The sequence below is a fragment of the Xenopus tropicalis genome, chromosome 7 (assembly GCF_000004195.4).
Source record: "Xenopus tropicalis strain Nigerian chromosome 7, UCB_Xtro_10.0, whole genome shotgun sequence".
NCBI lineage: Eukaryota > Metazoa > Chordata > Amphibia > Anura > Pipidae > Xenopus > Xenopus tropicalis.
The window spans coordinates 6373464-6516977 of record NC_030683.2 but is presented as its reverse complement, the minus strand read 5'-3'; the positions used below and the strand labels follow the sequence as shown (position 1 = coordinate 6516977).

Genomic DNA, 143514 nt, shown 5'->3' with positions numbered 1-143514 from the left:
AGGCAGGTGTAATGTTCCGTCCGAAAAGAGGCGAATAATCTGGTAAGGAAGTGGCAGTTCTCCTTCTTTGCCAGCAGGAGGATTCGTTGCTCATGTAGAACACTGGGAAATAAAGAACATTATAAAGGTTAAGGGAGAAGGGAAGGGAAAAATCACTGGGGGGGTGCTAAAGGTACAGTTACAGTAATCGCAGCAGCCAGGGGTTCAGGTAAGCAATTACAATTACTGGAGGGTGCCTAACAACCCCCGTGATTGTACCTTTCCTTCCCCTTTAATACAGGAAAATAATGCACAGCGGAAGTTCTGCTCTTGGGACTGTGGCAGAGCTTGTATTTAGGTGCCCCGCTGGCATGAAATGCACCGAGGTGGTTCTGTATGGACAGCACGTTGGGCACTTTTACAAATGAAACCCCCATAAAATGTATGAGTTCAAAGTAACGAGTGTCTGGATTATAGATCCCTTACCTGTATTACGTTACAAAATCATAACTGTTTTACCAATATATGAATTTCTATGAAGGCCTGGCCTATATCTGGAGCTTTTATTATTTTAAAAGCATCACATGTCTAAGGCTATAGGGCAACACATTATATATGTACTGTTTCAGGGGGGTAAGTTGATGGAAACAGTTTATATTATTTTAAAGCTTTAAACTCTTTAAGAGTAACTCACCTAGAAAATGCATTAGGTTCATCCAAATTACTATTACTAGTAGTCTTAATGGCAACGATCCTTCCTGTTCCTCTGTATTTGGCTTTATAGACCTGGAATGAGAGCGCCAGGAGTTTACACGCAATACATTATATCATTATACACACAATTAAATGAAGTAGCAACAAGAGCTGCCCATTTAGTTTGACCTAATGACTTGCTACATATCTGTAACACACACATTTAAGGGGTTTGTTCCAGGTCTAGTAACTCATAGCAACCTATCAGGGCATAGTATCTGCAACTATTAATTAATGGGACCCAATGCACAGTTTGCAAATGTTACTGCCAGCGAAGGGGGCTGCCTGTGATGTCAAAGGGGGTGGGTTGATGTCAAAAGGGGGCAGGGCTTTGACATTATTGGCGACTCCAGGAGGATCAGGGTAGAAAAAGAGGGAAGGTTGCTGCTAGATTCTGGGTGGATCCGGGGCTTAAGAGGGCAGATCCGGGGGGCGGGCCACAGGCTGAACTTAAGGATATTACAAATTTACTGGTTATTGCCTTGCTGGCAAATTTGTAATACTGGCCTCGGCCTTGGCAAGTATTTTACCAGCTAGGCCAGTAAAATACCATTCAGGTGGCAACCCTAGCTACATTCAGCAGGCAAAGCTTTGTCACTCAAGGCAGGTTAAACCTCCCTGAATATATTTGTAAATATCTTGATGTAAAATAACTCACCTTTCCAAATGAACCCTCACCAATTAGTGACTGGATGTTGAAGTCATTAATAGTTGGGGGGGTTCCACACACAAGCCTGAAAGCAAATAAATACGGGGGATTATTCCTGTTTCTCATTGTGATTATTTTACTGTTACAATTAAACTTTCAATGTTCATTGAAAAGGATGAACAAAGAATCATACACATAGCAGGCATTCATATATCTATTATATCCCCTATGTCCATTAATATCCACTAATATCCATTGTACCGTGCAACAAACAGATCTTAAATACCTACCTTGTGTGGTTGAGGGCAGTATCAATCCTCCATATCATAGAATCAAAGCGAGTATTCTAGGAAGGAGAAAGGAATTCCATTAATTTAGGCTCATTATACCATTTAAGCTTGTTATAAAATATAATCACTTACCCTCTGGTAATAAGAACTAGCACACCCCACAAGACTGTTCTGAGGTCCTGAGAAAGGGAAAAAAACAAATAGTTCAGAATGGAGCTACCAGCGGGACATTTGGGATGTGAGTGAGTGTGAATAACGCCCCCAAGATGTGTCAGGTCGCAATAAAATTGGTCTTTAGGGAGAGAAAAATCTTAACTTGTACGGGCAGCTTAGCTCAGAACCATTAGAGAATGGTTTCATTGTCTTTTCAATGGTCAATGTGGGGATAATGACCCCGTTTGACTTGAATTACATTGTTTTATCTGATTGATTAACTGGGAGTGATTTATCAATGCTCGAGTTTGAGTATTTTTGCACTTACAAAACTTAAATCCGAGTTTTGGTTCCAAAACTCGAATGTCTGGTATTTATTAAGTGCAAAAAACCCAAAAGCTCAAATATAAAAATTTGCCATCTAAAAGAACTTCTATATAAGCCAACGGGAGTTGTCATAGAGACAGTCAAGCTGGAATTTTTTGAGTTTTTAGAGCTCGTAATCTCGAAAAGTTCTAGATATTTGAGTTTATTATTTGAACAGGTTTCCTTATTAAGAAATAACTCGAATTCTCAAACTCTAAACTGAATAAATAAGCCCCCTACTGTATGGAAGCACAATGATTCCCCCAAACATATTCCTGCCCCGCCCAGGTAATTAATGTAACTGCTCCGTGTGTGATGTGAATCTAAACATTGCGCTGAAATGGCGAGCAGTGATCTAGTTTGGAATTGTGATAATTTTGCTTGGAAATCAGAAAAAAAATTAAGTCACATAAATCTTTCTATTAAAACTGCACCTTCTGGGGTCTGGGCTAATCTTTCTTTATCATTCTTCTCTTCCTCGCTTATATCTTGATTCTCTGAATACAAGTCTGCCCTTTCTGCCCTCTGCGAAAGGAGCATCTCGTACCTACTAGCGTCCTATTACAATGAATAAAATATAATATATAAATGGGATGATGGGACTTTAAACTGATTGACATTGATGCAAGATGTAGGTTCCAGAACATTCCCTTTCATTTCTGATCCCAAAACGTTAATCATAACGATCCCTGGATAGTTTGGTAAAAAGCCATCATTGTATAATATATATATTATACAATTATATATATATATATATATATATATATATATATATATATATATACACATACACTTGTCTGGTTTTGACCAGGACAGCCCGGGTTTTGTCTGTGTCAAAACCTCATGCCCGGTTTTCCAAATTAGGAAAACCAGGCAGGACTCACTGAGATTGATGTGTCGACCAGCCAACCGGCGATCGCCGCATCATAGCCCCGCCCTGTGGGAGTACAGTAGCACAATGAGTAGCAAGTGGAACCAGTGAGCCTGACTATTCCTATAGTTTCCCCAGTAACAGATAATGCACTACAGAAAGACAAATTCAAACGGGTGTCACTGCCTATGGTTTGTCTTCCCAAACATTAAACTTACCGAATCGCTTTCCTTCCTGGAACTTTCCGTAAAAGAAGCTGAGAAAAGAAAACAGATAACGGTTACTGGGCATCAGTTTGTACCAAACTCTATTGGGAACTGTACAGATAAAATGATTTGGGCAAATGGAAAGCATCAGATTTTTTGTTAAAGAAACTTACGTAAACTCATGGAAGTTTTTTTATTAAATAAAAAAATTCGATCAGTGATGTATTTATTAATAGTCACAATAATTTGTAAATTAAATATATGAAAGTTTCGAATTTTGTGTTATTTTCATGCGAAATGTTCAACCCTTTTTTCGAGAATTTTCGTGAAAGTTTTACGAAAATGTTCAAGACTATATTGTTGTTTCACGAAACAATCGTGAAACTTAAACAGACAATAATTTCCACGAATCCTCTATATTTTTCCAGAAGTGTTCCAGCGGCCATTTTAGAAACGCTGGCGCACATTCTTGGGAAACGATAATGCGTTTAAGAGTCACTTGAAAGTGTGTGAAATAGAAAACAATGATGGGATTGACTTCCCCTTGAAAGTGTGTGAAATAAAAAAATCAATAATGCGTTCAACTATTATACACATTTTAGAGAAGATACTCAGAATTCGAAAAACTCGAAACAATTGTATACTGACAAAAACACAAAACAGATCAGAAAGTCCTAACAAACGTTACCTAGAGCAATTATTCCAATTTCATCACTGTCCAGGGAGCCAATAGGTGCAATGTTGCTACTGCAGCGCTATAGTAGTAAGGGGAAGTACAAAAGAGAATGTTAAGAACCTGGGGTAAAAATAAAATGAAAATCAATGCAATAATTGCGCTATTTTTTGGAATATCCATATACAAAAAGAAAAGCAAATTCTCACAGATTTTATTGTCCCTCCCAAAGTACAAACTCACCAGTGGCTTCCATTCAAGATCTTCATCTTCTATTTGCATCAAGGAGGAATCTGGGGGGGGGAACAAATAATGGTTTAGCTACTAGTTTGTACCAAACACCATTAGAAACTAACAAAATGATTGGGCAAAATGGAAGACGGAGTAGGACTCATTGTGCCGATCAGCCGGCAATGTAGAAGGCTGTTACCAGCAATGTCTGGCACATTCTTTAATTGGCAGATTGGTCAAAATAAATCTTGAACATTTGTGGTTTTTAAAAATATTATACACATTTTTGGAGCAAAACAACCCGAAACAATTGTATACTGACAAAAACACAAAAAAGATCAAAAAAGTCCTAACAAACGTTACCTTGAGCAATTATTCCAATTTCTTCACTGTCCAGGGAGCCAGTAGGTGCAATGTTGCTACTGTAGCGCTATAGTAGTAGGGAAAGTACAAAAGAGAATGTTAAGAACCTGGGGTAAAAATCAAATTAAAATCAATGCAATAAGGGCACTATTTTTTGGAATGAGACCCACTGTCACTGATATATCCATATAATGTAGAGTTGGCACAAAAGAAAAGCAAATTCTCACAGATTTTATTGTCCCTCCCAAAGTACAAACTCACCAGTGGCTTCCATTCAAGATCTTCATCTTCTATTTGCATCAAGGAGGAATCTGGGGGGGGAACAAATAATGGTTTAGCTACTAGTTTGTATCAAACACCATTAGAAACTAACAAAATCATTGGGCAAAATGGAAGACGGAGTAGGACTGTTTGTGCCGATCAGCTGACAATGTAGAAGGCTGTTAACAGCAATGTCTGACACATTCTTTAATTGGCAGATTTATCAAAATAAATCTCGAACATTTGTGGTTTTTAAAAATATTATATACACATTTTTAGAGAAAATACTCAGAATTATGAGAATTTTTGGAGCAAAAAAACCCGAAACAATTGTATACTTCCAAAAAGCCAAAAAGATCAGAAAGTCCTAACAAACGTTACCTTGAGCAATTATTTCAATTTCTTCACTGTCCAGGGAGCCAATAGGTGCAATGTTGCTACTGTAGCGCTATAGTAGTAGGGGAAGTACAAAAGAGAATGTTAAGAACCTGGGGTAAAAATAAAATGAAAATCAATGCAAGAAGTGCGCTATTTTTTGGAACAATCTACTACAAGAAATGGCTAATGGCAATCTATTTAGCACCACTCACCAGTGGCTTCCATTCAAGATCTTCATCTTCCATTTGCACCAAAGAGGAATCTGGGGGGGAAACAAATAATGGTTTAGCTACTAGTTTGTACCAAACACCATTACTGTACAGACATACTGATTGGGTAAACATTACCTGGAGCGATCGGCCTAAGTACCTCCTCTTGGTCGATCGATTCTCTATCACTGTCATCCAGTATAAAGGGTACAGGTACCTCCTCTACCAAGGAACTATCAGGGGCAGAATCCTGTAACAATGAGAAGCAGAAAAAGGGGAATCTTAGGAACCTTTAAAGGCAAACTGGGAACGGGTGCAGGAATTACATTCATTTAATGTAGAATATAAAATCGTTAGAAATGAATAAATCCACAGATACAAAATTCTTTTTAAAATTATCAGCCTCTCCAAGGACAGGACTCAGATTAATAATATAACCCAATAGAAATTACACATACAAATATATTTGAGTGTTAGAGTTTTGGGACATTGCCTAACTGAGTTGTTCTAAACCAAAACATTAGTAAAGTTCTTTTTTTCAGGCCTCAACAATCCAGAATATGACTGGTCAGAGTATTAATAAAATTCTCGTGAATAAACTGGCAGTTATTATCCTTCCCCAGCACAAACTCACCTGTGAGTCCCAAGTAGAATCTTCATCTTCCATCCAGCAATGTCTTCTGACAGCTGGGGAAAGAAAAGTAATGGTTAAACTACTTAATCAGTTTGTAGCTTAAGCCAATAGGAACCGTACTGATAAAATGATTGGGCAAATGGAAAGTCTCTTGCAGGGCATTGACTCAAGGGATGAGAACATAATTTTGCCCTTTTATAGGTCCCTGGTAAGGCCTCACCTTGAGTATGGGGGGCAGTTTTGGGCTCCAGTCCTTAAGAAGGATATTAATGAGCTGGAGAGAGTGCAGAGACTGCAACTAAACTAGTTAAGGGGATGGAGTATTAAAACTATGAGGGTTGGGGTTGTTTTCTCTGGAAAAGAGGCGCTTGCGAGGGGACATGATTACTCTGTACAAGTACATTAGGGGGGATTATAGGCAGATGGGGGGGTTCTTTTTTCCCATAAAAACAATCAGCGCACCAGAGGGTTCCTCAGGGTGAGGGCAGTGAGGGGGTTGGGGAATGCCCTGCTGGGGGATGTTGGGTAGGGGGTTCCTCACAGTGAGGGCAGTGAGGTTGCATTTATACGAATGGGGTTATGATCATATTTGCTCTTTAAAGGGCACCTATCACTGAAACATTGCTTGCCCCACTAGAGGTTTGGGCTGATAGAACCCGCTCTCTGGTCAGGAGAAACACTAGGCCCCTAAAGTGAGAGGCTGCTCTCCCAGTGCGGGCGGCAATATTTGTAGGGTCTATTAGCCCAAACCTCTGGTGGGGGAAGCAATATTCCGGTGATAGGTGCCCTTTAAGAGATTTATCAAAATGTCAGTTTAGAGCTTAATAGATAAAAACCCACCCACATTCTATTCATTCCTATGGGATTTTTAGAAGTGTGTTTATTAAATAATGAGTTCTAACTTTAACCCATTGATGAATACACTTCTAAAAATCCCATAGGGATAAATAGAACGTGGGGAAGTTTTTATCTACTAAGCTCTAAACTCACGTTTTGAGAAATCTGCCCCTTAGATCAGAAAATCCTATTGGTTACAAACATTACCTGAAGCCGTCGGTTTAATTATCTCGATCGACTGGCTTTCTGTGTCCCCTTCCAGGGAACTAACAGATATAGATGCTGTATTGCTTCTGCAGTCCTGTAGTAAAGGGGAAGAAAAGGAGAAAATCACATTCAAAAGAACTTTAATACCATCAGAATAGTAAAACCAATGTAAATACAAAGCTTATTTCATAAGTACCAACAATACAAGTCCATTTTATGAGAAGAAGCAAGTTATGAAGCCAATACAAGAATAAGTGGTAAAAAAAACAAGAATAAAAGCACAATGGGGGTAAATTTATCAACACTTGGTAAATGTGCCCATGGGCAGTAACTATTGCAACCAATCACATTGTTACATTCATTGGTCTACCTGCAGCTGGCTGAAAAAAGCCAATCACTGATTTGTTGCTATGGGTTACTCCCCATGAGCAAATTTGCCTATAGTTTAAAAATGAGCCCCAATGTTTATTGGGCAGAACCAGTGAAAATCACTGTACAAAGCTATAAAAGCTAGCACAGGTATGGGATCCATTATCCAGAAAGTTCCAAATCATGGGAAGGCCATCTCCCATAGACTCCATTTTAAACAAATTTCTCTGTAATAATAAAATAGTACCTGTACTTGATCCCAACTAAGATATAATTACCCCTTATTGGGGGCAAAACAGCCCTATTGGGTTTATTTAATGGTTAAATGATTCCCTTTTCTCTGTAATAATAAAACAGTACCTGTACTTGATCCCAACTAAGATATAATTACCCCTTATTGGGGCAAAACAGCCCTATTGGGTTTATTTAATGGTTAAATGATTACCTTTTCTCTGTAATAATAAACAGTACTGTACTTGATCCAACTAAGATATAATTACCCCTTATTGGGGGCAGAACAGCCCTATTGGGTTTATTTAATGGTTAAATGATTCCCTTTTCTCTGTAATAATAAAACAGTACCTGTACTTGATCCCAACTAAGATATAATTACCCCTTATTGGGGCAGAACAGCCCTATTGGGTTTATTTCATGGTTAAATGATTCCCTTTTCTCTGTAATAATAAAACAGTACCTGTACTTGATCCCAACTAAGATATAATTACCCCTTATTGGGGCAGAACAGCCCTATTGGGTTTATTTAATGGTTAAATGATTCCCTTTTCTCTGTAATAATAAAACAGTACCTGTACTTGATCCCAACTAAGATATAATTACCCCTTATTGGGGGCAGAACAGACCTTTTGGGTTTATTTAATGGTTAATTTTTTTTAACAGATATAAAGTATTGAGATCCAAATTAAAAAAAGACCCCTTATCGGGAAAACCCCAGGTCCTGAGCATTCTGGATAACAGGTCCCATACCTGTATATTGCAGTTACATGACTGTATAAAGACGTTGCTATTATCCCTCCAAAACATAAAACTCACCAGTGGTTTCCATGCAGGATTTTCATTTTCCATCCAGCAATATCTCCTAAAAGGAGCTGAGGGGGAGAAATAACAAAAATGAGCTCAGTTACTAGTCATCAATTTGCATCAAACTCCATTAAGAAGTGCACAGATTAAATGATTGGGCAAATGGAAAGACCCTTTGGGAGACTTTTTAGTTTTAGTCTTGGTTTAGTTCCAGGCTTTGCTATAACAACTCCCATTGGCTTCTATAGAAACTCGCAAGGTTTTAGAGGGCGAAGATTTAAATTCCAGTTTTCGGGCTCTTTGCCCTTAATAAATAATAGACATTTGAGTCATCTCGAATCGTGCAAAAAAAAATATACAATCTCGAACATTGATAAATCTCCCCCTTCCATAATTAAATGGGGTTATGGGTCATATTTGCCGTTATGATCAGAGACTCCAGTTCCTAACGATCCTTACCTGGAGTGAGCGGCTTAAATAGCTCTCGCTGCTCCTCTTCACGCTCAAAGGTTTCAAGATATTCCGTAGAATACTCAGCCGAAGATGCAAAGTAGCTGTCCCAATCCTATAACAAGGGCAAAAACAGATCATCTTAAAGGAGCCCTGTCACCCAGACATAACAAGCTGTATAATAAAAGTCCTATTCAAATGAAACATGAAACCCAAACTCCTTTTTATCACCATACCCATACCCATTATAAAGGTGATTATAAATCCCAGCTGTCAATCATATATTGCCTGCCCCGCCTCTATTCCTTAGGCCTTAGGCATAGAGGCGGGGCTGACAATTACTTTCAATTACTTGCCATTCCATAGGGGCCCCCCCAAACAAGACCCAAAACTCACCACACGCATCTTGATCTTCTCACAGCATTTCTTAAAAGAAACTGGGGGAAAAAACAAAACAAACAGTATATAAAATATCCACCATTTTGATATTATGGAATCTATTTACAAACTATGGGAATATTGGGGTGTAGCTGCTGTGGGCGTGTCCAGTGCATCCCAGTACTGTTTGCTCCTGTTAGCCAATAGTGTGAGACCAAGATCCTTTGTCAATGGATCACAATGCTTGTTGGATTCTAGTAACGGGATTATTTCCCTGAATAAGAAATCTGTACAGGTATGGGACCCATTATCTAGAATGCTCAGAACCTTGTGTTCTCCAGATAAGGGTATTTACGTAATTTGGAGTCATTATAGTTGAGACCAAGTACTGTACAAGGTTCTGTTATATTATTACAGAGAAAAAGGAAATCGTTTTCAAAAATCTGAATTATTTGATTAAAATGGAGTCTATAGGAGATGGCCTTTCCGTAATTCGGAGCTCTCTGGATATCTGTGTCCAGATAACAGATCCCATACCTGTATATTAGCAAAGAGCAGACCAATCCCTTACTCAGTAGCAAGTACAGTATTTAGAATTCATTAGCATGTCAGTGATTGGCTATAATTGGGCTGGATATGGAGCCTCTGGGGACACAATGATTAATTGATCCTATTTGTTCTTTATTGTCCCTAAAATCCTTACTTGGAGTGTACGGCTTCATTTCGAGCTCAAAGGCTTCAGGATATTCCGTAGAATACTCAGCCGAAGATGCAAAGTAGCTGTCCAAATCCTATAACAAGGGCAAAAAACAGATCATCTTAAAGGAGCCCTGTCACCCAGACATAACAAGCTGTATGATAAAAGTCCTATTCAAATGAAACATGAAACCCAAACTCCTTTTTATCACCATACCCATACCCATTATAAAGGTGATTATAAATCCCAGCTGTCAATCATATATTGCCTGCCCCGCCCCTATTCCTTAGGCCTTAGGCATAGAGGCGGGGCTGACAATTACTTTCAATTACTTGCCATTCCATAGGGGCCCCCCCAAACAAGACCCAAAACTCACCACACGCATCTTGATCTTCTCACAGCATTTCTTAAAAGAAACTGGGGGAAAAAACAAAACAAACAGTATATAAAATATCCACCATTTTGATATTATGGAATCTATTTACAAACTATGGGAATATTGGGGTGTAGCTGCTGTGGGCGTGCCCAGTGCATCCCAGTACTGTTTGCTCCTGTTAGCCAATAGCGTGAGACCAAGATCCTTTGTCAATGGATCACAATGCTTGTTGCATTCTAGTAACGGGATTATTTCCCTGAATAAGAAATCTGTACAGGTATGGGACCCATTATCCAGAATGCTCAGAACCTTGTGTTCTCCAGATAAGGGTTTTTACGTAATTTGGAGTCATTAAGTCATTTTATCATAGTTGAGACCAAGTACTGTACAAGGTTCTGTTTTATTATTACAGAGAAAAAGGAATCATTTAACCATTAAATAAACCCAATAGGGCTGTTCTGCCCCAATAAGGGGTAATTATATCTTAGTTGGGATCAAGTACAGGTACTGTTTTATTATTACAGAGAAAAGGGAATCATTTAACTATTAAATAAACCCAATAGGGCTGTTCTGCCCCAATAAGGGGTAATTATATCTTAGTTGGGATCAAGTACAGGTACTGTTTTATTATTACAGAGAAAAGGGAATCATTTAACCATTAAATAAACCCAATAGGGCTGTTCTGCCCCCAATAAGGGGTAATTATATCTTAGTTGGGATCAAGTACATGTACTGTTTTATTATTACAGAGAAAAAGGAAATCGTTTTCAAAAATCTGAATTATTTGATTAAAATGGAGTCTATAGGAGATGGCCTTTCCGTAATTCGGAGCTTTCTGGATATCTGTGTCCAGATAACAGATCGCATACCTGTATATTAGCAAAGAGCAGCCCAATCCCTTACTCAGTAGCAAGTACAGTATTTAGAATTCATTAGCATGTCAGTGATTGGATATAATTGGGCTGGATATGGAGCCTCTGGGGACACAATGATTAATTGATCCTATTTGTTCTTTATTCTCCCTAAAATCCTTACTTGGAGAGTACGGCTTCATTTCTGCCTCTTCATAGGGAAGTTCAGGTTCCTCTGCAATATCACTACAGCAGGGCTATAGGGGGAACGAGCCAAAGTCAGAAGCATTTTAGGAGAAAATGAAATAGAAACTGGGGCAAAATAATATGTAAAAAAACAGTATGAAACTAGAAAGGGAAGTTTGAGAACAAACTTCATGTTGGGTTGAAAAACATGAACCCCTGTGCAAAGTTTGGGGACCCTGGTTTTAATAGTGTCTGCATGGCAGCAACTTAAATTTCCCCACTGAAAGTCAACGACATCTGATTGGCGGTTGGTGGCTCCACCCCCTTTTCCTAACCTGGAACTGCAGTTACCCAGTGACTAACTTTGCGAAGTTTAGGGACCCTAGGATTAATAGTTAAAGAACAGCAGCAATTAAACCAATAAAAGTCAATAGGTGAATTGTGATTGGTGGCTCCGCCCACTTTTTCTAACCTTGAGTCGAAGTCACCCAGTGACAAACAGTGGGCACCCTGGCATAAATAGTTTAAGAATGACAGCATTTTAAATTTAAACTAATAAAATTCAATGGATGAAATCTGATTGGCTGTTAGTGGCCCAACCTACTTTTCCTATTTTTGAACTGCAGTCCCCCAGTGACCAACTTGCAAATTTTGGGGACTCAGGCATTCATTGCGAGGCTGACAGCATTTTACACTTCACCATTGAAAGTAAATAGGTGAAATGTTATTGGCTGTTGGTGATTCCGCCCACTTTTTTCTAACTTTGAATGGCAAATACCCAGTGACTAACTCTGGAAACTTTAACAACCCTGGAATTAATATTTAAATAATGGCATCAGTTTAAATATAAACCAATGAAATCTAATGGGTGGAAATGGATTGGCTGTTGGTGGCTCCTCCCACTTGTTTGGGAACCCTGACATAAACAGTGTGAGCAAAGCAACATTTTAAATATAAACCAAAAAAATTCAATAGGTGAAGTCTGATTGGCTGTTGGTGGCTCCACCCACTTTTTAAAACTTAAAATGCAGTTCCCTAGTGACCCTGGTGTTAATACTGTGAGAATGGCAGCAGGTTGAATTTCCCATTGAAAATCAATAGGTAAAATCTGATTGGCTGTAGTTGGCTCCACCCACTTTTTCTAACTCTGAACTGCAGTTACCAGGTGACTAGCTCTGCAAAGTTTGGAGACCTTAGTATTAATATTTAAAGAATGGCAGCAGTTTAAATTTAAACATATGAAGTCTATAGGTGAAATCTAATTGGTTGTTGTTGGCCCCACCCACTTTTCTAAACTTTGGAACATAGTCACCTAGTAATAAAATAAAATTCAATAGGTGAAATCTGATTGGCTGTTGGTGGCCCCGCCCACTTTTTCAAAACTAAAACTGTAGTCCTCTAGTGACCAACTGTGAAAAGTTTGGGGACCCTGGTGTTAATACTGTGAGAATGGCAGCAGGTTGAATTTCCCCATTTAGAGTCAATAGGTAAAATCTGATTGGCTGTTGGTGGCTCCACCCACTTACAAAAATACAAAAAAACTTAAATGCGTAGTCACCCAGTGTCTGACTATGCAAAGTTTGGGAAGCCTGGCAACAAACCAATAAAAATCAATAGGTAAACTCTGATTGGCTGTTGGTGGCTCCGCCCACTTTTCAAAACTAAAATTGCAGTCCCCTAGTGACCAACTGTGAAAAGTTTGGGGACCCTGGTTTTAGTACTGTGAGAATGGCAGCAGGTTGGATTTCCCCAATGAAAGTTAATAGGTAAACTCTGATTGGCTGTTAGTGGCTCCACCCACTTTTCAAAACTAAAATTGCAGTCCCCTAGTGACCAACTGTGAAAAGTTTGGGGACCCTGGCGTTAATTCTGTGAGAATGGCAGCAGGTTGGATTTCCCCATTGAAAGTCAATAGGTAAACTCTGATTGGCTGTTGGTGGCTCCGCCCACTTTTCAAAACTAAAATTGCAGTCCCCTAGTGACCAACTGTGAAAAGTTTGGGGACCCTGGCATTAAACATGTGAGAATGGCAGCAGACTGAATTTCCTCATTGAAAGTCAATAGGTAAACTCTGATTGGCTATTGGTGGCTCCGCCCACTTTTTCTTACCTTGAACCACAGTTACCTGGTGCCTAACCCTGCAAAGTTTGGGGACCCCGGCGTTATTACTGTGAGAATGGCAGCAGGTTGGATTTCTGCCAAGTCAATAGGTAAAATCTGATTGGCTGTTCACATCTCCGCCCACTTTTGGGCATCCAACAATCATCATATTTTCATTCAGGCTGAGCCCATGACGGTGTGATTCAAGTTTGGGGAGTGTGGCCTCAAAGCTGTAAGTTTGGCAGCAGTTTCAATTTCCCCATAAAAGTCAATGGGTACAATATGATTGGCTGCTGTTGGCCCCTCCCACTTTGGGGTCATCCAACAAATGTTTCTGCTTCATTCGGGGTGACCCCATGATTTTAAAAAAAAAAAAAACCTGAATGCATAGTCACCCAGTGACTGACTGAGCAAAGTTTGGAAAATCTGGCATCAAACCAATAAAAATCAATAGGTGAAATTTGATTGGCTGTTGGTGGCTCCGCCCACTTTTCAAAACTTAAACTGCAGTCCCCTAGTGACCAAGTGTAAAAAGTTTGGGGACCCCGACGCTATTACTGTGAGAATGGCAGCAGGTTGGATTTCTGCCAAATCAATAGGTAAAATTTGATTGGCGGTTCACAGCTCCGCCCACTTTTGGGCATCCAATAATCATCCTATTTTCATTCAGGCTGACCCCATGACTATGTGATTCAAGTTTGGGGAGTGTGGCCTCAAAGCTGTAAGATTGGCAGCAGTTTCAATTTCCCCATTAAAGTCAATAATTAAAATTTGATTGGCTGTTGTTGGCCCCTCCCACTTTGGGGTCATCCAACAAATGTTTCTGCTTCATTCGGGGTGACCCCATGATTATGTTATTCAAGTTTGGGGGCTGTAGCTTCAAAGCTGTAAGTGTGGCAGCAGTTTGAAAATCTTCCCTGTCAAAGTCAATGGGAAAATTGGGGGGTTCGGAGCGGCGCCACAAAAAGACGGGGGGCACAATCGCTTAGAAAAGCACAAGCAACCTGCTCCGCTATAGGGTGAAGATGTGTGGGGAGTTTGGGTATTGCACCCCTAAAACTGTAGGAGGAGTAGTGTTTAGAAAATGGGGGGCGCTAAGAAGAAGAAGAAGAATGAGCCAAAGTGGAAGAACAGTCTGTGGGGGGTTCAACCAACATAATAAAAAGATTTGAAATTAAAATGTTGAAGGCGGTTGGTGAATTTTTACATTGAGGTTTTTGGGGTTTTTGCACCTAATAAATACCAGTCATTCAAGTCTTTTTAAGTGCAAAAAAACCTCGAATCGAGAATAAAAATGCAACTGTTGATAAATCATCCCCCGTATGTCAGTAGAAAACCTTGTAATGAGCCCCAATCAGCCAATCAGGTTCTGCCCTCTCTATGGGGCAGGGATGGGCAGATTATTCCCTTGTTACTGTGATAGGAGACACAGCCTTACCCTCCGACATCCAAAAAGTCTTGATATTCTTTTTCGGAGTTTTTTGAATTTTCCAGTTTTTTCTATAGTGCAAAATAGAGGCGTTTCAAACTCACAGCATTTATTTATTTATTTATAAGAATTAGTAGAAACAGTAGAACGGAAAGCCCATTCTATAATATATTTCACATGTTTAGATAGATAGATAGATAGATAGATAGAACAATGATAGATAGATAGATAGATAGATAGAATGAACAATGATAGATAGAACAATGATAGATAGATAGATAGATAGATAGATAGATAGATAGATAGATAGATAGAACAATGATAGAATGAACAATGATAGATTGAACAATGATAGATAGAACAATGATAGATAGAACAATGATAGATAGAACAATGATAGATAGAACAATGATAGATAGATAGATAGATAGATAGATAGATGATGGATGGATGGATGGATGGATGGATAGATAGATAGATAGGATAGATAGATAGAATGAACAATGATAGATGATAGATAGATAGATGATAGATAGATAGATAGATAGATAGATAGAATGAACAATGATAGATAGAACAATGATAGATAGATAGATGATAGATAGATAGATAGATAGATAGATAGATAGATAGATAGATAGATAGATAGATGGAACAATGATGATAGATAGATAGATAGATAGATAGATAGATAGATGGAACAATGATGATAGATAGATAGATAGATAGATAGATAGATAGAGAAATATAGAGAGTAAGATTCTGCACTTGGTGCGTTTTTCTCACCTTTAGGCTGATCAGGTGTAACATCGTTGATATGGATGTTATCCTTTGGGGAGAGATAAATTACAAGATAACATTAAGAATTTTTGGTTTTACATAATCAAAAAGGAAAGTAAGTGCAAAATACAGAAGAAAAACAGATTCCCAAACTGCAGACAAAGGGCACAGAGTCAATATTCCAATTTATTCACTTAGAGCCTTATTTATCAAAATCAAATTTGCTGCTATTTCAATTGTTTCAATTTTGTTCAGCAGCCCTCTAGGTAGGAGTTTCAGCAGCTATCTGGTTGCCAGCGGTCAAATTACCTTAGCAACCAGGAAGTGGTTTGAACGAGAGACTGATATATGAATAATAGAGGGGCTGTATAGAAAAAAAAGTAATAAAAAATAACAAAAATAATAAATTGTAGCCTCACAGAGCAATAGTTTTTGGCTCTGGGGTCAGTGACCCCCATTTGAAAGCTGGGAAGAGTCTGAAGAAAAAGGCAAATAATTCAAAAACTATTAAAATAATAATGAAGACCAATAATGAAGTTGCTTAGCATTGGCCATTCTATAATATACTAAAAGTCAACGTAAAGGTGAACTTCCCCTTTAAAAAGACCCAACTGGGAGACAATTCCTAATGTTCGGCTGCCGTTTTTTTGACCAGAAAAACAAAATACTGACATTGTCCGTGGCCTAAATACTGGGCTTCAGTACCTAGAACCCCCCGCTTTGTATCTAAACCCCCCAATGGCCGGGCCCCAAGCAGCTCCTTCCACTCCCCGTTCCCTAAATATTACAGGAAAAGGAAAGTTTCCGCCTCACCTGGTTATTTCGTCCAAAGATATTTTTAAAGAATTTTCTCATTCGTTCACTCATTTCTGAGTTAATCTTAAATAAGAAATAATAATGAAATAAAGTTAAATGATATCAGGTTTTGTTTTCACCTTTTATTACTACGATCAAAGGAACAGGCTTAATACTGAGCACAATATATTATTAGTGAATAAGCCCCCCCTACTCATTCCCTATTTTGTATTTTTAATTACAGTCACCCCCCCAGCCAGTAAATCCCCAGCTAGGGCCGGAATTACAAATGTACTGGCAATATATACGTTACATGTAATACCCTATGAATCCCCCCTTCCCTGACCCTCTCTGCTGATGGATTACCCCCTATAAGTCCAGACCTGCCTATACTCCACCCATTTCCCTGCCTACTCCGCCCATTTCCCCACCCACTTCACCTATTGCCCCACCCCATGTGACGCCCCAGCTGCTCCCCCAACCTGAAGGCCGGTGTAAATGTGAAAAAAGACACACATGCCAATGACCTATACCAAAGGCTTCACATTTACAGGCCTATAGTGTCCAACCTGACAACATATTCCCTCGTTAAATAAATCCAATATAAACAGTTAATGACATTTATAATTAATGAAAACAAAAATAGTCTTTGAACTTACAGAATTTGAAATAAGTTAAATTAGTCAAAAAAAAATACTTATTTGCACTGAAAAAGACGCAATGCGACTTCAACAGTGACAAATCAGCAAGTGACACTGACCAGGTAGTGAATTCATGTAAACAACCCAACTAACTATGACATCACGGTGCTCATTGCCATGGCAACAAAGCCTGAATCCTCTACACAGGATCCCTGGCAGTTTAGATAGTGATGACATCACAATGCCATTCCTGGTGCAAAGCCAGCACAGTCTGACTCCAATAACAATCATTCTATTGGCTAAAGATGATGCCAATGAATGATTTTATTGGCAGAAACAGTACAAACCATTTGTTTACTTGCATAATTATTGTATTAAATAACCTCTCAGAACAGGGGAGTTAAAGTGCAGTCGGGCAGATCAACTTGGGTAGAAAACATAAATGGTACAAGCAAATGTGTAATTCAGGGAGAGATAAGGATATAAGGGGGTACTGAGAGTTACAGTTTAACAACAGCCAGATGGAATTTAGATTTCAGGCCTAAAGGTTACACAGGGACACATTCCCTTATGTAATAATGCAAAGGGGTCGAGGAGACGCCTCATACACATGCAAATAAACACAAGGAATTCTGGGAACTAATCTCCAAAAAAATCTCATTTACATGGGTGTCTCCTATAGGCTAAAGTTCAGCCGCCGGCTTTCTAAAGGTCATGTCAATGCTTTTTGTTCCCAGAATTCCTTTTTGGTTTACCCGTGTATCCACACCCCTGGCTGGGGGGCCAGTCCGGCTGGACTAGTTAAGGGGTATATTCCCCCATTAGTATATGGGGCCCGGGTGCTCAAACCTCAAAAACCCTTCAGCTCCCAGGAAAACACTTTCAACCACAAAAACCGCAAAAATGAGAACATGGCTTATTGTACAGCGCTGCGGGATATGTTGGCGCTTTATAAATAAATGTTAATAATAATAAAATAATAACAAGGTAGACATTAGGAAACGCTGGCCCAATCAGCACGTTACCACTTTTTGCTAATAACTACACTGTTTAGCCCCAAGAAGGGTCGAAACCAGTCTCTGATTGGCTGCTGCTTTAAAACCCAGTGGGTGAGATTTAGCCTGTAGGGAAAACTCATGGAAATGGGATTTTCTTGGATCTCTTTGGGATTAGTTCCCAGAATTCCTTATATAATAATAAACCAGTCTGTACATTTCAGTTGGGATTGATGCTCTGTCTGTGTATGGTATCAGGTTATTGCTAGTTACTAGTAGTGGGGGTGCCAGCTGATGGGTAACTAAGCAGCCAGTTGTGGCACTAACGTGGCATGAAGTCATGCAGGCAGCTTAGATAATGTCAAAATGCCACCTTTGGCCCCAGAATCACCAAAACGGAACCCCATTGGCCAAAGTGTTGCTTGGACGCTGCGCCGGGGTATGAGGGGGGGGGGGCAGTTGTAGCAATTTATTAGATCTTAAATAACAAATAGCTCTCCAGCTTGGGCAGGTTGGGGTGAGTGGCTTGTTGCCCCGCACATCACTACTGTGAGTCTCTAGATGAGGAGGCAAAAAAACCTGCCAGAGACTGTGGGGCAGAAGGGCAGAGGGGCAAGTGAGTGACAGTTCAGCCTGGTATTTTGGAGCAAGAAGCTGATCAGTAGTGACTATAACCCTTGGGTCGGGCAGGTTTGGGCTGACCAATTACCCCCAAGGCCCTCTTAGTCAGTTAAAATAAAAGAACAAGAAAACAGAGGGGCAATTGTTAGATGTTTATGTCCAACCTGAAGCGACTCCCAGCTGTGGGTGATACTGTGAGTTGCGGTTCAGTACCTGACGCTGTGGGTCGGACCCTCCGGCCGTACTGATGCTGGAATTGAGTCGGGGCACATTTGCCCCTAGCCCATCTGCACAAGTATATAAAATGAAGTGGTGGGCTGGGTCAGGGCAATGCGGGTTATGGTCGGGGGTGGTTCAGAGAAGTGACTCAATAACATCTTTAGCTTTCCCCCAGTCTGTTAAAGGGCAAATTAATGGATGCGGCTGCCCTCCTCTTGTCTGTGTGAGAAGAACATGGGGGCAGATATGGGCAAGAGCTGGGCTATCTCCGGCCATATTAACTCTCTTTGGTGCATTATTGGTAATGACCCCTGCAGAGCTGAAGCACTATAGTCAGAGCTGGGCCCGTGATGTAAGGGGCGGAGCTATCATGTAAATGGGGCAGGCATGACTTTGGGGGGCCACATATATGGGGAAATATTCTGTGGGGCAGGCTAGAAAGCAGTTATTACAAATTTGCTGGCAGCAACATTGCCTGGTGCCTGGTGTCAACAAGGCCCAGTAAAGCTGTTTGGCCCTAGGGGGACAACCCTTCTAAAGAAAGTCAGGAACAAGGACCCCACGAATGAGGTTTAGTCAGTTACAGGATAGTTACTATTATAGTATATTCCACGAAGGTGAGAGAGCGAGGAATAGCTATAAAGAGCAGCCTGGGCTCCAACAAGGATTGATAGCAGGGAGCCATTAAGGCTGAAATAGGGCAAAATTGGAGGGAAAAGTCACCATAAATCAATTACATAAAAACAAGTTTTGACATTTGCCATATGACTTATTTTGCGACGCTTTTGTGAATTCCCGCCATTGTGATGACCAGAGAGGCGTCATTTTCTGGATTTACAGACACAGATCCGAGGCCAAATCAATCTCTAGATATTTTTCGTGAGAGACTTTGGACGCTTTTGTAAATGTCATTTTCTTCCAGACAAAATGGCGCAGGGCTCAGTGTAAAAAGGGTGACCCATGGTGGGTGTTCTATGGCCAACGATGGCAGTGTGGCTGTTTAGTTACTAGTTGTTTAATACGGGGGGCACAGTTAATTATAGGTAAGTTTGACATGGCTGGTGCTAAAATCAATAAGGTTTTACTTACCCTTTAACTGAAGAAAATCCCTGGCGGACGTGGCTCCTGTGGAACGGAGAGATGAGAACTTGTTTATTTCTTATAGATTTTAAACGATTCTTCCGACTCTTTCCAACTTTTCAAATGGGGGTCACTGACCCCGGCAGCCAAAAAACTTGCTCTGTGAGGCTCCAGTTTTATTGTTATGGTCACTTTTTATAACTTTTTTCTTTTCAGTCCCTCTCCTACTCTTATAAAAGTCTCTTATTCAAACCCCTCCCTGGTTGCTAAGGTAATTTGCACCCTAGCAACCATATAGCTGCTGAAACTTCAAACTGAAAAACTGCTGAACTAATTACAAAGCCACAAATAATAAAAAATGAAGACTAATTGCAAATTATCTCAGAATATTACTCTCTACATCATATTAAAAGTTAAGTCAAAGGTGAACAACCCCAACCCCAAGGTGCAGAAGACCATTGCTAAACCAGCTTAGCGCCAGTCGGGGGTTATAGGTGGCACTGGGCTCCTACATAACAGTAGTACAGGTGGCTCTGCAGAGCACACAAGTATTCATTAAAGCTCTTGATGGGCTTCTCACGCAGTCAATTCGGCGCCCTCCGTTCAGCATCCCGATCTTAACTGTGACGTCCTCTTCCCGGGAAGTCTCTGGGCTCTCCACCTTATCAGCTTGAAGAAAGCAAAACTACAATTCTGAAACAATTTGCAGCCACAAAACAACCAAAATGAAAAATACTCTCACGGACTTAAATCTTAGAAATGGGGGGCTGGTCAATGTTCCTTCTCTCACTGCAGTTACCTGGTCAGTGGGGGGGAACCTATTCCCTCAGAGTATTCTACAGTCCTGTGACTAAACCTCTGGCCAATTAATTGCCATTACTACCTTTAGCTGCAGTATGAGGGCTCCTTAGCACATTAATGGGGGCTCACTGTCAGCCTATTGGCAGGGCACAAGCCCCAGTCTCACCCTATCAGTAACTTGAGGTATAAATGCCTCATTACACTGAATAAACTGACAAGTAAAAGCCTCTCTATTAGGGGTAGTTTTAGTAGCCCCCACCCAAGCTCCACTGGCCCCCACCCATGTGCCTTACTGACACTCGCCCCATCTTTTTTGGGCCCCCATTGTGTGCCCTGGTCGCCTTAACTCTATTATAAAAAAATACTTAAAAATGTTGATTGAATGATTTCCTTTCTCTGTAATAATAAAACAGTACAGGTATGGGATCCCTTCTCTGGAAACCCATTATCCAGAAAGCTCTGAATTACGGGAAGCCCATCTCCCATAGACTCCATTTTAATCAAATAATTTAGAATTTTAAAACTGATTTTTCTCTGTAGTAATAAAACAGTGCCTTATAATTGATCCCAAATAAGATATAATCAATCCTAATTGCATGCAAAACAACCTATTGTGTTTAATTAATGTTTTATTGATTTTTTTAGTAGACTATAGAGTATAGAGATCCAAATTACGGAAAGACCCCTTATCCGGAATACCCTTGGTCCCAAGCATTCTGGATAATGGGTCCTATACCTGTACCTTATCCCAACTAAGATATAATTACCCTTATTGGGGGCAGAACAGTCCTATTGGGTTTATTTAATGGTTAAATGATTCCCTTTTCTCTGTAATAATAAAACAGTACCTGTACTTGATCCCAACTAAGATATAATTACCCCTTATTGGGGGCAGAACAGTCCTATTGGGTTTATTTCATGGTTAAATGACTCCCTTTTCTCTGTAATAATAAAACAGTACCTGTACTTGATCCCAACTAAGATATAATTACCCCTTATTGGGGGCAGAACAGTCCTATTGGGTTTATTTCATGGTTAAATGACTCCCTTTTCTCTGTAATAATAAAACAGTACCTGTACTTGATCCCAACTAAGATATAATTACCCCTTATTGGGGCAGAACAGCCCTATTGGGTTTATTTAATGGTTAAATGATTCCCTTTTCTCTGTAATAATAAAACAGTACCTGTACTTGATCCCAACTAAGATATAATTACCCCTTATTGGGGGCAGAACAACCCTATTGGGTTTATTTAATGGTTAAATGATTCCCTTTTCTCTGTAATAATAAAACAGTACCTGTACTTGATCCCAACTAAGATATAATTACCCCTTATTGGGGCAGAACAGTCCTATTGGGTTTATTTAAAAATTAGGTTGACTAATCACTCGTAGTTTCCAATGGCCCAATTAGTTGCGTCGACTAATCGCCCCATGTGTCTTCACCCTTAACCTGCATTGACCAGAGTGTTGGTGATTTGGATCAGGACTGATACTGTAAGCACCCCTGGGGCACGGACTGAACCAAGTCTGATCTGTGTAAATCCCTGGGGATAAAAAAATAGTACGGTAACAGCCCATTACATTGACAGTGAATTCATAAAATTGTACTTTGTACACCAGTCTATTTAGCCGGTGGAGTTTCTGGGGGTTGTAGTTCTATAGTTCAGGGCTGTAGATTGCTTACTGTATTAATGCTGCAATGGGTATTGGGAGTTGCAGTTTAGTTTAGACAGTCCTTAAAAAAGTCGCAGAAATGCCCAGTGCGCCAGTCATGATTTATAAATGGCACCAGGTGATCACCCTGTTGGCCCCAACCAAGAAAACAATTTTCATTATTATTTCCACCACAGGCCTAAATAATACCTATAACATGTATGACTATGTGCATCTAATGGCTGGGCCCTGGATATCACAGGGAACTCTTTTAGAAAAATGTATTGCTAAACCACAAAGGACACGTGTTCTTTATCAACATGCAATATATTCAGTATATACTGAGTAATGTCCAACCTTAGTATATGTTTTGTGATCTGATTCCACTGAACCTTAATATTAATCCCCACGTATATATGAGATACAATTAGTCCCTGTTTGTAATTGTAAATACAGCAACCAATCAGAGCAGCAGCGACACATCAGAAACCTGAATGTGCTTATTATTGTTATCATCTAAACATTGTACTAATCTATATTTTATTCTATAGAAGTGAGTGTGGGAAAGGGCAGATTTAGAAGACTGCGCAAAGGGATTGTTAATTGCTTTCAAAGGAAGAAGAAGGTGAGGGGCAAGTGTTAAGTGGATCAGAACAAGCTGATAGGTTCCTTACTCATAGGAGCTTTAGATACAGTGTTGTGGAAACTCCATAGTTCAGGCCAGTGGTGGGGAAACCTATTAGTCAACTGAGCCAAATATCAACAAAACAGCCAAATTTTTTAAACTTAAAATATATAGGAAGGTACATTGATTCAGAAGACTCACCTGTGCGGGATTTGCGGAAGTTACTGCTGCTCATGAGACTGCAGACTGTCACTGGCTCACCTGCATGAAACAAGCGAGCCTCCCCTGCACTGCGTATCCTGCCCCCCCGCCTGCGCCGCGTCTCCCGTAGCCCAAAGACCACCCCCTCCTGACGATTTTAGCTACGGGCAACGAAAATACAATTGCCCTGTACGTGCGAGCTCGCACCTGGAAGAGCCAAATTCAAGGGGCTAAAGAGCCGCAGTTTGCCCACCACTGGTTTAGGCTCATAACATACATGGGGGCCGATTCACTAAAGGTCGATAAAACGAGCGCTATTTATAGCACGCATTAAAAATGTTATCACTTCTTATGTTTTGCGACTTAACACTCGATTCACTAAAAGGACACTTGTCTTAATTAAGAAGCGTTATTTATCTTGCGATGACCAATTTTTAAGCGATGTCGCCTCGCGCTATTATGCAGCACGCGATATTACGCAGCGCTCGCTATTACGCACGTAACCATTACTTTGTGAAAACTACCGTTCTGAAAATTCCCTGAAAACTAGAGGATGCATCCCTCTAGGGCCAATCCCACTGCAAACTCCATGTTGTGTTGGCAAAATCTCACGAAGCGCAATTTTCTTTACGTATCGCCTGCCCCAAGTAGGTGTTAATATTCGCACAGATTAACGCGGTATTTTGCGCGATTAACGCTTCATATGCGTTTGTGAATCATGTGTTATTACTATTTCTATTTGATAACGGAATGCGTTAAAAAAGGAGATTTTGTACTCACCGGAAAATCCTTTTCTCGTAGGCCCGAACTGTCAGTGCAGTAAGTCCCACCCAGGCTGATTTAGTATGGGCACCGGGACCTCTTTCTCGCTATCTCTCTACCTTATGTCTCTTGGCCTTCCTTCTGTCTGTACTGTCTCCACCAACTGAGCTTACCAACAGAACTGAGCGGGTGGAGATGAGCCTTATATACAGTGGAAGGGACCAGGAGTCACCAAGTTCAATTCTCTGTCCTGTCTCCAGAGGTGAATGAAGACAAAACCCTTAACGTCTGCACTGACAGGAGGGCTGCTAGAGAAATAACGCATTGTGATGATGCGTTATTTAGCGCATGCGATATGAACCTTAACTTTAATGAATCGGTACTTAATTATCGTGTGCTTTTTAAAAAAAACAAAAAACCACGCGATAAGCGTTATCGACCTTTAGTGAATCGGTATCATGCTACTGCAATTTTCATCTAGGCATTAATCATAGCAATGAAACACTAGGGGTTTTCTCTTAGTAAAATCCAAACCCTGCACTACACTGATGAGCCCCAAAAAGGGCGAAACCGGTCTGTAGTTGGGAATCTGATCAGCTATTATCCTGGCTTCAGCTTTAAAAACCCAGGGGGTGAGCTTTTGCCTATAGGATAAACCCATATAAATGGGATTTTTCTAAGAGCCTTAAGGAATTTGTTCCCAGAATCCCTTTTGACCTAAAATCCATGGTAAATCCCACATACAAGGGCACACATATTTAGTGCCTCTGGGGCATATTTATTAAGCTAATTCTAACTATTTTCACCAAATGTTATGATTGTTCCCCTATGATAATCATTTGGCTTAACTATCACTAGTCATCCCACGAATAACTTTATGCACTCCTATAAATAGGGGTACAGTGGCTACCAACATTCCATTGATCTGTAGGCTGATCAGTCTGGCTCAGACTTCCAGTAGGATAAATGTCTGCTAATGAAACAAAATACCTGTTATTATTTCATTGTTTCCCATCATTTCTTTTTATTCCAGAATGCCAGGGTTGAATTGGTTGCCAATTCTATCAAAGAAGAAAAAGAAGAATGTGTGACGCAACAAGAGGAAGTCAATGTGGAATACAAACCATCTGAGAGCAGTGAATGTCAGATCTATTTAGGTGCAGTTTTTGAAGAATAATTTTTATCATTTTTTAGGAACCCTGTTGAGATCATAGAATGAATTATCACAGTTATGTTGAACAAACCCAATGAGCAGTACTACAGTCATATCATTCATTTTGTTATATTTCTACAGAATTTCCACAAATGGATATTGATTCTACCTTGAGTTCTGAAGGATCTCTAGATCAGAAGGCTCAAGAGTCAGAACTGGAGAAATCAGAGAATATGACTGTTCCAGCGTACATTCATTATACTGAAATGATTGTGATGTTGGTGGGTGCAAATGACCAGAGTATCGGTATTCTAGTAGAAAATGAAAAATAAATCATTAGACATATGAGATCCATATAATACAACCACTCATTCTACATCCTGTATGAGTTTTATCCAGGATATAAAGCTTTAAGGGGTTCATGGGAGGGATAGGGGAATTGTAGGGATGTGTAGAACAGGGCAGTGTTGTAGGTGTATTGGCATCAGCCTCAACCCTTCATTAGGATACATGTCTGGGCTCCATATGATTATGTTATTGAACAAAAATACCTAGAATATTGACTTGCTATGTTATCATTATTATTATGCAAGTGCGTTGGCATATTATAACATTTATTTCCCCTAAAATGTATGTTTCTGTATTCTACAGAATGCCAGTGTTGGCGTTGCTGCTTCTCGCACCTTTAGTGAAGAGAACGAAGAATCAACAGAATCAGTGTTTGAAATCCCTGAGTTATCCCTGACTCAGGAGACAGAAGAAACAGAGAAACTTGAGATTCAGATGGAAGATTTGCCAATTGAGGACACTGAATCTCAGATCTGTTCAGGTAAAGGGTTTGGAAATCTTCTACTTGATAATTGGAAATCTGTCGGGATTTATTAGAAACTCTGTGCAGATCATACTGTAAATAATTGCAGTTAAAGAGAAGAAACCCCAGAGAAGAATGAGTAGCAATAAAATTATTTTGCTCTATTTCCACAGACTCTTCCCAAAGTGATTCTGCCTCGGCTAGTGGGAATATTGTTCTGTCACTAGCCCAGAAGGCATTCGAGTCCGTAAGCTTGGAGAGATCAGAAATCTCACAAGAGTGGATAATAGAATCTATTGATGATTCCAGGGTACGTGTTTTACAATGAAATGTTGCCCCAAATATCTTTATCACTGTAGAAATGGGTTGATCTGATCAAATAATGAATCACATAAATGAGCTCTTAGCTTCATTTTAGTATTATTATGTTTCCTCTGGAGTCCAAAAGCAATGGACTTATTATCCCCGAGGAGATTTGTACAAGACCGCGTGTCATTTTAAAACACGTGAAAGAAGACGAAGAATCACAAGGTGCTGTATTAAAGAAATAGCAATTACTTTTCATCTTATTACTATAATTATTATTAACATGTATTTAAAAAGCACCAACATAATCTGCAGCGCTGTACAATTAGTGGGTGCATGGGATTATGAGTGCCCTTTGCCCAGCACTGTGGATTTACACATTACAGAAGTTTTCATATTTAAACCTTAACAATTAGGACTTTAGTTACCCAAAAATATACCACAGAAAGGCAACGTTTCAGGCCTAGTGAGGTCCTTCTTGTACTTTTTCAAGGCTGGAAAGAGGGGGCATGGTGGGCCCAAACGTGGCATTTTGTGGTATGTATTTGGGGTCATCAAGCTCTGATTCTTTATACTTGCTCCATTTCCCAAGTAACGCAGAGCTTAAAGTGTGATTTCTTTTTTTTTGCTTTAAGAAAACAGTTCAATCAAAACAATTCTTTAGAAGTATATTTGCTGTATTATATAGGGAATATCATATATTTGTGTTTTTTTGCAGCAGTTTTTAGTTACCAAGGGAAGAAAGGTTTTGTATAAATATATATATATGATTCTTCCTCAAGAGAAGGAAGTTTCCCTATGGTACAGCCGGTGCTAGAGGATTATGAAAGAGACAGAAAGGACGGAAGGCTCCCTATTGTACCTGTACTGAGTCTTTTATCAGAACAAGAGAGTTCCATTGCCAAGGACAGAACTGATGTGCCCTACAGGGGGTTAGCGGGAGCGGTGGGGGCCCCTACAGGGGGTGTGCCCTGCACCCCCCAGGCTGACCCTATATAAAGAAGCTCCAGCAGAATTCTGAAAATTTAGAAAGAGGTGTTTTTTCAGATTTACTTTTTCTTTCAGAAGTTCTGAACAATTTCTCCAAAAATACCAAAGCTTTTAAAAAAAAAGTAAAACCAAAGAATTCTGAAAAGTGTAGAAACCACCTTAAAATCAATGACCCATCATATCTCACAAATACAACAACAGCAAAGAGCTGATTCTTTGAGAAGTATGAGGTATCGGCCTGTTAGGAGTGAGTGGGCCGGCAGGGCACCAGGAAAAAAGCATGTGGGCCCCTCCAACCCAGACCGTATCCCCGTCAGTACTCCCCCGCTGAAGATAAGTATAATTTACATGTGCTCGGGGGGAGGGGGATGGGAGGGCAGTGGGGGACCCTGGTGGATGGGAGGGCTGCAGCAGGGGCCCAACGAGTGACAGCCCTGGTGGGCCCTGCACACCCCAGTCTGACCCTGGTTCAGTACCTCAGCATCTGGAGTACCCTAGGCTATCAGGACTGGACCACTACAACCTATAGACAACAATCTAAGGTCTAGACCAGTCAATAGAATTTTATACCAGTGCTATTTAAGCTCTGTGGTACCAAGGGCAAAACCATTTTTCTGGCCTACATGATAGACGGCCAATAATGGAAGTCAGTTTTGACCTTTTTTAAACTGTGCACACTTTAAACCAGGGGCCCCCAACCACCGGGCCGTGGGCTGTGCTAAACTGGGTCACCTCTGGTCCCAATTACCTGTGATACCAACTCCACGACAACTGCTATGCGAAGCCCAGGAAGCTTTCTACTGATCGTGAAAAGGACCAAAGTACTTAAAGCTCTACATTAAGCGTCAGGGGATGTCAGCACTTAGGTGGGAGGGGGCTGGGCGCATCTAGTTGCAGGGAAACAAGCTCAGGTCTATACCCACCGCCCCTGGTCCTCGGAAAAATTGTCTTGCTTGAAACCGGTCCGTGGTGCAAAAAAAGTTGGAGACCACTGCTTTAAACCACACCCATGTTATCACAAGTGCTTTTAAGACCATAGCCACATTAATTGGTAACACAGCAAAAACCCAAATGGTTGGTGCTCACTGCAGGGATATCACCCTTCATTCTTATATAAAAGAAGTTTATTATGTCATATTAAGACAAATCTTTAAATCCATATGCCTCCCTTGTGCATAGCACATATAATGACTATTTCCAAATGCTAACAAACTCCCAGAACCCATAGAATAGTGTCACGACTGGCACCCTAAACCCAGAACCAACGTCAAGATCCCGGTCTCAGCTCGCTCTTCTGCCTATAGCAACCGCCTTTGGCTTCGGGAGGAGCCCTCAGCTACTCAGATGCCACCAGGTCTTAATGCGAGAGGAACAGGCCGAGGGTTCTGGGCAAGCAAAGGGGCCAAGTCGTAGCCAAGGGGAAGGCAGGGGGAAACAGCAGGAGTTGGTGGGGTAGAATACAAGCAAGGTCAAGTTGCAGGCAATTGGTCAGTCCAGGCAGAGTTCAAACAAGCTCAATAACAGGCAGGTCGGTAACAGAATCAGTAACAAAACACACCCAGGAACTATGACTATACGGGCACTGAATCACTGGGCGCAGGGGTTTTTATATTTGAATTTTAGCGCCAACGATGACGTCACGCGGTATGTCATCTTTTGCGCACATTACGAGGAGACCACTACCCGTGCGTCCCTGCTGCTGCCCCACTAGAACACCAGGTAATCTTACAAATAGTCACGTACAGTATTCTTATCTTACATTAGCTTAGCGCTTCTCCACAGAAACCATACTCCCATATAAAATCCATTTCAGTATTTATTAAACACTACACAGGGACATTCTTGATGCCTGACCAAAAAAAAAAAAAACAAGCCGATGCAGTCCCCGATCCAACTGAATTTTCTAACCTGGCCGATCGATATCCCGCCAATTTTTCAGGCCAGATATCAGTCGGGCAGGCCCCTCGTTTCTGCCCCTACATGGGCCGATAAGATGCCAAATCGGTTTAATGGACCGTTATCAGCAGCTACTATCGGCCCGTGTATGGGGACCTTTACTCGCGAGCCACAGTCAAATGTAAAAAGACTTGGAGAGCAACACAAGCACCATAAAAGTTCATGGAGGAGCCAAATAAGGGCCATGATTGGCTATTAAGCAGCCTCTATGCACCCTATCAGCTTACAGGGGCTTTATTTGGTAGTAAATCTTGTTTTAATTCAACCAAAACTTGCCCCCAAGTCAGGAATTCAAAAATAACTACCTGGTTTGGGGGCACTGAGAACAACATCCATATTCTATGTTCTCTACATTTAAGGGGTCCTAGTTTAGATGTTGGTTGGAAGGTTTCCACACTGCCTTGATTTGTATAAGCCAATGGCTCCCAAACTGTGGGGCTTGAAAGCGACCTGGAACCAGTTCGGGTGAAATTTAAGGTAAATGTCATGTGGAAAATCAAAGCTCTCTAATCTCTGTCAAAAGTTTTGCTAAAGTAACTATCCCTTGCATGATACATTTTGGTTTTACCACCATTTCTTTGGGGCACCATTGCCCCTCTTACTCTTGGGTACCCAGTAAAGGATAAAAGTGAACTTCTTCATTTGAATGACCAAGTAATCAGGAAATGAGGCAAAGCGGGACATCCTGCGGAAAAGAGAAACAGAGAGAATGTTGACAGCTGATGGGAGAGAATGAGATATGGGTGTAGACAGTATTTGCCCTATTTAACATTATTACTATGCTGATCCCAAGGGACCCGATACTGATCAGTTGCAGATTTAGCAATCAAATCTGCCTTCTCTTGCAGAATAAGTCAAAAGTACCACGATGTTCTAACTGTAACTAAGCAGATGTTCTACCATTTGGACACCGCTGGACTGGTGGAGATATCAGAGAAATTTACCCTTATATACAATTAAAATGCAGGAAATAAGGTTTTCTCTGCAGAAACTCCAAAGACAAAGTAAACCCAACTTTCCCAACTATTTGGCATTCTTTCTATATAAATAAGCATTCTATCCATTGTCCCTTGTTTCTGACCCTATTAACTCTTCCAACCTCTAACATCACCCTCTACAAGATTAGACTAGACCCCTCCACTTACCTGCATTGGATTTGGCCTAAAGGGTGGTTCTACAGAAATCATTGAGCAGCTCAGCAGCAGAAAATGCCTCCAAACATGATGTGGAATCTGTGCCCGGACTAGTTCGGGGGGAGGATGCTCACTTTCAGCCTGGAATCGGCATTGCTCATATGCAGACAGCTCCTCTGTGCAACACAACAAAAAAACATTTTGTAATGCATCACAAACTAAGCCCCATGCAACACTCCAAGCCACAGCCCACAGTCAAAACCTGCCCTGTTCTGTCTGATTTTAGCAGGGGGTTTATTTGGTTGACATGGACAGTGATTGTTATAGGTCTCCTGCTTGGCAAATACACACCCACCAGAATCTCGTCATAGCTCTATCACCAACCACAAATAAATATGTAAAGCACAGCTGTCTGCACAGAGAAAGGTGCACACACAGATGGAGCAGACTTTCTCTAAGGGCTCTGGCACACGGGGAGATTAGTCGCCCGCGACAAAACTCCCTGTTCGCGAGCGACTAATCTCCCCAAAATGCCATCCCACTGGCGAAAATGTAAATTGCCGGTGGGATTGCATACGCGGCGGCGCGATTTCAGTGAAATCGCGCAAGTTTCCTCTTGAGGCAACTTGCCGCCACGTATGCCATCCCACCGGCGATTTACATTTTCGCTGGTGGGATGGGAATCCGGGGAGATTAGTCGCCCGCGAACAGGGAGTTTTGTCACGGGCGACTAATCTCCCCGTGTGCCAGAGCCCTAACACCCTTGTTGGTGTTTGTGTGTCTCACTGTAATTATTTTACAGTCTCTAGTGACAACAGGTTAAAAAGCTCTCATTATATGTTATAATAAAGCACAGACCAAACATCATGATTCCCTGCCGTTTCCATATCCCTAGCTCACACTTATTGAGTGCAGCCTCCATGGGCCCAGGAAGATGCAGGATGTACTCAACCCTCTGTGTATACTTCACTTTCTCAGATACCAGACACTTAGGGGGCATTTACTAATGTACAATCTTTTTCAGTTTGTTTTTTTGCCAAAATCTTATTTTGTTGCGGTAAAAAAAATGATTTTGTCAAGACTTATTATGCGACAAAAACACACCAAATGCAAATATATCTAAAACATCTGAGTCTCCATTGCATAATGTAAATATCAGAGGGAAAAGTGGCAAGCCCTGCTGTCTGCAGGCAAATGCACGGCGCTTATGGAAGAATGGGAGTTTATTGCATGTACTGAAAATTATGATTTAACTGGTATCACTGAGACCCAGTGGGATGAAACATGTGACTGGGCTGTGACTTTATTTAGTAACACCCTTTTAATGAGGGGCAGAGGCAGTTTTGGACTGAGGCATCTGGGGCCCACAGACAGCTGCCACTTTAAGGGACCACCACCCCTAATGTCCTACCCCCTGCACAATTTGTTGTAACAGAGGAATGCTTGCCTTGGTACTTTGCCCATAGACCCTGCTGGTTGGCTGTGGTGTTTATACTTGCGCCTTCCTGCACAGAAAAAACTACATTTTGACACACACCCTCCGCCATCAGACTTTATTTATATGACAGATAAAATCTAGCAATGTACTGAATTTAGTAGTTAGCGGAGTATCACATCAGACTTTCCCATGCCACAGTCAGTGTGTACCTGTATCCCTGCAATGTGCATTGTGTCCCAGTGCCAGGGAGTTGCCTGTTAGTGGAAAATTCTGGGTATCCCTTCCCAACAAGTACCTTAAAGGAGAAGGAAAGGTAAAAACTAAGAAATCTTTATCAGAAAGGTCTTAAAGGAAAAGTAACACTAAAATTTTTTAGGAAGGAGTCGGGCAAGGATCGATCAATCGATCGTCACATAGTGGATGCTGCTTCTGCATCGCCGTATCGCCTTTTTTCAAATGACCGGAAGCCAAGTTTTAGCAGGTATTTTCTAATAAAGCAATCAAAATAATAAATGGTGTGCAGGATAGGGCAATTATTGGTGCAGGGTAGTGTTACTTTTCCTTTAATATCCACTGACGAGCCGTGTAACCAAATTTCACCTGAGGAAGGACCAGGTCCCTGGACCAACTTGTACTAAGAGCTATCTCCCATACCCCTGTATTCCCTCACTAGTACTAAGAGCTATCCCCCCTACCCCTGTATTCCCTCACTTGTACTGAGAGCTATCTCCCCTACCCCTGTATTCCCTCACTTGTACTGAGAGCTATCCCCCCTACCCCTGTATTCCCTCACTTGTACTGAGAGCTATCCCCCTACCCCTGTATTCCCTCACTTGTACTGAGAGCTATCCCCCTACCCCTGTATTCCCTCACTTGTACTGAGAGCTATCCCCCCTACCCCTGTATTCCCTCACTTGTACTGAGAGCTATCTCCCCTACCCCTGTATTCCCTCACTTGTACTGAGAGCTATCCCCCCTACCCCTGTATTCCCTCACTTGACTGAGAGCTATCTCCCCTACCCCTGTATTCCCTCACTTGTACTGAGAGCTATCTCCCATACCCCTGTTTCCCTCACTTGTACTGAGAGCTATCTCCCATACCCTGTATTCCCTCACTTGTACTGAGAGCTATCTCCCATACCCCTGTATTCCCTCACTTGTACTGAGAGCTATCCCCCTACCCTGTATTCCCTCACTTGTACTAAGAGCTATCTCCCTACCCCTGTATTCCCTCACTTGTACTGAGAGCTATCTCCCCTACCCCTGTATTCCCTCACCTTGTACTGAGAGCTATCTCCCTACCCCTGTATTCCCTCACTTGTACTGAGAGCTATCCCCCTACCCCTGTATTTCCTCACTGTACTGAGAGCTATCCCCTACCCCTGTATTCCCTCACTGTACTGAGAGCTATCCCCCTACCCCTGATCCCCACTTGTACTGAGAGCTATCCCCCCTACCCCTGTATCCCTCACTTGTACTGAGAGCTATCTCCCATACCCTGTATTCCCTCACTTGTACTGAGAGCTATCTCCCATAACCCTGTATTCCCTCACTTGTACTGAGAGCTATCTCCCCTACCCCTGTATTCCCTCACTTGTACTGAGAGCTATCTCCCCTACCCCTGTATTCCCTCACTTGTACTGAGAGCTATCCCCCCTACCCCTGTATTCCCTCACTTGTACTGAGAGCTATCTCCCATAACCCTGTATTCACTCACTTGTACTGAGAGCTATCTCCCCTACCCCTGTATTCCCTCACTTGTACTGAGAGCTATCTCCCATAACCCTGTATTCCCTCACTTGTACTGAGAGCTATCCCCCCTACCCCTGTATTCCCTCACTTGTACTGAGAGCTATCTCCCATAACCCTGTATTCCCTCACTTGTACTGAGAGCTATCTCCCCTACCCCTGTATTCCCTCACTTGTACTGAGAGCTATCCCCCTACCCCTGTATTCCCTCACTTGTACTGAGAGCTATCCCCCCTACCCCTGTATTCCCTCACTTGTACTGAGAGCTATCCCCCCTACCCTGTATTCCCTCACTTGTACTGAGAGCTATCCCCCCTACCCCTGTATCCCCTGTACTGAGAGCTATCCCCCTACCCCTGTATTCCCTCACTTGTACTGAGAGCTATCTCCCCTACCCCTGTATTCCCTCACTTGTACTGAGAGCTATCTCCCCTACCCCTGTATTCCCTCACTTGTACTGAGAGCTATCTCCCTACCCCTGTATTCCCTCACTTGTACTGAGAGCTATCTCCCCTACCCCTGTATTCCCTCACTTGTACTGAGAGCTATCTCCCCTACCCCTGTATTCCCTCACTTGTACTGAGAGCTATCCCCCCTACCCCTGTATTCCCTCACTTGTACTGAGAGCTATCCCCCCTACCCCTGTATTCCCTCACTTGTACTGAGAGCTATCCCCCCTACCCCTGTATTCCCTCACTTGCTAAATACCCACCCAACCCCATAGCATATGCGCTCTGCTAATTTTTTCTAGATTTCTGTGTAATTCCACTTCTGTAACAAGATTTAAGGGTCTAAATACCTTCTTTATGGGAAAAAGTGGATCAAGGGCCCACCCCCCACACTAATCTGCCCCCGCACTACTTCTCTAGCCCCTACTGATTACTGGCCAGCAGCAATCCGGCCCACACACCAACCTGCCCGGTGAAATACGGTCCAACAGGACTAGGGCCCACCCCCCGCACTAATCTGCCCCCGCACTACTTCTCTAGCCCCTACTGATTACTGGCCAGCAGCAATCCGGCCCACACACCAACCTGCCCGGTGAAATACGGTCCAACAGGACTAGGGCCCACCCCCCGCACTAATCTGCCCCCGCACTACTTCTCTAGCCCCTACTGATTACTGGCCAGCAGCAATCCGGCCCACACACCAACCTGCCTGGTGAAATAAGGTCCAACAGGACTAGGGCCCACCGGGTTTTTATCCAATGCCCTGTTGGAGCCATTCCAACCCCATACCCCAATATCCCAGTTTGGGTGCCAGTGTGTATGTGCTATTTGCTGATCCCCAAGATGGCTGCTGGGAGCAGAAGGGACACAGCTAAAGGAGGAGGCGCTGCTGCTAAAACTAAACATTTACTTTTCATTTAAATAAAAATGTATACAATATATTCACTCAAAATGTTATTATTGCCTCATTCATTAAGCTAAAGCTATCATAACAAGGCAAATGTGAGGTAAAAACTTTTTTATATATAAGATATAAATTAATGTTTGTTTGATCAGTGTTTTACTTTAATGTTAATGAGGCTTTTTGCACCTATTGTTCCCCCAGAGGTGGGAAATGGAGACTGGGTGAAACAAAACATAAGAGCTTAGAATTTATCTGACAGGGTTACACTGAGCTTTACTCCATTTTAAAAATGGCGGAGACAAAATTCAAGAAAGAATGTTGTCAAATATCCTCCCTGAGACTGCTCATTCCTGACAGCACTCTCACAATTCAAATGTGATAGGCGAGAGCCTTACAGTCAATTTAAAGCCACATAACCTCAAAACCAGAGTTGCCTTAACTGTGCCAATTGCCAGAGAATGCTTGTACCAGACATTGCTGTATCTTTCTGAAAAGCCTGTGAGCCCAAGGTTACTGACTGCTTCCTGGCACATATAGGAAAGAAGCAACTCTGCTTAATTTGACCTATTACCTATCATAATGAATGTACTTCTTGATCATGGATAAGGTTATTCACAACCCTATACATATATATATATATATATATATATATATATATATATAGTTCACAAAAGCACCAACAACACCAGGAATTTTAGTGAAAATACAAGTATGTTCTAGTAGGAACCTAAGGGTGAAGACACACGGAGCTACTAGTAGCTGCTACTTCTACGGGCTACTAAAATAGACAACGCTGATCATTTACTGATAAACATGTTTTAGCAAAGGCAATTCTCAGCATTGTCTATGGCAGGGGTTTTTTTGGCGTTTAGTAGCCATGGAAAAGTAGCCGCTACTAGTAGTTCTGTGTGTCTTCACCCTAAAGCCAACATTACAAGGCAAGCCCACCCTAATCACAATCAGATATAAATAGCCCACCCTAGATTGACCAAGGAAGTGGCATCATCTCAGTAAGCATAAAGACAATTAGGGGCACATTAACTAAACAATTTTGAAAAAAAAAGATGATTTTGTTTGAGATTTGCGAATGGGTTTTTGTCAGTACACAATTTTTCATATATTTTTTCCCAGATAAATTTGAGGTTTTTTTTTAATATAACTCCCATACTCACCAGGTGGCTGTTCAGGGGGCCTGGTGTCAACAAGGCCCAGTAAAGCTGTTTGGCATAAAAATGTTTAGATGATTTTGTGGAGTTGGTAATTTCTGGGGTCCCCAGGAGCTGCCCCAGACTTTTCCAGGGAACTGAATGTCAAGTCATTCACATGCAGTAAATCTAAGAAATGAACAATACTGAAAAGAACAATTAGTGGAACTGAGCAAAAATAGGGGCTTTGTGTTATAAAAGTGAAAAACATGAGAGAGAATTGAGACAGAGAGATGGAGCCCAGGGGCTCCCAGTATAATAATGATAATAATGATAATAACGATTATACTGGGAGCAAACCAAGGGGTTGGTGGGTACAGAGCCTGTGCTACAGAACCGTATGGGCCTCAAGCTGAACTGGCACTGAATCTCATAATTATACTCGCCTGTGTCTGATAGGAAGGAACTGGAGGGGCAGATACAGGGATTAGTGGGTAACACAAGATTGCTTTCCTGGAACTGCAGAAAGAACTACCCCAGTTCTACCCACCAGTGATGCCAAGCTGCCAACTCTGTTTCTCCATATATCAGACTCACACTGGCTGGGTATAACTGGGCATGGGCAAAAATCTCCTGCAAATTCCCCCCTAGGTAGTGATGGGGTACAGCAGCCCCCCGGTGTTACTGAGCAACAAGTCCCGGCACTCACTGAGGCCAATAATCCGCCATTATATATGTAACCCTTTCTTGGCTGTAACCAAGTACACGCGACTCGATCCTTCAGGATGGGCCTTCGCTATGTGGGAGTAACCAAACGGAGCTATGGTGTAGTGCAACTACAACCCACTGTGGCTGTGTGCAGTGCAGAGTAACACATGGGCGCCAGAAGGTTCTTGCAGTTGAACAGTAGAACTGGTTTATTGTCAGAGACAGTGAATGTGCAGGGTTATAGCAATGCTTGCACAGAAGGTAGAAAGATATGGTGTATAGCCCACCCCAGCCGGGGGGCAGAGCACTACATGTCCCGGGCGGGTTGGGCTTCAGCTGTTTTACTCGCTCTTATACACAATATCCGTGGGAATGTGACTCCCCCTCACAGGGGCCAAACACAGAGCGGCATCACTGCCCCAACAACTCCCATTTATAGCCCTTACATCTCTCTGTCACACTGGGAATTGTAGGGAAGGGACAGGGGCACAGGGCTGAATCCCGGCTGCACCGAATAAACTTACAGCTTTATCCCATCAAACAGCCCCATTGCCCCGGGATTTGGCGCCAGTCCCTCAGCTAACCCTGAGCATCAGGCGGGACATCACTAGGGAGGCGGGACATCACTAGGGAGGCGGGGCCACACTCTGACAGCAGCGAGTTTTCTCCAGTCACGATGTTCGGAGGGCTCCGCCCCGCACTGTTATTCAATAGGGAGCGGGGAGTGGCCCCAGTCAGAGGCTCCGCCAATCAGGGTTGCGATAGTCTGTCCTTGTCCCACAAGCAACATGGCGGCCTGCGGAAGGTTACTGGCATCGTGGGTGCGTAGTATGTACAAGTGTGTGGGCATTGGCAGGCAGGGGGGGTATGTACAAGTGTGTGGGCATTGGCAGGCAGGGGGGGTATGTACAAGTGTGCGGGCATTGGCAGGCAGGGGGGGTATGTACAAGTGTGCGGGCATTGGCAGGCAGGGGGGGTATGTACAAGTGTGCGGGCATTGGCAGGCAGGGGGGGTATGTACAAGTGTGTGGGCATTGGCAGGCAGGGGGGTATGTACAAGTGTGTGGGCATTGGCAGGCAGGGGGGGTATGTACAAGTGTGTGGGCATTGGCAGGCAGGGGGGTATGTACAAGTGTGTGGGCATTGGCAGGCAGGGGGGGTATGTACAGGTGTGGGGCATTGGCAGGCAGGGGGGGTATGTACAAGTGTGTGGGCATTGGCAGGCAGGGGGGGTATGTACAGGTGTGCGGGCATTGGCAGGCAGGGGGGGTATGTACAAGTGTGCGGGCATTGGCAGGCAGGGGGGGTATGTACAGGTGTGTGGGCATTGGCAGGCTGGGGGGTATGTACAAGTGTGCGGGCATTGGCAGGCAGGGGGGTATGTACAAGTGTGCGGGCATTGGGCAGGCAGGGGGTATGTACAAGTGTGCGGGCATTGGCAGGCAGGGGGGGTATGTACAAGTGTGCGGGCATTGGCAGGCAGGGGGGTATGTACAAGTGTGCGGGCATTGGCAGGCAGGGGGGTATGTACAAGTGTGCGGGCATTGGCAGGCAGGGGGGTATGTACAAGTGTGCGGGCATTGGCAGGCAGGGGGGGTATGTACAAGTGTGCGGGCATTGGCAGGCAGGGGGGGTATGTACAGGTGTGTGGGCATTGGCAGGCAGGGGGGTATGTACAGGTGTGTGGGCATTGGCAGGCAGGGGGGTATGTACAAGTGTGCGGGCATTGGCAGGCAGGGGGGGTATGTACAAGTGTGTGGGCATTGGCAGGCAGGGGGGGTATGTACAAGTGTGTGGGTGGGCATTGGCAGGCAGGGGGGGTATGTACAAGTGTGCGGGCATTGGCAGGCAGGGGGTATGTACAAGTGTGCGGGCATTGGCAGGCAGGGGGTATGTACAAGTGTGCGGGCATTGGCAGGCAGGGGGTATGTACAAGTGTGCGGGCATTGGCAGGCAGGGGGGGTATGTACAAGTGTGCGGGCATTGGCAGGCAGGGGGGGTATGTACAAGTGTGGGCATTGGCAGGCAGGGGTATGTACAAGTGTGCGGGCATTGGCAGGCAGGGGGGTATGTACAAGTGTGCGGGCATTGGCAGGCAGGGGGTATGTACAAGTGTGCGGGCATTGGCAGGCAGGGGGGGTATGTACAAGTGTGCGGGCATTGGCAGGCAGGGGGTATGTACAAGTGGGCATGCAGGGGGTATGTACAAGTGTGCGGGCATTGGCGGGCAGGGGGGGTATGTACAGGTGGGCATGCAGGGGGTATGTACAAGTGTGCGGGCATTGGCGGGCAGGGGGGGTATGTACAGGTGGGCATGCAGGGAGGGTATGTACAAGTGCGGGCATTGGCAGGCAGGGGGGGTATGTACAGGTGGGCATGCAGGGGGGGTATGTACAAGTGTGTGGGCATTGGCGGGCAGGTGGGGTATGTACAGGTGTGCGGGCATCCCTTATAAGGTGCTGGGTTGCAGTGACCGGGAGAATGAAGTAAAATGAAGTTTAAATCATTCTGATCGCACCCCCACCCCCTGCCCTTATGTGGCACATTCCCCCTCCAGTACTCTATAGGGGGGTAGAAAAGAACTATTATTATTCTTGTGCCCTTGAAATTGTCATTTACTGCTCTGCACCCTTGGTGTTAGTTGTAGTTCTACAAGACCTGAGACAAGAGCAGCCCTGGAGACTTGGGGCCCAAGGACCCTTTAATTAAACAGAACTGATCCATTTTCTGCTGTGACCTTTATATAATGTGACGGATCAGCCCTTCTGCTGCCGCCTGGCTGGTACAAACCTTCCCTGATGCCAATGTTATTAATAGAGCGAAAGGGTAAAAATCGCAGAAAAAGGTGGCGCCCCCTGCTGCTCGGTACTAGCAGTACAAGTGGGGGCAATTAAGGGTATCTGTGAGCACAGTGCTGTCCAGTGTCTGCGGCTGCATATAGCATTGACCGTACTACAAAAGGGCCACCATTAGAAATAACAGGGTCCTAGGTAATTAACTGCCTGCCTAGGCTATTTAGGGGTGGGCCCTGCCAACTAAATAGAGAATAAAAGCCCCTCAGTAGATCACAATGCCCTATTATGCCCACCCATATTTCTCCCAGGGCAGGAACAAAGTGCCTCTAGGGCAATGGGACATTTCCTTAATTAGGCGCAATGGGCAATAGGAATAGCAGCTAAAGTGCCTGTGTGTGGGAAATTGCATTAACCCCACTTGTGCCCTGTGTAGGTGCGTCGCAGCGGCCGTCTCGCTGGCTCTCCTGTGCTGAGAAATGCGGCAGCCGCAACACCTTCCCGTTGTGCCATTCACAAACTCCAGTTCAGCACCAGTAAGTGTTACGGGGGATATTCCCAGAGGGAATGATATATAAATATCTGCTACGGGATGTTACTGGGTTTAGCTATAATAAGAGACTGGGCTCAGAGCCATTCCCACTCTTCCTTCTAAATGCCCTGTGTTGTTGGGATGCACTTACCCCTCACAGGGTGATTGTGAGCGTCTAGTTGCCGTGGCAAATATGGCTCCATGCATGGGCAAAAATTGCTCTAATTCCTCCCCCCTATTGGCTGCGATTTGCCATGCAGCACTTTTCGGCTCAGGGTCCTACACTGTCTCATTCTCTTATTAATTGCGCACTCTAAAGGGGTAGTTCACCTTTAAATTACATTTTTTTTGTGGTTTTTAAATGATCTTGTTCAGCAGTTTTCCCTGTTTGGAATTTAGGTAGCTGCGTGGTTGCTAAGGTCAGATTTGCCCTAGCAACCAGGCAGTGGTTTCAGTGACAGATTGGTAGAAAGCAGAGACCTGAATAGATGTGTAATAACAAGTAGAAATAGAATTGTAACACTAAAGAGCCATCATTTTTTTGACAAATTAACTTAGAGGTGAGCTTTCCCTTTAATTTGTGCTACCTGCTTTATAGGAACCAGGAAGTTAAGGAAGCAAAATAATTTCATTTTGTTTTTTGTTTGTTTTTTAACAGGTTCCGTGCGGTTCCTTCCTGCCGTTACCCAGCATGCTCCACATTTTAAAGGCACCGCAGTAGTCAATGGGGAGTTTAAAGAGCTGAGCCTGGAAGACTATAAGGGCAAATACTTGGTTCTTTTCTTCTACCCTTTGGACTTGTAAGTCCCACTTTAGCCTATGTAAGCTAAGCGCTGGTTGGTTGCAGTTCTGGACCAGGGCAGATATTTGCCTTTATTTTTAGACCAGTGTAAGCTAAGCGCTGGTTGGTTGCAGTTCTGGACCAGGGCAGATATTTGCCTTTATTTTTAGACCAGTGTAAGCTAAGCGCTGGTTGGTTGCAGTTCTAGACCAGGGCAGATATTTGCCTTTATTTTAAGACCAGTGTAAGCTAAGCGCTGGTTGGTTGCAGTTCTAGACCAGGACAGATATTTGCCTTTATTTTTAGACCAGTGTAAGCTAAGCGCTGGTTGGTTGCAGTTCTGGACCAGGGCAGATATTTCCTTTATTTTAAGACCAGTGTAAGCTAAGCGCTGGTTGGTTGCAGTTCTAGACCAGGGCAGATATTTGCCTTTATTTTAAGACCAGTGTAAGCTAAGCGCTGGTTGGTTGCAGTTCTAGACCAGGACAGATATTTGCCTTTATTTTTAGACCAGTGTAAGCTAAGCGCTGGTTGGTTGCAGTTCTGGACCAGGGCAGATATTTTCCTTTATTTTTAGACCAGTGTAAGCTAAGCGCTGGTTGGTTGCAGTTCTGGACCAGGGCAGATATTTTCCTTTATTTTTAGACCAGTGTAAGCTAAGCGCTGGTTGGTTGCAGTTCTGGACCAGGGCAGATATTTGCCTTTATTTTTAGACCAGTGTAAGCTAAGCGCTGGTTGGTTGCAGTTCTGGACCAGGGAAGATATTTGCCTTTATTATTAACCAGTGATTTTCCTCGTAACCAAATGGAAGTCATTATACAGTTGGGTCAATGCCAGTTCAATAGATGATGAAACCGATTAAATAGTAACCCATTGATTACAAAAGTTCTTTGCTTCACAGAGCTCAAAGGGCCCTGAACTGGACACAGACTCATTCTAACACAAATGTAGCTGCAGTTGTTTTTTCCTGCCCGGTGAAATGATAAATAGGCAGGGGGTTGGTCACAGGCTGGCCTTGCTGGTGTTCAGCTTGTATCCAGGCTTCCAAGGCTGATTAGCAACAATGCAGGGAACACCCTTAGTATTGGCAGTATCTTTGCACTCCAGCTTGTCCTGCCTGGGCCCTGTCTGGCCTCCCTATTAGTCTGTACTGCTCTTCCACAAGTTAATATATATTATAGAATGGGCAGTTTTAGGGTGAAGACACACAGGGCTACTAGTAGCAGCTACTTGTCACAGCTACTAAAATAGACAATGCTGATCATTTTCTGATAATTGTTTCTACATGTGTTTAGCAGAGGCAATTCTCAGTATTGTCTATGGCAGGGGATTTTTCTGGCGTTTAGTAGCCATGAAAAAGTAAGTGCTACTAGTAGCTCCGTGTGTCTTCACCCCTACGGGTAAAGACACAGCAGTAGCAGCTACTTCTCACGGCTACTAAAACAGACAATGCTGATCATTTACTGATAATTGTCTCTACGTGTGTTTAGCAGAGGCAATTCTCAGTATTGTCTATGGCAGGGGATTTTCTGGCATTTAGTAGCCATGAAAAAGTAAGTGCTACTAGTAGCTCCGTGTGTCTTCACCCCTACGGGTAAAGACACAGCAGTAGCAGCTACTTCTCACGGCTACTAAAACAGACAATGCTGATCATTTACTGATAATTGTCTCTACGTGTGTTTAGCAGAGGCAATTCTCAGTATTGTCTATGGCAGGGGATTTTCTGGCGTTTAGTAGCCATGAAAAAGTAAGTGCTACTAGTAGCTCCGTGTGTCTTCACCCCTACGGGTAAAGACACAGCAGTAGCAGCTACTTCTCACGGCTACTAAAACAGACAATGCTGATCATTTACTGATAATTGTCTCTACGTGTGTTTAGCAGAGGCAATTCTCAGTATTGTCTATGGCAGGGGATTTTCTGGCATTTAGTAGCTGCTACTAGTAGCTCTGTGTGTCTTCACCCGTGAACAACTTTTCAATTGGTCTTTATTATTTATAGTCTTTGAATTATTTGCCTTCTTTTTCTAACTCTTTGCAGCTTTCAAATGGGGGTCACTGACCCTGGCAGCCTAGAAAACATTTGCTCTGTGAAGCTACAGTTTAACTTTTATGTTATTTTTTTTATAACTTGTTTTTCTATTCAGGCCCCTCTCCTATTCATATTCACCCGTCTCTCATTCAAACTACTCCCTGGTTGCTAAGGTAATTTGATCCCTAGCAACCAGATAGCTTTTGAAATTCCAAACTGGAGATTTGCTGAACAAGAAGTAAAATGATAAAAAAAAAACTATAAATAATGAAAAATAAAGACCAATGGCAAATTGTCTCATACTAAAGTTGAATTTGAAGGTGAACAACCCCTTTAAGAAACTTTGAAAGCACCGTTTTTTCAGTTCAGTTGATTGGTGCTAATCCTTCTGGAACTCTGTAAAACCTGGAATTTTAATGAGCAGGATCTGGATTCCAAAGATAAAGAAGCATTTGTTGCTTAATCTGTGCAGCACCCTGAGCCCAATATCAGAATAAATCTATATGGATTTAACATTATTATTATTTTTTTTTTTTTTTAGCACTTTTGTGTGTCCCACTGAGATTGTGGCTTTCAGTAACAAGGCAAATGAATTTCATGATGTAAACTGTGAGGTTGTGGCAGTGTCTGTGGATTCTCACTTCTGTCACCTTGCATGGACCAACACACCAAGAAAGGTATTTTATTGTTTCATCATTCCCATCAGTCCCTGCCCAGTGAGCTTACAATCTAAGGTCCCTATCACATTCCCATCAGTCCCTGCCCCAGTGAGCTTACAATCTAAGGTCCCTATCACATTCCCATCAGTCCCTGCCCCAGTGAGCTTACAATCTAAGGTCCCTATCACATTCCCATCATTCCCTGCCCCAGTGAGCTTACAATCTAAGGTCCCTATCCCATTCCCATCAGTCCCTGCCCCAGTGAGCTTACAATCTAAGGTCCCTATCACATTCCCATCAGCCCCTGCCCCAGTGAGCTTACAATCTAAGGTCCCTATCACATTCCCATCAGCCCCTGCCCCAGTGAGCTTACAATCTAAGGTCCCTATCACATTCCCATTAGTTTCTGCCCCAGTCACTCTTAGTCGCATTCTTTGTCTTTAACACTAAGTGTTGTATATTTATAGGTTTTTACAAAAAAACTTATGCTGTGGAGCTTAAACCAGAATTTCTTTTTATCATGTCCTATAGCTTAATATGACCTTGGGCGAGGTGTGTTGAACTGGGCTTGTTGCATTGCCTTGAGTTTGGTGTAGAGTTTTTGCAACCTGTTCAGCTTTGGCATATGGGAATTGTAGTTCAGCAACTACTGGAGGGCTGCAGGTTGAAGTTCTGTGATATGAAATATGTTGGCGCTTTATAAATTATATTAATAGGAAAAATGTTTTTCGTTTTGTTCGTGTAGAGTGGAGGACTGGGTCAGATGAACATCCCCCTGCTGTCTGACTTGAATAAACAAATCTCCCGTGATTATGGGGTTCTGCTGGAGACTCCGGGCATTGCTCTAAGGTAAGACTCGCTGATGTTCGGTGTTCCCAACATTCCTAGCAGCCTGGAATTAACTCCTTACTAGGAAACAGGGAAGGTGCCCCATAAACACATTTAATCAGTCATCAACGATTTGGCTTTATACTGTGCGTGCACTTTTATCAAACCTGATCCATTTCCTTAGGGGGCTTTTTATTATTGATCCCAATGGAATAATCAAGCACATGAGTGTGAATGACCTTCCCGTTGGAAGGAGCGTAGAGGAGACCTTGCGACTAGTGAAGGCTTTTCAGTTTGTGGAGACGCACGGTGAAGTCTGTCCGGCCAACTGGACCCCTGACTCACCAACAGTAAGTACTCGTCTAATCCATCTACTTACCATAAAGATAGTGGTACAAATATATTGATATGTTGGATTGAGGTTGCAGCAGTCTGTGTGGCCAACAGAAGGAGTTTCAGCTCCATCATCAAAACACTTCTCTGTCATGTTTCTGGTTTGGTCATGAAGCTATCGTGCTGTATGCTAGAGTTCTGGCACCATCTCAGTGTCTAAAAATGCACAAACTTACAGGAACAATAACACCAAAAGTAAAAGTAAAGCCCTGGGGGAAGCCATTCCGCACTGGTACAAATGGGGTGTTTGCTACAGAAACCCTACTATAGTTTATATAAATACCCCGCTGTGTAGCCCTGGGGGCAGCCATTCCTGCACTGGTACAGCTGGGGTGTTTGCTACAGAAACCCTACTATAATTTATATAAATACCCCGCTGTGTAGCCCCGGGGGCAGCCATTCCTGCACCGGTACAGCTGGGGTGTTTGCTACAGAAACCCTACTATAGTTTATATAAATACCCCACTGTGTAGCCCCGGGGGCAGCCATTCCTGCACTGGTACAGCTGGGGTGTTTGCTACAAAACTAGGTCTTGTACAATTTTATTGGTGCGTGTATGGCAGCTTTAGTCCTGGCTAGCTCAGGATGGGTGCACTTTCCCTCAGATTAACATAACTAGAACCTGGGGGCAATAAGTTTAATTTTCTTTACATTTTGAGCATCTGTAATAACCTGCTAATTTATTGGTGTTCGCCTAGGGGGCGCCACTTGAAATTTGAAAGAGAACAACTGGAACGGGACATAATGGTTATGGCTGCATGAAATAGCCTTTACTGCAGGGGTAGTGGGAACTAATTCAAAAATGTAAATGGACCAGATAAAATCAGTTTTATTAAATGGCTTTATATTGGGATGTGCCTTTTCTGCTCAGTTTTAAACCTTGCTGCCGCTGAGATCATCTGATCAGTATAATGCAGAACCTGTACTGCTATGACTTTATCTGGCACTGACACTCCTGTGCAGCTTACTTATTACTCCTTATCATAAAATCTGATATGATAAACCCTTATCATAAATTTGAAGATTAAAGTAGGAAATGGCCATTTTGGGCACCCAAATCTGCTATATTGGAGAGCCCCCCCCCCCCCCCCAAGACTAGCAATGCAGTCACCTGACAAGCATCCAACACAACCTTGTGTATCCAGTCTAAACTAGGAGACAAAATAGGCCAATAAATAGTGACTGTCTGTGGCACCTTACAGCCCCCCTGGCATTCCCAGTACCCAGAGGCACAAACAGCCCCCCCCCCCAGCCCAATAAATAGTGACTGTCTGTGGCACCTTACAGCCCCCCTGGCATTCCCAGTACCCAGAGGCACAAACAGCCCCCCCAGCCCAATAAATAGTGACTGTCTGTGGCACCTTACAGCCCCCTGGCATTCCCAGTACCCAGAGGCACAAACAGCCCCCCCCCAGCCCAATAAATAGTGACTGTCTGTGGCACCTTACAGCAGCCCCACAGATTGCCAGTCCGGCCTGCTTTGTATCATTACCCAAACTACTGCCTCTTCTCTTTTTTTTTCTGTCTAACTCTCTACTTCTCTTTCCCTTACAGATAAAACCCAGTCCGGAAGGATCCAAAGACTACTTTGAGAAAGTGCACTGACGCCCGGAAGGCTGTGAATTCCCCAATGAAAGTTCATTCAGATGATTTGAGTTTCCAATCAAGGCAAATAATAATACATTTTGTGTAGTTGAACATCAAACCTTAGCTGCCCTGGCTAATACCCAGAGATCAATGGCATTGTCTAGGCCAATGATTCTGATTTTCACTGGTCCAAAACCCTCTAATTGATCAATGTGGAATATCCAGAAATCCGGCCTTCTTTAAAGACACTGAATATAAAAGTAGCAGCCTGGGGCGCACGTGAGAACTGATATGCTAACAGCACTTAATCTTTAGAATAAAGGATCAATTCAATGTATGAGGCCCTTTCTTTTAAATGCTGCACCCAACAGATTGGGCTCACGTGGAACATATTCAAGGGGACGCCATCCTGAATTGGAAGTCGTATTGCAGCTGTTAACATGGCGCACCACTGGGTTTGTGAGAGGCCAGTGGGGTAGTAGTGCAGCAATCTGTGTTTTCTGGCAAATGCCAGAGGGGCTGCTTTAAGGTGTCACAGACAGTCACTATTTATTGGGCTGGGGGGGCTGTTTGTGCCTCTGGGTACTGGGAATGCCAGGGGGGCTGTAAGGTGTCACAGACAGTCACTATTTATTGGGCTGGGGGGGCTGTTTGTGCCTCTGGGTACTGGGAATGCCAGGGGGGCTGTAAGGTGTCACAGACAGTCCACTATTTATTGGGCTGGGGGGGCTGTTTGTGCCTCTGGGTACTGGGAATGCCAGGGGGGCTGTAAGGTGCCACAGACAGTCACTATTTATTGGGCTGGGGGGGGCTGTTTGTGCCTCTGGGTACTGGGAATGCCGGGGGGGCTGTAAGGTGCCACAGACAGTCACTATTTATTGGGCTGGGGGGGCTGTTTGTGCCTCTGGGTACTGGGAATGCCAGGGGGGCTGTAAGGTGCCACAGACAGTCACTATTTATTGGGCTGGGGGGCTGTTTGTGCCTCTGGTACTGGGAATGCCAGGGGGGCTGTAAGGTGCCACAGACAGTCACTATTTATTGGGCTGGGGGGGCTGTTTGTGCCTCTGGTACTGGGAATGCCAGGGGGGCTGTAAGGTGCCACAGACAGTCACTATTTATTGGGCTGGGGGGGGGGCTGTTTGTGCCTCTGGGTACTGGGAATGCCAGGGGGCTGTAAGGTGCCACAAACAGTCACTATTTATTGGGCTGGGGGGGCTGTTTGTGCCTCTGGGTACTGGGAATGCCAGGGGGGCTGTAAGGTGCCACAAACAGTCACTATTTATTGGGCTGGGGGGACTGTTTGTGCCTCTGGGTACTGGGAATGCCAGGGGGGCTGTAAGGTGCCACAGACAGTCACTATTTATTGGGCTGGGGGGGCTGTTTGTGCCTCTGGTACTGGGAATGCTAGGGGGGCTGTAAGGTGCCACAGACAGTCACTATTTATTGGGCTGGGGGGGCTGTTTGTGCCTCTGGGTACTGGGAATGCCAGGGGGGCTGTAAGGTGCCACAGACAGTCACTATTTATTGGGCTGGGGGGCTGTTTGTGCCTCTGGGTACTGGGAATGCCAGGGGGGCTGTAAGGTGCCACAGACAGTCACTATTTATTGGGCTGGGGGCGGCTGTTTGTGCCTCTGGGTACTGGGAATGCCAGGGGGGCTGTAAGGTGCCACAGACAGTCACTATTTATTGGGCTGGGGGGGGGGCTGTTTGTGCCTCTGGGTACTGGGAATGCCAGGGGGGCTGTAAGGTGCCACAGACAGTCACTATTTATTGGGCTGGGGGGGCGGCTGTTTGTGCCTCTGGGTACTGGGAATGCCAGGGGGCTGTAAGGTGCCACAGACAGTCACTATTTATTGGGCTGGGGGGGCTGTTTGTGCCTCTGGGTACTGGGAATGACAGGGGGGGGCTGTAAGGTGCCACAGACACTACTTATTGGGCCTGTGGGGGGCTTTTTGGGTCTTTGTGTTCTGGAAATGCCAGGGCCTATTTTGTATCCCAGTCTGGGCCAGTATTACAGTCTGATTGATTGGTATGGGTGTTGGTGGAACCTCCAGTATACTTAGGAGAGACTGATTCTGACAGGAGAAACAGAATAAGCATGTATAGATAGCCCAAGGTAATACAGGTAGTGGCCTATAACACACTTTGGCAACTTGGCACACTGTAACCGCTGAGATAATTACATACTGCTCCAACGCAGATACATCTTTTTGACACTTTTGTGCTTAAAGGGAAACTATACCCCAAAACAATGTAGGTCACTATAAAAAACATATTGCATAAACAGCTCATATGTAAAACTCTGCTTCATCTAAAAAAAACCATTTTCATATAAATATACTTGTTTAGCAGTATGTGCCATTGGGTAATCCTATATAGAAAACTGCCATTTTAAGTACTAAGGGCCGCCCCCTGGGATCATAGGAGTCACAGTGCACACAAACAAGCCAAGGCACACATACATGCTAGGCCCCATCAGCCAATGAATGGGCAGAGTTCTGTCTTTTGCTCCCACACTACTTCCTGTTACAGTTAGAGCTGCATCACTTCCTGTCAGCTGATCTCTGAGGGAGCACAGAGCCCAGCACAAAATGGCGGCTCAAGGGAAAGGATATAAAAGGGCAATATTTACTGATATATATATTCCAGTTTGGGGAGATTCTTTAATAGGTCACTTAACATAATATAAACTGTCTGTTGGTTACGTATTCATTCTGGGGGGATAGTTTCCCTTTAAGTCATGTCTCACTTCTCTGCAAGGTATAGCAATTACCATTTGACTTTTAAGCTCAAGATTTTTTACTAATTATAGGATTTTTGGAGCATATTTGTAAAAATGTGGGGCAAGATCATCACAATAAATATGCCCCTAAACATCCTCTACAAGGGGATAAAGAGCTGGGGAGTTCCGCCTCTGCTCAGCCATGGTGGTCTGTTGATTGATAAATGTGCCCCTGGGAACTGATTTTGGGTCCCTTAAGTAGTGCAGTTGGGCACTTTTAGTAAACAGGAACAGAGAGTGAAAACCAGACACAGTCCTGGTGTGGAAAGTATTTATGTTAGAATTCAGTGCTGTATAGCAACAGATATATGTAAGGCTTGCACGTAGCGTGCACCCCCAGGTTCTGCCACAAGATGGCAGGATTCTTCTATGTTTCTCTTCGAGTAAAGAGGCAATGACTTGCAGGACTAATGCAGTGTTTAAAGGGGCACTGCCATGATATTTATGGGGCACTTTTTATCTCTAAATGATACTGTTACACAGCAAATAATTCCCTCTGCCATTTAACCTTTTATTCTTGTACCAATAAATGTATTTGTAGCTGTAATATTGGTGTGTAGGTGCCTGAGTCTGAGCTTTCAGCCAGCGCTACACATTAGAACTGCTTTCAGCTAACCTATTGTTTCTCCTACTCCCATGTAACTGGAGGAGTCCCAAGCCGGACTTGGATTTCTTACTATTGAGTGCTATTCTGATACCTACTGGGAGCTGCTATCTTGCTCCCTTCCCATTGTTCTGCTGATCGGCTGCTGGGGGTGAGGGAGGGGTATCAAAATGGACACCCCTTTTGTCCAAGTTAATCCGGCCCAGTTACTAGTTGGTCCTGAGCCATGTATCAGTAGGGTTTAACAGTCTGAGCTCAGAGTTCTAGAGAATGGGAACTGGCAGGGTGGGGGTAAAGGTTTAATCTCGAGGGTATTAGAGATGCTGTGGGGTAGGGCGCATAGGAAGTAATGGGAGGAATCTGTCTGTGGCACAAACAGAATTATCTAGGTTAACTCTGACCAATCATATGGCTTCCGAGTACCTACAAACCAAGGTGGCTTTGCTTCCATTGGCAGGTAATTACCCAGAGGGGGCAGGGATGCAGTTTGCAGGGGGTTGGTGTCCTTATGAATGAATCCAGTTCCAGGGCTTTGCTGTATGCAATGGGAGGGTAGTTGACAGCAGATCCCCAAGAGTTTCTGTAGCAGCTGCAGGTATCACTCCCTACTCTGAGCGATGAAGGGGCTCATTCATTGTTGCAGTTTTGGTTGAAGGATAAAATCCACTTACTACCCTTAGCGACAGGATGGTATATGTGCCCCCGTATGTCCCTGCTGCCCTCAGTGCATAGGGTGGCACTGCGTGTGTGTGTGGGGAGCGGGATCCTGGCCATTACGTGCCCGGGAAGGATCTGTCTCTCTGCAGTGCTCCGGCCTCTGTCAGTCTGTATGACTCACTCGTGACTCACCCTGCGCTCCCACTCCCTGCTCAGCAGAACTTCCCTTATCTCTTATTTATTCCATCCTACTGCAGCGAGAGGGGGCCCCGCCGCCGCCACCATGGGGCCACAAGTACCAGCCTTCCTATATTTCTGTCTTTCTTTCCTATTGATAACGTTTGCATTAGGGATGCACTGAATCCCGGATTCGGTTTGGGATTCGGGCCGAGTCCAGGCTTTTGTGAAAGTATTCGGGGGGGGGGGGGTTCGGCCGAACCCAAAAACGTGGGTTCGGTGCATCCCTAAGTAGAACACCGGTCAGGTGGAAACCATAGTCAGGAGAGAGGGCAGGGTTCGGTAGGGCCAGGAGAGAGAGGGGGCGCTGCTGAGCAGGTAGAGGGCAGAGATAAAAGCAGTGCCAAGGAGAGGGCTGACGGCCAAAAAATTATGATTGATTTTTTTGAGTCTTCGTATGAAAACAGATGCAGGACAGCAAATAAGAAAACCTACACAGCCCACTCCTTAACTGTATAAAGGTGGCCATACACGGATCTTCTCCTGATATGCCCTCCTAAAGGGCCAAACCATCGATTACAACTATGAGCATAGGCGCCGTCTGTTATGGGGCCACGTCACTGATCCGGCGGAAAATCAAACCTGCCCGATTGAGATCTGGACAATTGTAGGCCTCAGGTAGGCGCATTGGGGGTGCCCATACACGGGCAGATAAGCTGCCGAATCGGTCTGAAGGGCCCAGATCAGCAGCTAAAATCTGCCCATATGTGGCCACCTTAACACTGCTCCTATCATCGTCTGTATTTGTCTTTCTTACAGTTCTTTTCCCCTGCTCTAATTGGCTGATTCCAGCACCAGTCAGCCGTTTGCAAAGCACTACTGACACTCCGCAGGGCTGGGTTGCTTGCAGCAGGGAATACTGTTAGATAGATGGAAATGTTTTGTATCTCAAAAACTATAAGAAATAAAATGGACCCGTTTTGTTTTTTATTTTGTTCAGCAGCTGTCTGGTTGCCGGGCTCTAGTTTACTCTAGCAACCAGGCAGTGGTTCGAATGACAGACTGGAAGATGACTAGGGAAGGGCCTGAAAGATAAAGAATTCAAAGTAACAATGTCAAAATTGGAGCCTCTCAGAGCAAGGCTATTTAGGCGAGTATGATGAGTCTCAGAGTGACAGAAGGAAGAGTTGGTTGCACTGGGGGAAAGGGAGCGTGCCCTGCTTTTGCCATTGGGCTCTTGGATTCTGGGAACACACTGCTTGGTATGGATCCGGAACAGAATCTGGGAGTCGGGTACCGGACAGCCAACACCAGACCCAGACTGACGATCTGTCCAAAACTTGCAAAAAGTGCCGATATCTGGTTGGTATCCGACTGAACCCCACATCCCTTGCATCCCTAGCATTGATATTTTTTTAAACTGTAAATAATTATACATTTCACTGTATTCAGGAGGATCATGGAGACCCCAAACCGTGCGGAGACCAGTTATTGGGTCCTGACCCACAGGTTAAGGATCCCTGCTCTAATGTGTATGCAATACTGTATCTCTCTATACAGTAACTAGCACATGAGTCCCCTATATACACAGGAGTATAATGTGCTGCAAATGCAGTGTTCATACATGTGCTGTACTTTATTTAATGAAAAATATATAGAATAAATTATATTATCCAATATGTATTGTACAGTAGAAAGTACATAAGGCCATACGTAATGTATACATTACAGTAGGTAGAGCATTACCCCCCATGTAATGCATAGGAGGGAGTATATTATCCAGTATTTACAGTAGGTAGAGCATTACCCCCTATAAAAAGCATAGAAGAGAGTATATTATCCAGTGTTTACAGTAGGTAGAGCATTACCCCCTATATAATGCATAGAAGGGAGTATATTATCCAGTATTTACAGTAGGTAGAGCATTACCCCCCCCCCATATGATACATAGGAGGGAGTATATTATCCAGTATTTACAGTAGGTAGAGCATTACCCCCCATATAATACATAGGAGGGAGTATATTATCCAGTGTTTACAGTAGGTAGAGCATTACCCCCTATATAATGCATAGGAGGGAGTATATTATCCAGTATTTACAGTAGGTAGAGCATTACCCCCCATATAATACATAGGAGGGAGTATATTATCCAGTGTTTACAGTAGGTAGAGCATTACCCCCTATATAATGCATAGGAGGGAGTATATTATCCAGTATTTACAGTAGGTAGAGCATTACCCCCCATATAATGCATAGGAGGGAGTATATTATCCAATATTTACAGTAGGAAGAGCATTACCCCCCATATAATGCATAGGAGGGAGTATATTATCCAGTATTTACAGTAGGAAGAGCATTACCCCCTATAAAAAGCATAGAAGAGAGTATATTATCCAGTGTTTACAGTAGGTAGAGCATTACCCCCCCCCCCCCATATGATACATAGGAGGGAGTATATTATCCAGTATTTACAGTAGGTAGAGCATTACCCCCCATATAATGCATAGGAGGGAGTATATTATCCAGTATTTACAGTAGGAAGAGCATTACCCCCCATATAATGCATAGGAGGGAGTATATTATCCAGTGTTTACAGTAGGTAGAGCATTACCCCCATATAATGCATAGGAGGGAGTATATTATCCAGTATTTACAGTAGGAAGAGCATTACCCCCTATAAAAAGCATAGAAGAGAGTATATTATCCAGTGTTTACAGTAGGTAGAGCATTACCCCCCCCCCCCATATGATACATAGGAGGGAGTATATTATCCAGTATTTACAGTAGGTAGAGCATTACCCCCCATATAATACATAGGAGGGAATATATTATCCAGTGTTTACAGTAGGTAGAGCATTACCCCCTATATAATGCATAGGAGGGAGTATATTATCCAGTATTTACAGTAGGAAGAGCATTACCCCCTATAAAAAGCATAGAAGAGAGTATATTATCCAGTGTTTACAGTAGGTAGAGCATTACCCCCCCCCCCCCCATATGATACATAGGAGGGAGTATATTATCCAGTATTTACAGTAGGTAGAGCATTACCCCCTATATAATGCATAGGAGGGAGTATATTATCCAGTATTTACAGTAGGTAGAGCATTACCCCCCATATAATACATAGGAGGGAGTATATTATCCAGTGTTTACAGTAGGTAGAGCATTACCCCCCATATAATACATAGGAGGGAGTATATTATCCAGTGTTTACAGTAGGTAGAGCATTACCCCCTATATAATGCATAGGAGGGAGTATATTATCCAGTATTTACAGTAGGTAGAGCATTACCCCCCATATAATGCATAGGAGGGAGTATATTATCCAATATTTACAGTAGGAAGAGCATTACCCCCCATATAATGCATAGGAGGGAGTATATTATCCAGTATTTACAGTAGGAAGAGCATTACCCCCTATAAAAAGCATAGAAGAGAGTATATTATCCAGTGTTTACAGTAGGTAGAGCATTACCCCCCCCCCCCCCATATGATACATAGGAGGGAGTATATTATCCAGTATTTACAGTAGGTAGAGCATTACCCCCCATATAATGCATAGGAGGGAGTATATTATCCAGTATTTACAGTAGGAAGAGCATTACCCCCCATATAATGCATAGGAGGGAGTATATTATCCAGTGTTTACAGTAGGTAGAGCATTACCCCCCATATAATGCATAGGAGGGAGTATATTATCCAGTATTTACAGTAGGAAGAGCATTACCCCCTATAAAAAGCATAGAAGAGAGTATATTATCCAGTGTTTACAGTAGGTAGAGCATTACCCCCCCCCCCCATATGATACATAGGAGGGAGTATATTATCCAGTATTTACAGTAGGTAGAGCATTACCCCCCATATAATACATAGGAGGGAATATATTATCCAGTGTTTACAGTAGGTAGAGCATTACCCCCATATAATGCATAGGAGGGAGTATATTATCCAGTATTTACAGTAGGAAGAGCATTACCCCCTATAAAAAGCATAGAAGAGAGTATATTATCCAGTGTTTACAGTAGGTAGAGCATTACCCCCCCCCCCCATATGATACATAGGAGGGAGTATATTATCCAGTATTTACAGTAGGTAGAGCATTACCCCCCATATAATGCATAGGAGGGAGTATATTATCCAGTATTTACAGTAGGTAGAGCATTACCCCCCATATAATACATAGGAGGGAGTATATTATCCAGTGTTTACAGTAGGTAGAGCATTACCCCCCATATAATACAAACCGGATTCCAAAAAAGTTGGGACACTAAACAAATTGTGAATAAAAACTGAACGCAAATGATGTGGAGGTGCCAACTTCTAATATTTTATTCAGAATAGAACATAAATCACGGAACAAAAAGTTTAAACTGAGAAAATGTACCATTTTAAGGGAAAAATATGTTGATTCAGAATTTCATGGTGTCAACAAATCCAAAAAAGTTGGGACAAGTAGCAATAAGAGGCTTGGAAAAAGTAAATTTGAGCATAACGAAGAGCTGGAAGACCAAATAACACTAATTAGGTCAATTGGCAACATGATTGGGTATAAAAAGAGCTTCTCAGAGTGGCAGTGTCTCTCAGAAGCCAAGATGGGTAGAGGATCACCAATTCCCACAATGTTGCGCAGAAAGATAGTGGAGCAATATCAGAAAGGTGTTACCCAGCGAAAAATTGCAAAGATTTTGCATCTATCATCATCAACTGTGCATAACATCATCCGAAGATTCAGAGAATCTGGAACAATCTCTGTGCGTAAGGGTCAAGGCCGTAAAACCATACTGGGTGCCCGTGATCTCCGGGCCCTTAAACGACACTGCACCACAAACAGGAATGCTACTGTAAAGGGAATCACAGAATGGGCTCAGGAATACTTCCAGAAACCATTGTCACTGAACCCACCGTGCCATCCGCCATTGCCAGCTGAAACTCTAGAGCGCAAAGAAGAAGCCATTTCTAAGCAAGATCCACAAGCTCAGGCGTTTTCACTGGGCCAGGGATCATTTAAAATGGAGTGTGGCAAAATGGAAGACTGTTCTGTGGTCAGATGAGTCACGATTCGAAGTTCTTTTTGGAAATCTGGGACGCCATGTCATCCGGACCAAAGAGGACAAGGACAACCCAAGTTGTTATCAACGCTCAGTTCAGAAGCCTGCATCTCTGATGGTATGGGGGTGCATGAGTGCGTGTGGCATGGGCAGCTTGCATGTCTGGCAGCATCAATGCAGAAAAATATATTCAGGTTCTAGAACAACATATGCTCCCATCCAGACGTCATCTCTTTCAGGGAAGAGCCTGCATTTTTCAACAAGATAATGCCAGACCCCATTCTGCATCAATCACAACATCATGGCTGCGTAGGAGAAGGATCCGGGTACTGAAATGGCCAGTCTGCAGCCCAGATCTTTCCCCTATAGAGAACATTTGGTGCATCATAAAGAGGAAGGTGCGACAAAGAAGGCCCAAGCCGATGGAACAGTTAGAGGCCTGTATTAGACAAGAATGGGAGAGCATTCCTATTCCTAAACTTGAGAAACTGCTCTCCTCGGTCCCCAGACGTCTGTTGAGTGTTGTAAGAAGAAGGGGAGATGCCACACAGGGGGGAAAATGGCCTTGTCCCAACTTTTTGGGATTTGTTGACACCATGAAATTCTGAATCAACATATTTTTCCCTTAAAATGGTACATTTTCTCCGTTTAAACTTTGGTTCCGTGATTTATGTTCTATTCTGAATAAAATATTAGAAGTTGGCACCTCCACATCATTGCGTTCAGTTTTTATTCACAATTTGTTTAGTGTCCCAACTTTTTTGGAATCCGGGTTGTACATAGGAGGGAGTATATTATCCAGTGTTTACAGTAGGTAGAGCATTACCCCCTATATAATGCAAAGGAGGGAGTATATTATCCAGTATTTACAGTAGGTAGAGCATTACCCCCTATATACTGCATAGGAGGGAGTATATTATCCAATATTTACAGTAGGAAGAGCATTACCCCCCATATAATGCATAGGAGGGAGTATATTATCCAGTATTTACAGTAGGAAGAGCATTACCCCCTATAAAAAGCATAGAAGAGAGTATATTATCCAGTGTTTACAGTAGGTAGAGCATTACCCCCCCCCCCCATATGATACATAGGAGGGAGTATATTATCCAGTATTTACAGTAGGTAGAGCATTACCCCCCATATAATGCATAGGAGGGAGTATATTATCCAGTATTTACAGTAGGTAGAGCATTACCCCCCATATAATGCATAGAAGAGAGTATATTATCCAGTGTTTACAGTAGGTAGAGCATTACCCCCCATATGATACATAGGAGGGAGTATATTATCCAGTATTTACAGTAGGTAGAGCATTACCCCCCATATAATACATAGGAGGGAGTATATTATCCAGTGTTTACAGTAGGTAGAGCATTACCCCCCATATAATACAAACCGGATTCCAAAAAAGTTGGGACACTAAACAAATTGTGAATAAAAACTGAACGCAATGATGTGGAGGTGCCAACTTCTAATATTTTATTCAGAATAGAACATAAATCACGGAACAAAAGTTTAAACTGAGAAAATGTACCATTTTAAGGGAAAAATATGTTGATTCAGAATTTCATGGTGTCAACAAATCCCAAAAAAGTTGGGACAAGTAGCAATAAGAGGCTGGAAAAAGTAAATTTGAGCATAACGAAGAGCTGGAAGACCAAATAACACTAATTAGGTCAATTGGCAACATGATTGGGTATAAAAAGAGCTTCTCAGAGTGGCAGTGTCTCTCAGAAGCCAAGATGGGTAGAGGATCACCAATTCCCACAATGTTGCGCAGAAAGATAGTGGAGCAATATCAGAAAGGTGTTACCCAGCGAAAAATTGCAAAGATTTTGCATCTATCATCATCAACTGTGCATAACATCATCCGAAGATTCAGAGAATCTGGAACAATCTCTGTGCGTAAGGGTCAAGGCCGTAAAACCATACTGGGTGCCCGTGATCTCCGGGCCCTTAAATGACACTGCACCACAAACAGGAATGCTACTGTAAAGGGAATCACAGAATGGGCTCAGGAATACTTCCAGAAACCATTGTCACTGAACCCACCGTGCCATCCGCCGTTGCCAGCTGAAACTCTAGAGCGCAAAGAAGAAGCAATTTCTAAGCAAGATCCACAAGCTCAGGTGTTTTCACTGGGCTAGGGATCATTTAAAATGGAGTGTGGCAAAATGGAAGACTGTTCTGTGGTCAGACGAGTCACGATTCGAAGTTCTTTTTGGAAATCTGGGACGCCATGTCATCCGGACCAAAGAGGACAAGGACAACCCAAGTTGTTATCAACGCTCAGTTCAGAAGCCTGCATCTCTGATGGTATGGGGTTGCATGAGTGCGTGTGGCATGGGCAGCTTGCATGTCTGGCAGCATCAATGCAGAAAAATATATTCAGGTTCTAGAACAACATATGCTCCCATCCAGACGTCATCTCTTTCAGGGAAGAGCCTGCATTTTTCAACAAGATAATGCCAGACCCCATTCTGCATCAATCACAACATCATGGCTGCGTAGGAGAAGGATCCGGGTACTGAAATGGCCAGTCTGCAGCCCAGATCTTTCCCCTATAGAGAACATTTGGTGCATCATAAAGAGGAAGGTGCGACAAAGAAGGCCCAAGCCGATGGAACAGTTAGAGGCCTGTATTAGACAAGAATGGGAGAGCATTCCTATTCCTAAACTTGAGAAACTGCTCTCCTCGGTCCCCAGACGTCTGTTGAGTGTTTGTAGAAGAAGGGGAGATGCCACACAGGGGGGAAAATGGCCTTGTCCCAACTTTTTGGGATTTGTTGACACCATGAAATTCTGAATCAACATATTTTTCCCTTAAAATGGTACATTTTCTCCGTTTAAACTTTGGTTCCGTGATTTATGTTCTATTCTGAATAAAATATTAGAAGTTGGCACCTCCACATCATTGCGTTCAGTTTTTATTCACAATTTGTTTAGTGTCCCAACTTTTTTGGAATCCGGGTTGTACATAGGAGGGAGTATATTAATCCAGTGTTTACAGTAGGTAGAGCATTACCCCCTATATAATGCAAGGAGGGAGTATATTATCCAGTATTTACAGTAGGTAGAGCATTACCCCCTATATACTGCATAGGAGGGAGTATAATTATCCAGTATTTACAGTAGGTAGAGCATTACCCCCCCATATAATGCATAGGAGGGAGTATATTATCCAGTGTTTACAGTAGGTAGAGCATTACCCCCCTATATATGCATAGGAGGGAGTATATTATCCAGTATTTACAGTAGGCTAGAGCATTACACCCTATATAATGCATAGGAGGGAGTATATTATCCAGTATTTACAGTAGGTAGAGCATTACCCCCCATATAATGCATAGGAGGGAGTATATTATCCAGTATTTACAGAAGGTAGAGCATTACCCCCCATATAATGCATAGGAGGGAGTATATTATCCAGTATTTACAGTAGGTAGAGCATTACCCCCTATATAATGCATAGGAGGAGTATATTATCCAGTATTTACAGTAGGTAGAGCATTACACCCTATATAATGCATAGGAGGGAGTATATTATCCAGTATTTACAGTAGGTAGAGCATTACACCCTATATAATGCATAGGAGGGAGTATATTATCCAGTATTTACAGTAGGTAGAGCATTACCCCCCATATAATGCATAGGAGGGAGTATATTATCCAGTATTTACAGTAGGTAGAGCATTACCCCCCATATAATGCATAGGAGGGAGTATATTATCCAGTATTTACAGTAGGTAGAGCATTACCCCCCATATAATGCAAAGGAGGGAGTATATTATCCAGTATTTACAGTAGGTAGAGCATTACCCCCTATATACTGCATAGGAGGGAGTATATTATCCAGTATTTACAGTAGGTAGAGCATTACCCCCCCATATAATGCATAGGAGGGAGTATATTATCCAGTGTTTACAGTAGGTAGAGCATTACCCCCCTATATAATGCATAGGAGGGAGTATATTATCCAGTATTTACAGTAGGTAGAGCATTACACCCTATATAATGCATAGGAGGGAGTATATTATCCAGTATTTACAGTAGGTAGAGCATTACCCCCCATATAATGCATAGGAGGGAGTATATTATCCAGTATTTACAGAAGGTAGAGCATTACCCCCCATATAATGCATAGGAGGGAGTATATTATCCAGTATTTACAGTAGGTAGAGCATTACCCCCTATATAATGCATAGGAGGGAGTATATTATCCAGTATTTACAGTAGGTAGAGCATTACACCCTATATAATGCATAGGAGGGAGTATATTATCCAGTATTTACAGTAGGTAGAGCATTACACCCTATATAATGCATAGGAGGGAGTATATTATCCAGTATTTACAGTAGGTAGAGCATTACCCCCCATATAATGCATAGGAGGGAGTATATTATCCAGTATTTACAGTAGGTAGAGCATTACCCCCCATATAATGCATAGGAGGGAGTATATTATCCAGTATTTACAGTAGGTAGAGCATTACCCCCCATATGATACATAGGAGGGAGTATATTATCCAGTATTTACAGTAGGTAGAGCATTACCCCCCATATAATGCATAGGAGGGAGTATATTATCCAGTATTTACAGTAGGTAGAGCATTACCCCCCATATAATGCATAGGAGGAAGTATATTATCCAGTATTTACAGTAGGTAGAGCATTACCCCCCCATATAATGCATAGGAGGGAGTATTTTATCCAGTATTTACAGTAGGTAGAGCATTACCCCCCCATATAATGCATAGGAGGGAGTATATTATCCAGTGTTTACAGTAGGTAGAGCATTACCCCCCCATATAATGCATAGGAGGGAGTATTTTATCCAGTATTTACAGTAGGTAGAGCATTACCCCCCCATATAATGCATAGGAGGGAGTATATTATCCAGTGTTTACAGTAGGTAGAGCATTACCCCCCATATAATGCATAGGAGGGAGTATTTTATCCAGTATTTACAGTAGGTAGAGCATTACCCCCCCATATAATGCATAGGAGGGAGTATATTATCCAGTGTTTACAGTAGGTAGAGAATTAACCCCCTATATAATGCATAGGAGGGAGTATATTATCCAGTATTTACAGTAGGTAGAGCATTACACCCCATATGATACATAGGAGGGAGTATATTATCCAGTATTTACAGTAGGTAGAGCATTACCCGCTATATAATGCATAGGAGGGAGTATATTATCCAGTATTTACAGTAGGTAGAGCATTACCCGCTATATAATGCATAGGAGGGAGTATATTATCCAGTGTTTACAGTAGGTAGAGCATTACCCCCCCCCATATAATGCATAGGAGGGAGTATATTATCCAGTGTTTACAGTAGGTAGAGCATTACCCCCCATATAATGCATAGGAGGGAGTATATTATCCAGTGTTTACAGTAGGTAGAGCATTACCCCCCTATATAATGCATAGGAGGGAGTATATTATCCAGTATTTACAGTAGGTAGAGCATTACACCCCATATGATACATAGGAGGGAGTATATTATCCAGTATTTACAGTAGGTAGAGCATTACCCCCCCATATAATGCATAGGAGGGAGTATATTATCCAGTATTTACAGTAGGTAGAGCATTACCCCCCATATGATGCATAGGAGGAAGTGTATCATCCAGTATTTACAGTAGGTAGAGCATTACCCCCATATAATGCATAGGAGGGAGTATATTATCCAGTATTTACAGTAGGTAGAGCATTACCCCCTATATAATGCATAGAAGGGAGTATATTATCCAGTATTTACAGTAGGTAGAGCATTACCCCCCATATAATGCATAGGAGGGAGTATATTATCCAGTATTTACAGTAGGTAGAGCATTACCCCCTATATAATGCATAGAAGGGAGTATATTATCCAGTATTTACAGTAGGTAGAGCATTACCCCCCATATAATGCATAGGAGGGAGTATATTATCCAGTGTTTACAGTAGGTAGAGCATTACCCCCTATATAATGCATAGGAGGGAGTATATTATCCAGTATTTACAGTAGGTAGAGCATTACCCCCTATATAATGCATAGAAGGGAGTATATTATCCAGTATTTACAGTAGGTAGAGCATTACCCCCCATATAATGCATAGGAGGGAGTATATTATCCAGTATTTACAGTAGGTAGAGCATTACCCCCCATATAATGCATAGGAGGGAGTATATTATCCAGTATTTACAGTAGGTAGAGCATTACCCCCCATATAATGCATAGGAGGGAGTATATTATCCAGTGTTTACAGTAGGTAGAGCATTACCCCCCATATAATGCATAGGAGGGAGTATATTATCCAGTATTTACAGTAGGTAGAGCATTACCCCCCCATATAATGCATAGGAGGGAGTATATTATCCAATATTTAGGCAACACTGACTCTTCCACAAGAGGATCCCACAGCATCACTGTTCCATTAAGAAATAAATTCAGAATATAAATGGGGATGGTTTATAAAATAAATTACAGAATAGTTCTACCCCCAAGAGCTTACAATCCAGTTTTGATGCTACAATTTGTTTACAAAAGACAATTTCTAACCCTAATATTGTATTATATTTATTTCTGTGTATTAGTAGTGTGAGGAAGGGCAGTCCATTTCTCCTGAATACTATAATTCTCTCCTAAAAGGTTTCTAGCGGAAATGTACAGAAATTCCCAGCATTCCCTTTGGAGCTGACACTTGCAAAGTCAAGCTGGCATTTGGGTGAATGGTTTGGCTGGCCTATCCAGTTCGCTCTGCCAATGATCCCACAACACACAGGAATAGTAAGGGTTATGTAGGGACAGGGACAATATTTGCCTCATACAGTATCCAATCAGCAGTGAGCTTTTTCCTGTCTAACACAGTCAGATTAATGAAAGGAAGCTTCTGATTTGTTGCTGCAGATTATCCAGAATAGGGGAACATCCCACAGACTGGGGTGCAGCCCTTGAAGCACACACAGTAGCAGCAAAAGTCTTTAAAGAATGTCTGTGCTACTTTGTTGCAATAAAATAGCAGGGAGCCAAGTTTGGTGGTGGGGCAGCCACAGGGCACAAAAGCAACTGAGCTGACCGAGTGCTAATACATGGGGGTAATTAGGTAATGCGCCCCAGATCTGAGCTGACAGTGAGAGCGCTGCAGTACTGCCTATGTGCCAGCAGGGGGAGTGCCAGTGCGAGTGATGTCAGAGCTGTGGGCACAGAGTGTTACTTGAGGTTGGCACAATGATCCCGGCTATGGGCCACTTACAGGGCACAGAGTGTGACTCCCCTGATGGCTCTCACCCTGCGCGTTGGAAGAGAAAGTCCTGAGATTCACAGCACTGAGCGCTAATTGCCCCAACAGCACAGTCTGTTTCTGCCTGACACCCTCCTACCCCCCAGGCTCTGGCTATATGTAGGGCCCCAGTGTGTGGCACCCCAGGGCACTCTCATCCCGGTCTCGGCGAGCGCAGTCTCATTATAGGGTGCCCCCCTGCGCCTTGCCGCTCCCCTCCCCCAATCCTTACCGGCTGCTGGGGAAACTGCCATTCTCTGCTTGTCAATCACCTGACCTGCTTGCCTCCCCCCGTCACCCCCAAATACCTACCCCCTTCCATTCACTCACCTTCGCCCCCCATTTACCCAGTATACTCACCTCTTCCCATAACACTGTGACCCCCCCCCCCCAAACCAGTCTCCCCGTTACTGTCACCTGTTCCCCATTCCCTGTAACCCCTCCCTCCGCCCCCCAGCACCCCCTGCCCTTTGCACCGCTGCCCCCCACCCTCCAAATCAGCTCTTCTCTTCCCCATTGACTCTCCGCTCCTCTCCCCTCATCCCCCCTTTTCTCACCTCCTCTCTCCCCCTCCCCTGCCTTCTCCCTCCCTCCTCTCCGCTGCCTCTGGCTGCTGCTGCCGCTGCTTCTGCTGCATCGCTCCCTCTCACTCCCGCAGCTGCTGTCAATGGAGCTGGAAAATATCGTTGCCAACACGGTGCTGCTGAAAGCCAGAGAAGGTAAGAGAGCTGGGGGGCCGGCGTAGGGTGAGGATGGGGGTGCAGCGGCCCTGCTACATCTCGCCTCTCCCTCCCACCCCTCTCTGCATCAGTCCTGCAAAGCCCCTCTGTCATGGGTTTCCTATTGCCATTAACAACAGTGCAGCCCACCCACCCCATCATCTGCAGCATCAGGGGCCACTATGACACCCACTCTCCTCTGCTTGTTTGGGGCCCCCCTGTGTGTGTAATGTATGTACAGCCTGGCATGTATTATGTTTTGTACCTATATGTGTTGTGTATGTGGCTGTATCAATATGTGTGTGTGTAATGTATGTACAGCCTGGCTATTATGTTTTGTACCTATATGTGTTGTGTATGTGGCTGTATCAATATGTGTGTGTGTAATGTATGTACAGCCTGGCTATTATGTTTTGTACCTATATGTATTGTGTATGTGGCTGTATCAATATGTGTGTGTGTAATGTATGTACAGCCTGGCTATTATGTTTTGTACCTATATGTATTGTGTATGTGGCTGAATCAATATGTGTGTGTGTGTAATGTATGTACAGCCTGGCTATTATGTTTTGTACCTATATGTGTTGTGTATGTGGCTGTATCAATATGTGTGTGTGTAATGTATGTACAGCCTGGCTATTATGTTTTGTACCTATATGTATTGTGTATGTGGCTGTATCAATATGTGTGTGTGTGTAATGTATGTACAGCCTGGCTATTATGTTTTGTACCTATATGTATTGTGTATGTGGCTGTATCAATATGTGTGTGTGTAATGTATGTACAGCCTGGCTATTATGTTTTGTACCTATATGTGTTGTGTATGTGGCTGTATCAATATGTGTGTGTGTAATGTATGTACAGCCTGGCTATTATGTTTTGTACCTATATGTATTGTGTATGTGGCTGTATCAATATGTGTGTGTGTAATGTATGTACAGCCTGGCTATTATGTTTTGTACCTATATGTATTGTGTATGTGGCTGTATCAATATGTGTGTGTGTGTAATGTATGTACAGCCTGGCTATTATGTTTTGTAAATATATGTGTTGTGTATGTGGCTGTATCAATATGTGTGTGTGTAATGTATGTACAGCCTGGCTATTATGTTTTGTACCTATATGTATTGTGTATGTGGCTGTATCAATATGTGTGTGTGTGTAATGTATGTACAGCCTGGCTATTATGTTTTGTACCTATATGTGTTGTGTATGTGGCTGTATCAATATGTGTGTGTGTGTAATGTATGTACAGCCTGGCTATTATGTTTTGTACCTATATGTATTGTGTATGTGGCTGTATCAATATGTGTGTGTGTAATGTATGTACAGCCTGGCTATTATGTTTTGTACCTATATGTATTGTGTATGTGGCTGTATCAATATGTGTGTGTGTAATGTATGTACAGCCTGGCTATTATGTTTTGTACCTATATGTGTTGTGTATGTGGCTGTATCAATATGTGTGTGTGTGTAATGTATGTACAGCCTGGCTATTATGTTTTGTACCTATATGTATTGTGTATGTGGCTGTATCAATATGTGTGTGTGTGTAATGTATGTACATGTATGTGAGTGCATGTGTGTGTATGTATGTACCTGTGTCAGAGTACATGCTATATAGATATATATGGGTATATATGTACTACACACACACACACACACACATTACCCGGCACTGACAGACACAGGAAGACCTAATGGGGGTCTCTATCTTTGCAGCAGCCACGATGCACCTGTTCCCACTCTGCACGCTGGGGGGCCCCTCTCCCCCCCCCCCATGACATCAGTAAGTGGGGCCTGCAGTTAAATGATGGCAGGAGTGGGGGGCAGTCTCCGGCTGGGCCAGGAGCTATTAAACGCTTATTTCCAAGTCCTGGGGGGGTTGGGGGGGTAGACGCGTCCCTGACATTCCCAGGCTGCGCTGCATCTTGCTGCTTTATAGGCAACATGGAGCCAATGGGCAGCCAGAACCTGTGGATGAGAGGAGAAGGCTGCACTGGTACCAGACTGCGTGATACATTTGTTTAATCCATTTATAGCTGGGGGGGGGGGGGGGGGGGCTGCATCTCAGGGCCTCATGTTTTAAATGTAGTTTATTGAATGGACCCCCCACGGTCTGCTCTGCTTTTCCTGAAATGTGGTCCTAATGGGCAATGCAACCCCCCCTACACACATCTGCAATGTGATAATCATGTAGAATAATCCCAGGCCAAACTTGGGGGGAGCCAGGGGGTCAGAGCCCATTATTAATGCAGATTTCCAGTTGAGTGCACTCAGCTCTCCTGCTGGGGGGGTCGGATCTGTTGGCTTTTAACTCCCTTCTTTCTTTGCGTCTATACAGTTTAGACAAGGGTTTATCATTGCATTGCTTTTGCTGGGTGCCTTATTGGAAGGTTTGTATATTTCAGGCAGTGTATTGGTGGGTGGTGGCGCTGTTCTGTTACTGTCTATGCAAGGGATGGGCTCCTGGAACAGGTGAAGAGCGGTACTGCAAGTCACATTCGCTTTCTGTTACTTTGCAATTAGGCATCTGGCCTGTGTTATTATACATGGGTAACGTGTGCTGTGTAATATCCAGTCTGTACTGTGTATTGGGCACTAGTGGGTTTATTGTTTCTAACTGTACCAAGGGGAATATCGTGCCTAGTCTGTATTCAGTAGCCTGGCATGGGTAGATCCATAGGGTTCTGTTCCTATGGGAGGCGCTGATTAGCAAAGTGTGATGTTTACAATGGAAGGAATATAACATATATATATAATGCAAACATTAACCTGTTATAAACTATAAACATATAATTATAAATGGTTTTTGGGGATGTCATCAGTGCTTAAATATTCCCTTGTGTAACTAAAACTTGTGTATCATAAATAACTAATAAATCCCCTGTTGTAATATAGCAGGATATTAACTATATATTCTATAGCCTTGTGCCTTTATATGGTCACAGAACCCCCCAGTGACTGCTAATATCCTTATCATTTCCTGTAGGGGGTACATTATCCCTTATAATACATGAGTGATACTCAGAGTTCCCTGTATAACTCAGCCTGCAGCCTTGTGCCTTTATATGGGGGGCACAGAACCCCTCAGTGACTGCTAATATCCTTATCATTTACAGTAGGGGGTACATTATCCCTTATAATACATGAGTGATACTCAGAGTTCCCTGTATAACTCAGCCTGCAGCCTTGTGCCTTTATATGGGCACAGAACCCCTCAGTGACTGCTAATATCCTTATCATTTACAGTAGGGGGTACATTATCCCTTATAATACATGAGTGATACTCAGAGTTCCCTGTATAACTCAGCCTGCAGCCTTGTGCCTTTATATGGGGGGCACAGAACCCCTCAGTGACTGCTAATATCCTTATCATTTACAGTAGGGGGTACATTATCCCTTATAATACATGAGTGATACTCAGAGTTCCCTGTATAACTCAGCCTGCAGCCTTGTGCCTTTATATGGGGGGCACAGAACCCCTCAGTGACTGCTAATATCCTTATCATTTACAGTAGGGGTACATTATCCCTTATAATACATGAGTGATACTCAGAGTTCCCTGTATAACTCAGCCTGCAGCCTTGTGCCTTTATATGGGGGGCACAGAACCCCTCAGTGACTGCTAATATCCTTATCATTTACAGTAGGGGGTACATTATCCCTTATAATACATGAGTGATACTCAGAGTTCCCTGTATAACTCAGCCTGCAGCCTTGTGCCTTTATATGGGCACAGAACCCCTCAGTGACTGCTAATATCCTTATCATTTACACCAGGGGATATAGGGACTTCCCTATAACAAAGTAAAATGTGAATGCAGCTGTAGATCTAAATCTGGCCGTAATACTGATCCCCTTATTCGGTCAGGCAGAACTAAGTTCATTGATCTCAACCCCCTTGATCTACCCATAATCTCCATCCCCTGAATGTGAGTACTACTCTAGGATAGTTATCAGTATAACACTGTTTGCAGCAGTGTCGGTGTTAGAGGTTGCAGGGGCACATAGAGAATATAGAGCCATCCCATTGGCTGGGTATATACAGTGCTATGCAGGTCTGGACCTGTCACACTGCACTTTATTTATATCATTAGTGTTTTCTGCCTGAATTTCCCCCCCAATTAACCCATCCTGTAGCTTAGAAAAGCTCATTTGTTTTGGTTTTCTGTGCTGATCCCAAGTGCGCCGCAGCCCCTTAGCAGGGAACATCAGTGCCTCTGTAAAAGCCCCCCAGTAGCCCCCCATCTTCTTTTCTGCTGCACATGTTCTGGGCTGCTGTCACTTACCTGAGCTGAGGAACCCACTCACAATATACTGTATATATACAATAATACAGGGCTGATTAGTAATTAATTAACTGATACACACTACATGGCAGCATGGAAATCAGTGCAGTCTGCATCAGAATTGATTAACAATCAGCCCTGTAGCAGCAGCTTCTATGGCAAATGTGACCTTACTTTCTGCTAATATTCTGATTTCTTGTGACCCGCTAAGCTTAGCTTTTCAGCAGCAGCCCACTGAGCACGTGCAGTGCCACTGACAGGCCAAAAAGATGGCCTAACAAGATCCAAGATGGGGAGCTGCTGGGGGTAACTGTGAAGGCCTAAACCATTACTGTTATAGCACCTCTGTGCTGGTACAGTATATAGAATACAGCATTTCTAGCCATTTTTTTTAGGCTTTAGTTCTCCTTGCAGGATTCCGGGCATCTGTGTCTTTGGGCATAGGCATCTCTGTGGCACCAGAATGGCATTGTTATAGGAGCCACAGCCTTTAGGGCACATAGCGACGCACGTCACGCTGTAACCTGAGCTGCTATAAATGCCTCTTAAAATATATCCAGTTGTCAGCGCAGCGTATAGCGGTTTTATGGGGCTAGCTTGTGATTGGCCGTGGCTTTGTACATACCACTGTGGCTAGTGACTGAATGTCAGGTGAATGACATGCCCATGTTTATACTGGGCACAGTATTGGCATTTCCATAGGTTGTAACTAAAGCAGGCGAATCAGCTACCCCCCGTATGCCCACCTCAAGGGCACATTCTTAGGGGGTGAGGGTGAAGGGCCTATGTTGCTGTCAGGGATCGGCAGAGCCCACTGGGTTTTTTCCAGTCCGACTTACCTGTGTGGCTTAGGGTTGGCTCACCTTCAGGTTAACTTCTAGTATGTTATAGAATGGCCTATTCCTACCAACTTTGGCATTGGCCTTTATTATCTTTTTTTTATCGTTTTTGAATTATTTCCCTTCCTCTCTGCCTCTTTTCATCTTCCTAATGGGGGTCACTGACCCCGGCAACCAAAAACTATTGCACTGTGAGGCTACAGTTATATTATTATCGCTACTTTTCATTACTTAACTACTATGGCCCTCTCCTATTCATTTTGGAGTCTCTTATTCAAACCATTGGCTGGTTGCTAGGCTACATAGGACCCCAGCAACCAGATAGCTGTTGTTATACCAAACTGGTGAGCTGCTGAAAAAAAACTGTAAAACCATCAAAAAATAGAAACTGAAGACCAATTACATAATGTTTGAGAATAAAAATGATTACATCATACTAAAGGTTAATCAAATATCATATTGTTTCCGGGTGATCTATGAAAGGGCCAATGGGTGACCCTTGGGTGCTCTCCCATCCATCCCTGTTTCCCTGCGTGCAGTGCAATATGTATTATGGTCTCAAAGAAAACCCATTGGTAGCAATCCCAGTCGTGTAGTTGGAGGGTATGGTCTCATTGGTCTCTTGTGCTTTTGCCCCCAGGCAGTGGGGTGAGGGTATAATGTATTACTGAACATAGTGGCTGAGGTTGAAAAAAGACACACGAGTGCCCCTGGTGCCGCCCTGGGGAGCTTCAAGCAGGGCAGGAAATACCTGGGAGCACCGAAGAGGTACAATTTACATAAAAGTACCCCAGGCTGGTGCAGTTATAGTCATGCCCCAGGCGGCAGTGAGTGGCCACTTACTAGGGGTGGCAAAGATCTGCCTCTGGTAACTCTGAGAGCCAAATTTTGCAATATTTAAAATAAAGATTCAGTGTCTTAATCCGTTCCGACACTCAGGCAGTAACCCAGTAATCAGCACTGATTGTAGTAGGGGGGTTCCTACCATACTGGCACCGTGCTTTCCTGTGCCCCTTCAGTGAATGACCCCCAACCCCATGTGGCATTTGCCTACAGATAGTGATGATCCGGGGTTATTCCTGGCATGATGCCACGGATCCTTGCAACCCATTATGTGCCGGGGGGGTGCTTCTGAGTCCCTTGGGATATTGCAGGTGTAACCCCCCCCATAAATATATGGAAAGTGGCTAGAGGGTCCAGGGGAACATGCTGGTATCTGTTATACCGGCCCAGACCCAGCTGGGGGTTTACCCGCCACCCAGTGAATAACAGGCCTGGGGCAACTCTGGAAGGAAGACCACCATGGTCAGATACCACCATATAAAAATTTTCTGCATTTGATCAATACGATTGAATCTGATCTAAGCAAGTTGTATGTCTGTGGGGTGGAGCTGTGGGAAGGTGCTGGGAGCTGCAGTTCTGCGGCAGATACATTGGTCCTGAGTTAGGGCACCAAATCCATTTCACTTGCTTGATCTCCCTGCCCCCCCCCCCCCCTCGGAGAGAGCAGAACAGGATTGGGGCAGAGCTCGGGGCACTTAGGACCCGGTGCCGGACACAGGAAGTTGGAAATGTTAAAATAATATTATCTGGAACAAAACGACCTGAATATCTGGCAGCAGGGTCGGGAGGCAGAAGTGCGAGAATTACACCCCCCCCCCCATTTCCCTCAGTTCTTCCACCCTAATGGCACCAAATAACCCCATGCTATTAACCCTTTCCAAAAGGAGCCAAATAAACTCACCTTTAAGTTAACTTTTAGTATGTTATAGAACAGTGCTGTCCAACTTCTACGGTGCCGAGGGCCGGAATTTCTCTAGCATACATGGTGGAGGGCCGCTAATGGAAGCCAGTTTTGACCACTCCCCTTTTTGAAACCACACCCACTTCAAACCACACCTATTTTATCACAATGGTGGTAGCACAGCAAATTCCCAAATGCTTGGTCCTTACTGTGGGGATATCAACCATCATTCATATGTGAAAGAATTATGTCATATTAAGATATACCTTTAAATTCCATATGCCGCCTCCTCCTCCTCCTCCCCTGTGGATAGCACAGCAACCCCCAGTACATAATTACACACCTTAGGGACCATTTAATGGCTATTTCCAACTGCTAACAAACTCCCACAACAAACCCCTGCCAGGTTCACCTCCCACAAGCAGCATAGGGCAAGCAGAGTATGGCACACACAGGCAGCACTCTGCCTGTCCTATGCTGTCTGTGTGTGCCATACTCTGCCTTCTCTATGCTGCCTCTGTGTGCCACACTCTGCCTGCCCTACCCTGCCTGTGTGTGCCATACTCTGCCTGCCCTACCCTGACTGTGTGTGCCATACTCTGCCTGCCCTACCCTGCCTGTGTGTGCCATACTCTGCCTGCCCTACCCTGACTGTGTGTGCCATACTCTGCCTGTCCTACCCTGACTGTGTGTGCCATACTCTGCCTGCCCTACCCTTCCTGTGTGTGCCATACCCTCCCTGACCTATGCTGCCTGTGTGTGCCATACTCTACCTGCCCTATGCTGGCTGTATGTGCCATACTCTACCTACAGTGCCTATGTCTGAGGTGTGAAGAAGTGAACAATGGGAGTGATTACAGTCTGAGCCTGAGGTGGGAACACTGCAGGGGGTGAACAATGCAGGTATTAAAAGGTGTGAAAAACACAGGGGATTACATTTTTAAACAATACAGAGGGATTACAGCCTGAATCTGAGGTGAGAACCATACAGGGGGGGCAGTTAATCTCAGTACTGATACCATTTAATGCTTACTCAAAGGTAAGCCATCAAAGCAGCCAGACAGGTGGGGGGCCACACAGAGGGGGGTCGCGGGCCGCATGCGGCCCGCGGGCCGCCAGTTGGACAGCACTGTTATAGAATATCCTATTTCCAGCAACTTTTCAATTGGTCTTTATTATTTATTTCTTATAGATTTTCAGTTGTTTGCCAGTAACGTCTAAACATCTCCCCAAGGAAACCAAGCCAACATGGCGGCATCTGGGGCCCCTCCCGAAACAACGTCCTTTGTCTTTATTTCCCAGCAAACACATCTGTTATTTTATAATCTGATATCATTTTATTGTATTTATGACACAAACTTTTGCTCTTTCTGTTTGGAAATAAAACACCAGATGGGAAAGGGAAGGAGTTTTATGCGCCACAAAGCGGAACCAGGTGGCATCTGTCTACATTTGTGTGACGTTGGCCACTAATAAAATGGTACTCGGAGGGCACCAAGGAGAGGGCTCACTTGCCCTTTACATTGGCTGCTGTATTTGTGCCATGACACTGCCTTATAATACCCGATGGCACCAATTCATGAAGCTAACAGGGGTGGGCATTCCCAAAAGTGGGAGGGGTATTTGGATAGATCAGGGGTTATTTGCCCCTATTACCCCCTTCCTAACTCTCCCATTGGCTTATAATGCACAATAACTCAGTTGTGTCCATTTATTTCTTACTTCCAATCTTCATTTTGTAAATAGAGGACTTTGAAGTGGTTTTGGTGCCCCCGGCTTATTTGTAAGTGTGCTAACAGTGCCAGTCGGAGTACAGTGTGTGCCATATAATGGCTCTGATGCTATAGACAGAATCCATAACAGAATGCTCTGTTGGCTAAAGACGTCCAACTGGCGGCATTTCCATTATTTGTGGTCCAAGTGGCGTCTGTGCCTCATTCCTAAGGTGCAGGAGTGCTGGGCCTATTGATTTGGGCGCAATGGGAACCCTGGAACTAGCATTTGTCCTGGGATATTTGTGGGACCACAACTGCACTTATGGTCATAAATGACCCCTTATAATAGTGTCTTATGTGCTAAATTGGGAAATCTGTGTATGAGCAGTGACCTCAATAGGCTGGGGCACTACCATTAGGTGCCAAGGATAACTTCAAAGTGTTGGCACTGAGTGCCCAGGATAACTCCCAGGTGTTGGCACTGTGTGCTCAGGATAATGCCCAGGTATTGGCACTGTGTGCCCAGGATAATGCCCAAATATTGGCACTGTGTGCCCAGGATAATTCCCAGGTATTGGCACTGTGTGCCCAGGATAATGCCCAAATATTGGCACTGTGTGCCCAGGATAATGCCCAGGTATTGGCACTGTGTGCCCAGGATAATGCCCAAATATTGGCACTGTGTGCCCAGGATAATTCCCAGGTATTGGCACTGTGTGCCTAGGATAACTCCCAGGTATTGGCACTGTGTGCCCAGGATAACTCCCAGGTATTGGCACTGTGTGCTCAGGATAATTCCCAGGTATTGGCACTGTGTGCCCAGGATAACGCCCAGGTATTGGCACTGTGTGCCCAGGATAACTCCCAGGTATTGGCACTGTGTGCCCAGGATAACGCCCAGGTATTGGCACTGTGTTCCCAGGATAACTCCCAGGTATTGGCACTGTGTGCCAAGGATAACTCCCAGGTATTGGCACTGTGTGCCCAGGATAACTCCCAGGTATTGGCACTGTGTGCCTAGGATAACTCCCAGGTATTGGCACTGTGTGCCCAGGATAACTCCCAGGTATTGGCACTGTGTGCCCAGGATAACGCCCAGGTATTGGCACTGTGTGCCCAGGATAACTCCCAGGTATTGGCACTGTGTGCCCAGGATAACTCCCAGGTATTGGCACTGTGTGCCCAGGATAACTCCCAGGTATTGGCACTGTGTGCCCAGGATAATTCCCAGGTATTGGCACTGTGTGCCCAGGATAATTCCCAGGTATTGGCACTGTGTGCCCAGGATAATTCCCAGGTATTGGCACTGTGTGCCCAGGATAACTCCCAGGTATTGGCACTGTGTGCCCAGGATAAATGCGAGTTGTTGGAACTCTGAGCCCCAGTAAGTACCAGGTGTTGGCATACAGGGTGACAGAATTCTGATGTTATTGACAAATGGTTTGGTGTTGGCTAGTGATGATGATGATAAAGGAGCCATTGCTGTTACAATGTTGGATAATGAAGGCAAGGTGTCACGGTGCAGCCCCCAGTTCTGTGTATGGGTTGCTCCCTGTCTCATTCCCTATAGACAAACCTGTAAAATTTAGTGAGACCCCTTCCCCCATGGAAAGTCTCTTCCAATCCCATTCAGCACTAATAACCCCCCCTTTGTGTATGTATGTATGTATGTATGTATGTATGTATGTATGTATGTATGTATGGGCACTGCCGGGAAGTGAAGTAACAGTGAGTCACTGGCTCTATCCCATATATATACATGTACTGTATATATATATATATATATATAAATAGTAAGCACAAAAAAACGCACTCACAGGACTTGTATGAAACAAAAAAAATGGTGTTTAATTCAACGTTTCAGCTTAGACTCAAGCCGTCTTCCAGAAGTCCTGAGTCTAAGACGAAACTTTGAATTAAACACCATTTTTTTTGTTTCATACAAGTCCTGTGAGTGCGTTTTTTTGTGCTTATTGATTATGTTATCCATGCACCCAGGCAGTACCTGGAGTTTTCTGTGTGCACCATACCTGGACTAATAATGTATATATATATATACGTATGTATATACTGAAGGTAGATACTGCACATAGCCGGAAGTGGGGGCTCAGGCTGCTGATGCAACTAAGCATCATAAAAAAAAGCCCAATCCCCCTGTGCCAGTGAGACCATAGTAATGCCCAATCCCCCTGTGCCAGTGAGACCATAGTAATGCCCAATCCCCCTGTGCCAGTGAGACCATAGTAATGCCCAATCCCCCTGTGCCAGTGAGACCATAGTACTGCCCAATCCCCCTGTGCCAGTGTGACTATAGGGCTGCCCACCTCCCCATAATCCAAGTATCCCTTGCAGGACTACTGGCACTCACAGGGTTAAGCAGCATTTGTACAGAGGGCAAGTTGCTATGGGTCGGTGCTGGTTCTTGGGTTTTGGATCTGCCCAGGTGCTTCCCGTTGCTTATACCTTGCTGCGTGCCCCAGTGCAGTCGGCCCATGTTATACAGTAGTGGGCACGGAGGCACATACATGTACCAAACTGCAGAGAATAGAACAGAAAGTGTGAATGCATTGGTATTTATATATATCCATCAGATTTGTCATTAATGGGTAGGAAACTGCTGGAGGCTCTCCCTATATTACAATATCCCAAATGCATTCCCACCCATTTTTGCCAACCATAAGCTGTCGGTGCTTTGGGGTCGGCCCTGGCAGATCCGTTACTGAGCCCCTGGCACTTCTGTGGAAAACCTCAAGTTTTAGTAGTAGTAGATTTCTGTACATAGGGGGGAAAGTGCGTTCCTGCTGGAACTGCCCTGTGAAGAAAAATCAGAGGCGCATATATATTCCTTTATTCCGGGTAAGGCAGCTATAGGGGTGCAGCCGCGCCGTCCCTTCCTTTATTCCGGGTAAGGCAGCTATAGGGGTGCAGCCGCGCCGTCCCTTCCTTTATTCCGGGTAAGGCAGCTATAGGGGTGCAGCCGCGCCGTCCCTTCCTTTATTCCGGGTAAGGCAGTTATAGGGGCGCAGCCACGCCGTCCCTTCCTTTATTCCGGGTAAGGCAGTTATAGGGGCGCAGCCACGCCGTCCCTTCCTTTATTCCGGGTAAGGCAGTTATAGGGGTGCAGCCGCGCCGTCCCTTCCTTTATTCCGGGTAAGGCAGTTATAGGGGCGCAGCCGCGCCGGCCCTTCCTTTATTCCTGGTAAGGCAGTTATAGGGGCGCAGCCACGCCGTCCCTTCCTTTATTCCGGGTAAGGCAGTTATAGGGGCGCAGCCGCGCCGTCCCTTTCTTTATTCCGGGTAAGGCAGTTATAGGGGCGCAGCCGCGCCGTCCCTTCCTTTATTCTGGGTAAGGCAGTTATAGGGGTGCAGCCGCGCCGTCCCTTCCTTTATTCCGGGTAAGGCAGTTATAGGGGTGCAGCCGCGCCGTCCCTTCCTTTATTCCGGGTAAGGCAGTTATAGGGGTGCAGCCGCGCCGTCCCTTCCTTTATTCCGGGTAAGGCAGTTATAGGGGCGCAGCCGCGCCGGCCCTTCCTTTATTCCTGGTAAGGCAGTTATAGGGGCGCAGCCACGCCGTCCCTTCCTTTATTCCGGGTAAGGCAGTTATAGGGGCGCAGCCGCGCCGTCCCTTCTTTATTCCGGGTAAGGCAGTTATAGGGGCGCAGCCACGCCGTCCCTTCCTTTATTCTGGGTAAGGCAGTTATAGGGGCGCAGCCGCGCCGTCCCTCCCTTTATTCCGGGTAAGGCAGTTATAGGGGCGCAGCCGCGCCGTCCCTTCCTTTATTCCGGGTAAGACAGTTATAGGGGCGCAGCCGCGCCGTCCCTTTCTTTATTCCGGGTAAGGCAGTTATAGGGGCGCAGCCGCGCCGTCCCTTCCTTTATTCCGGGTAAGGCAGTTATAGGGGCGCAGCCGCGCCGTCCCTTCCTTTATTCCGGGTAAGGCAGTTATAGGGGCGCAGCCGCGCCGTCCCTTCCTTTATTCCGGGTAAGGCAGTTATAGGGGCGCAGCCGCGCCGTCCCTTCCTTTATTCCTGGTAAGGCAGTTATAGGGGTGCAGCCGCGCCGTCCCTTCCTTTATTCCGGGTAAGGCAGTTATAGGGGCGCAGCCGCGCCGTCCCTTCCTTTATTCCGGGTAAGGCAGTTATAGGGGTGCAGCCGCGCCGTCCCTTCCTTTATTCCGGGTAAGGCAGTTATAGGGGTGCAGCCGCGCCGTCCCTTCCTTTATTCCGGGTAAGGCAGTTATAGGGGCGCAGCCGCGCCGTCCCTTCCTTTATTCCGGGTAAGGCAGTTATAGGGGCGCAGCCGCGCCGTCCCTTCCTTTATTCCGGGTAAGGCAGCTATAGGGGCGCAGCCACGCCGTCCCTCCCTTTATTCCGGGTAAGGCAGTTATAGGGGCGCAGCCGCGCCGTCCCTTCCTTTATTCCGGGTAAGGCAGTTATAGGGGTGCAGCCGCGCCATCCCTTCCTTTATTCCGGGTAAGGCAGTTATAGGGGTGCAGCCGCGCCGTCCCTTTCTTTATTCCGGGTAAGACAGTTATAGGGGTGCAGCCGCGCTGGCCCTTTCTTTATTCCGGGTAAGACAGTTATAGGGGTGCGGCCACGCCGTCCCTCCCTTTATTCCGGGTAAGGCAGTTATAGGGGCGCAGCCGCGCCGTCCCTTCCTTTATTCCGGGTAAGGCAGTTATAGGGGTGCAGCCGCGCCGTCCCTTCCTTTATTCCGGGTAAGGCAGTTATAGGGGCGCAGCCGCGCCGTCCCTTTCTTTATTCCGGGTAAGACAGTTATAGGGGTGCAGCCGCGCCGTCCCTTCCTTTATTCCGGGTAAGGCAGCTATAGGGGCGCAGCCGCGCCGTCCCTTCCTTTATTCCGGGTAAGGCAGCTATAGGGGTGCAGCCGCGCCGTCCCTTCCTTTATTCCGGGTAAGGCAGCTATAGGGGTGCAGCCGCGCCGTCCCTTCCTTTATTCCGGGTAAGGCAGTTATAGGGGTGCAGCCGCGCCGTCCCTTTCTTTATTCCGGGTAAGACAGTTATAGGGGTGCAGCCACGCCGTCCCTTCCTTTATTCCGGGTAAGGCAGTTATAGGGGTGCAGCCGCACCGTCCCTTCCTTTATTCCGTGTAAGGCAGCTATAGGGGCGCAGCCGCGCCGTCCCTTCCTTTATTCCAGGTAAGGCAGTTATAGGGGCGCAGCCGCGCCGTCCCTTTCTTTATTCCGGGTAAGACAGTTATAGGGGTGCAGCCACGCCGTCCCTTCCTTTATTCCGGGTAAGGCAGTTATAGGGGTGCAGCCGCGCCGTCCCTTTCTTTATTCCGGGTAAGGCAGCTATAGGGGCGCAGCCACGCCGTCCCTTCCTTTATTCCGGGTAAGGCAGCTATAGGGGCGCAGCCACGCCGTCCCTTCCTTTATTCCGGGTAAGGCAGTTATAGGGGCGCAGCCGCGCCGTCCCTTCCTTTATTCCGGGTAAGGCAGTTATAGGGGCGCAGCCGCACCGTCCCTCCCTTTATTCCGGGTAAGGCAGTTATAGGGGCGCAGCCGCGCCGTCCCTTCCTTTATTCCGGGTAAGGCAGTTATAGGGGTGCAGCCGCGCCGTCCCTTCCTTTATTCCGGGTAAGGCAGTTATAGGGGTGCAGCCGCGCCGTCCCTTCCTTTATTCCGGGTAAGGCAGTTATAGGGGTGCAGCCGCACCGTCCCTTCCTTTATTCCGGGTAAGGCAGTTATAGGGGTGCAGCCGCGCCGTCCCTTCCTTTATTCCGGGTAAGACAGTTATAGGGGCGCAGCCGCGCCGTCCCTTTCTTTATTCCGGGTAAGGCAGTTATAGGGGCGCAGCCGCGCCGTCCCTTCCTTTATTCCGGGTAAGGCAGTTATAGGGGCGCAGCCGCGCCGTCCCTTCCTTTATTCCGGGTAAGGCAGTTATAGGGGTGCAGCCGCGCCGTCCCTTCCTTTATTCCGGGTAAGGCAGTTATAGGGGTGCAGCCGCACCGTCCCTTCCTTTATTCCGGGTAAGGCAGTTATAGGGGTGCAGCCGCGCCATCCCTTCCTTTATTCCGGGTAAGGCAGTTATAGGGGTGCAGCCGCGCCGTCCCTTTCTTTATTCCGGGTAAGACAGTTATAGGGGCGCAGCCGCGCCGTCCCTTCCTTTATTCCGGGTAAGGCAGTTATAGGGGTGCAGCCGCGCCATCCCTTCCTTTATTCCGGGTAAGGCAGTTATAGGGGTGCAGCCGCGCCGTCCCTTTCTTTATTCCGGGTAAGGCAGTTATAGGGGTGCAGCCGCGCTGGCCCTTTCTTTATTCCGGGTAAGACAGTTATAGGGGTGCAGCCACGCCGTCCCTCCCTTTATTCCGGGTAAGGCAGTTATAGGGGCGCAGCCGCGCCGTCCCTTCCTTTATTCCGGGTAAGGCAGTTATAGGGGTGCAGCCGCGCTGGCCCTTTCTTTATTCCGGGTAAGACAGTTATAGGGGTGCAGCCACGCCGTCCCTCCCTTTATTCCGGGTAAGGCAGTTATAGGGGCGCAGCCGCGCCGTCCCTTCCTTTATTCCGGGTAAGGCAGTTATAGGGGTGCAGCCGCGCCGTCCCTTCCTTTATTCCGGGTAAGGCAGTTATAGGGGCGCAGCCGCGCCGTCCCTTTCTTTATTCCGGGTAAGACAGTTATAGGGGTGCAGCCGCGCCGTCCCTTCCTTTATTCCGGGTAAGGCAGCTATAGGGGCGCAGCCGCGCCGTCCCTTCCTTTATTCCGGGTAAGGCAGCTATAGGGGCGCAGCCGCGCCGTCCCTTCCTTTATTCCGGGTAAGGCAGCTATAGGGGTGCAGCCGCGCCGTCCCTTCCTTTATTCCGGGTAAGGCAGTTATAGGGGTGCAGCCGCGCCGTCCCTTCTTTATTCCGGGTAAGACAGTTATAGGGGTGCAGCCGCGCCGTCCCTTCCTTTATTCCGGGTAAGGCAGTTATAGGGGTGCAGCCGCGCCGTCCCTTCCTTTATTCCGGGTAAGGCAGTTATAGGGGTGCAGCCACGCCGTCCCTTCCTTTATTCCGGGTAAGGCAGTTATAGGGGTGCAGCCGCGCCGTCCCTTTCTTTATTCCGGGTAAGGCAGCTATAGGGGCGCAGCCACGCCGTCCCTTCCTTTATTCCGGGTAAGGCAGCTATAGGGGCGCAGCCACGCCGTCCCTTCCTTTATTCCGGGTAAGGCAGCTATAGGGGCGCAGCCGCGCCGTCCCTTCCTTTATTCCGGGTAAGACAGTTATAGGGGTGCAGCCGCGCCGTCCCTTCCTTTATTCCGGGTAAGGCAGCTATAGGGGCGCAGCCGCGCCGTCCCTTCCTTTATTCCGGGTAAGGCAGCTATAGGGGTGCAGCCGCGCCGTCCCTTCCTTTATTTCCGGGTAAGGCAGTTATAGGGGTGCAGCCGCGCCGTCCCTTTCTTTATTCCGGGTAAGACAGTTATAGGGGTGCAGCCACGCCGTCCCTTCCTTTATTCCGGGTAAGGCAGTTATAGGGGTGCAGCCGCACCGTCCCTTCCTTTATTCCGTGTAAGGCAGCTATAGGGGCGCAGCCGCGCCGTCCCTTCCTTTATTCCAGGTAAGGCAGTTATAGGGGCGCAGCCGCGCCGTCCCTTTCTTTATTCCGGGTAAGACAGTTATAGGGGTGCAGCCACGCCGTCCCTTCCTTTATTCCGGGTAAGGCAGTTATAGGGGTGCAGCCGCGCCGTCCCTTTCTTTATTCCGGGTAAGGCAGCTATAGGGGCGCAGCCACGCCGTCCCTTCCTTTATTCCGGGTAAGGCAGCTATAGGGGCGCAGCCACGCCGTCCCTTCCTTTATTCCGGGTAAGGCAGTTATAGGGGCGCAGCCGCGCCGTCCCTTCCTTTATTCCGGGTAAGGCAGTTATAGGGGCGCAGCCGCACCGTCCCTCCCTTTATTCCGGGTAAGGCAGTTATAGGGGCGCAGCCGCGCCGTCCCTTCCTTTATTCCGGGTAAGGCAGTTATAGGGGTGCAGCCGCGCCGTCCCTTCCTTTATTCCGGGTAAGGCAGTTATAGGGGTGCAGCCGCGCCGTCCCTTCCTTTATTCCGGGTAAGGCAGTTATAGGGGTGCAGCCGCACCGTCCCTTCCTTTATTCCGGGTAAGGCAGTTATAGGGGTGCAGCCGCGCCGTCCCTTCCTTTATTCCGGGTAAGACAGTTATAGGGGCGCAGCCGCGCCGTCCCTTTCTTTATTCCGGGTAAGGCAGTTATAGGGGCGCAGCCGCGCCGTCCCTTCCTTTATTCCGGGTAAGGCAGTTATAGGGGCGCAGCCGCGCCGTCCCTTCCTTTATTCCGGGTAAGGCAGTTATAGGGGTGCAGCCGCGCCGTCCCTTCCTTTATTCCGGGGTAAGGCAGTTATAGGGGTGCAGCCGCACCGTCCCTTCCTTTATTCCGGGTAAGGCAGTTATAGGGGTGCAGCCGCGCCATCCCTTCCTTTATTCCGGGTAAGGCAGTTATAGGGGTGCAGCCGCGCCGTCCCTTTCTTTATTCCGGGTAAGACAGTTATAGGGGCGCAGCCGCGCCGTCCCTTCCTTTATTCCGGGTAAGGCAGTTATAGGGGTGCAGCCGCGCCATCCCTTCCTTTATTCCGGGTAAGGCAGTTATAGGGGTGCAGCCGCGCCGTCCCTTTCTTTATTCCGGGTAAGGCAGTTATAGGGGTGCAGCCGCGCTGGCCCTTTCTTTATTCCGGGTAAGACAGTTATAGGGGTGCAGCCACGCCGTCCCTCCCTTTATTCCGGGTAAGGCAGTTATAGGGGCGCAGCCGCGCCGTCCCTTCCTTTATTCCGGGTAAGGCAGTTATAGGGGTGCAGCCGCGCTGGCCCTTTCTTTATTCCGGGTAAGACAGTTATAGGGGTGCAGCCACGCCGTCCCTCCCTTTATTCCGGGTAAGGCAGTTATAGGGGCGCAGCCGCGCCGTCCCTTCCTTTATTCCGGGTAAGGCAGTTATAGGGGTGCAGCCGCGCCGTCCCTTCCTTTATTCCGGGTAAGGCAGTTATAGGGGCGCAGCCGCGCCGTCCCTTTCTTTATTCCGGGTAAGACAGTTATAGGGGTGCAGCCGCGCCGTCCCTTCCTTTATTCCGGGTAAGGCAGCTATAGGGGCGCAGCCGCGCCGTCCCTTCCTTTATTCCGGGTAAGGCAGCTATAGGGGCGCAGCCGCGCCGTCCCTTCCTTTATTCCGGGTAAGGCAGCTATAGGGGTGCAGCCGCGCCGTCCCTTCCTTTATTCCGGGTAAGGCAGTTATAGGGGTGCAGCCGCGCCGTCCCTTTCTTTATTCCGGGTAAGACAGTTATAGGGGTGCAGCCGCGCCGTCCCTTCCTTTATTCCGGGTAAGGCAGTTATAGGGGTGCAGCCGCACCGTCCCTTCCTTTATTCCGGGTAAGGCAGCTATAGGGGCGCAGCCGCGCCGTCCCTTCCTTTATTCCAGGTAAGGCAGTTATAGGGGCGCAGCCGCGCCGTCCCTTTCTTTATTCCGGGTAAGACAGTTATAGGGGTGCAGCCACGCCGTCCCTTCCTTTATTCCGGGTAAGGCAGTTATAGGGGTGCAGCCGCGCCGTCCCTTTCTTTATTCCGGGTAAGGCAGCTATAGGGGCGCAGCCGCGCCGTCCCTTCCTTTATTCCGGGTAAGGCAGTTATAGGGGCGCAGCCGCGCCGTCCCTTCCTTTATTCCGGGTAAGGCAGTTATAGGGGCGCAGCCGCGCCGTCCCTTCCTTTATTCCGGGTAAGGCAGTTATAGGGGCGCAGCCGCGCCGTCCCTTCCTTTATTCCGGGTAAGGCAGTTATAGGGGTGCAGCCACGCCGTCCCTCCCTTTATTCCGGGTAAGGCAGTTATAGGGGCGCAGCCACGCCGTCCCTTCCTTTATTCCGGGTAAGACAGTTATAGGGGTGCAGCCGCGCCGTCCCTTTCTTTATTCCGGGTAAGACAGTTATAGGGGTGCAGCCGCGCCATCCCTTTCTTTATTCCGGGTAAGACAGTTATAGGGGTGCAGCCGCGCCGTCCCTTTCTTTATTCCGGGTAAGACAGTTATAGGGGTGCAGCCGCGCCGTCCCTTTCTTTATTCCGGGTAAGGCAGCTATAGGGGCGCAGCCGCGCCGTCCCTTCCTTTATTCCTGGTAAGGCAGTTATAGGGGTGCAGCCGCGCCGTCCCTTTCTTTATTCCGGGTAAGGCAGTTATAGGGGCGCAGCCGCGCCGTCCCTTCTTTATTCCGGGTAAGGCAGTTATAGGGGCGCAGCCGCGCCGTCCCTTCCTTTATTCCGGGTAAGGCAGTTATAGGGGGCAGCCGCGCCGTCCCTTCTTTATTCCGGGGTAAGGCAGTTATAGGGGCGCAGCCGCGCCGTCCCTTCCTTTATTCCGGGTAAGGCAGTTATAGGGGCGCAGCCGCGCCGTCCCTTCCTTTATTCCGGGTAAGGCAGTTATAGGGGCGCAGCCGCGCCGTCCCTTCCTTTATTCCGGGTAAGGCAGTTATAGCGGGCGCAGCCACGCCGTCCCTTCCTTTATTCCGGGTAAGGCAGTTATAGGGGCGCAGCCACGCCGTCCCTTCCTTTATTCCGGGTAAGGCAGTTATAGGGGCGCAGCCGCGCCGTCCCTTCCTTTATTCCGGGTAAGGCAGTTATAGGGGCGCAGCCGCGCCGTCCCTGCCTTTATTCCGGGTAAGACAGTTATAGGGGCGCAGCCGCGCCGTCCCTTCCTTTATTCCGGGTAAGGCAGTTATAGGGGCGCAGCCACGCCGTCCCTTCCTTTATTCCGGGTAAGGCAGTTATAGGGGCGCAGCCGCGCCATCCCTTTCTTTATTCCGGGTAAGCAGTTATAGGGGTGCAGCCGCGCCGTCCCTTCCTTTATTCCGGGTAGACAGTTATAGGGGCGCAGCCGCGCCGTCCCCTGCCTTTACTCCGGGTAAGACAGTTATAGTGGGCGCAGCCGCGCCGTCCCTGCCTTTATTCCGGGTAAGACAGTTATAGGGGCGCAGCCGCGCCGTCCCTTCCTTTATTCCGGGTAAGGCAGTTATAGGGGCGCAGCCGCGCCATCCCTTTCTTTATTCCGGGTAAGACAGTTATAGGGGCGCAGCCACGCCGTCCCTTTCTTTATTCCGGGTAAGGCAGCTATAGGGGCGCAGCCACGCCGTCCCTTCCTTTATTCCGGGTAAGGCAGTTATAGGGGTGCAGCCGCGCCGTCCCTTCCTTTATTCCGGGTAAGGCAGTTATAGGGGCGCAGCCGCGCCGTCCCTTCCTTTATTCCGGGTAAGGCAGCTATAGGGGTGCAGCCGCGCCGTCCCTTTCTTTATTCCGGGTAAGGCAGTTATAGGGGCGCAGCCGCGCCGTCCCTTCCTTTATTCCGGGTAAGGCAGTTATAGGGGCGCAGCCGCGCCGTCCCTTCCTTTATTCCGGGTAAGGCAGTTATAGGGGCGCAGCCGCGCCGTCCCTTCCTTTATTCCGGGTAAGGCAGTTATAGGGGCGCAGCCGCGCCGTCCCTCCCTTTATTCCGGGTAAGGCAGCTATAGGGGTACACACTATGCATTCCATCGCTTTCCCTTTGTGGGAGTGGAAGTGGGGGTCCCCCTGTACCCCCGCAGTACTTGGTTTGCACTGGGAGACCCAATGACCAGGGACAGGAGAGGAGAATTCTGATTCCATTCACAGCTCCCTGTGTTTCTGCAATTCCTACTGCAGCAGCAATGAAACGTATATGTCCTGTGGAACTCACTATCTCACCCTACTGGCGAGTCTGTGCAACTACAGGCAGTGCAGAATTCTGGTTGTTATTGGCCTTTCTGGCAGAGAATATTGAGAGCAGCAGTTCAGCAACACCAGGAGGTCCCAGGAGCCCTCTTGCTTGGATCTGCCTGCTGAATGGTGCATCCATTAACATCTTATTTTTGTTGCTTTTTAACAGGCGGGGGTGGAAAGCGCAAGGGCAAGAGCAAAAAGTGGAAGGAGATCCTAAAATTCCCGCACATCAGTCAATGTGAAGAGCTCCGCAGGGCGACAGGTAAGAGGGGAATGTACCCCACTTTATTACCCAGGGGGGCCAACCTCCAGCTGTTGTTGTAGTACTACTCCCAGCACCCGCCAACTGGTTACCATAGTGATGTGGTTATTTGGCTACATTAGAGGTTTGGTGGTTTTGTTTGCTCTGCCTGGTTCTTCAGGTCAACTTTTAGTATGTTATAGCATGGCAAATGTTTAATTAGTCTTCATTATTTCTTCATTAGAGTTATTTGCCTTCCTCTTCTGAGTCTTCCCAGCTTTCAAATGGGGGTCACTGACCCCGGCAGCCAAAAACGTATTGCCCTGTGAGGCAATAACTATTGTTACTTTTTATCACATATCTTTCTATTTAGTCCCTCCTCTATTTATATTCCTGCCTCCCTTTCAAACCACTTCCTGGTTCCTAGGTTAAATTGGACCATAGCAACCAGCTTTCTGCTGAACTTTCTATGGAGAGCTGCTGAACAAAAAGCTAAATAACTCAAAACTTGCAAATAATAAAAATGAAGACCAATTGCAAATTGTCTCAGAATATTAATCTACATCATACTAAAGGTTAATTTAAAGGTGAACAACCCCTTTTAACCAGAGGGGGGTTAATATCTCTGCCCATAGGGGACCTGGCAGTGGAAAATAACGTGCGTGGCTGGGTGCGCAAGCGAATGGGACGCGCTCTCCGTCCCCGTGTCTGCACTCTCTGTGCCAGCAGCTGCTGTCAGCCTGGAGTCTCTGACATTAAACACGGGCCGGGGGCTCAGCGGGAATGCCATAGGTATTTTCACAAGCCCATACGGCCACATTACATTCCTGCGCTGGGTTTCCCGTACATGCAAATATTTATGTCTGGAGTCGGAACACGGCATGGAAGGGGCTGACGGTGCTGGAATCTCAGGGCCGGAATCTGGGGGGAAATTGCTTTTATTATAAAGGGAATTTGCCCCTCGGTAACATAGATGTGATATTTCACGCAGTGTTTACTGATCCTGGAAGGGGTTTATCCTCTTCTGTGGGGTTGACTAGGTGAAAAAACTATTGTATAAGTTATATGGGAACTTGTTGTTGTACTTGAGTTGTACTAGAACAGCAGTCCAGCCCTGCTTTATGGCAGGGATTCTAGAACATTCTGCTAGTTGGGCCAAGTTGCAAAATGAGTGGATTTTGCCAATTAAGTGGTGGCTCAAATGTCCCAGAACTAGGGATGCACCAAATCCAGGATTCGATTCGGGATTTTGCCAAGATTTTGCCTTTTTCAGCGGGATTCGGATTTGGCCAAATCCATGCCTCTGGTCGAACCAAATCGCTTCTCTTTGGCCTTTCCTCATCATCATTTGTATATGGATTTGGGGTTCAGGCAAATCCAAAAATAGTGAATTCAGTGCATCCCTACCGAGAACCAAATGATTGGTCCTTGGCCCAATAATCTGATCACATGGTAGGCTCCTGACCAATCATGGGCTGCCCCCTAAGCCCCGCCCTTGGATTTAGCCGCAAGTGTCATTTAGTTTCTTATTTTTATATAGACACCTGAGAGTTACCCGCTGAAACTGTTACCCTAGGCATGGGCCTATTTATAAATATAGCCCCGAGCAGGGCACTATAAGGTGAGTCGGGCACAGGTTCAGATAGGTGCCAGGTCCAGATGCCTTGGTTGCCAGACTGCCTGCCTGGCATAGTTTTCCTGTGCTCCTTCTTCTTGGTGATGTCACTGGTGAGCACCCGTCCAATCCATGATGCCACCTGTGGATCATGGGCAAATTGGAACAGCATGGGTGGGTTTGGGTGGGATAGGGTTGGGTACAGATTTAGTGACCCCTGCATCACTAGCTCCAGCAAGGCAAGGGTTCCCAGGCCCCACAACAATTGCAAATAGGAATACATTTTGGTCCTGAATTTTCTTGATGGTTCCCTCTAGTGGTGGGGCAGTATTTAGTGGCAACTACAAAAGAATTGCTGGAAATAAGCTCTTCTTTGTTGGGGGAAACCATGGTAAATTGTACTGATTTTTTGGTGCTTTGCCCTGTTCATTAACAGGGGGTGCTGGGAGTTGTAGTGTAACAGCCAGAGTAATGCAGTATGGAATATATATATATATTTGTATCAGCCCAGGTGCAGTCTCCATAGAGCCAGAATATCAAATGTGACCCAAAGAACTGCCGCTGTTGCACCCTCTGATGGTCAGAGATGGAATTGCAACAGTTACATTCTTGATCTCTAGCCCCCTCTAGAGGAATGTGTCTGCAACTATACCTAACAATGAGTAGGTGATTCCTCCTATTGGCTAGCCAAGTTTATTAAAGAAGTGCAAGCTTTGGGGACTACTTAGGTCACTGCTTCATGTAATTTATACAGAGTAGCACAGGGTAAAACAATTGTTGGGAATCTCAGCCTGGGTGCCCTGTAGAGATTCATGGAATTACCACCTATTGCCAAGGTGTAAAGTGTAAGAAAGTCTTTTATAGTGTGTCCCATGGGTGCAGATTTCACAGCCCCCCCCCGGCAGTGTCAGGGTATTAAATATCTGGCCATAAAGCTTCTGTCCCTGTTAGGGCTGTACTATAGGGTATTGACTTTCTGTACCCCCCAAACAATGTAGGTCTCTATAAAAGGTGATCTCTGGGATCACAGCCCATCACAAAATGGCGGCTGAAGGGAAAGGGTGTAAAGGAGCTGCATGACTTCCTGTCAGCTGATCTCTGAGGGAGCTCACAGCCCATCACAAAATGGCAGCTGAAGGGAAAGGGTGTAAAGGAGCTGCATTACTTCCTGTCAGCTGATCTCTGAGGGAGCTCACAGCCCATCACAAAATGGCGGCTGAAGGGAAAGGGTGTAAAGGAGCTGCATTACTTCCTGTCAGCTGATCTCTGAGGGAGCTCACAGCCCATCACTAAATGGCGGCTGAAGGGAAAGGGTGTAAAGGAGCTGCATTACTTCCTGTCAGCTGATCTCTGAGGGAGATCACAGCCCATCACAAAATGGCAGCTCAAGGGAAAGGATGACTCCTGAGTGCATGTTAATCTCTGACAATCAGCCGGGTTAGGTACAATCCCTGTAACTGTGTAAATGTTCAACTGCAACTCTCAGAAGCAGCCATTCTGTATTCTGGGGCCCTCCTGTACCCTGCCCTTTGCTTGTGTTATAGAGAGAGACTACTACAACCTGTGTGAGAAGCAGCCAATCGGGAGGCTCCTATTCCGCCAGTTCTGTGAGGCCCAGCCGGACTTGGAATGTCTGATCCACTTCCTGGATGCCGTGGTATGTCACATTATCATTAGAAAATGAATGTAATAAATAAATACAACTGAGTTCAGGTCTAGTGACCCACAGGAGCCAATCAGATGTGTCGTTTCCAACAGTGCCGATTGGTTGCTACTGGTTCCTAGAAACAGTCAACCTGCACCTCCTTATCTTTAATCAAACTACAACTCCCAGCATCCTTAGGGAGCATCAGGGCCAGTTATACTTTCTGGCTGCTGAATTAGGAATATGGGTAAGAATGATAATAATCCCGCTATTTGCTTTTCTCCCCTCCCCGGTGCCGCTTGCCCCTCTGGTCTCTGTGTTTCAGGCAGAATATGAGGTGACGCCCGATGAAAAACTAGGAGAGAAAGGGAAGGAGATTATTCTGAAATACCTCACCCCAGAGGTAAGTACCAGACTGGATTTGCTCCCCTGCACTTGGTATTAGGGGGCAGATACGCCGGATACAGCTCTGTGGTTTCTCCCTTCATTCTCTTTGGCCGGCTGTGCCCCCTTATATATGTGAGGTTACTGGTCCTTGTGCCCAAGTTACACTAGCCATACTAGATATGGAATATTGGGGTAACGAGGAACATAATAAGGCAGAAAAAACAAGGTGGAAGAGTTAAACTGGCCATACAAGGGCAGATTTAAAGGGAAACTATACCCCTGAACAGTGTAGGTCTCTATAAAAATATATTGCATAAACAGCTCATATGGGATCATAGGAGTCACAGTGCACACAAACAAGCCAAGGCACACATACATGCTAGGTCCCATCAGCCAATGAATGGGCAGTTATAGTTAGAGCTGCATCACTTCCTGTCAGCTGATCTCTGAGGGAGCGCACAGCCCAGCACAAAATGGCGGCTCAAGGGAAAGGATGTAAAAGGGCAATATTTACTGATATATATATTCCAGTTTGGGGAGATTCTTTAATAGGTCACTTAATATAATATAAACTGTCTGTTGGTTACGTATTCATTCTGGGGGGATAGTTGTCCTTTAAGCTACTATTTCCCCTCCCCCCCAAGTCAGCAACTTACCTGACTGTGTATCAGCCACTTCCCAACTGCCTTTCTAACAAATAGGTGGCAGAAAATTGGTAAAATATCAGATAAGCACTGCAGAATATAGCGGCCTCTGTTCTTAAAGGCACAGTACATCCATTTGTTCAACATAAGTTCAATGAATAACTTGGGATACAAATAGTTTTTGCCTGTTTTTTTTTCCATTTAGAAATTATTAATTGACTTAAACAAGGCAAAACTGACACTGATATTTTGTATTGACCCCGCCCCTCCCATGTGACTTTCAGATTCACTTTGTGCTCTGTTAGTGCAAGAAATAACAAACACTAGGGTTATTTTCTAATTCTAACAATAGGCAAACAGAATATTCATCTTAAGCCTTACTCATGTATAGGTGGGGGTTATACTTCCTGTATAACCAGGGAGAATAATGGGGTAAAATGTAATTAATGGCTATAGAACTATAGAAGGAAAACCTGTCTCGTACAAATGTAGGTGCTGGTTGGACCGATATACAAATTCTCTAACTGCTCCTTTAATCCCACTAAAGGGCTCAAAATCCTCATTTGCTCTGCTTTGTTCTTGTTCCAGTCTCCAGTATATGTCTCCGAAGTTGGCCAAGATATTGTCCACCAAATGGAGGAGAAACTGGAGATCAGTCCCTACAAAGAACTGTTTTCTCACTGTGCAAAGTAAGTGTCTCCTAAAGTACAAAAGGTACATATTGTGTGTAATGGGGGCTGGATAATAATAGCTAAAAGTCCCAACTCTGGAGATTACACAGGAGATCTTTCAAACGAGATATATTTGTTCTTCTGTCATTGGTTAGAAATACCAGGGTAAAAACGGAAGGTAGAAATGCCAGTTAGAAACAGCAGTTAGAAATGCCAATGCCAGTCAGAAACAGCAGTTAGAAATGCCAGTGTCAGTCAGAAACACCAGTTTGAAACGTCAGTTAGAAATGCCAGTCAGAAGTTTCATTTTAGAATTACCAGTTAAAAAATCCAGTCAGAAATGCCACTTTGAAACGTCAGTTAGAAATGCCAATCAGAAACACCAGTTAGAAGTGTCAGTTTTGAAATAGCAGTTAAAAAAACAGTCAGAAATGCCAGTTTGAAAGGTCAATTAGAAACGCCAGTCAGCAACACCAGTAAAAAATGGCAGTTAGAAATGCCAATGCCAGTCAGAAACACCAGTTAGAAATGGCAGTTAGAAATGGCAATGCCAGTCAGAAACACCAGTTAGAAATGGTAGTTAGCAATGCCAATGCCAGTCAGAAACGCCATTTAGAAATGGCAGTTAGCAATGCCAATGCCAGTCAGAAACGCCAGTTAGAAGTTTCAGTTTAGAAATACCAGTTAAAAAAACAGTCAGAAATGCCATTTCGAATCGTCAGTTAGAAATGCCGGTCAGAGACGCCAGTTAGAAGTGTTAGTTTAGAAATACCAGTCAGAAATGCCAGTTAGAAATGTCATTTAAAAGCACCAGTTAAAAAATGCCAGTTAGAAGTACCTGTTCAAAAAATGCCACTTAGAAGTACCGTTTAGAAACACTAGTTAGTAATGGCATGTCTGATTTTCACCTTCACCTGGGAATTCTGGGAAATATGGACTTACGTGCATAGATACACCACAGGGTTCTTGTACCAAATCTGCACTATAAAATCCTTCCCCTTGTGCCTCTGAGATAGATCTGTGTCTGACTTCCTGAGCGGGGAGCCCTTCCATTGCTACCTGGAGAGCATGTACTTCGACCGCTTCCTCCAGTGGAAATGGCTGGAAAGGTGAGCGAAATAAGGGCGCAGTGTGGGCAAGATGGGCACTGGGCTCTGGCGCCACCCGATGGGTTCCCCACTTGTGTACAGGGGGTTCCACCATAAAGCCAGCAGGAATGAGGGGTTCCCAGATTTGCCCCACAAGCCCACGTATTGCCTATTGGCGAGGGACATTACTGTCCCTGAGGGATCGGGGGGGGGAGGCCAGTGTTATTACGTGGGGATACCCCTCACTATATCTGTGCTACTGGTGTAACCCCAATACTTCTCTCTGGTTCTGATCTTGCTGATCTCTTACAGGCAGCCCGTGACCAAGAACACTTTCCGGCAGTACAGGGTTCTGGGTAAAGGAGGCTTCGGAGAGGTGAGTTGCACAAGAACTCATTAAGTACCCGTAACGCGCACATTACTAACCTGGATAATATATCCTTATAAACAGCACTTAGTGGTGTCATCAGTTATTATTGGGACATAGTAATTGCTTTTAGTGATGTCTGCACAGCTGATATATTGTGTTCATTATAAGATATAATATAACTAAGTAGGGGGTACATTATCCCTTATAATACATGAGTGATACTCAGAGTTCCCTGTATAACTCAGCCTGCAGCCTTGTGCCTTTATATGGGCACAGAACCCCTCAGTGACTGCTAATATCCTTATCATTTACAGTAGGGGGTACATTATCCCTTATAATACATGAGTGATACTCAGAGTTCCCTGTATAACTCAGCCTGCAGCCTTGTGCCTTTATATGGGGGGCACAGAACCCCTCAGTGACTGCTAATATCCTTATCATTTACAGTAGGGGGTACATTATCCCTTATAATACATGAGTGATACTCAGAGTTCCCTGTATAACTCAGCCTGCAGCCTTGTGCCTTTATATGGGGGGCACAGAACCCCTCAGTGACTGCTAATATCCTTATCATTTACAGTAGGGGGTACATTATCCCTTATAATACATGAGTGATACTCAGAGTTCCCTGTATAACTCAGCCTGCAGCCTTGTGCCTTTATATGGGCACAGAACCCCTCAGTGACTGCTAATATCCTTATCATTTACAGTAGGGGGTACATTATCCCTTATAATACATGAGTGATACTCAGAGTTCCCTGTATAACTCAGCCTGCAGCCTTGTGCCTTTATATGGGATGGGGAGTAGGACAGACTGACTGGCGGGTAATAACCAGTTGCTTGTGATTGGCAGGTATGTGCGTGCCAGGTCCGGGCTACGGGGAAGATGTACGCCTGTAAGAGGCTGGAGAAAAAGAGAATCAAAAAGAGGAAAGGGGAATCCATGGCTCTGAATGAGAAGCAGATTCTGGAGAAAGTCACCAGCAGATTTGTGGTAAGAAATGTGGGTGCTGCCCGGGGCTAGAGGCATCTTTTTACTTTCAGAGCGATTGAAGTTTTATTAACTGCCAGTATAATGAATTGTGTTACTACAGCGCCACCTGCTGGTCAATCCCTGTATCTGTACAGTCAGAGAAACGGGCAGAAGGAAAATGTGTCCTGATGTTGCTCTGCCGGTGGCGCTCTTGTTACCAAATTCATTATATTGGCAGTCAATAAAAACTTAAATAAACTTGACTAGCTCTGAAACTGGGAAAAAATACGCAATTCATGTAAATTGCTTAGAAAAGCCCAAAAATGAAGCTTGGATCCGGAATGTAAATAGACTGAGACTTTCTGTTTGGCCCAAGGTAAACCTGGCGTACGCCTACGAGACCAAGGACGCGCTGTGCCTGGTACTGACGCTAATGAACGGCGGAGACCTGAAGTTCCATATTTACAACATGGGGAATCCGGGCTTTCAGGAGGAGAGGGCGTCTTTCTATGCAGCCGAAATACTGTGCGGTCTGGGGGACCTTCATAGGGAGAGCATCGTGTACCGGTGAGGAACCGCAGGCGGCTACTGGGGTGACTTGTCCTACCTTTGCCTACAGTGATAAGGATGTGAGAGTCATTTCTGGGGTAAAAGAGACCAATGAAACAGCAGGAAGGTGTTACAAATAGATAAAGTGGGGGGGGGGGGGTTTGTGGATCTGGTCTAAATGTGGTTTAATGAGACTCCGGCTTTAGATCTTCTCTCAGTTCTTTTTATCTCTTTATTATAGGGACCTGAAACCAGAGAATATCCTTCTGGATGATTACGGTGAGTGGGGGTCCCTCTGCCTGTACGGCCGTCTCTGGGTATTGACTCAGGACTCTCTCATCTTCTTCTTCTTCTTGCAAACGGCCAGTCCTGTCCCGCATAGGGCACAAATCCTAGTTGGAGTTGCCATAGGTGGTTATTTGGCACCACTGCAGGCAGGAGAAGCTTTAACAGACAAATATGGAGCATTAAAGAACTAGGGAAGGGTAATGCATGGGAAACCAAAACCACAAGAGCAAAGAGATCACATTAGTGCAAAAAACTGGCACATGTTGCCTGCAGAGGACTTGGAATTCCACTGTTATTACCATTCCCTCTATGACACCAAAGTGAATTTGCAGTTTTAAAATTATTTTATTCATGTCAAATTATTCAGGGTGCATTTTTAAGCACTTTTGCAATTTACATTGATTATTTATTTCCATTTTTTTATTATCAGCCCATATAATTGATTTTGTAACAACAGCGCCACCTTAGATATACATTCAGAGGAAAAACCTGGAGGTGTCCTGCTGTTGCTCTGCTCAGTACAGAGATCAGAAGCCACAGACGCCCATCTCCTCACTGAGCAACATCAGAACCCTTCCAGGTTTTCCTTCTCAAGGTCTTTGACTATACATTTACAGGAACCGACCAGTAGGTGGCACTGCTGTTACACGTTTCATATTGGAAGACAATAAAACCATAAATACCTCTGAAACAGAAAATAATAAATCATCACTATAAATTGCAAAAGTGTTTAGAAAAGTACCCTGAGTAATTTTACATTATTTTTTTTTTAGATTTACTTATCCTTCAAAGCTTTTGCATACATTAGCACACCTACACTTTCACCTAGCCAAAAATACACGTACTTTCAAGTCAGTGGCATTAAAAACATTAACCCAAGTTGAGGGTGTCAACTGTCTAGAAAAAGGGGTTCATGCAAAGATTACTGAGCCCATTTAGTAGAGTGTAAGCTCTTATGACCAGGGTTCTTTGACTCTTTTCTGTCTATACTGTTCGTATCGGCTGTTTTGTATTTCTTCTAAAATATTTGGCAAAGAGCTGCTAAGTCTGGTGTGGAATTTACTACCAAACTGCAATACCTGCCTGACATTGTATTCCTGTACCTTTTACTACTAGGTCATATAAGGATTTCTGACTTGGGATTGGCTGTAAAAATCCCAGAAGGCGACTCAATTCGTGGACGGGTGGGGACGGTTGGGTATATGGGTAAGTGTCAGACCACTAAGGCCACATGTTCATATATACAGAATGGCCATTTCTAGCTCCAACTGCTTCATATATTCATTATGTGAACCAATAAGTATTGTACAATCTAGCCCCACCCCCTCACTAAAGAGGGAGGAGAGCAGGAAGTAGAGCCCTGAATCTCAGTGTGTACTGCAGAGAGCTGGGATTCGTTTCATCTACGTGGGTGTCTAATGGGTTAATGCAAATAAAGTCATTGTCTTACAAAAGTGCTTTTACCCTTTAAAACTATTTTCGATATAGATGTGGCTGCTGATTGGTGCCCTGTACTGGGGTGCAGGCCTGGGTGCCCTGTTTGGATGATGGGTGGGCCCACCTTGCTGGGTAGATTTGGAAGGACTTCAGACAAGGCCCCACTAATATACTATATGTTTCTTTCCTCCAGCGCCAGAAGTCCTTAATAACCAGAAATACACCTTCAGCCCTGACTTCTGGGGCCTGGGCTGCCTGATCTACGAGATGATTGCCGGCCAGTCTCCATTCAGGGGCAGGAAGGAGAAGGTGAAGAGGGAGGAAGTGGACAGGCGAGTCCTGGAGACGGAGGAAGTTTATACCCAGAAGTTTTCCGAAGAGGCCAAATCAGTGTGCAAACTGGTGAGTCCAACGTAGACTTTTCCCACGGCTTTGTGGGTAATGTTCCTTGGCTCTTAGATCACGTGTACAACGGACTATCTCCCCCTACTGCTGCCCTCTTCCCCCTACTGCTGCCCTCTCCCCCTACTACTGCCATCTTCCCCTTCTCCCCTCTACTGCTGCCATCTTCCCCTTCTCCCCTCTACTGCTGCCATCTTCCCCTTCTCCCCCCTACTGCTGCCATCTTCCCATTCTCCCCCCTACTGCTGCCCTCTTCCCCTACTACTGCCATCTTCCCCTTCTCCCCTCTACTACTGCCATCTTCCCCTTCTCCCCCCTACTGCTGCCATCTTCCCCTTCTCCCCCCTACTGCTGCCATCTTCCCCTTCTCCCCCCTACTGCTGCCATCTTCCCCTTCTCCCCCCTACTGCTGCCCTCTTCCCCTTCTCCCCCCTACTGCTGCCATCTTCCCCTTCTCCCCCCTACTGCTGCCATCTTCCCCTTCTCCCCCCTACTGCTGCCATCTTCCCCTTCTCCCCCCTACTGCTGCCATCTTCCCCTTCTCCCCCCTACTGCTGCCATCTTCCCCTTCTCCCCCCTACTGCTGCCATCTTCCCCTACCCTACTGCCATCTTCCCCTTCTCCCCCCTACTGCTGCCCTCTTCCCCTACTACTGCCATCTTCCCCTTCTCCCCCCTACTGCTGCCCTCTTCCCCTACTACTGCCATCTTCCCCTTCTCCCCCCTACTGCTGCCCTCTTCCCCTACTACTGCCATCTTCCCCTTCTCCCCCCTACTGCTGCCATCTTCCCCTTCTCCCCCTACTGCTGCCATCTTCCCCTTCTCCCCCCTACTGCTGCCATCTTCCCCTTCTCCCCCCTACTGCTGCCATCTTCCCCTTCTCCCCCCTACTGCTGCCATCTTCCCCTTCTCCCCCCTACTGCTGCCATCTTCCCCTTCTCCCCCTACTGCTGCCATCTTCCCCTTCTCCCCCTACTGCTGCCATCTTCCCCTTCTCCCCCCTACTGCTGCCATCTTCCCCTTCTCCCCCCTACTGCTGCCATCTTCCCCTTCTCCCCCCTACTGCTGCCATCTTCCCCTTCTCCCCCCTACTGCTGCCATCTTCCCCTTCTCCCCCCTACTGCTGCCCTCTTCCCCTACTACTGCCATCTTCCCCTTCTCCCCCCTACTGCTGCCCTCTTCCCCTACTACTGCCATCTTCCCCTTCTCCCCCCTACTGCTGCCATCTTCCCCTTCTCCCCCCTACTGCTGCCATCTTCCCCTTCTCCCCCCTACTGCTGCCATCTTCCCTTCTCCCCCCTACTGCTGCCATCTCCCCCTTCTCCCCCCTACTGCTGCCATCTTCCCCTTTCCCCCCTACTGCTGCCCTTTCCCCCCTACTGCTGCCCCTCTCCCCCTACTGCTGGCCTCTCCCCCCCTACTGCTGCCCTCTCCCCCCCTACTTGCTGCCCTCTCCCCCCCTACTGCTGCCCTCTCCCCCCCTACTGCTGCCCTCTCCCCCCTACTGCTGCCCTCTCCCCCCCTACTGCTGGCCTCTCCCCCCCCCTACTGCTGGCCTCTCCCCCCCCTACTGCTGGCCTTCTCCCCCTACTGCTGGCCCTCTCCCCCCTACTGCTGCCATCTTCCCCTTCTCCCCCCTACTGCTGCCCTCTCCCCCACCTACTGCTGCCCTCTCCCCCCCTACTGCTGCCCTCTCCCCCCCTACTGCTGGCCTCTCCCCCCCCTACTGCTGCCTTCTCCCCCCCCTACTGCTGGCCCTTTCTCCCCCCTACTGCTGCCCTCTCCCCCCTACTGCTGCCATCTTCCCCTTCTCCCCCCTACTGCTGCCCTCTCCCCCCTACTGCTGCCATCTTCCCCTTCTCCCCCCTACTGCTGCCCTCTCCCATCTCCTGATAAATCTCTGGCTGCCATGTAACCGTGGCCAAACACTGGCCAATCTAGTATGGTATGCAGGTTCAGACTGGGACATTGGGAAAAATCCCGGTGGGCCCTGGCCCTAGTGGGCTCCGGCGGCCCAGTCCGACCTTTGCCGGCGCTCCCCCTTCTGACTGTTCCTCCCCTGACGTGTTCAATTTATACGCGCTCGGGGAGGACGTCAGGTGGGGGCCCTGCGGGGGGGGGGGTAGGGGACACAGCTGGCTGGGGCACCTGCAGGGCCCCTGGGGCGGGAGCCCCGGTGGGCCCTGCACCCCCCAGTCCGACCCTGATGGTATGCCCACCTTGTACTGTCCCATGCCCAAGTGCACGTGGCTCGTTATGTACAGGATTAGGCTGATGGTGAAACTGCTCATTCCTTACATTAATAACATTCCTGAGATATGAGGCCCTTGGGGCTCGAGTACCTGCCATTCTCATGAGAATCTGCTATTTTTATCAATTGTGTATTAAAAACGCATGCGCATGTTTTTGGAATATAACTCGGTGTTGCTGGTCTTTTTTGGATATTTAAATAATTTACCTTGCACCCGAGCTAAGAGCTGAAGCAGAGTGCCACCCTGGGTTCGCTATATATATATTTTTTTTTTAGCAAAAAAGGGGAAAGTTGTGCTCAACCCCTAAATTTTAAACCATTAGGCGGGGGTGCAATGAGGTTGTTGTTGTTGTTGTTTATTTATATATATATATATACATTATATATATCTAATATAATGTAATGTAATAATCTGGTTTGGAACAGTTCCCTAAGCCCCGCCCCCTGTTCCCCTGCTGATCCGGCTGGCTACTTTGTGACTCCAATAAAATGTAACAGTAGTCGCCTGCCTTCAGCCTGCCTCCTCCCAATCCCACAATTCCCTGCTGCACACGTGATGTCAATAAGGAAAGGAACATCCCAGTGCAGTGCATTGTGGGTTATGTAGTTCCTGCATGCTGTCTGTAAGCTGGGGAGGAGTTGTTACAATATGTAACATCAGTGTTTTAGTCCCTCCTCCCCTGCCAGGATTTCAAATGAAGAGTAGAACTGTTTTGCAGCTGGATTTCAGCAGATAAATGGGATTTATTCCTACTGTATGAAGGAACAGATTACAGGGATAGGGATATTAGGGGTTTCTGTGTTGTGTGGGGCTCTTTAACAAATTCAGGTTTGGAAGACGGAGTTTCCCTTTAAACATAACACTAGTGTTACAATATTCCATAAAATCTGCTCCGGGTTTCTATCCTCAAAGAGAAAGATTGTAGGAAGTGATTGTCAATCTTGGGAGCCAAACACGTGCCCATGGAAGTGCAATATCTGGGGGTAGATACAGCCAGTGCGTCTTCCAGATTGTCTTCAGTTGTGTATTCAATTGGAATATAAATGTATTACATGTAAGTGTTTCAGGAATTACTCCCAAGAGGCAGTTATTAAGGGCTGGAGGGGGGGTAAGAGTTAGGAAAATAAGTTGGTATAGGCAGATGGGGGTCCTACTGGGGCAACTGCTCAACCAGAACCAGTTGGTGGAGAACAGTGGCCTAAAGACTTTCCTTCTCTGTATAAATAAAGGAGCCCATTGAGCTTCAGGGTCACCATCGTTGGCTCTGTCACTCAAGCAAATGGCTTCGGAAGTGAATCTAAAAGGCAACTGGTTGGTGTGGAGGCGACTGGAGAATAAGCCAGTTAATGGGAGGCAATGGGAGAGTGACTGGGAAAAAGAAATGGGGCTCGACATGGGGAGACTGACTGGGTAAATGAGGGAGAGACTGGTAAGAAAAAGAGATTTGGGGGTTGGAATTGAGTGTATGGGGGAGTGGGAAAGGGTAAGTGTAGGGGGGACAGTGGGGAAGGCAACATGGCAGGTACATGGGATAATCACCATCACGATTGGTTCTTGTTTGTGACTGACAGCTACTCACCAAAGAAGTGAAGCGGAGGCTGGGGTGTCAGGAGGGAGGAGCCGTGGACGTGAAGCGACACCCCTTTTTCAGAGTCATAAACTTTAAACGATTAGAAGCAGGTATAATGGACCCCCCCTTTGTTCCCGATGTAAGTACTGCACAGATTTCTTCTCCAAAATGTTAACATTTTTTAAAATATAAGTAATGTCACTTTAAGGTGGGGTGGGGGTAAAGCTATTACTTAAGGTTCTTCTTATAAAGGATAAGTTAAACCTTTGGAAAATTGATTTGGATGCATTTCTAAGCACTTTTGCAATTTACATTATTTATTTCAGTTTTTATTATCTGCTAATATAATGAATTTGGTGACAACAGCACCACCCTACTGGCCAGTTCCTGTAACTGCACAGCCAGAGATCCATTTTAGAAGGGAAACAGAGAAGGGTTCTGATGTTGCTCAGGAAGGAGATGGGAAAGGGCATCTGAGGCTGCTGATCTCTGTACTGAGCAACATCAGAACCCTTCTCTGTATCTGTCAGAGGGTCCACTTGTTTTCCCATTGAACTGAACGCTATGAGACACCGTACTGTAGGGCGTTATCTCAAGTCAAACCACGTTTGCTCCATCTTCCATAGTCTACCAGATCCACAGTTTTGGCAGTACAATTTCCTTCTAAATGTATTAACTTGCTCCATTAGAAGATGTCAGGGAGCAATAATAACCTCCTTTACTAGACCTAATCGTCTAATCAGAATTGGTGAAATCTCGTTAGCACTTATGTAGCCGAGTGGAAAATGAACTAAGGACCCTTTCTTCTGCCGTAGCCCCGTGCCGTATACTGTAAAGATGTCTTGGACATAGAACAGTTCTCAACAGTCAAAGGCGTCAACTTGGACCAAACCGATGATGACTTCTACACCAAGTTTTCGACAGGCTCCGTATCCATCCCTTGGCAGAATGAGGTGAGTAGGCTCTAATGTGTTGGGGCGCCCCAAACCAACATGGGTCTAGAACAGTCACCCCTAACTAGGCTGCCAGTTCCCATAGGGGCTTCTAAATAGCCAATCACAGCCCTTATTTGGCACCCCAGGTACAGTTTTCATGTTTGTGTTGCTCCTCAACTCTATTGAGTTGGCTCATGGGTAAAAAAGTTTGTTCTAGACTTTCAGAGGTTGCAGATCCCGGTGGCGGGTTCCAAAGCCCAGATTTCCATCTAGTCAAACATTGAGAATAGGATGAACCCTGCTGATACTTGGGTATGGGCCACTGTTCCTATATATCTGTAGCCTTACTATTAGCCAAGGGGGCAATGTCAGAACGGCCTATAGCAACCCACTGCAACTGAGTTATCATTTCAAAGCAAACAACTGATTGGTTGCTGTGAGTTACTAGATTTGGTACAAAGTTTGTATTTTATATTAATATATTATTATTATATTTATTACTTGACCCCAACATTTCTTTACTAGTCATGGGGGGGGTGCCATAAACCTGAGGGATTGTTAGTGAATATTTATTATTATCTGTGTTATTTTATCACAACAGATGACGGAGACCGAATGCTTTAAAGAGCTGAATGTTTATGGGCCGAACAGGACACTCTCCCCAGACCTAAACAGGAGTCACCCCCCAGAACCCCCCAAGAAAAGTCTGCTTCATCGGATCTTCAAACGCCAGGTGGGTGGAACAGGCTCATAGCCCGGCAGCATAGGGATTCCCCTGTACTAAGCACAATTCAGCAGGAACAGCCCCCTAAGTTTGCTCATAGCCTGTACAGAGAGATACCATAAAACTATGGCACATAGGGATTCCCCTATACTAAGCACAATTCAGCAGGAACAGCCCCTTAAGTTTGCTCATAGCCTGTACAGAGAGATACCATAAAACTATGGCAGCATAGGGATTCCCCTGTACTAAGCACAATTCAGCAGGAACAGCCCCCTAAGTTTGCTCATAGCCTGTACAGAGAGATACCATAAAACTATGGCACATAGGGATTCCCCTGTACTAAGCACAATTCAGCAGGAACAGCCCCCTAAGTTTGCTCATAGCCTGTACAGAGAGATACCATAAAACTATGGCACATAGGGATTCCCCTGTAATAAGCACAATTCAGCTGGAACAGCCCCTTAAGTTTGCTCATAGCCTGTACAGAGAGATACCATAAAACTATGGCAGCATAGGGATTCCCCTGTACTAAGCACAATTCAGCAGGAACAGCCCCCTAAGTTTGCTCATAGCCTGTACAGAGAGATACCATAAAACTATGGCAGCATAGGGATTCCCCTGTACTAAGCACAATTCAGCAGGAACAGCCCCCTAAGTTTGCTCATAGCCTGTACAGAGAGATACCATAAAACTATGGCACATAGGGATTCCCCTGTACTAAGCACAATTCAGCAGGAACAGCCCCCTAAGTTTGCTCATAGCCTGTACAGAGAGATACCATAAAACTATGGCACATAGGGATTCCCCTGTACTAAGCACAATTGAGCAGGAACAGCCCCCTAAGTTTGCCCATAGCCTGTACAGAGAGAGACCCCAGATGGTGTATAAAGCCCCTTACTAGTTTGTATATTAAGTTTATTGCATCTTCGTAAATACTCCGTGGGCTGATATTATTATCGCTATTTTCTCTTCTCTCCCAGCACCAAAACAATTCAAACAGCTCCCCGTGTACCAAATCATCTTTAAACCACGACGTGAACACAAACCACATCAGTACCAACTCTACCGGTAGTAGCTAGTGGCATCCAATCATCGGCAAGGAAAACAGCGTCTGGTCAGCTGACCCTCCTCCGCTAATGACAGCAAGAGCGCGAGGGGGAGAGTAGGAGAGAGAGAGAGGAGACCCCGGAACCTCACAGCCCCCCCAGGAGAAGTTTGTGTTTGTGTCTTAGATGGGACTGAGGGAGGGGGAGTCACATTTCTCTTCTCGCAGCGGAGCCTCACAATGAATGGCGTCAAGCGTTCGCTCAGGTCTGTGCTTGCGTGAGGGGGGGCAGTTGTCCCCCCCCTTTCCTTTTACAAATGGCGTGGAATACGGAAAAAAATAACAAAAAGACATGATCAATAACCAATATCCCATGTCCACGTGACCGTGCAATAGAACATTGCTGCCTGCATGTAACGCGCGACCCAAGGGGAAGCCATCTTGTGCCCCGCCGCCATCACCGCACCGAGCGCCGTCGCTCAGCCGCTCCAGCCATTAGGGGCCTGCAGAGCATCCCACCATTCTGTCTCACATTGTACCTCTTATTTTCTTTTTTTGTTTTTATATAAAAAAAAAAAAAAGAAAAAAAATTAAATTTTTTTTTTTTTTGTAAAAAAATGTGGATTTCTCATTTCTATTTAGCTATGAATGGGGAATGGGACACGCCGGCTGCCTCGGGGGGGCCATGGAACAATGGAGGCTCAGGCAAGGCTGAAACTGGAGAAATATAAAGGGAAAGTACAAAGCTCAGTTGCCCATGTAAGGAGCTGAACTGGGCAGCGCGTCTCGTGCTTCGCTTACTTGCCAAGCGGCGCGGGGAGATAAAGTGATGTTTATCCGTTTCCGTCCTCCTCGCGGGGCTGTTGCTTTAGATACGAACGATAGAAATCTAAACTGAAGCAAATAAATCACTTCTTAGTCCTGCCCTTGTGTTTAAATTTCCCATGCTTGTCCCTTGGGCCGTCAGGGAATGCTGGGAGTTGTAGTTTAAAAGCACAGTGTACTATAGAGGGATTATATATATATATATATATATATGTGTGTGTGTGTGTGTGTGTATCAGATGTATGTGCAGTGGTGGAAGGTGGAAATGTCGGCGGTGAGGCCTGTGTAGAAGCCAAACTTCCTGTCTGTCAGTGCAACCAAGTCTCGCGCGCGACTGCCGCCTCACCACTTCCCAACGGGGTATTTCCTATGGGGAGTCACATGTTTGTAACCAACGCAGAACAACACAATCTAATGTCACGCTTGTATGGCCCTGATTATATATATATATACTGTACATATAGAGCTCAGCTTCTCCCCGGCAGCCCAGGGCCCACTGAGCACGAGCAGTGCCACTGACACACACACTATGGCCTGACAACATACAACATAGGAAGCTGCTGGGACATCAGTTCAAAAAGCATTTCTATATTCATTTATAGCAAATAATCAAAGAAAAGATACAGTTGAATACAGTATTTATTATGGTAGACCCCGCCCCCGCACCCGGTTGCGACTTTTAGCACTAAAAAAAATCCAAATCGGAAACAAAAACAAAAGACCGTCGGTAAATTGCCCCCTAAGAGTTAACTTAAAGGTGAACCGCCCCTTTAAACAGCACAATATAAAGAGCGTGTGTGGCCGCCATCTTTCGCATGGAGCACAAGACTTGGAACCCGTCGTTACTGTGACAACAAAGGCGCTTAATGGAGAACTGAACTGGCCAATCAGCTTGCATTCTGTATTCAGGGAAACGGGACCTGTGTTTGCCCAATGGGCTTGCTAATATGCAGCGTGTACCGTCTAGGGTTGCAAATCCAGGGGCAATTGTTTTATGTGTGTGCTGCAGGCTGCACCGACCTATGTTCAGACATGCAGGGCGCATCTATATGAAAGTGCAGAGGTGGCCCCTTGGATAGGAAAGGGTTAATGGCAGGAGTGTATTATATAAAGGTACCGTTCTGGCCCAGACTGGCAATAGGTAGGTGCCATAGTCACTATTTATTGGGCCGGTGGGGGGGCTGTTTGGGCCTCTGTGTACCTGAAACGCCAGGACTTATTATGAATCTCTCTGTGGCCTTGGGGGCCAATATAACATTGCGCCAGGGCTGAGCGGCTGTTCCTCTGCCCGCCCCGTGCGCAACACAAATGCCGTAAAGTGAGAAACCGGTCAAATCGCCTCTGGTGCCGCCCCCCCTTTCTACTTAATAGTCCTCTCCCAGTTATTGTGCCGTGTCCTGGCCGAGTTACGTATTGTAAATCCTAGAGGCTCGTTTGGGCACCGATTCGCCGGCGCTGGAGGCGGAGCTTTCCTTCTCTTCTTTGGCCTTCAGCTTCAGGAAAGTCTCTGACTTCAGGAACCGACTGTAACTGTCGTATTTCATCAGGTTGAAGATCTGTAGCGGTGGTACAAAAAGGGTTAGAGAAGGGGAGGCATTGGGGGCAAAAAAGGGGCGGCATTGGGGGCAAAAAAAGGGGCGGCATTGGGGCAAAAAAGGGGTGGCATTGGGGGCAAAAAAGGGGTGGCATTGGGGGCAAAAAAGGGGTGGCATTGGGGGCTCAAAAGGGCGGCATTGGGGGCAAAAAGGGGCGGCATTGGGGGAAAAAAAGGGCGCATTGGGGGCAAAAAAGGGGCGGCATTGGGGGCAAAAAAGGGGCGGCATTGGGGGCAAAAAAGGGGCAGCATTGGGGATAAAAAAAGGGGCGGCATTGGGGGCAAAACAGAGGCAGCATTGGGGCAAAAAAGGGGCAGCATTGGGGGCTCAAAAGGGGCGGCATTGGGGGCAAAAAAGGGGCAGCATTGGGGATAAAAAAGGGGCGGCATTGGGGGAAAAAAGGGGCGGCATTGGGGGCAAAAAAGAGGCAGCATTGGGGCAAAAAAGGGGCAGCATTGGGGGCTCAAAAGGGGCGGCATTGGGGGAAAAAAGGGGCGGCATTGGGGGAAAAAAGGGGCGGCATTGGGGGCAAAAAAGAGGCAGCATTGGGGGCTCAAAAGGGGCGGCATTGGGGGCAAAAAAGAGGCAGCATTGGGACAAAAAAGGGGCAGCATTGGGGGCTCAAAAGGGGCAGCATTGGGGATAAAAAAGGGGCGGCATTGGGGATAAAAAAGGGGCGGCATTGGGGGAAAAAAGGGGCGGCATTGGGGGCAAAAAAGAGGCGGCATTGGGACAAAAAAGGGGCAGCATTGGGGGCTCAAAAGGGGCAGCATTGGGGATAAAAAAGGGGCAGCATTGGGGATAAAAAAGGGGCGGCATTGGGGGAAAAAAGGGGCGGCATTGGGGGCAAAAAAGGGGCGGCATTGGGGGCAAATGAGTATCTTTTAATACAAGCAACAGCCATATATATAACAAGTGCCTCATTAGATTCATTGACAATTAATCTAATATGAACCAATGGGCAGAGGTTAGGGGGCACGGTGCCCATTTTTCCCTTTTGCACCCTGATATGCACTTTATAAATGGCTCCTAAAGGCTCTTTTCATTAGAACGAGTGGGGGGGGGGGGTTATCACGTTAAACAGTAACGTCCCCCATGTTCCCGCCTCAGATCTCTATCAGGAAGCTTGAGTGTAGCCATAGCACTTATTCAATTGCAATTGGTCTTCATTTTTTATTATTTTTATTATTTGTAGTTTTTTTAAATTATTTCACTTTCTGTTCAGCAGCTCTCCCGTTTGGAATTTCAGCAGCTGTCTGGTTGCTAGGGTCCAAATTACCTTAGTAACCAGCTATTGGTTTGAATGAGAGACTGGAATATGAATAGGGGAGGGGCTGAATAGAAAAGAAAGTTATAAAAAAGTAACAATAACAATAAAACTGGAGCCTCACAGAGCAATAGGGTTTGGCTGCCGGGGTCAGTGACCCCCATTTGGAAACTGCAAAGAGTCAGAAGATGAAAGCAAATAATTCAAGAACTATAAAAAATAAATAATGAAGACCAATTGAAAAGTTGCTTAGAATTGGCCATTCTATAACATACTAAAAATGTACTTAAAGGTGAACAACCCATTTAATCATATAAATGCTATTGGCGTTGGTTCTGTAACCCCTAGCAACGAGCTAGCATCAGTGCAGTGCGTGTGTTGTGCCCATTGCAGTTCAACTACACCTTGGTCACTATTGGTCAGGTCACAGGGGTCACATCATGTGTGTAAGTAGCGGATAAACCCAATGGTGCCGCCTCACCTGATCCTGGTGCTTCTGGAACATGAGGGGGTGCGGCTCCTCCAGCATCTTCTCGCTTACCCGCGACTGACCCTCCACATTGACCTGGGCAGGCGCCTTGCTGGAGAGGAAGGTCGTGTAGATATCGTGCGCCTTCTTCAGCATCTGCAGAGAAACTGCCCCATCAGTGTGTCCTATGGTTCCTAATCTGCCCCTGCTTGGGCACCTGAACCCCATGGGTACCATCCAGCTACCGGTCGGCCCTCACCCCTAACAGCCCCTTTAAGCACAAGGAACTAGGGTTGCCAACGTTCACTAGGAATAATAGCGGTCAGGGTATAGAGGAGGTGGGGGGAGGTGGGGCAGGTATAGGGGAGGTGGGGCAGGTATAGGGGAGGTGGGGGCAGGTATAGGGGAGGTGGGGGCAGGTATAGGGGAGGTGGGGCAGGTATAGGGGAGGTGGGGCAGGTATAGGGGAGGTGGGGGCAGGTATAGGGGAGGTGGGGCAGGTATAGGGGAGGTGAGGGCAGGTATAGGGTAGGTGAGGGCAGGTATAGGGAGGTGAGGGCAGGTATAGGGTAGGCTGAGGGCAGGTATAGGGGAGGTGGGGCAGGTATAGGGGAGGTGGGGCAGGTATAGGGTAGGTGAGGGCAGGTATAGGGGTGGTGGGGCAGGTATAGGGGAGGTGAGGGCAGGTATAGGGGAGGTGAGGGCAGGTATAGGGTAGGTGAGGGCAGGTATAGGGGAGGTGGGGCAGGTATAGGGGAGGTGGGGGCAGGTATAGAGGAGGTGGGGCAGGTATAGGGGAGGTGAGGGCAAGGTATAGGGGAGGTGGGGCAGGTATAGGGGGAGGTGGGGCAGGTATAGGGGAGGTGAGGGCAGGTATAGAGGAGGTGGGGCAGGTATAGGGGAGGTGAGGGGCAGGTATAGGGTAGGTGAGGCAGGTATAGGGGAGGTGGGGCAGGGATAGGGGAGGTGGGGCAGGTATAGGGGAGGTGGGGGCAGGTATAGAGGAGGTGGGGGCAGGTATAGGGGAGGTGAGGGCAGGTATAGGGTAGGTGAGGGCAGGTATAGGGGAGGTGGGGGCAGGTATAGGGGAGGTGGGGCAGGTATAGGGGAGGTGGGGCAGGTATAGGGGAGGTGGGGCAGGTATAGGGGAGGTGGGGCAGGTATAGGGTAGGTGAGGGCAGGTATAGGGGAGGTGGGGCAGGTATAGGGGAGGTGGGGCAGGTATAGGGAGGTGGGGGGAGGTATAGGGAGGTGGGGGCAGGTATAGGGGAGGTGGGGCAGGTATAGGGGAGGTGGGGGCAGGTATAGGGGAGGTGGGGCAGGTATAGGGGAGGTGGGGCAGGTATAGGGGAGGTGGGGCAGGTATAGGGGAGGTGGGGGCAGGTATAGGGTAGGTGAGGGCAGGTATAGGGGAGGTGGGGGCAGGTATAGGGGAGGTGGGGCAGGTATGGGGAGGTGGGGGCAGGTATAGGGGAGGCGGGGCAGGTATAGGGAGGTGGGGGCAGGTATAGGGGAGGTGGGGCAGGTATAGGGGAGGTGGGGGCAGGTATAGGGGAGGTGGGGCAGGTATAGGGGAGGTGGGGGCAGGTATAAGGGAGGTGGGGCAGGTATAGGGGAGGTGGGGCAGGTATAGGGGGAGGTGGGGGGAGGTGCGGCAGGTATAGGGGAGGTGGGGCAGGTATAGGGGAGGTGGGGCAGGTATAGGGGAGGTGGGGCAGGTATAGGGGAGGTGGGGGAGGTGGGGCAGGTATAGGGGAGGTGGGGGGCAGGTATAGGGGAGGTGGGGCAGGTATATGGGAGGTGGGGCAGGTATAGGGGAGGTGGGGGCAGGTATAGGGAGGTGGGGGCAGGTATAAGGGAGGTGGGGCAGGTATAGGGGAGGTGGGGGAGGTGGGGCAGGTTATAGGGGAGGTGGGGGGAGGTGGGGCAGGTATAGGGGAGGTGGGGGGGCAGGTATAGGGGAGGTGGGCAGGTGGTGGCAGGTATAGGGGAGGTGGGGGCAGGTTGGATTATGATGCCATGCCTGCAAAAGGGGTGGGTAATATTGTGGAAGGGGCAGATGGGGCTTCTGTAGACATTAGAGGGCTAACCTGTGAGCAGGAATTGGGGGTGGGACAAGTACAATGTACAAATACATTGGTGGGAAATGTGTTCCAGCCCTGGGCCGGCAACATACAATCCCGGTGACTACCCTACAGAGAAATGGTATATTCCAATTCTCACTTGGTGCAGCTGGGAATAAAGGGAGGGATAACCTGCACGGGGGGGGGGGGGGGGCGCTGTAGGTACCTGATCCTGCACAGGGGGGGGGTGCTGTAGGTACCTGATCCTGCACAGGGGGGGGGGTGCTGTAGGTACCTGATCCTGCACAGGGGGGGGGTGCTGTAGGTACCTGATCCTGCACAGGGGGGGGTGCTGTAGGTACCTGATCCTGCACAGGGGGGGGGCGCTGTAGGTACCTGATCCTGCACAGGGGGGGGGGCGTTGTAGGTACCTGATCCTGCACAGGGGGGGGGCGCTGTAGGTACCTGATCCTGCACAGGGGGGGGCGCTGTAGGTACCTGATCCTGCACAGGGGGGGGGCGTTGTAGGTACCTGATCCTGCACAGGGGGGGGGTGCTGTAGGTACCTGATCCTGCACAGGGGGGGGGGCGTTGTAGGTACCTGATCCTGCACAGGGGGGGGTGCTGTAGGTACCTGATCCTGCACAGGGGGGGGGCGCTGTAGGTACCTGATCCTGCACAGGGGGGGGGGCGCTGTAGGTACCTGATCCTGCACAGGGGGGGTGCTGTAGGGTACCTGATCCTGCACAGGGGGGGCGCTGTAGGTACCTGATCCTGCACAGGGGGGGGTGGCTGTAGGTACCTGATCCTGCACAGGGGGGGGGTGCTGTAGGTACCTGATCCTGCACAGGGGGGGGCGCTGACCTGATCCTGCACAGGGGGGGGTGCTGTAGGTACCTGATCCTGCACGGGGGGGGGGCGCTGTAGGTACCAGATCCTGCACAGGGGGGGGGGGGGCGCTGTAGGTACCTGATCCTGCCCAGGGGGGGGGTGCTGTAGGTACCTGATCCTGCACAGGGGGGGGGGGCACTGTAGGTAACCTGATCCTGCACAGGCGGGGCGCTGTAGGTACCTGATCCTGCACAGGGGGGGGGGGGGCGCTGTAGGTACCTGATCCTGCACAGGGGGGGGGGCGCTGTAGGTACCTGATCCCGCACGGGGGGGGGGGCGCTGTAGGTACCTGATCCTGCACAGGGGGGGGGGCGCTGTGGGTACCTGATCCTGCACAGGGGGGGGGGGGTGCTGTAGGTACCTGATCCTGCACAGGGGGGGGCGCTGTAGGTACCTGATCCTGCACGGGGGGGGGGGGCACAGCCGGTACCTGCTCCTTGTCCCGCGTTCCCTTGAAGTCCTCACACGCCAACCAAAACAGCAAATTCTCCTCACTGAACTCCTTCTTCAGGAAGTCCTAATGTACAAACAGAGCCTTGTTACCTTCCCATGGAATCCAAGGGACACTGCCATCCCATAATCACCTACTTTTTAAAAAAAATCCCAATGAATGTTTTACACCGACTGTATTACCCTCTCTCAAATTAGAGCCGCGGCTGTGGGACTTGGCCGATCCCGGTACAACCTCTGGCTCAGGGATAAACATGCCCTCGGGTTCCAGGCCAAACTCATGGGCAGAATGGATTTTATTGCCCTCAGACTAACAATGGAAATCACTGTATAGGTATCTAGTGCAACTGTTGCAGGGTTATTGTTGGGGTTCAAAGACCAACAGACCCTCACCTGCAAACTGTACAATGAGATTCCTTCTGAAATACAAATGGGATTGGCAAGCTCCAAAATTGTCTCACTAGGATACAAAGATCCAGTCTAAGCAGCCACTTGGCCTTAATCTCCTTCCACCATCTTGGACTTCCTGCCCAATCACTGTATAGTGTGCTCCTGCCCAATCACTGTATAGTGTGCTCCTGCCCAATCACAGTATAGCGTGCTCCTGCCCAATCACAGTATAGCGTGCTCCTGCCCAATCACAGTATAGGGTGCTCCTGCCCAATCACTGTATAGTGTGCTCCTGCCCAATCACTGTATTGTGTGCTCCTACCCAATCACAGTATAGGGTGCTCCTGCCAAATCACAGTATAGCGTGCTCCTGCCCAATCACAGTATAGCGTGCTCCTGCCAAATCACAGTATAGCGTGCTCCTGCCCATCACAGTATAGCGTGCTCCTGCCCAATCACTGTATAGCGTGCTCCTGCCCAATCACTGTATAGTGTGCTCCTGCCCAATCACTGTATAGAGTGCTCCTGCCCAATCAGTGTATAGCGTGCTCCTGCCCAATCACAGTATAGGGTGCTCCTGCCCAATCACAGTATAGCGTGTCCGCCCATCCAGTTAGCTGCTCCTGCCCAATCACAGTATAGCGTGCTCCTGCCCAATCACAGTATAGCGTGCTCCTGCCCAATCACAGTATAGCGTGCTCCTGCCCAATCACAGTTATAGCGTGCTCCTGCCCAATCACAGTATAGCGTGCTCCTGCCCAATCACAGTATAGCGTGCTCCTCCAATCACTGTTATAGCGTGCTCCTGCCCAATCACAGTATAGCGTGCTCCTGCCCAATCACAGTTATAGCGTGCTCCTGCCCAATCACAGTTATAGCGTGCTCCTGCCCAATCACTGTATAGCGTGCTCCTGCCAATCACAGTATAGCGTGCTCCTGCCCAATCACTGTATAGGGTGCTCCTGCCCAATCACAGTATAGCGTGCTCCTGCCCAATCACTGTATAGGGTGCTCCTGCCCAATCACAGTATAGCGTGCTCCTGCCCAATCACAGTATAGCGTGCTCCTGCCCCAATCCCTGTATAGGGTGCTCCTGCCAATCACTGTATAGTGTGCTCCTGCCCAATCACAGTATAGTGTGCTCCTGCCCAATCACTGTATAGTGTGCTCCTGCCCAATCACAGTATAGCGTGCTCCTGCCCAATCACAGTATAGCGTGCTCCTGCCCAATCACAGTATAGCGTGCTCCTGCCCAATCACAGTATAGCGTGCTCCTGCCCAATCACAGTATAGCGTGCTCCTGCCCAATCACAGTATAGCGTGCTCCTGCCCAATCACAGTATAGTGTGCTCCTGCCCAATCACAGTATAGTGTGCTCCTGCCCAATCACTGTATAGTGTGCTCCTGCCCAATCACTTTATAGTGTGCTCCTGCCCAATCACTTTATAGTGTGCTCCTGCCCAATCACAGTATAGTGTGCTCCTGCCCAATCACTGTATAGCGTGCTCCTGCCCAATCACAGTATAGCGTGCTCCTGCCCAATCACAGTATAGCGTGCTCCTGCCCAATCACTGTATAGCGTGCTCCTGCCCAATCACAGTATAGCGTGCTCCTGCCCAATCACAGTATAGCGTGCTCCTGCCCAATCACAGTATAGCGTGCTCCTGCCCAATCACTGTATAGCGTGCTCCTGCCCAATCACAGTATAGCGTGCTCCTGCCCAATCACTGTATAGGGTGCTCCTGCCCAATCACAGTATAGCGTGCTCCTGCCCAATCCCAGTATAGTGTGCTCCTGCCCAATCACTGTATAGGGTGCTCCTGCCCAATCACAGTATAGCGTGCTCCTGCCCAATCCCAGTATAGTGTGCTCCTGCCCAATCACTGTATAGGGTGCTCCTGCCCAATCACTGTATAGCGTGCTCCTGCCCAATCACTGTATTGTGTGCTCCTGCCCAATCACTGTATAGCGTGCTCCTGCCCAATCCCAGTATAGTGTGCTCCTGCCCAATCACTGTATAGCGTGCTCCTGCCCAATCACAGTATAGTGTGCTCCTGCCCAATCACAGTATAGTGTGCTCCTGCCCAATCACAGTATAGCGTGCTCCTGCCCAATCACAGTATAGTGTGCTCCTGCCCAATCACAGTATAGCGTGCTCCTGCCCAATCACAGTATAGGGTGCTCCTGCCCAATCACAGTATAGCGTGCTCCTGCCCAATCACAGTATAGTGTGCTCCTGCCCAATCACAGTTTAGCGTGCTCCTGCCCAATCACAGTATAGCGTGCTCCTGCCCAATCACTGTATAGCGTGCTCCTGCCCAATCACTGTATAGCGTGCTCCTGCCCAATCACAGTATAGCGTGCTCCTGCCCAATCACTGTATAGCGTGCTCCTGCCCAATCACTGTATAGCGTGCTCCTGCCCAATCACAGTATAGTGTGCTCCTGCCCAATCACTGTATAGTGTGCTCCTGCCCAATCACAGTATAGTGTGCTCCTGCCCAATCACTGTATAGTGTGCTCCTGCCCAATCACAGTATAGTGTGCTCCTGCCCAATCACAGTATAGCGTGCTCCTGCCCAATCACAGTATAGTGTGCTCCTGCCCAATCACAGTATAGCGTGCTCCTGCCCAATCACAGTATAGTGTGCTCCTGCCCAATCACAGTATAGCGTGCTCCTGCCCAATCACAGTATAGTGTGCTCCTGCCCAATCACAGTATAGTGTGCTCCTGCCCAATCACTTTATAGTGTGCTCCTGCCCAATCACTTTATAGTGTGCTCCTGCCCAATCACAGTATAGGGTGCTCCTGCCCAATCACAGTATAGCGTGCTCCTGCCCAATCACAGTATAGCGTGCTCCTGCCCAATCACTGTATAGCGTGCTCCTGCCCAATCACAGTATAGCGTGCTCCTGCCCAATCACAGTATAGCGTGCTCCTGCCCAATCACAGTATAGCGTGCTCCTGCCCAATCACTGTATAGCGTGCTCCTGCCCAATCACAGTATAGCGTGCTCCTGCCCAATCACTGTATAGGGTGCTCCTGCCCAATCACAGTATAGCGTGCTCCTGCCCAATCCCAGTATAGTGTGCTCCTGCCCAATCACTGTATAGGGTGCTCCTGCCCAATCACTGTATAGCGTGCTCCTGCCCAATCCCAGTATAGTGTGCTCCTGCCCAATCACTGTATAGGGTGCTCCTGCCCAATCACAGTATAGCGTGCTCCTGCCCAATCCCAGTATAGTGTGCTCCTGCCCAATCACTGTATTGTGTGCTCCTGCCCAATCACTGTATAGCGTGCTCCTGCCCAATCACAGTATAGTGTGCTCCTGCCCAATCACAGTATAGTGTGCTCCTGCCCAATCACAGTTTAGCGTGCTCCTGCCAAATCACAGTATAGCGTGCTCCTGCCCAATCACAGTATAGCGTGCTCCTGCCCAATCACTGTATAGCGTGCTCCTGCCCAATCACAGTATAGTGTGCTCCTGCCCAATCACAGTTTAGCGTGCTCCTGCCCAATCACAGTATAGCGTGCTCCTGCCCAATCACAGTATAGGGTGCTCCTGCCCAATCACAGTATAGCGTGCTCCTGCCCAATCACAGTATAGCGTGCTCCTGCCCAATCACAGTATAGTGTGCTCCTGCCCAATCACAGTTTAGCGTGCTCCTGCCCAATCACAGTATAGCGTGCTCCTGCCCAATCACTGTATAGCGTGCTCCTGCCCAATCACTGTATAGCGTGCTCCTGCCCAATCACAGTATAGCGTGCTCCTGCCCAATCACTGTATAGCGTGCTCCTGCCCAATCACTGTATAGCGTGCTCCTGCCAAATCACAGTATAGTGTGCTCCTGCCCAATCACTGTATAGCGTGCTCCTGCCCAATCACAGTATAGGGTGCTCCTGCCCAATCACTGTATAGCGTGCTCCTGCCCAATCACAGTATAGCGTGCTCCTGCCCAATCACAGTATAGCGTGCTCCTGCCCAATCACAGTATAGCGTGCTCCTGCCCAATCACAGTATAGTGTGCTCCTGCCCAATCACTGTATAGCGTGCTCCTGCCCAATCACAGTATAGTGTGCTCCTGCCCAATCACTGTATAGCGTGCTCCTGCCCAATCACAGTATAGGGTGCTCCTGCCCAATCACTGTATAGTGTGCTCCTGCCCAATCACTGTATAGCGTGCTCCTGCCCAATCACAGTATAGGGTGCTCCTGCCCAATCACTGTATAGTGTGCTCCTGCCCAATCACTGTATAGTGTGCTCCTGCCCAATCACTGTATAGTGTGCTCCTGCCCAATCACTGTATAGTGTGCTCCTGCCCAATCACTGTATAGCGTGCTCCTGCCCAATCACTGTATAGTGTGCTCCTGCCCAATCACAGTATAGTGTGCTCCTGCCCAATCCAAATGTTCTGTGCCTTGGATCACCTTGGAAATGGGGCGATGTACAATAGAACCCCTTTATTATGTAAGGAATGGGGGTTTGAAGGCCACACAGGGGATTTGTTTGGCAAGGTGGAATTACAGCGGCGGGGGGCATAGGCGCCGTCAGGCTGAGGGCCACACCAACGAGCCAATGTGGTCCCTGATTAAACGTGAAATCCGGCCCTGGGAATAGAGCGCTTGCAGACACACCAGTTGTAGTTGTGCCGGTACCAAACCTTACTCACAACTTTCCGCTTCTCCATTGTATATGAAAGAGGTTAAACTGGACCTTTCCACACTGCAGAGGAAACCCATCATTCATGGGGATAAATATTTGTGGGACTGCGCTGTTCTGGGAGCCCCGCCGGCCGGCACAGCTTTACTGTTTACTCTTCCGCTCGTTTGCCAAAAGATTAAAGCAGCGAAAATTCCCTTGTTTAACTTGATAATGTGCCGGAGATGTCCAGATATTCTTGGATCCGCCGCCTGGGTTTAACCAACGCAGATCACTTGGCAATTGATATTGGAGGGGGGGGGGAGAGGAACAATTTATTCTCCAAAAAGGGAGTGTTCTCCTTGGTCTTGTCCCCGGGGGGCTGCCCAATTGGCAGCACTGATATCTCCTGTTACGGAGGCCATACACGGTGAGACTCGCTTCTTTGGCAAAGTCGTCAAGGTATTGTGCTACTGCGACTGTTTGGCCTTGGGGCCAATGATTGCTGTACAATGGGGGGGATACGGAAAGTTGGAGTGAGGCCCATATCCAGGAGCCAACGCAGTCCTCAAGCCTGTCCAATCAAACATGGCTGATTTTGGGCCAGATATCGGTCGGAGAGGCCAGTCGGGGGGCCCATACACGGGCAGATAAGTTGCTGAGTCTGAAGGACCTTCAGGCAGGTGTTTGGAACCAAAGTGCCCAAGGACATTCATGTGAACAAAATGAAGTAATTGCCCTAAGTTAAAGGGAAAGTGAACCATATATGTATATGCCTGCGAATGACTTTCCTTTAATAAAGGAATAATAAGCCGGGCCCTAATAAGGGAGGGGCCCCCTCTAATAGACACATGTACAGGTCTGAGAGTCACCATGTGCTTCTGTATCTGTCAGCCAATGAGCTTTATGTCCTACTTGTATCTCTACCTAACGTTGGCCAGCACTGTCTCTCCACCATACTTACCTTCATCATCACCTGTAGCCACTATACTGTGGTTTGAGGTGGCAAAGGCTGGTTCAGTGCTAGACACCTAGTAACTCACTCATAACCACCTAGTAACTCGCTCATAACCAAGTTTCTTTACTCATTGGTGGCCATCGTGCCCCAGGCTCGAGCCCTTGCCAACTGGCCTTGATCTCTCTGCAGCCTTGCCTACAGCTCATACTCTCCATAAACTACTCCATCATAAATCCCTCCCTTTGGGGATGCCCCCAGCCCTACCTGGCCATGCCCAGTTATGCCCACACACAATCTTGACCATTTCCCAACAACCCCTGGCTGATGGCGGCCCTTCTTGTTTCATCTACTCTCATAGAGTTCCTTCAAAGTTCCAGACTCTCCTGTCTCTATGGGACATTGACGTTTTTGCTGAGGGACCTAGAGATCCTGTCCCAGGGCCTCTTCTTTCCATTCTGTGCAGACTCCCAAACAGACAGTATCAGTGTTGGGCAGAATCCACCCCTCAAGTGACCTGTCAATCTCATTTCAGTCTCCGGTTCCCAACAATCTCATTTCAGTCTCCGGTTCCCAACAATCTCATTTCAGTCTCCGGTTCCCAACAATCTCATGTCAGTCTCCGGTTCCCAACAATCTCATGTCAGTCTCCGGTTCCCAACAATCTCATGTCGGTCTCCGGTTCCCAACAATCTCATGTCGGTCTCCGGTTCCCAACAATCTCATGTTGGTCTCCGGTTCCCAACAATCTCATGTCGGTCTCCGGTTCCCAACAATCTCATGTCAGTCTCCGGTTCCCAACAATCTCATTTCAGTCTCCGGTTCCCAACAATCTCATTTCAGTCTCCGGTTCCCAACAATCTCATTTCAGTCTCCGGTTCCCAACAATCTCATGTCAGTCTCCGGTTCCCAACAATCTCATGTCAGTCTCCGGTTCCCAACAATCCCATTTCAGTGTCCGGTTCCCAAGAATCTCATTTCAGTCTCCGGTTCCCAACAATCTCATGTCAGTCTCCGGTTCCCAACAATCTCATTTCAGTCTCCGGTTCCCAACAATCTCATGTCAGTCTCCGGTTCCCAACAATCTCCTGTCAGTCTCCGGTTCCCAACAATCTCCTGTCAGTCTCCGGTTCTCAACAATCTCATGTCAGTCTCCGGTTCCCAACAATCTCCTGTCAGTCTCCGGTTCCCAACAATCTCCTGTCAGTCTCCGGTTCCCAACAATCTCATGTCAGTCTCCGGTTCCCAACAATCTCCTGTCAGTCTCCGGTTCCCAACAATCTCATTTCAGTCTCCGGTTCCCAACAATCTCATGTCAGTCTCCGGTTCCCAACAATCTCATTTCAGTCTCCGGTTCCCAACAATCTCATGTCAGTCTCCGGTTCCCAACAATCCCATGTCAGTCTCCGGTTCCCAACAATCTCCTGTCAGTCTCCGGTTCCCAACAATCTCATGTCAGTCTCCGGTTCCCAACAATCTCATGTCAGTCTCCGGTTCCCAACAATCTCATTTCAGTCTCCGGTTCCCAACAATCTCATTTCAGTCTCCGGTTCCCAACAATCTCATGTCAGTCTCCGGTTCCCAACAATCTCATGTCAGTCTCCGGTTCCCAACAATCTCATGTCAGTCTCCGGTTCCCAACAATCTCATTTCAGTCTCCGGTTCCCAACAATCTCATGTCAGTCTCCGGTTCCCAACAATCTCCTGTCAGTCTCCGGTTCCCAACAATCTCATTTTAGTCTCCGGTTCCCAACAATCTCATGTCAGTCTCCGGTTCCCAACAATCTCATTTTAGTCTCCGGTTCCCAACAATCTCATGTCAGTCTCCGGTTCCCAACAATCTCATGTCAGTCTCCGGTTCCCAACAATCTCATGTCAGTCTCCGGTTCCCAACAATCTCATTTCAGTCTCCGGTTCCCAACAATCTCATGTCAGTCTCCGGTTCCCAACAATCTCATGTCAGTCTCCGGTTCCCAACAATCTCCTGTCAGTCTCCGGTTCCCAACAATCTCATTTCAGTCTCCGGTTCCCAACAATCTCATTTCAGTCTCCGGTTCCCAACAATCTCATTTCAGTCTCCGGTTCCCAACAATCTCATTTCAGTCTCCGGTTCCCAACAATCTCATGACAAAGAGTGATGTCTGAAATTCACACGTCAAAAACCAGTACAATAAAGTGACACATTTCTGGGTTGCTATGTGCAACTCTGACGCCCGACCCCTTCCCCATTTCCATTGTTTGAGAGACTCTTCCCTTTCTTCTGTTCCACAACCACATCCTCCCGTTCTACTTCCCCCTCTCAAACATTGCCGAATTCACACATTTCTCACTTTCTCCAATCTTCTTCTTTATTGCTGTCTGGGCTCAGCCATCTGAACTGCTGCGATGTGCATGGTGCCGGGGGGTCAATAGGGGCATTTTTCTTGCCTTAATATAAGGGCCTTTCATACTATATTGTGGTGTGATTGGTCCTCACTGAGAAACCAATCACAATCTTACTTGGAAGGGTTGAACTTGATGGTCTTTTTTCAACCCTAAGTAACTATGTAACAATGAGGATCATTTATAATCACTGGGCAAATTTGTATCTAGGCAGTAACTTGGGGCAACCAATTAGATCTTTGCTTTCATTGTTCTACCTTCAGCTGGTTGAAAACAACTAATCACTGATTGGTTGCTATAGGTTACTGCCCCGGTGCAAATGTGCCCAGTGTTTGAGGAGCCCCAATGTCTAGTGAGATCTCTGAGGCACATATGTTCCTTCCTACAAAGTGGGGCAGTTTGGCATATTTATTGCCCCAGCTTGATATTAACCCTAAAGGATCCTTACTTACTGTGAACTCGCCCACTCCTTTGGGATCGTCCAATAGGCTCTCCAGCGAGGTGGCCCATTTGCGGGTTCCTTTCTGGTCATTGTCCGGGGCAGTGACAGCCGATTCGCCGGTATGTATCTCTGTACGGAGGGGAAATCCCATCATTACATTATTTTAACCCATGAGCCTCTACTACACTTTAAAGGAACAGTAACACCTTAAAACTAACTTCTTATAGGATGTGGGCATTGTTATTCTGAGGCAATTTGCAATTTGGTAGTTTTTCAGTTACTTAGCTTTTTGTTTATCCGCTCTACAGTTTGGAATTTCAGCAGCTATCTGGTTGCTAGGGTCTTGTTTACCTTAGCAACCAGGCAGTTTTTTTTTTTTTTGGGTGCCGGGGTCAGTGACCCCCATGTGAAAGCTGGAAAGATGTAGCCAATGAAGGCAAATAACTTTCATTAACTATAAAAAAATAATGAAGACCAACTGCAAAGTTGCTAGGAATACTGCATTCTATAACATACTAAATGTAATCTTAAAGGTGAACCGCCCCTTCTAAGCAGCTTTTCAATTGGTCTTCATTATTCGCCTTCTTCGTCAAACTCTTTCCAGCTTTCAAACGGGGGTCACTGACCCCGGCAGCCAAAAATTTTTTGTAATATTATTTCCTATTCAGGTTCTTTCTTAATCATATATCAGTCTCTCATCCAAGCCGCTCCCTCGTTGCTAAGGTAACTTGGACCCTAGCAACCAAATAGTTGCTGAGAGCTCCTGAACTGAAAATAAAATAACTAAAAAAAACTACAAATAATAAAAAATGAAGACCAATTGCAAATTGTCTCGGAATATTGCTGCTGCTGTACACAAGTTATCCAACAATACATTTGTATAGAATACTTAGGGTTGCCACCCGTCCAGGTTACCAAATGAGAAAATCCGGACAGGGCTTTAAAGTAAATGGTGCAACGATTAGCCAATCCCTGAGTGCCATGTCATAACCCCAACCCTCAATTTGAAATACAAATAACCCACCAAATACAACTCCCTGGATTGGCCGTAGCAACTTCATAGGTCGTGGGTTGGAAACCTCTATGGCAAATAACTGTCCCTCATTCTGTCAGCACTGACAGGGGAATCAGGGGAATGGAAAGTCACAGCTAGAGATGTTGTAAATTCCATGTTACATTCTTCTCAGTATTTATTTATAAAAGGCCAAACAGATGGGCCGGGACCAAAGCTTTATACACTATTGCTCTCTGTAACCATGTAACAAATACTCGCTGAATCTCAGCCATAAAGCAGGGCAGGACTGCTGCTTACAATGGGGGGATCAGATAGGATCTGTGCCACTGTGACAGAATGCTCTGTTATACAGATAGCTAGAATCTCAGCCATAAAGCAGGGCAGGACTGCTGATAGTATTATTACTTTACATTCCCTCCAAGTGGCTGTGTGATACAGATGATGACAGGCCTCTCCTGCCGAGGAAGGAAGCTGTGCCCTAGAAGCTTGCACTTTACTCAGACTGAGTATTGGGAAATGAGTGGAATTGCTAAACATCCGTGGGTGCCAGCTGGGCGCAGATGTTGCAGGAAGCAGAGAAATGCCGACATCTGCATGTTCCCTATCCCTACACTGGTTTTTCCATCACTTTGGGCTAACGTGAGGAATGTGCTACCTGTGGGGCAATACAGTAACGATGGGGGGGCAATAGAGTAGTGAAGGGGGGCAATAGAGTAGTGATGGGAGGCAATAGAGTAACGATGGGGGGCAATGGAGTAACGATGGGGGGCAATAGAGTAGCGATGGGAGGCAATAGAGTAGCGATGGAGGGCAATAGAGTTATGATGGGGGGCAATAGAGTAACGATGGGGGGCAATGGAGTAACGATGGGGGGCAATAGAGTAGCGATGGGAGGCAATAGAGTAACAATGGGGGGCAATGGAGTAACGATGGGGGGCAATAGAGTAGCGATGGGAGGCAATAGAGTAGCGATGGAGGGCAATAGAGTTATGATGGGGGGCAATAGAGTAACGATGGCAATGGAGTAACGATGGGGGTAATAAAGTAACGATGGGGGGCAATAGAGTAACAATGGGGGGCAATGGAGTAACGATGGGGGGCAATGGGGTAACAATGGGGGGCAATGGAGTAACAATGGGGGGCAATGGAGTAACAATGGGGGGCAATGGAGTAACAATGGGGGGCAATGGGTAACAATGGGGGGCAATGGAGTAACAATGGGGGGCAATGGAGTAACAATGGGGGGCAATGGAGTAACAATGGGGGGCAATAGAGTAACGATGAGAGGCAATAGAGTAACGATGGGGGGCAATGGAGTAACAATGGGGGGCAATGGAGTAACAATGGGGGGCAATGGAGTAACGATGGGGGGCAATGGAGTAACGATGGGGGGCAATAGAGTAACGATGGGGGGGCAATGGAGTAACGATGGGGGGCAATGGAGTAACAATGGGGGGCAATGGAGTAACGATGGGGGGCAATAGAGTAACGATGGGGGGGCAATGGACTAACAATGGGGGGCAATGGAGTAACAATGGGGGGAAATGGAGTAACAATGGGGGGCAATGGAGTAACAATGGGGGGCAATGGAGTAACAATGGGGGGCAATGGAGTAACTTGGGGTGCCCCTATTCCTGCTTTGCCCGGCGGGGTACTGTAGCAGAAGACTGGCCTGACTGGGATCTGCAGTTCAGATTTCCCTGTGTGAAAGCAGAGCTGTAATTGGCTGCCCACATCCATCTATGCTTCAGGGGAAGGGCTTCTAGGCCACACCCACCACCCCACTGGGAGCCCCAATACGGTTGGGCTGTTTAAAGGCAACAATCTATTTTAGCTCAAATTGAACTTCGGCGGCCTATTTCATGTATAGAAGCCTGTATGATAGAGGCAGTTATTAGCAATGATAATATCCCCTTTAATCTCAACTTTCCATCTCTGCGAAGAGACAAAAACAGACTCTAAACTAATGGTACAAAATATCAGTTTGCTGCAGAAACGTCGGCCCCTGACCCTGTATGTTTAATTATAGGGGGAACCCTCGGGTCACATGATATGCAGTATAATAGGTGGGGGGCCCAGTACAAAGCCCTTCCGGGGGCCCCACAGAGTAACAGTAAGTCTATAATATATAAATGTAAGTAGAAATTAACTGCAGCCAACCAGCTATTAGTGCCGATCAAAGCTAACAGCCGATTGGATGCTCTGATTACCACACCCCTGGGCAAAACACTGGGGCTGATTTGTTACTAATGGGGCTAATTTGCTCCTGTGCAGTTACCAATAACAACCAATCAGAACCTTTATTGAGTCCCCATTTCCTGTACTATGTTCATATAGAATATAGGGTTACCATGGAGACCGACAGCCAGGGCTGCTATAGGGGGCTTGGGCGTCTTACTAAGGTGCTGGTCACAATGGGGCACAATCATTTAGTTGTGTGGGCGCTGTGATTCCTGAGGGTCTGGTTGTGCGCCAGCAAAACCTTCCCCTTTAATCCCCGCAGGGAAGCCCACTGTGCCTGCGCTGTTACCCCGACCTGCCGGTGAGTGCGGTGGGACAAACACAAAACATCAGCCCTCCCAAAATGCCTTTGTGATCACATGACGTCGGGCGACAAGTTGCAGCTGGAAAATGTTTGTGTGCAACCACGAAACGAGAAGTAGCGAGAGATCCGCCGCGCAGAGCGTTGCTTTCCTGCCGCCGCCGCCTTCACTAACCCTTCCTCTATTAGAGCAAAGGCTTCCGCCCCATAACCCCCCGGGGTTATACACCTGCACCCCCACACGCTGGGGCCCCCCGGAACTGTCACCCCCATATCCTATACACACAGTAACTGTATAATATATAGGCACAGTGTAACCCCCATATCCTATACACACAGTAACTGTATAATATATAGGCACGGTGTAACCCCCATATCCTATACACACAGTAACTGTATAATATATAGGCACAGTGTAACCCCCATATCCTATACACACAGTAACTGTATAATATATAGGCACAGTGTAACCCCCATATCCTATACACACAGTAACTGTATAATATATAGGCACAGTGTAACCCCCATATCCTATACACACAGTAACTGTATAATATATAGGCACAGTGTAACCCCCATATCCTATACACACAGTAACTGTATAATATATAGGCACGGTGTAACCCCCATATCCTATACACACAGTAACTGTATAATATATAGGCACAGTGTAACCCCCATATCCTATACACACAGTAACTGTATAATATATAGGCACAGTGTAACCCCCATATCCTATACACACAGTAACTGTATAATATATAGGCACAGTGTAACCCCCATATCCTATACACACAGTAACTGTATAATATATAGGCACGGCGTAACCCCCATATCCTATACACACAGTAACTGTATAATATATAGGCACAGTGTAACCCCCATATCCTATACACACAGTAACTGTATAATATATAGGCACAGTGTAACCCCCATATCCTATACACACAGTAACTGTATAATATATAGGCACAGTGTAACCCCCATATCCTATACACACAGTAACTGTATAATATATAGGCACAGTGTAACCCCCATATCCTATACACACAGTAACTGTATAATATATAGGCACAGTGTAACCCCCATATCCTATACACACAGTAACTGTATAATATATAGGCACGGTGTAACCCCCATATCCTATACACACAGTAACTGTATAATATATAGGTGTAACCCCCATATCCTATACACACAGTAACTGTATAATATATAGGCACAGTGTAACCCCCATATCCTATACACACAGTAACTGTATAATATATAGGCACGGCGTAACCCCCATATCCTATACACACAGTAACTGTATAATATATAGGCACAGTGTAACCCCATATCCTATACACACAGTAACTGTATAATATATAGGCACAGTGTAACCCCCATATCCTATACACACAGTAACTGTATAATATATAGGCACAGTGTAACCCCCATATCCTATACACACAGTAACTGTATAATATATAGGCACAGTGTAACCCCCATATCCTATACACACAGTAACTGTATAATATATAGGCACTTTCAGTCAGTTCTGTTTACTGATTGCCAGATGTTCCCACTAGTGGCCAATTTTGTGGGTGTTTTGGCCCTTTTTTGTTTGCTCCTAAATAGTATCATAAAGAAATGCCAGAAATGAATCTCTGTGCCACTTTCTTCCCATACAGACTGAGGCCCCCATATAATAGTGGCACAGAGAGTAACTGTTAGTCTCCCATAAAGGCAGAGCGGCATTAGATCTGCACTATAACTGAACTCACTTCTTTATGAACAGCCTCTTTTATCTGCCAATGGCACCCAGGGAGAATGTATTGCTGGGTGGCACAGGGAGAGGTGGCACATAGGCAGAATGTAGTGCTGGGTGGCACAGGGAGAGGTGGCACATAGGCAGAATGTAGTGCTGGGTGGCACAGGGAGAGGTGGCACATAGGCAGAATGTAGTGCTGGGTGGCACAGGGAGAGGTGCACATAGGCAGAATATAGTGCTGGGTGGCACATAGGCAGAATGTAGTGCTGGGTGGCACAGGGAGAGGTGGCACATAGGCAGAATGTAGTGCTGGGTGGCACAGGGAGAGGTGGCACATAGGCAGAATGTAGTGCTGGGTGGCACAGGGAGAGGTGGCACATAGGCAGAATATAGTGCTGGGTGGCACATAGGCAGAATGTAGTGCTGGGTGGCACAGGGAGAGGTGGCACATACGCAGAATGTAGTGCTGAGGTGGCACAAGGAGAGGTGGCACATAGGCAGAATATAGTGCTGGGTGGCACATAGCAGAATGTAGTGCTGGGTGGCACAGGGAGAGGTGCACATACGCAGAATTGTAGTGCAGGGTGGCACAGGGAGAGGTGGCACATTAGGCAGAATGTAGTGCTGGGTGGCACAGGGAGGTGGCACATAGGCAGAATATAGTGCTGGGTGGCACATAGGCAGAATGTAGTGCTGGGTGGCACAGGAGAGGTGGCACATAGGCAGAATGTAGTGCTGGTGTGGCACATAGGCAGAATGTAGTGCTGGGTGGCACAGGGAGAGGTGGCCACATAGGCAGAATGTAGTGCTGGGTGGCACAGGGAGAGGTGGCACATAAGCAGAATGTAGTGCTGGGTGGCACAGGGAGAGGTGGCACATAGGCAGAATGTATTGCTGGGTGGCACAGGGAGAGGTGGCACATAGGCAGAATGTAGTGCTGGGTGGCACAGGGAGAGGTGGCACATAGGCAGAATGTATTGCTGGGTGGCACAGGGAGAGGTGGCACATAGGCAGAATGTAGTGCTGGGTGGCACAGGGAGAGGTGGCACATAGGCAGAATGTATTGCTGGGTGGCACAGGGAGAGGTGGCACATAGGCAGAATGTAGTGCTGGGTGGCACAGGGAGAGGTGGCACATAGGCAGAATGTAGTGCTGAGAATGTTATGTCAGGGACCAATCGAAACAAAGATACTATAGGTGGGGGCACCCCGGGACACTGTAGTTCTCACACAGACAGACCTGGCCGCCCGGGAGCGCACATAAGGCGGAAGCAGAGGCGGCGGCAGATTAGCGCCAGTTGGTACATACCGCACTACTATACAGGAGAGGCGCAGTACATCGCTATACAGTTAGCGCCACGGTCTCGCAGAGAGGCCAGGGAAGAAGCGCTACAAACATACTGGGAACCCCGCCAGGTGTATGTAGCCCCCCAGCATCACTGTGTATGGAGCCCCCCAGCATCACTGTGTATGGAGCCCCCCAGCATCACTGTGTATGGAGCCCCCCAGCATCACTGTGTATGGAGCCCCCCAGCATCACTGTGTATGGAGCCCCCCAGCATCACTGTGTATGGAGCCCCCCAGCATCACTGTGTATGGAGCCCCCCAGTCACCCACAGACACCTCCTACCTGATGGGGGTCTCTTCCTGCCCAGCCTGCTAACCGCCCTGGTGAACATGTCCTGCCGGGACTCTCTCTCTGCCTGCCGGGCGGCGCTGCGGCCCCTCCTCTCTCTCCGGCTTCCCCTGCCCTTGGGGTGGGGCATGTATCATTGGGGCAACTCTCCCGGGCACTGAGTGGCACAGCCTCTGGGGGCGCTCTCTCCCTTATGGCAGTTGCCCCCTCACCAGGGAACCCCTACAGCTTTTATTGTTCATTAGTAAATGTAATGGGAATTACTAGCAGATTCAGTCACAAAAAACACTTTAAAACCATTGATTTGTAATATACACATTTTTATTTTTGATTTTACTTCCCCTTCAAATACATTTTCCATCATCAGACTTCCCTCCTCCTATAACTACCCCTGCTTAACCCTTGTTATCCTGTATGAGATTAACACTAATGCCCCCAACCAACCCCACACACATACCAACTACAGCCTGATCAGATCTGTCTATTGCTAAGATTTGGGGTGCTTATTTGTGCCCTGGGTACCCCTGGAACTATAGCGGGGTGACTGTTACCCCAATGTTTCTATATATCTGTAACCTTGTTATGGGCTAAGGGGGCCCAGCCTGAAGGCCAGTTAGGGGGGGGATTTGGGGTGAGTGCTTATTTGTGCCCTGGGTACCCCTGGAACTATAGCGGGGTGACTGTTACCCCAATGTTTCTATATATCTGTAACCTTGTTATGGGCTAAGGGGGCCCAGCCTGAAGGCCAGTTAGGGGGGGATTTGGGGTGAGTGCTTATTTGTGCCCTGGGTACCCCTGGAACTATAGCGGGTGACTGTTACCCCAATGTTTCTAATATATCTGTAACCTTGTTATGGGCTAAGGGGGCCCAGCCTGAAGGCCAGTTAGGGGGGGATTTGGGGTGAGTGCTTATTTGTGCCCTGGGTACCCCTGGAACTATAGCGGGGTGACTGTTACCCCAATGTTTCTATATATCTGTAACCTTGTTATGGGCTAAGGGGGCCCAGCCTGAAGGCCAGTTAGGGGGGATTTGGGGTGAGTGCTTATTTGTGCCCTGGGTACCCCTGGAACTATAGCGGGGTGACTGTTACCCCAATGTTTCTATATATCTGTAACCTTGTTATGGGCTAAGGGGGCCCAGCCTGAAGGCCAGTTAGGGGGGATTTGGGGTGAGTGCTTATTTGTGCCCTGGGTACCCCTGGAACTATAGCGGGGTGACTGTTACCCCAATGTTTCTATATATCTGTAACCTTGTTATGGGCTAAGGGGGCCCAGCCTGAAGGCCAGTTAGGGGGGGATTTGGGGTGAGTGCTTATTTGTGCCCTGGGTACCCCTGGAACTATAGCGGGTGACTGTTACCCCAATGTTTCTATATATCTGTAACCTTGTTATGGGCTAAGGGGCCCAGCCTGAAGACCAGTTAGGGGGGGATTTGGGGTGAGTGCTTATTTGTGCCTGGGTACCCCTGGAACTATAGCGGGGTGACTGTTACCCCAATGTTTCTATATATCTGTAACCTTGTTATGGGCTAAGGGGGCCCAGCCTGAAGGTCAGTTAGGGGGGGATTTGGGGTGAGTGCTTATTTGTGCCCTGGGTACCCCTGGAACTATAGCGGGGTGACTGTTACCCCAATGTTTCTATATATCTGTTCCTTGTTACAGATTGTAGAATGAGATCTCAGCATTGGGAAAGAGACGTGGGAGCCCCCGGAGAGGCCCATATATGTGGGAGGTGGAATCCTGCTCGCTAAGTGCCCCGGGGTAGGTGCAACATTCAGCAGGCGAGATGGAACAGTACCAGGACAAGTCTGAGCGGCGGGGCCTCGGCTGACTCACTTCCCTGGGAATACACACAGACGTGTGATGGAATGCTGAGCGCCATACATTAATCCAGTCGGATCAGTACCTGGGCTGGGACCCGGGCTGCAGGGATCAGTACCTGGGCTGGGACCCGGGCTGCAGGGATCAGTACCTGGGCTGGGACACAAGCTGCAGGGATCAGTACCTGGGCTGGGACCCGGGCCGCAGGGATCAGTACCTGGGCTGGGACCCGGGCCGCAGGGATCAGTACCTGGGCTGGGACCCGGGCCGCAGGGATCAGTACCTGGGCTGGGACACAAGCTGCAGGGATCAGTACCTGGGCTGGGACCCGGGCTGCAGGGATCAGTACCTGGGCTGGGACCCGGGCTGCAGGGATCAGTACCTGGGCTGGGACACAAGCTGCAGGGATCAGTACCTGGGCTGGGACCCGGGCCGCAGGGATCAGTACCTGGGCTGGGACACAAGCCGCAGGGATCAGTACCTGGGGTGGGACCCGGGCCGCAGGGATCAGTACCTGGGGTGGGACCCGGGCTGCAGGGAATACAGGTGTGGGGCTCACCGACGTGGCACCCTGCAGGGGGCAGAGTGCATTACCTTGAATTGATATTTAGGACGGTGGCTCGTTAGGAGCATTTATGGAAGCCAAGCAAATGCAATTGGCCATCTAATAGGGGAGGGGCTACTGTTCATGAACTGCCTATCAGCTTCTGCCCTTTGGGGCAATGCAAGTCTGGACTAAGATACAACATAGGTTAGAGGTACACAGGGACCAATGAGCCCCCCACAGGCCCAATACATTGTGTCTATGGAAGCTTACAGAAGCCCCTCTGGTATTCCAGAACTTGCCCCCAGAACTTGCCCCCTTGACATGTTCTCGTCTATACAGATACACCCCTGCCTAGAGATATTGTGCAGTTTTCTCAGCTTGGTATTTAAGTGCGCCACCTAGTGGGAGAATGCAAAATTTATTTATCCTAGAATGGGTTAAAGGGGAGGTTCACCTTTAAGCTAACATTTAGTTTGTTACAGAATGGCCAATTCTAAGCAACTTTTTAATTGGTCTTCGTTATTTATTTGGTATGGTTGTTGAATTATTTGCCTTCTTTGTCAAACTCTTAGCAGCTTTTAAATGGGGGTCACTGACCCCGGAAGCCACAAACTATTTCTCAGTAAGGCTACAGTTTTATTGTTAACTTCAGGCCCGGTCGTATTCATTTATCAGTCTCTCATTCAAACCACTCCCTGGTTGCTAAGGTAACTTGGACCCTAGCAACCAAATAGCTCCTGAAACTCCAAACTGCAGAGCTGCTGAACTGAACTATACTCCACCTGCACCGACACTCCAGCCCCTGCCGGCCCCTCTATACTCCACCTGCACTGACACTCCAGCCCCTGCCGGCCCCTCTATACTCCACCTGCACTGACACTCCAGCCCCTGCCGGCCCCTCTATACTCCACCTGCACTGACAACTCAGCCCCTGCCGGCCCCTCTATACTCCGTCTGCGCCGACACTCCAGCCCCTACCGGCCCCTCTATACTCCGTCTGCGCCGACACTCCAGCCCTACCGGCCCCTCTATACTCCGTCTGCGCCGACACTCCAGCCCTACCGGCCCCTCTATACTCCGTCTGCGCCGACACTCAGCCCCTACCGGCCCCTCTATACTCGTCTGCGCCGACACTCCAGCCCCTACCGGCCCTCTATACTCCGTCTGCGCCAACACTCCAGCCCCTACCGGCCCCTCTATACTCGCCGACACTCCAGCCCCTACCGGCCCCTCTATACTCCGTCTGCGCCGACACTCCAGCCCCTACCGCCCCTATACTCCGTCTGCGCCGACACCTCGGCCCTACGGCCCTCTATACTCCGTCTGCGCCGACACTCCAGCCCCTACTGGCCCCTCTATACTCCGTCTGCGCCGACACCTCGGCCCCTCTATACTCCGTCTGCGCCGACACCTCGGCCCTCTATACTCCGTCTGCGCCGACACTCCAGCCCCTACCGGCCCCTCTATACTCCGTCTGCGCCAACACTCCAGCCCCTACCGGCTCCGTCTGCGCCAACACTCCAGCCCCTACGGCCCTCTATACTCCGCCTGCGCCGACACTCCAGCCCCTACCGGCCCCTATACTCCGTCTGCGCCGACACTCCAGCCCCTACCGGCCCCTCTATACTCCGTCTGCGCCGACACTCCAGCCCCTACCGGCCCCTCTATACTCCGTCTGCGCCGACACTCCAGCCCCTACCGGCCCCTCTATACTCCGTCTGCGCCGACACTCCAGCCCCTACCGGCCCCTCTATACTCCGTCTGCGCGACACTCCCAGGCCCCTTACCGGCCCCTCTATACTCCGTCTGCGCCGGACCACTCCAGCCCCTACCGGGCCCCTCTATACTCCGTCTGCGCCGACACCTCCACCCCTACCGGCCCTCTATATCCGTCTGCGCCGACACTCCCAGCCCCCACCGGCCCCTCTATTACTCCGTCTGCGCCGACACTCCAGCCCCTACCGGCCCCTCTATACTCCGTCTTGCAACGACACTCCAGCCCCACCGCCCCTCGTATACTGCCGGTCTGCAACGACCTTCCAAGCCCCTGACCGGCCCCTCTATACTCCGTCTGCGCCGACAACTCCAGCCCTACCGGCCACCTCGTATATTCCGTTCGCCGCCGACACTCCAGCCCCTACCGGCCCCTCTATACTCCGCCTGCGCCGACACTCCAGCCCCTGCCGGCCCCTCTATACTCCGCCTGCGCCGACACTCCAGCCCCTACCGGCCCCTCTATACTCCGTCTGCGCCGACACTCCAGCCCCTACCGGCCCCTCTATACTCCGTCTGCGCCGACACTCCAGCCCCTACCGGCCCCTCTATACTCCGTCTGCGCCGACACTCCAGCCCCTACCGGCCCCTCTATACTCCGTCTGCGCCGACACTCCAGCCCCTACCGGCCCCCTCTATACTCCGTCTGCGCCGACACTCCAGCCCCTACCGGCCCCTCTATACTCCGTCTGCGACGACACTCCAGCCCCTACCGGCCCCTCTATACTCCGTCTGCGCCGACACTCCAGCCCCTACCGGCCCCTCTATACTCCGTCTGCGCCGACACTCCAGCCCCTACCGGCCCCTCTATACTCCGTCTGCGCCGACACTCCAGCCCCTACCGGCCCCTCTATACTCCGTCTGCGCCGACACTCCAGCCCCTACCGGCCCCTCTACACTCCGTCTGCACCGACACCTCGGCCCCTACCGGCCCCTCTACACTCCGTCTGCACCGACACCTCAGCCCCTACCGGCCCCTCTACACTCCGTCTGCACCGACACCTCGGCCCCTACCGGCCCCTCTACACTCCATCTGCGCCGACACTCCAGCCCCTGCCGGCCCCTCTATACTCCGTCTGCGCCGACACTCCAGCCCCTGCCGGCCCCTCTATACTCCACCTGCACTGACACTCCAGCCCCTGCCGGCCCCTCTATACTCCACCTGCACTGACACTCCAGCCCCTGCCGGCCCCTCTATACTCCACCTGCGCTGACACTCCAGCCCCTGCCGGCCCCTCTATACTCCACCTGCGCTGACACTCCAGCCCCTGCCGGCCCCTCTATACTCCACCTGCGCTGACACTCCAGCCCCTGCCGGCCCCTCTATACTCCGTCTGCGCCGACACTCCAGCCCCTACCGGCCCCTCTATACTCCACCTGCACTGACACTCCAGCCCCTGCCGGCCCCTCTATACTCCACCTGCACTGACACTCCAGCCCCTGCCGGCCCCTCTATACTCCACCTGCACTGACACTCCAGCCCCTGCCGGCCCCTCTATACTCCGCCTGCGCCGACACTCCAGCCCCTACCGGCCCCTCTACACTCCGTCTGCGCCGACACTCCAGCCCCTACCGGCCCCTCTATACTCCGCCGGCCCCTCTATGCTCCACCTGCACCGACACCTCGGCCCCTACCGGCCCCTCTATACTCCGTCTGCGCCGACACCTCGGCCCCTCTATACTCCGTCTGCGCCGACACCTCGGCCCCTCTATACTCCGTCTGCGCCGACACCTCGGCCCCTGCCGGCCCCTCTATACTCCGTCTGCGCCGACACCTCGGCCCCTGCCGGCCCCTCTATACTCCGTCTGCGCCGACACCTCGGCCCCTGCCGGCCCCTCTATACTCCGTCTGCGCCGACACCTCGGCCCCTACCGGCCCCTCTATACTCCGTCTGCGCCGACACCTCGGCCCCTGCCGGCCCCTCTATACTCCGTCTGCGCCGACACCTCGGCCCCTGCCGGCCCCTCTATACTCCGTCTGCGCCGACACCTCGGCCCCTGCCGCGTCTGCGCCGACACTCCAGCCCCTACCGGCCCCTCTATACTCCGTCTGCGCCGACACTCCAGCCCCTACCGGCCCCTCTATACTCCGTCTGCAACGACACCCCATCCCCTGCCGGCCCCTCTATACTCCGTCTGCACCGACACTCCAGCCCCTACCGGCCCCTCTATACTCCGTCTGCGCCGACACTCCAGCCCCTACCGGCCCCTCTATACTCCGTCTGCGCCGACACTCCAGCCCCTACCGGCCCCTCTATACTCCGTCTGCAACGACACTCCAGCCCCTACCGGCCCCTCTATACTCCGTCTGCGCCGACACTCCAGCCCCTACCGGCCCCTCTATACTCCGTCTGCGCCGACACTCCAGCCCCTACCGGCCCCTCTATACTCCGTCTGCACCGACACTCCAGCCCCTACCGGCCCCTCTACACTCCGTCTGCACCGACACCTCGGCCCCTACCGGCCCCTCTACACTCCGTCTGCACCGACACCTCAGCCCCTACCGGCCCCTCTACACTCCGTCTGCACCGACACCTCGGCCCCTACCGGCCCCTCTACACTCCATCTGCGCCGACACTCCAGCCCCTACCGGCCGGCGTCCGTCTGCGCCAACGCCTCGGCCCCTCTACACTCCGTCTGCGCTGACGCCTCGGCCCCTACCGGCCCCTCTACACTCCGTCTGCGCCGACACTCCAGCCCCTACCGGCCGGCGTCCGTCTGCGCCAACGCCTCGGCCCCTCTACACTCCGTCTGCGCTGACGCCTCGGCCCCTACCGGCCCCTCTACACTCCGTCTGTGGCGACGCCTCGGCCCCTCTACACTCCGTCTGCGCTGACGCCTCGGCCCCTACCGGCCCCTCTACACTCCGTCTGTGGCGACGCCTCGGCCCCTCTACACTCCGTCTGCGCTGACGCCTCGGCCCCTGCCGGCCCCTCTACACTCCGTCTGCGCCGACGCCTCGGCCCCTCTGCTTCCCTACCAAACCCAAACATGGTTCTGACCCATCCAATCTTATCCAGATTCCCACTTTCCCCTCTCCCTATCTCCATTCTTCTTGTGTTCATCAGTGCTCACTCTGTAACTCTCTCTGTGAGACCTGGCTCTCTCAGAATGACAATGCCAGCGGGCAACACTCTCTTATGGTGGTCTCTCTTCTGATACCCCCTGGCCCACCGGCTGTGGGGTAAGAAGGCGGCGCCCTGCTCTGGTTTCATTGCTGCTACAAACTCACACCTCCCCATCTTGTTTCCTTCTTTTTAGGAGGGGGGCAGTTGTTTATAGACCTTCTCCTTCCACACCCCCCGCCTCTCCCAGTCCTGGCTCTCCCGTCTCCTGAGTCCTCACAGCCCTGCAATTCTATTGGGCGACTTCATTTGCCAAACTGATGATCCCTTCGAGTCCCAGTCATCTCTATTTCTCCATGTAACCTCACCCACCCATCTCCAGCCGTGGGACAAACACAGCCGCCCATAAGGATGGTACCCCCCCATCCTGCGCTATCCTTTCCCAAGCCCATTCTTAAAGAGGCTACACTGGACCCATCGTTCCTATCCAAGTACAGCTCTGCCCTCCCTTTTACCCACTGGCCTCTAAACTCCTGGAGGCCCTTGGCTTTTCTCATGTCACTAACCTGCCAGCCCCCCCCCCCCCCCCCAACGCAGTCTGCTTTTCAGCCAGCACCCCCAGGGACACATTTTGTAGAGCTGCCACTGATCCCCAAACAGCGAAGGCCAAAGGACAAGTCTCTACTGTTATGCTGCCTTGGGAGCCCCCTCCTGAGAAATATTTTAGCCGGGTATCTAATGGGCAGCACTGGAAACATATCAGATGAGGCCCCCACCTCCCCATGATGATCCAATCATTGGCCTGGATAGCAAAGTATCAGAGCACCCACTTTTGTTCAGCATGTTGGTAGCCAAAATCAGGTAGAGAGCCACATTCTGGGCATGCCCAGTGCTACATAAAGCATAATATGGTGGCAATGCACCCATATACTTGTCACCTTGACTTATCAAATGATGGTTCACCTTTAAATTTGATCATGGCCCAATCCATCATTTGGTGCATCTACATTAAAGGGAACCTTCACCCGCGGGTCAAGAACTTCACCCAATAGGAAGGTTCTGTGCCTCTGTGTTATCATTTTACCTGGATATGGAACCGTGCTTTTGACTGCACCCCTAACCAACCAACACTAAAAGCCCCCCACAGAAAGACGACTCTGAGGAAGAACCCGGTCACATAATAAACGTAACAGCACGCGCTCATTGTGGAGGTTGTATTTGTCACCAAACAATATAACCAGTTAAAATGGCACATTGGAAAGTACTTTAAAAGATTTATTAACAATTGGGTTAACAAAACAAAAAAACTCAAGGGAAGAGGAGAGGGCGAAAGGAAACACACAGGAAGCTTTCTCTCTCTCTCTCTCTCTGAGCCAAATCAATATACTATACAACTTGGAAAAAAAACAAATAAGCTCAAAATAAGGTATTTACATACCAAAACATTCGGTGAACGGACAGGGAAACATGGAAAATAACCACGACGCATCGACAACGCTCGTTGAAATTAAGGCTTCTTCTTGAGTATGTCTTTTGTAAAATGGCCCCCTTTAAAATGAAGAGGTTCGGCTTTGGAACATATCGTGTACGTAGATCTCAACCATCTCGTCGGTGAAGTCAATATAAAGACCGCAAGTCACGGCTACTTCTATGTCGGAGCATGCTGGTGAAACACACACACTGTACATAGATATATACACAAGAGGCATTGCGGGGACGTTTTAACGCGGGCGTCAGTTTGGTGACAATGTTTCACTCGAGCTGTGGGTTGGAGTGGGCGGGGCTCTGTCCTTGTAGCCTTCCACGCACTCTATTCGCCCTATATCTGCACAATTGCTTTTTAAACACTTGGCGATGCTACTCAAGTTTGGTGCCATTGAAGGCATGGCACTGTAATGAGCCAATAGCACGGCAGTTTAAAAACACCAAAAATCTATTAATAAAAAAAAAAAAAAAAAAAAAAAGCTCACTTGCAAGCATAAAAGCAGTTCAGACTGAAACTCCTTTAGGCTTTACAAGATTTGGAAGCTTCCGGACAAATATATGCACCTGAATTAACATTAACAGGGATGGAGGGGGTTATACTTTTGGGGGCAGTGGGCAGTGCACCCCCTTTACATGTAAGCCTACCCCCCATATTGGGATAGGTATCTGTGGGCATCTGATGAACTCAGAAGACAGTATTGTCAATCAACGACTGCATTCTAATTCAGATTTATGCAGTATACACAAGAGGTTCTGGTAAGAGATATATATATATTTTCTCCTGTCTTTGAACACTAGAGAATATACGGCATAGCCAGTTTAAATGGGAAGCAAGCGCTCTAACCATGTCGCACACCCGTGGCCAATAGTGATTTATAACCGACTGTGACTTACTGGGCTTCAGGACTTGCGGCCCGGCATGGTACTAACCCAAGAGTCTGTTCTTTTCAGCAGATGAAAAGGGTGAAAAACCCTAGTCATTAATGGGATCCCCATATCCCACTTGTGGGAAGCCATTACACCGCCCTATAGCACAAGGGACTGCCCCAAGAACGAGTATAAAAGATACAAATGTAAATACCAAATGTAATTTCGGCATATGGGGGTTTTTTGTTGTTGTTGTTGTTGAAAACTATGAAGTCCAACTCATCTCTTCCCAGAATGTAGAAAACTTAATGGAGATGAGTGAAAGGATTAGCCCCGTCCCCAGAGCCTCGCACCATTACATCTTCTCATTTGTGCCGGGTCTTTATGTTGAAGGCTTACATGAGGGGAAAAAAAAGGATACAAGAAACGTTATCCTTATGATCAGTCTTTAACAAAAATGGGGGAGGAAACGCTTCCCTTAAAAAGGCAGATGTGTGTCCTTCACCAAAACTGAATGGTCTTAGAACAGTTTCAACTTCAAATAAATATTATAAACGCTTTTTTTTTTCTCTTCGATGGATTTCTTCTTTCGTCCTGCGCAATCCACTCAAACCAACATTAGGCCATATGTGTGTCTTTTTTAAATTTTAACTTTTTTTTTTCTTTAAACTTGTCGTGTTCTGTTGAATCAACTGATAAGAACTGTAACATAAGTCCCGTTTTACTGTGTTTGGTAACTGGCCATGCCGTACCCTGGTGGATTGGGTATTACTGGTGGGGCCTGGCCCTGAGGCGGCGGCTGGGCGCTGAAGCCACCGACCCAAGCTGCTGATTGAGGCTGACTACAAAGAAAGTGTAAAAAAATGTGATTCATTTTAAACGAGCAAAACACCAATTTACAGAATTCTGTGGCAGCGATACTTACTCTACTCCAAAGCTTTGCTGATTCCATGCTTGCCCATACATGCCATAGGAGGGAACCTGCCAGCCATTTGCCACATACTGTCCATATTGCTGGGGACTCCCATACATTTGGCCCCACTGCCCCCACTGACTGTAATCAACCTGAAAAAAAAGGAGGAGAGGCTGAAAAAATACATAATATTACAAGTATAAACACTGAATTGTATCTATTAACATTGTGCCTATACAGCAATGCATCCTCTTAGGGGTAGATACAAAATAAATAAATGGAAGAGTATGTAGCCGAAAAAAGGCTTCTGAGGTTCTAGTAATGGGATACTAACCAGATTATGGAGTATTTTTATTAATTATAATTAATATTTAAGAGTAAAGAGCTGCAGTGGGCTTGTACAGAGTCATGGACTGTAAAGCTCCATTTTTTGGTAGTATATTAATACAGCTCATTGGCAATGCCACGTGTTGGTGTGTAGTTATACTACTGCTGGACATGGATGGGAGAAAGGTGTAAATCTCAAGGGGATACAGGGCTAATTCGATAGTTTGGTCCTAGAGCCAAACCACTGAATCATGTCAGGTATTGGAGCTGTTGGAGCAAAGGCCACATCAATGAGCAAATGTGGATCCTTGATCCGATGAGAAAATCAATCCTGCCAATAGACACTTGCAGGATATCAGTCCGTTGGGGGTCCCAATACACAGGCAGATAAGCTGCCAAATTTGTCTGAAGGGCCCGAATCAGCAGCTTAAATCTGCCCGTGTATGGCCGCCTTACGTCTGTCCTGCAGAGCATCCGATTCTCACCTGCTGAAAGTTTTTAGTCATGTCTGGAGTCTCTTTACCCCAGTAACATTTGACAACGTGCCCTTCTATGGTTGTTCCGTTCACAGACACTATCGCATGGGCAGCACTATCATGAGTTGAAAACCTAAAAACATAAAACACACACACATGGTAAGAGGTGTTACTCACGGATACCAGGTGAAATACAATCAATGTAGGAGTTCAGAGTTATATGTTTAACTGCTTTTAATTAAATGGGTTAATAGGAACATATGCAATAAGTATCAAGGGTTCCGATGGAATTAAATTTAGCGCTTGACCATAAGTAACATGTTGCTCATTAGTGGCCTCAAAGCAGGTGCCCATTTTTGAATTTCTAGTAAGGAGGCAAGTTTTGGAAGCATAAAAACCAAGTGAAGGTATCGGACACCTTATTCAGAAACCCATTATCCAGAAAGTTCCAAATTACGGAAAGGCCATCTCCCATAGAATCCATTTTAATCAAATAATTCACATTTTTAAAAATGGTTTCCTTTTTCTCTGTAATAACAAAACAGTACCTGTACTTGATCCCAACTAAGATATAATTACCCCTTATTGGGGGCAGAACAGCCCTATTGGGTTTATTTAATGGTTAAATGATTCCCTTTTCTCTGTAATAATAAAACAGTACCTGTACTTGATCCCAACTAAGATATAATTACCCCTTATTGGGGGCAGAACAGCCCTATTGGGTTTATTTCATGGTTAAATGATTCCCTTTTCTCTGTAATAATAAAACAGTACCTGTACTTGATCCCAACTAAGATATAATTACCCCTTATTGGGGCAGAACAGCCCTATTGGGTTTATTTAATGGTTAAATGATTCCCTTTTCTCTGTAATAATAAAACAGTACCTGTACTTGATCCCAACTAAGATATAACAAATCCTTATTGAAGCCAAAACAATCCTATTGGATTGAATTACTGTTATGATGCACCTCTTCCCTCATAAAACATTAGAGCTATAGCACAAAGGTTTGTTCACTACCACAGAACAGCAAAACAAAAATATTTGCGGGGGTAGGAGCACTTCCTTTTGACAGCAATAGGGAAGTCTGTAAATATACTTAGTCAGGCAATAGACAAGCCCTTTAATTCCAAGTTCGCAAAAACACAAAAAAAACAAAACACATCTGTGTGTGGGCTTGTATGCAGCTTGACATTTAAAGACACTTCCTGCTGGTTGAGCCATGGCGGCTCACTGAAACTTGCTGCTCAACTAATATCTAAATGCTCTGGTGCAAACAGCTTGGATAGAAAGCAGATTTGATTATTGGTAGAGCACAAACGGAAGAGGAGCTGCAGTAGTGGGTTGTCAATCCATACCCACCCCTACCCTGTTAACCTGTGGGTAAGGATCATAAAACACACGTGCACAGCCAGATTAATGCTGTATTAGACAGGGCTGAAAGCCCACTATATGCAGACAATTGTGTGGGAAGCCCACTTACCTAATAAAAGAATAACCCTTCTCTGGAAACACACGGATTTCCAAAATCTGTCCGAATACACCAAATGTTTGACGCATGAGTTGCTCTGTTAAAGAAAAATTGATAAGGATAAAGTCAGTGATGCTAGTTCCAGCAAGCTTAGCCCCACATTACTAAGATGTACCTCGGCTACAGGTCATACAGAGGCACCACCCCTGTGGCTAAGGCTGTCTGTATAACCCTCCAAATACCCACTGAAACTCCTCTGTGCTAAATATCCACCAAAAAAGGTTGTAGTGAAGCCCCTAGAACTTATTTTATTCAGCATAAGACAGCTCTAAACACTGTAACCATCGAGATTTAATCAGACAAAACCAAGAGGCCTTACCCGTTAACCCTGACCCAATTCCACCACAGTAAACAGTACAATTTTTAGGACTGGACTGATTCACAACATCTTCAAACCGTAACTGTTTTGTGTTATCTGCAAGCAGAACAAAAATGTTAGGAAAATAGGTTCTTTAAAATACTAATGGAGGTCTATCAGTGTTTGTAATCATGAACATACTTTCTTGTGTGCTTTTGGGTGCGGGAGGTTTGCGTGTTGCCCAGTTAGTCCGGATTTGTCTTCCTCCTAACCACTGTCCTCCCATATGTACAATAGCATTCTCTGCATCCTAGGGGAAAGCAGAAAGATAGAGCTTAAGCTTTTTGGGGAATATTACATGTTTGGTTGGAGGCAAGTAAAAAAAATAAAAAATAATATGTAAGCAGGATCTTGGTAAAAATGAGATGACAGTGTATGACCCTAATGACAGAGATTACCGCTTCCACTGCTGAAAAGGTTTATATTGCAACAAGCCTTGTGTATGTCTCAAAGTGATGATTTTATTATACAGAAGCAGGCAGCTTCAAGGCCAATAGAAACACCACTATTAGCCTGCAGTCTTAAGGTGGCCATACACGGGCCGATTGTAGCTTCCGATCGGACCAATTCGGCAGCTTATCGGCCTGTGTATGGGCACTACCGACGGGCCTGCCCGACCGATATCTGGCCTGAAATTGGGCAGATATCGATTGAGCAGGTTAAAAGATTTAGTTGGATCGGGGGCTGCATCGGCTCATTGATACGGTCCCCGAACCGACTGCCCCATTGCTGCCATTATAATTCGATCATTTGGCCCCAGCATTAAACGATCAAATTAGCCTACATATTCCCCGATATCGCCCACCCGTAGGTGGGGATATCGGGTGAAGATCCGCTCGCTTGGCCACCTCGCCAAGCGAGCAAATCTTCATGTGTATGGGCACCTTTAGATGATAGCCCAAGCTATCCTTCAGCCAGTGGAGAATACTAACCCAACTGGGACAGGCCCCTCAGTTTGCTAATAGCCTTTAGAGAGGTAGTTTCCCAGAATTCAATCGGTACAGGGTTTATCAAGCTTCTAAAGAGGTATGACACTTACAGATGTGACCATTTTAGGGTACAACATATTTACAATTAGATATTCAGTTTCCCAGTGTATACCGTTTTATGCCATGGAAAGGAGTCGAGCCCCTTAACACAGGGTATGCCAGCATGCTATGTGAAAAACAGACAGCACTAATGCAGAGGTGTTGCACAGCAGTGTCACCACAGCCAATAATCCCCCCCTTAAACAGGTAGTTCACCCCTAAGTTAAGGTTGCCATACACAGGTTGATTTTAGCTGCCAATATCAGTCCTTTAGACCGATTCAGCAACTTATATGCCCGTGTATGGGCTTGAACGACGGGCCTGCCCTACCGTTATCTGGCATGAAATCGGCCAGCCAGATCTCAATCGGGCAGGTTTGATTTTTTCCATTGAATCGGGGACCGCATTGGCTCTTTGACGCAGTCCCCAAAACAACGACGCCTATATCCGCCTTTTTAAATTAGATTGTTTAGTCCTAGGGCCAAACTACTGAATTAGCGCAATATCGCCCACCTGTAGATGGGCATATTGGGAGGCCGGTTGGTCTTTTGTCTGTGTTTGGGATTTAAATAGCTAGGGTGTAATTTACCCAAGCAACTAGGCTGTGGGTTTAATGAGAGGCTGGAACATGAACAGGCAAGGTCTAAATATATATAAAATTGTAGCTTCACAGAGCAATAGATTTTTGGCTACTGGTATCAGTAACCCCTATCTAAATGCTGGAAAGGGGCAGAGAAATAAGTCAAAAACTATATATATATAAAAAAAGAAAAAAATAATGAAGCAGTGATCCGCAGTGATCCCCAACTAGTGGCTCGGGGGGAAAACATGTTAATCACCAACCCCCCAAACCAGGTAGTTATGTTTGCATTCCTTAGGGGAAAGTTTTGGTTGAATAAAAACAAGATTTCCTACCAAATAAAGCCCCCTGTAAGCTGATAGGGTGCATAGAGGCCCCTAATAGCCAATCACAGCCCTTATTTGGCTCCTCCATGAACTTTTATGGTGCTTGTGTTGCTCCCCAAGTCTTTTTACATTTGACTGTGGCTCCCGAGTAAGAAAGGTTGGGGACCCCTGTTCTACAACATACTCAGTATGTTTCACCAAGGTGATTTTCTTTTTCGGCTACCAACTCACCAGCTTGTTGTAGAACGACACGAATCCATAGCCTTTGGACTTGCCGGTTGCCATGTCCTTCACGACGCGAGCGTCACTGCGGAGAGAGCAAAGACTGGTAAGAGCAAAGCAAAAATCTTACTTAAAGAATCAAAAAACAAAACTAAAAAGGAACCACACACACTGAATTGTGAATTCTCTTTTCCTTAGTTTCTTTTTATCTGCCATTTAGCCCTCAAACTAAGCTAGCACACCTGCTGCCTGACTAGCCCATGTATCGGCTGACAATAGAGATACAATCAACAGGACAATATATTATCTACAGCACAGATCTCTAATATTTACATGGAATAAACATGCAACCTACCAATATGGACAGTACAGATTTTTTTTCTTTTTCTTTTAAATGCTACCGAATACAACTTGGAAATGTTTACAAATGAAAATGAGCATACTGGACTATCCTAGAGACTACAAACAGTCTATAGTCCATCCTACACTAACAGTCCTGTCTCACCATGCATTCCCTAATAATGCCTCCTCCTGTCTAGTGATACAGAATATATGAAATATAAAAATTGAAAAAGAGGAAAAAATAGGAATTAAAAGGCATACATGGCCTGTTAACAGATTTCTTTAATTTTCTTGGTCAATTCTTTACCACCATTTTGGAGTTTGGGCAGCTGTAAATTTTGAAAAATTGACATTTTCAGAAATTTAAGAAAGGAGAATAAAACTAAATAACAGTACTAAAGCACGCCAGTACAAAAAAAAAAAAAACAACAGAACTTACACAGAAAATGTATTTTTTTTTTTATTTATTTTTTTAGTGAGTTAAGTTAAAATGATTGGAAATAGAGAACTGCACTGATATATAGAAGGTTAAAATGTAAATACTAATATAAATAGATAAAATATAAGAATAAAATAGAAATGAGAAAAAAAGCTACAACTGAGTCCAGTGTGCACAGCCCCTTGCAGTTAGCCTTCAAGATCCTGGCCATTCTTATGAGCCATTCTGCAAAATAATCAGAATGCTATTATTTTTAATGGTGACTTGGACCTAGGAGAAACTGCAGGTGTTCAAGGTATAAATAACATCAAGTCAAAGAGCAGCCCATAATATCGTTCAGAGGCAAACAGAATTACTTACCATTGCTTGGAAACACACAAGACATCACAAATAAAACCATTTATTACACATTATCGTTCAGGCATTGGCTAATGAAGGAATGCAAAAGGCAAGAAACGGAATTCCTTGGAAATTTAGATTTTCATGCAATTATCTCTGCTGGATTATGAAAAGCATACACCGCCATGTTATACATGAATTGTGAGGGAAGCTACAGAACATCAATGGTTTAACCTCCCCAATAAGAGATATAGTTACGTTTTCTTCCCTTCACACACCTCTTTTCTCAAAGGTTTAAAGCAAATTATAGTTGAGGTCATTGTGACCTCCTCTGGTGTAAAAATACTTTCCAGCAAATAAAAAAACACTTTAAAATGAATCCTAACCTTTAAAGGGGTTGTTCACCTTTGAGTTAACTTTCAGTATGATGTAGAAAGTAATTTGCAATTGGTCTTCATTTTTTTTTTTACTATTTTTAGTTTTTCAGTTATTTCACTTTCAGTTCAGCAGCTCTCCAGTTTGGAGTTCCAGCAGATATCAGGTTGCTAGGGTCCAAATTACCTTTGCAACCGGGCTGTGGTTTGAGAGACTGATTTATGAATAGGAATAGGGGCTGAATACAAAAATAATAAAAAGTAACAATAACAATAAAACGGGAGCCTCACAGAGCAATAGGTTTTGGCTGCCGGGGTCAGTGACCCCCATTGGAAAGCTGCAAAGAGTCAGAAGAAAACTGCAAGTGATTAAAAAACCTTGCTTAACTTAACTTAAAGGTGAACCACCTCTTTAATACTTATTTTTAAGGTGATCAAAATCTTGACATGTTGAAAATGATAACACAGCCTTAAACAAAATTCATACATTTTTTAATACAGGTATATGATCTATTATTCACAAAGCTTGGCAGCTGGGTGGGGGTTCTTCTGGATAAGGGAGTCTTGCCGTAAAAAGGAGCACCATTTATATACACTAGAACAACCCAAGATTGGTTTCTGTTAACACGGACATAAGCTTACTTAACCAGGTACTGACTTCAAAGAGAATGATGGATTTGTTGGGACACTATGAGAAATAATACTGCTATATTTAGGAGCTTAGTGGATAAAAGGTTTCTGGAAAATAGACCCCATAGCTGTATTAAACAACATTATGCACAATGGAAAGCATGCACTTTGTTCTTAAAGTGTCAGAAAAGCAACCTGTGGAAGGCTAGGATGCTGCAGTGCTTATATGTACTGCCCGTTAGCTGCAAAATAATGCAGAAAGCACATATGCAACCACTTGAATTGCACTTCTAAAATCTCACAGCTATTGCTATAAACCTCCCAAAGAGAACTTATGCAGAAAGATGGTTACTTATTCACTGGCATTTGGAGATATGTCGGCAGTGGTTTCCCTATGAATATGCTCAAAGGGGCAACACAGCCTGAACAGATGTTCAAATCTGTATGAACAGTACCTGTTCTGTGTGTGCTTCTCATAGGGATCTAGACTGTAGTATTTATCAGGCTGTGCTCTAATAAAGCAGATCTGGACACCATAGGTGCATCTCTAAAGCCCCAGCTATAGACAAGGAAATGTCCAGCCTGGCAGTGGGTTAACCAATGTGTGTCCCACTAGAATCCCTTAAGCTGAACTTAAAAAACCAGCATGGTAACAGATGAAAGGGGCCACAGTATAGACAGACATTTTTGCTTTCTACCCGTCTATAATAATCACTTGTCTGTTAAATATATCTACACTTTGGTCCGGGTTTTCATAATTCCAATAAAATCTAAAAAATTCGTACATTTATGGTACATATAGACTTCACATTTCATTTCAAACAGCAAAAATAACGTGAGGCAACAGAGCAGGGTACGGAGTCGGCAATGTCCCGCAGGTCAGAAAAATGGATACTTACGATATTTTACCGAATGGAGCAAACGCAGACTTAATGTCTTCTGTGGTAATTTCTGGGCTTAAATCTCCAACAAAAACGTGGAAATGGTCTGTAGAAAAATAAGGATATTCACATTATACAAGGGAAGTTTCTGGAATTCCTTTTAGAAAGTTTAAATGAAAGTCATTTTCTAGTCGATATTTTGCTCCAAACAAACAAGGGTTAACATTTTTAAAAGTACTGATTCCTGAATTAGGAAGATCATTTCTAATTTAAAATTTATTAAATGACTCCCAATCGTATACAAAGTTGTACAAAGTAAACGGAAGCATTTTTCTTTTTCTGATGAACTTTACACTGAGATTTTGATTTAGATAAATGATAAGAGAGAATACCAAGGAGTAGCAGCCTAAACAGGACATGGACTTCTAAATGCTATCGCCAAGAGATTCTCTTAACCCCTTTTCTGCTGGAGGGGCCTGCAACAAAAAGGGATTAATAGCACTATAATAGAGAGAAGTCAATTTTCCTCCATATCAGTTTTGTAACATTTCAAGTCAAGGCTGTTTATAAAAGAAGTCAATGTGCTTAATACATTGCTATAATCTTCAATAAAATGCATGTTAGTTTTGCAACATTTCTAAAATACTTACTGGAAGTATCTTTTTTCTGGCTACTTGGTGTTGTAGCCCAATTTACCTTTACTTCCTGCAGTGAAGAAAAAAAAAACATGTCAATGAGTTTCCAAAGAAAAGGACTAATCCCATAAAGAAAAACTGCCACCTTTAGTACAGGTAGAGGATTCCTTATCCAGAAACCAGTTATATGAAGAAAATCCTAAATTACTGAAAGGCCATCTCCCATAGACTCCATTATAAGCAAATAATTCTATTTTTAAAAATGATTTCCTTTTTCTCTGTAATAACAAAAGAGTACCTGTACTTTATATCTTAGTTGGGATCAAGTACAGGTACTGTTTTGTTATTACAGAGAAAAGGGAATCATTTAACCATTAAATAAA

At 46.8% G+C, this 143514-nt stretch overlaps 6 protein-coding genes and 1 long non-coding RNA gene across 10 annotated transcripts in view; 2 read left to right on the top strand and 5 right to left on the bottom strand.

The window, feature by feature from the left end:
• LOC101733298 (serine/threonine-protein kinase N1) overlaps window positions 1-3501 on the bottom strand; it is an 8157-nt gene extending 4656 nt beyond the window's left edge. Inside the window, exons 1-6 of the mRNA XM_018089662.2 lie at window positions 3280-3501; window positions 1804-1850; window positions 1672-1727; window positions 1391-1466; window positions 674-765; window positions 1-102 (exon numbers count right to left, since the gene is read on the bottom strand). The exon at window positions 1-102 is cut by the window's left edge and continues 75 nt beyond it. Of these exons, the coding sequence (XP_017945151.2) occupies window positions 1-102; window positions 674-765; window positions 1391-1466; window positions 1672-1727; window positions 1804-1850; window positions 3280-3415 (509 nt within the window). The 5' untranslated portion in view covers window positions 3416-3501. The remainder of the gene's footprint in view (window positions 103-673; window positions 766-1390; window positions 1467-1671; window positions 1728-1803; window positions 1851-3279) is intronic.
• A 2192-nt stretch (window positions 3502-5693) lies between these two features.
• On the bottom strand, window positions 5694-16600 carry LOC116406471. The gene is made up of 11 exons (XM_031906430.1): window positions 16528-16600; window positions 15721-15763; window positions 14944-15005; window positions 11404-11476; window positions 10369-10409; window positions 9999-10086; window positions 9314-9354; window positions 8927-9032; window positions 8480-8535; window positions 7061-7154; window positions 5694-6069 (listed from the first exon to the last, which is right to left on the bottom strand). Exons 1-11 carry the CDS (start codon window positions 16579-16581, stop codon window positions 5951-5953), a joined length of 777 nt encoding a protein of 258 aa, XP_031762290.1. The 5' UTR covers window positions 16582-16600; the 3' UTR covers window positions 5694-5950.
• A 12996-nt stretch (window positions 16601-29596) lies between these two features.
• Window positions 29597-37508, bottom strand: LOC101733461. Its single transcript, XR_208754.4, has 4 exons — window positions 37377-37508; window positions 36172-36350; window positions 30472-30635; window positions 29597-30011 (listed from the first exon to the last, which is right to left on the bottom strand). It is a non-coding gene; the product is annotated as an uncharacterized LOC101733461 (long non-coding RNA).
• Window positions 37509-37635: 127 nt separating this feature from the next.
• prdx3 (peroxiredoxin 3) lies at window positions 37636-46785 on the top strand. Its single transcript, NM_001030437.1, is given in 7 exon segments — window positions 37636-37673; window positions 40081-40180; window positions 40835-40976; window positions 43527-43662; window positions 44390-44493; window positions 44657-44822; window positions 46420-46785. Coding segments are annotated over 7 exon segments (732 nt in total). The 5' UTR covers window positions 37636-37640; the 3' UTR covers window positions 46471-46785.
• Window positions 46786-63586: 16801 nt separating this feature from the next.
• On the top strand, window positions 63587-101424 carry LOC100497344 (G protein-coupled receptor kinase 5). 2 transcript variants are annotated; one of them, XM_002940348.5, is made up of 16 exons: window positions 63587-63715; window positions 84192-84287; window positions 87426-87538; window positions 87852-87929; window positions 89146-89246; window positions 90245-90337; window positions 90629-90692; window positions 91540-91680; window positions 92036-92226; window positions 92450-92487; window positions 93613-93702; window positions 94127-94335; window positions 98158-98295; window positions 98972-99109; window positions 99693-99824; window positions 100796-101424. In XM_002940348.5, the coding sequence occupies exons 1-16, from the start codon at window positions 63664-63666 to the stop codon at window positions 100892-100894; spliced, it is 1773 nt and encodes a 590-aa protein (XP_002940394.1). In that variant the 5' UTR covers window positions 63587-63663; the 3' UTR covers window positions 100895-101424. The 2 variants fall into 2 exon arrangements, with proteins under 2 accessions (XP_002940394.1, XP_004915794.1); XM_004915737.4 differs by lacking the exons at window positions 63587-63715; window positions 84192-84287; window positions 87426-87538 and having other exon boundaries at window positions 87848-87929; window positions 90241-90337.
• An 882-nt stretch (window positions 101425-102306) lies between these two features.
• On the bottom strand, window positions 102307-124229 carry rgs10 (regulator of G-protein signaling 10). Its single transcript, NM_001011425.1, is given in 6 exon segments — window positions 102307-102349; window positions 102698-103241; window positions 105029-105172; window positions 108401-108487; window positions 117239-117357; window positions 124168-124229. Coding segments are annotated over 5 exon segments (549 nt in total). The 5' UTR covers window positions 124217-124229; the 3' UTR covers window positions 102307-102349; window positions 102698-103091.
• An 8408-nt stretch (window positions 124230-132637) lies between these two features.
• Window positions 132638-143514, bottom strand: part of tial1 (TIA1 cytotoxic granule-associated RNA binding protein-like 1) — a 16595-nt gene continuing 5718 nt past the window's right edge. The window contains exons 4-13 of one of the 3 annotated variants that reach the window (XM_031904916.1): window positions 143147-143201; window positions 142515-142602; window positions 140095-140162; window positions 139501-139576; window positions 137477-137585; window positions 137297-137392; window positions 136930-137014; window positions 135456-135579; window positions 134656-134795; window positions 132638-134572 (exon numbers count right to left, since the gene is read on the bottom strand). In XM_031904916.1, coding sequence (XP_031760776.1) covers window positions 134452-134572; window positions 134656-134795; window positions 135456-135579; window positions 136930-137014; window positions 137297-137392; window positions 137477-137585; window positions 139501-139554 — 729 coding nt within the window. In that variant the 5' untranslated portion in view covers window positions 139555-139576; window positions 140095-140162; window positions 142515-142602; window positions 143147-143201 and the 3' untranslated portion in view covers window positions 132638-134451. Of the gene's footprint in view, window positions 134573-134655; window positions 134796-135455; window positions 135580-136929; window positions 137015-137296; window positions 137393-137476; window positions 137586-139500; window positions 139577-140094; window positions 140163-142514; window positions 142603-142888; window positions 142973-143146; window positions 143202-143514 lie in introns of those variants that run through there. The other 2 variants (XM_031904917.1, NM_001369612.1) reach the window with 2 other exon arrangements.

Excerpts from the sequence above, each read along its gene's own strand:
- LOC116406471 (XM_031906430.1), bottom strand. The coding sequence starts at position 16,581 with ATGAGTGAACGAATGAGAAAATTCTTTAAAAATATCTTTGGACGAAAT. Across the intron at positions 15,764-16,527 it reads TCTTTGGACGAAATAACCAG|GATAACATCCATATCAACGA; the intron begins GTGAGGCGGAAA and ends CTCTCCCCAAAG. Across the intron at positions 7,155-8,479 it reads ATCCTGCATGGAAACCACTG|GACTGCAGAAGCAATACAGC; the intron begins GTGAGTTTTATG and ends CCTTTACTACAG.
- LOC100497344 (XM_002940348.5), top strand. The coding sequence starts at position 63,664 with ATGGAGCTGGAAAATATCGTTGCCAACACGGTGCTGCTGAAAGCCAGA. Across the intron at positions 87,930-89,145 it reads TGAAATACCTCACCCCAGAG|TCTCCAGTATATGTCTCCGA; the intron begins GTAAGTACCAGA and ends TTCTTGTTCCAG. Across the intron at positions 93,703-94,126 it reads GGGGACGGTTGGGTATATGG|CGCCAGAAGTCCTTAATAAC; the intron begins GTAAGTGTCAGA and ends TCTTTCCTCCAG.